Here is a 140,369-nt window from a genome sequence, read left to right as displayed (position 1 = left end):
CTTCTGAAAAACATCACATAGGGACAGTATATAATGGGCTTATGTCTACCCAACGTATCGTCATAAAGAGACATCTCTCTGCATCACGCTCCATAGGGGAAAACAAGCTAGCATCATTGGGAAATACTTAGTTAAACATTACATCACAGGACATCCAATCCCTTCATTTATTTTGTTTCAATGCTGAGGACGAATCTAGACCTGGCCTACCATTTTTACAGTAGCTCCTAGCAGAACACTCTGCTAGACCCATTTAGCTTCTACAATGAGTTAAAAAAAATGGATTCAGTAGGATGTTTTTTATTATTGTTATTATTATTCATATGCATCTGCCTTGGTGTCTTACTGTATGTGGATTATGGCCTGCATGTTTTTCTAACAACTCATCTACAGTGATTTTCAAAGACAAAATTCCTAAGGACATAATTTAATTTTGCAGACCCTCCTTTGTTGGAGATATCAATTATTAGCTGTGTGTGTACTTACACTCATGCTTTTAGCACCTTTTCAGTCTCTCTAATGTATTTCCTTAGATCTTCACAGAGTAACACATAAGATCTAAAACACACACCAAGGGTGTATAATTGGTGAGTTTAAAGTGAACTTCTCTGTTGAACAAGGAAGTCTTCAACTCTCAGTCTGTAACATTATCTGTTTAATCACCTGTTTGATTCATGCGATGAGCTCACTTCGTTTCATGTCTGTGTTTAATGACCTATGCCACAGGCATATGCCCCATGTTGAGAAGAATGTGAAGACAATGACCAGCCACCTGTACAAACACCACAGAGAATTAGTTTTAATTTTTTTGTAAAAAAGGGCTTTTATTTTTGCGTTCCATTTCACAAGGGTTTTCAAAAGATGTAAACAGATTTCTTTTTTTTTCTAAATCAGAAAGACAGAAAATAGGTTTGAAGTTTCAGCACTATCAACAGAGAAGTATAACACAATGTGGCCTTTGGTGACTTTGAATAACTCTTTGAGCACTTGCTCACCACATCAAAACTTTGTTTCTCAGCATCTAAGTCCTTAATCGTTTTTCTTTTTTGGTTGAACCATTTATAGCCTGGGACTCTTTATTTATTGTCATTGGCCAGGATGTTATTGCAGACCGTACAGAGACTCGCGGCAGGAGTGGTTTTATGGTTGTCAATTTCAATGTGCCAAGGTGCACTATGGTTCCTCTTCCCCAAAGACGTTGGCTGGCGTCCGAGTTTCGGCAGGGCACTTTGCACAAGCCCAGAGTACATCTGACAACCTTGTTATGACTCAGCAAAATCTCCATATAGCCTTTGAATGTGTTACTTTGGTTCAAGTTCCATTATCAAGTCTTTGGTCCATGTTTGGATGGCTTTGTAGTGTTTGTGCCGTCTAATACCAATGACAGAATTCCCCATTTCTACCCTCTCTCTATGCCAGTGTCCATATCCTGAGATGACACTAGACATGATGACACTGATGAGATGAGGTGATGTGGCCTAACTGACCATCAACGTTGAACTTCATACTAAATATGACAGTGCATTTAGAAATAATGAAAGGTAGAAACAGTAGAAACATAGAAAAGTAAAAAAAAGCATAAGAATCACAGGAACAACAAAATGGAGGTTAATGGAATTTCTTTCTTCTCTTCTCTTCCTTCCTTCTCTCTCCTTACCATCGTTCTTTTGCTTTCGTTCAATCGAATATAGGCATTAGCTACATATGGTGATACCAGAGAACTGTTTCTTATTCTGGTCTTGTTTGTTTGGTCATCAAATAACACTTTATGTGTTCTTTGCCTATTGCCATCTTACATTCATTCAAACTTTCTTGATCACATTCTAATGTCATTCCTTGATCTCGTCCATGACTAAAGTTTACAATTTGGCTCATTTCATTTCGTTCTCCAACATTCCAGTAAACAAAAAATTCCCAAATAATTTTAACCAATTTTGGTATTTTTCTCTTTTTTTCTTCTTTTTTTTTTACCCAATGTTTCTTCCTTTCCCCATTCCCACCCCATCTCACACATTAACTCGTAGTACTTCTAGGCATCCTCCTCCACCTCCTCCTCGAACTCGCCCTCCTCCTCGGCCGTGGCGTCCTGGTACTGCTGGTACTCGGACACCAGGTCGTTCATGTTGCTCTCGGCCTCGGTGAACTCCATCTCGTCCATGCCCTCGCCCGTGTACCAGTGCAGGAAGGCCTTGCGGCGGAACATGGCGGTGAACTGCTCGGAGATGCGCTTGAACAGCTCCTGGATGGCCGTGCTGTTGCCGATGAAGGTGACGGCCATCTTGAGCCCCCGGGGCGGGATGTCGCACACGGCCGTCTTCACGTTGTTGGGGATCCACTCGACGAAGTAGCTGCTGTTCTTGTTCTGCACGTTGAGCATCTGCTCGTCCACCTCCTTCATGGACATGCGCCCGCGGAACACGGCGGCCACGGTGAGGTAGCGGCCGTGGCGCGGGTCGCAGGCGGCCATCATGTTCTTGGCGTCGAACACCTGCTGGGTCAGCTCGGGCACGGTGAGGGCGCGGTACTGCTGGCTCCCCCTGCTGGTGAGGGGGGCGAAGCCCGGCATGAAGAAGTGCAGGCGGGGGAAGGGCACCATGTTGACGGCGAGCTTGCGGAGGTCGGCGTTGAGCTGGCCGGGGAAACGGAGGCAGGTGGTCACTCCGCTCATGGTGGCCGACACCAGGTGGTTGAGGTCGCCGTACGTGGGCGTGGTCAGCTTGAGCGTGCGGAAGCAGATGTCGTACAGCGCCTCATTGTCGATGCAGTAGGTCTCGTCCGTGTTCTCCACCAGCTGATGGACGGACAGCGTGGCGTTGTAGGGCTCCACGACCGTGTCCGACACCTTGGGCGAGGGCACCACGCTGAAGGTGTTCATGATGCGGTCGGGGTACTCCTCGCGGATCTTGCTGATGAGCAGCGTGCCCATGCCCGAGCCCGTGCCGCCCCCCAGGGAGTGCGTCAGCTGGAAGCCCTGCAGGCAATCGCAGCTCTCGGCCTCCTTCCTCACCACATCCAGGACCGAGTCCACCAGCTCGGCCCCCTCGGTGTAGTGGCCCTTGGCCCAGTTATTGCCGGCACCGCTCTGACCTGAGACACGAGCAGACGTGTGACAAAAGGACAGCGAGGGAGAGGACAGCGCAGAGGACAGGAGAGACATCAGCCAACAACGAAAAAGCAGAACAGAAGAAGAGTATGGGAGTGAGTGAACCCACTTGGAAAAGACATGCAACTCAGGCTTTATAAATTAAGTAATTAACATGTTTCAAACACACACCACCGATACTTTATCATCTTACCAAACACAAAGTTGTCGGGTCTGAAGATCTGTCCGAAGGGTCCTGACCGGACGGAGTCCATGGTGCCGGGCTCCAGGTCGACCAGGATGGCTCTGGGCACATACTTTCCACCTCCACGAGAGACACAGACGAGAGAGACACACACACACACATCAGCTCAATACTGCAGGGAATGAGGGGCTCCTTTGTGTGACAGTGCATCCCAGTGCACCACTACCTCAAGGGTGTGTGTGTGTGTGTGTGGGGGGGGGGGGGTCATTGCTTGCATAGCAAACAGCAATCAAAGCAGCACTTGTATTTTTTCATATGAAAAAGTCTCGTTCTTGTGAGAGTAAAAACTTAATTAGGAGAGAGTAATTCACATTTTTCTCCTCCTAAATTACGTGACTTATCTTTTCCCTGGAGCCCAGTTCATTTTTGAACAACTGGAAATTATTTTGGGATTTTTGGATATTACCTTGTTGCTAGCGGGCCCGTAGATTACCACAATAAACCTCACTAACGAGAACCTCATTAAAGGACCAGATATTTTTCATTGCCATAACCTACCTCTGAGCACCACAAAGCTTAGTTTTAGGCCAAAAGGGTTAGCCCATTATGCTCAACCAAATGTCAGACACTATTCTTGTTTATCCTGTGCAGAGTCATACAGTTTATATGAGTTCGTCACACGTCTAAGGGCATGAAACTTATCCCGATTCATCTTTTCATCCCTTTATCACAACCCTCCTTCTGTGTTTGCGTTCCCCCTGAAGGGCTCTTTGGGATCAGGCTCTAGCAAATGGCTTATGGCGACCATATTGGAAGCACACGGAGCTCTGGCGGTGGCAGCAGGCGGAGTGCATGAGATACCTGTGGCTTCGTTATAGTACACGCTGATCCGGTCCAGCTGAAGGTCGCTGTCGCCGTGGTAAGTGCCAGTGGGGTCGATGCCATGCTCGTCGCTGATCACCTCCCAGAACTAAAGGGGGGATGGGGGGGGTGGTGGGCAGAGGAGAGGAGAGGGCAGAGGGAGAAGGAGAGGGAGGAGGGAGGAGGGAGAAGGGAGAGGAGAAAAAAATGATGAAGAATCAATGGAGAAGGCAGCAGAGGGAGAAAGAGAGAGGATGGAGGGAGTGAAAGCAGAAGGAGAGCGTTGTAAATCAATGTCCTGTCAGAGTGGAGTCCTGTTCAGCCTCTCTGGGGAGCTGTACACCATGCAGCTTTATGTAACTGCGTGTTGTTGCTCTAAAGGAACAACAGCCAACGTCTACAGCACGGCGCGCCATAAAACAAACTGGCTGCCAACAGCATCTGAGGAGCTGGACTCGTGTTCTGGCACAAACGAGGGGATTTTATTTGGGGGGAGGGGATGCAAAGTTCAGTGTCTACTTTTTCTACTCAGATGTTTTTTTCTTGGTGCATCTGGACAGCCACGTAGCACAAATGGTTAAGAATAGAGGGAGAGAGAGAGAGAAGTGAGAGAGAGAGGGGGTGGGGGAGAGAGAGAGAGAATCTACATAGCACAGAGACATCCTTCAGTCCTGCATCCATCCAAGCCAATGAAAGATATAATTGCTCACAGCTCCGGGTCACAGGACTCTGGGCACTCAGCCTCAAATCACATTTAACATTTAAGAGTCTGCGACTTTCCCTGCATACCTGTCTCGGTGTGTGTGTGTGTGTGTGTGTGTGTTTATGAGTGTCCGACCTTATGTGTATTTGGGAATAAGTGTGTTTGATGTGTGTGTGTGCGATCTTATGTGTATTTGGGAGTGAGTGTGTTTGGTGTGTGTGTATGTGTGTGTATGTGCATGGTTAGGAAGGTGTGTGTATGAGTGAGTGAGTGAGTGTGCATGTGCTGCGTGTGTGTGTGTGTGTGTGTGTGTGTGTGTGTGTGTGTGATGGCCCTGAGTGTGCAAATTAGATGCATGGGGAAGCTCTTCTGAGCCTCTGGGTGATGAGAGAGCTCTGGCCAAAAGACAGCATGCTGTCTGCCAGATTCAGCTGCAGAATGTAAATCTAGGTTTGTTGTCACATCCATGGCTCTTACAAAAAAGTGGTTCTACATCAGAAACGGAGACAATGTCCAACACATCTGTGTTTGTGCATATGTGTGTGTGTGTGTGTGTGTGTGTGTGTGTGTGTGTGTGTGTGTGTGTGTGTAAAATTGTGGAATGTACCATATCACTACATCACATGTGTGAGTATAAGAGAGTGTGACAGAGAAAAGAGGCAATAGAGACACACAGAAACCACAGACAAGAATCTCTATCTTGGTGTATGAGTGTGTAGCTCTGTGCAAGCATATGCTTGTGTGTATAGTCTGAATGTCCATTGGAGCATAACTAGACTGAGTTGTCTCTAACTGTGTGTGTGTGTGTGTGTGTGTGTGTGTGTGTGTGTGTGTGTGTGTGTGTGTGTGTGTGTGTGTGTGTGTGATCGAGTGAGTGAGTGAGCGAGTGAGCGAGCGAGCGAGTGAGGGTGAGGGTGAGAGAGAGAGAGAGAGAGCGAGAGATAGATAAGAGATAGAGAGAGAAAGACGTTGTGATATGATGATCCCTGAAGTGGGAGGATGGGAGGAGCACAAAGTCCAAGGCAGAACTGAGGATGATTTATAGGGCAAAACATCACGATGAAACTTCATTAAGAAACTGGCACAGACAGTTCCACATACCAAGTCAAGTGACCCTAATCTGAGAATGAGAGACAGAGAAAGAAAGAAAGAAAGAAAGAAAGAGAGTATGGGTGCAATGTGAAAAGACCACAGAAAGAGGGGCAAGCAGCTGACCTGACGACCTGTGCTACACCCCCCCCCCCCCCCCCCTTAAACCAAGCCCTCACTCTCTAATATGTTCTGTCCTGACCCTGTCTCTGAGGCGATGCCCAAAGTGGAGACCAACACTGGCTTTTAAACACATCTTACTTTTCACCGTCTGGTTTTATTAGTGCGTTTAATAACTTCAGCAGGCGATGTTTTGCTCAAAGCATATATTTTGGTACGATTAGGGCTTAGAGAAACCCAGCCGATGTGGCGACATAAATCAAATTCCTAAGGATGCGGTCTTTACAGTTTGGGTAATCCGATGCGTTCTCTGCCACCGGTACACATGGACAAGCCGCAGACACAATGACAGCTACTTCGAAAAATCTCGCTCCAACTGGCTCGACATATCCTATCGTCTTTCAGATGACTTCATCCTCTCCACGTTCATCTGCTCCCCTAGCCCCCCTCCCTCCCTCCCTCCCCAGTCTCTACACTCTCCCTCTTTCTTTTGTGGCCCTGCTCCATTCGCTGGCGTCCTCCCCTTTTGCATCAGCAGATTTTCCTCCCCCTCGCTGGACAACTGATTTTTTTTTGTCTTGACAGACACTCGCTGTGGGCAACGAGGGCAGCGACCCATGCACTCGCGTCCATTTAAACGGTCATTGTCAAACGAAGTGAGGCGTTTCGTAAATGTAGACGACTGACTCGCAGTTAGTTCTGTTGCAGACGGAAATGGGCAATGCGCCGCCTATGCGCGCAACAGGACACAAAGACTTGGCATTCTTTTGCGCTTTTCGGAGCTTATTCATTATTTAGTCGCAAGACTTTGCGGCTTTCTGAGCCACAGGTAACAAAGTAACTGTGTCTGAGAAAATGTCACCCTGACTGTCTGAAGTTTGTGATTCCGTGAAATAAATCGACATGTGATTGGCTATGTCTGTTTCCACTGGATCTGAAATGCATAACCGAACCAAAGTTTTTTTTCATTCATTTTTATCAGTTGACTGCTTTTTATATGAGACAATATGAGACAAGGGAACAAGATATTATCTAAACTAGACCCTGTTCAATTGAATGCATGTGCCCAGCTCTGCGTAATAGGTACATGGGCAGACTAAATCACACCCAAAGATAACGTTGAACCTAAAAAAAAAATGATACAGCCTAGGCTACCGTTACTTCAGCCCAGTTAACAACTCACTTACCGCAAATCTTCAGAAACTATTGCTCCACATTTTTACCTAGTAGCCTACAATTTAGGAAGTATGACGAAAGAAGTTCACTCCGAAGTCCTGACTGATAATATAGGGGGTGACAGTTGTGTCATTATAGGTAATCTCTCTACAGTCTCAGTCTCTCTAAATATTTTTTGCCAAGGCTTTATTTCTGCAGGCTACTTAGAAAGTCGTTTAACTCAGTTGATCACATAAAACAGTGACTATAATGGCTAATGACAAATGCATAGGCTACAGTGAATGAAATAGGCTACAGAAGCATATACTTCTTAAGTACATCATTTAATTTAATTCTTAACTGCCTGGAATGCTTACCTTTGCTCCAATTTGATTGCCGCACTGGCCAGCCTGTAAGTGCACAATCTCCCTCATTTTGCTCGACTGTGTTAAAGTTTGAGTTCAGACACTAAGATGATGATGGGTGACTGAGACCACTGCGCCCAAGCCGCTGACCCACTGACCACTATGAGCTGTGAAGATGCCAGACGTGTGAGGCGGGACAAAGGCTTTATAAGTCTGGATACTTGCCAGAGTGAGGCTGAGGACTGCGATAGGCTGTGACCGCCATGGCCCCGAGGATCTCCGGCACTGATTGGTTCAGGCGATACGAAAAGGGGTTTCTCTACGAAACCGTAAGGGGCCGGAAGTCAGGAGGGAGTGCCAGCTGGAACAGTGCTGTGATTTTAACAGCAGGCCCTCAGTAGGGAGGCTGGAGAGGGGAATCATCACACTAGCTAAAATAGTGAAATTGATTTTTTTCCCCCAAGAACACATGAGATTACAATCTTGAGGAGCTGGCTTGAGGGAGTTTATATAGCCTAGCTAATATATGTCTTGAGGTGAAAGGCTTTAAGACAGTTACACATATAGCCTCCTTAACATTAGGCCTACACAAGGCCTACTCTTTAAAAAAAGGGAAACAAAAAGCATTGTGCTTTCTGGAAATCAAAACCATGATCGTGTATGTTTATTATATTATATTATAACGTATAATGCTAAATAGTGAGAAATTTTCATTTGTGTGCCCAAGATAATTATCTTGTGGCAAAATCATTGAGAACAAGTTAATTTGGCCCCTATACACATTCCCAATAGCCTATCTGAAAGGTAGGCTTATGTATGCAATAACTTGTTCCCACATGATAAGAATGTATGCCCATGAAATAGAAAATAGTATCTTAAAGGACTTAAAGACCTCGATAGAATATCAATTTACATTGTAATCATTTTAGTCTAGTTAATTAATCTAGTATCTAGTCTAAATGTTCAACTACTAACTGTTGTTTCATCACCACGCCACTAGATGGCGACAGCACGTTTGTTACATGGGCGGAAAGCAAATATTTTTCCAGGCTGATTGCCAGGATTTTACCGTCAGTGGGATTCAGGATCTGATCACACATCTCTGCCTACTGATCATAGCGCTCTTAGAATAATTTCTGAAAAAGTGCCACTGCTCAGTTCTTCAGGCTGTTTTACGTTATCGACTGGTACGTATTCTGTTTAGTTACAGACAACAGAAAGATAGCGCTATCTTAACATAATATGCGGGGAATGGCGCATGTATACAAACACCTTATTGCCTAGTCCTCGACGAGGGCTTGGTAAATTAATGTGCATAATTCGAAGCAAACGTTATTGCTTTTCGTGAGTAACCGAGTGTATTTATTAGATGTCATTGATGTATTTAAATGCTCTTTTCAGGCATAGAATAGGCGTACGTTGCTTATTGATCATGGGCGATTGTCAATGTCAACAGGCAGAAATGCGCCATTGTGAAGCATTTGCAGATTCAATTATTTTATTAGTTGGCTTTTGCTTTCTTGTCTGTAGACTATGGCTGAGTTGAAAATGATAACATATGGTGGTGTGACAGGCAGTCTATTCGGACGTAGCCCTCCCTTTCGTGGAATAAAACGGCATCACTGATAGGCTATCATATCGACTTAACGGGATTGTGTGTCTGGAAGCTAGGCGTGAGAAGCTAGTAAATGAATGGAGACAGTGAAAGTTCCAACACCTGTCAAATTACCATAGATATATATCTATGTCAAATTACAGGAATAGCACAATCAAAAAAATGTGGAATGTGGGTTGAAATTTGTGGAGAATAATTTGCCAAAGCACTGCACCAGTTGGACTTTGGCCAATAGTAACCCTAGGTGCGGTCAGAAACACGCGCTGGAATAAAGCTCCTGGTTGTGGCATTCTTTCTAGCTACTCACATTGGATTTAGCAAATTTGGCGAGGTATTCTATACTAGAGTTGGTTTTTATTAGACAGCTAAAGCGTTAAAAAATAATGTTGATAATGCATTAAGGATTGTATATCACCCCCCTTCCCCCCCCCCCCCCCCCCCCCCCCCCCCACAGTTTAGCCTACTTCTACCTTCAAGATGTTCTATACATGTGGTCCCAATGAGGCTATGGTGGTGTCAGGTAGGCCCATTTCTCAATGTATGGGACATAACATTGAGTTTGCGTTGCTTGACCTGTCGTCATATTCTTAGAATCTATTATAACATAATGATATTATGTCTCTCTCTCAGGGTTCTGTCGCTCTCCACCTCTTATGATCTCTGGTGGGCGAGTGTTTGTGGTCCCCTGTGTACAGCAGATTCAGAGGTACAGTATCAGAGTCTAATATGTTCATGGGCTTTATTATATGGGAGAAAGAAAACACAGTTTTACAATGCCTGGTCTGCCTCCTTCTCTTCTAGGATCTCCCTGAACACTCTGACGTTGAACGTGAAAAGTGACAAAGTGTACACGCGCCATGGAGTGCCAATCTCTGTTACGGGCATCGCACAGGTTTCTTATTTCAATAATTTAATCTGTCTGTCCACCTGTCTCTGTCCATCTCTTTTGCAACACTTGTTTTCAGTATTAAAATGTTGGTAGAGCTCGTTGTTTTTTTTCAACCCGGGCTCTCTACTTAGAATTTTGGGGTATACATTTGTATTAGAAGCATAAATTAACAGATTTGTACAGTATTGGGTTATTCTGTAACGCTAAAACCGTCAACCTTGGGGAAGCAGAAGTACTGGTCTGATTTACTTCAGATTATCATACAAGGTACAGAGTTACCATATTTCAATTCTCCTACACGATGATGTGGATCAGGATCAGGATCAGGATGCACAAATTTAGCTTCACTCTCTCTACTGACCGGTCACAGGGGGGTCTGTAGTTGCCTGACTGCTATTGTCTGCCCTTGTAGGTAAAGATCCAGGGCCAGAATAAGCAGATGCTGGCTGCAGCCTGTCAGATGTTCCTGGGGAAGTCTGAGGGGGAGGTCGCCCACATCGCCCTGGAGACACTGGAGGGCCACCAGCGTGCCATTATTGCTCACCTGACCGTGGAGGTAGGCAGCGACCAACACACCCATAACTGAGTCGTGAAACCATTGCCTGGCAGCTGCCAGAGCCCACATGCAAAAATGTTACCAAGGAACAATGATATCCCAGCTGCACCGGTCCTGCCCATGTATAATCTGAATACATGTACGTAGGGATGGAAATCTCCATGTATATAATTTAATCACAATTGCCTGGTCACGATATCATTGAATCATGACTCAAGCGGCCATTTTGATAATGCACTTTGTGCAGTAATAGGGCGGCTATTTCCTTTTATAGTGAATGGGAGGCATACGGGAAGGGATGGGATATATGTGTAATACCCTAAACGTGTAACACACTGTCCCGTGCATTTCTATAGGGGAATCTTTGCTGTGAGATGCTTAAATTGATTAAAATAGTTGGGTTTACATGGGCACATTGAATCAATCCAATTAGAATCAGCTTCATGGCACAATTGGAATAAAAATTACTCTTATAAACACCTTGATCAGAAATGAAAACTGTCCGTTCACATTGGAATTTCAGTTGGATCGAAAGCAGTGATTTATTCCTTTTGGAATCCGATTGAAAAGCCACACTATCAAGTTAAGCCATTTTTGTGCGTGCTTATTACTCAACCTTGTAACATTAACACACCTATGTTTGGCTGAACCGATGTAGAGCGAGCGTACATTTGTATTTTCTGAACTGATGTTAAAACCCTGCGTCAAACAGAGTGTCCTATGTCTAATGACTGATTAAATGGTTTCTGTATGTAACACCGTATCGGATTAGATTATTATGGCATGTAAACAGATGATCCAATGTCTCAAGTGAAGTAAATCTCAAAGATTAGCATGGGCATTACATCAGAGACTTTATAATGAGGAGACACAGCCCTCATAAGACTCCTCCGTAGAAATATATGGGGTTTGTTTGTAACCTCAATATGGCAGCTGTCAACACATATCCTGCCCCTTCCTGTAATGCAAGTATCCCGTTCTTCCAAAATAATTGCCTGAAGTAAATGCCCAAAGCTGTTATCAAGACTGCTGCTGAGTGATGGGACTTGCCTATAAGGACGTTGATTACATTTACCTGAACTAAAGTGACATGGAATGTGTAACATTAGCTGTAAATAAAAACATCAACTTGTAGATTCCCATAGCAGTTTTTTTCTCACACCATTACCAGTGTAGCCTGGTAGTAAACCTGACTCTGGAATCTTTCAGATTTAAGGGTCTGGCTACGAATAATGAAAATGGCCCAACTCGAGGGGCGGCACCAAGCATGCATTTGAAAATCTCACTGCACGCCATTGGATAACACTACGACCAATGTTTACTCTGACTGATTCTGGACTTCGACGCAATTGGATAACACTACGACCAAAAATGAAAGTTGTAGCGTTGTCGTCATCAGTTTAGCTCGCCCCTGGCCCACCTATATCAGATACACCGATTTGATTGGTTACCGCAGATGGTCGGGGAACGTAACCATCATTACGTGCAGCATTGCTCGTGGCCAGAGTATCTTGCGGACACAATTCAAATTGTGCTCTCGTGAGAACTCTGGATTTCCAGGGTATTATCGGTGTGTATCCAGTGTTTTAGTGATGTCTTTCTGGAATGTTTCTTAAAAGGTTTCTGTTGTCTATCTTGTGTGTGTGTGTGTGTGTATCTACAACCTGCTGAGCATCTCTTGAAACAATCTCGCCCTGCAGGAAATCTACAAGGACCGCAAGAAGTTCTCCGAGGAGGTGTTCAAAGTGGCCTCCTCTGACCTGGTCAACATGGGCATCAGCGTGGTCAGCTACACGCTCAAAGACGTGCACGATGACCAGGTCTGCATGTGCATTTTTTGTAGTGCCACACATCTGATATTCATTTATCATCAGATGCAGAAATAATCTAGTTGGCGCACACCCTCTCCGCCTGACGGCTGATGTTAGAATCTACTCTCCTCTCTCCTCAGGAATACCTGCACTCTCTTGGTAAAGCTCGTACCGCACAGGTGCAGAAAGATGCACGCATAGGCGAGGCCCTGAACAAACGGGATGCTGTAATGAGGGTATGTTTTTTTTTTTTCTCTGGGCTTCCCTTGTGCTGGTTTGCATTTTTGCTGTTTGCCTTTTGCATCCCAATCTCTGCATTTATACGTTTGACCTCCTCAGGCACGTCTGTAGTGTTTTGTCTCTACCTGGTTTACAGGTTCAGCGCGTTTGAATTAAAGCAGGATTTAGAATCTCTATCTACTATCTTCATTTTCATTTTTCATTTTCTCTCCCCCTCTCTTCGGCCTGTGTAGGAAGCCCATGCCATGCAGGAGAAAGTCTCCGCTCAGTACGTGAATGAGATCCAGATGGCCAAAGCGCAGAGGGACTACGAGCTGAAGAAGGCTGCCTACGATGTCGAGGTCTACACCAAGAAGGCGGAGTCTGAGATGGCCTACCAGCTGCAGGTACAGCCTCTCATGCAGCGATACTTAACTTGAAATGTAAAATTACAGTCATTTAGACATACTTTTTCTTTGAAAATAAATGTGCTATAATTCTATACATTCTATAGAGTCTATAGATGTGCTTCAGATGAAGGTGGAATGTATGATATTCTCAGTGATTCACCCGAGATATTCCATCGTTCTATCCTCTGTAATCCTGTGTGTATAATAACTGCCTTAGTTCTCTCCATTGGTGGATAACATGATGGATAATAAGATATTCCACACCTCATGTTATGATAATTTCCTTGCACTGGTGAAGGGGCTCCATTATAACAAACTACATTCAGGCCTCGTCATCGTAGCTGTGTGAAAGACTTCTAATTTGATTTTGATTTGATTTGATTTGATTTGATTTGATTTGATTTGATTTTAATGACCACACAGCCAGGCTGGTGGAATTTGTTATCAGTACTGCTCTTGGTACAGGTTCCAACATTGGGCTACATTAACATATGGTATAAAATATAGACACATTCATACATGATACATACAACAAAGATACCATAAATACATAAGGGTCATACTAATCCATAACAGTCCTCAGCGTTTGGAGCCTACTGTAATCCCCAAGGTTCTTCAAACTCTTCCAAGGTTCAAATAAGAGGTGTGCATCACCACACTTGTGAAAATGTGACTCTGACTCAATCCAGTCAAGTATCTTGTTGCTTTGAAAGAGTTAAGTTATGCATGTAGTGTAGTTTACTACAAGCTTATTACACATAAACACACATTGACATAACTTAACTCAGTCAAAACAAAATGGGTGACTGTGGGGCTCAAGTTGAGGCAGGAGTTTGTCAGGAACACCCTACCTTATTTCATCGAGATATGGGAGCAAAGGGTCAGCTCCACAACCTGTCTCAGAGGAAGTAAGCATGTGCTGTTGTCCACAGATATTAGAAAGCTAGATACCGCATTGTCCGTCGAGTTCTACTCGGCAGCATACCTTAACATGGCCACCATATTGCTTGGGGCAAACACCTTTCCCTGTCTATGGGCAACACTAACCGGCAATCAGTGACATCTGTCAGAGACACCTGTTTCTCCATTGGCCTCCATTGATTGTTGCCCTCACCAAGATGGCGGCGCTATTTACATACGTTCTGGACCCCAACGCGGTATCTCTAGCCTTCTAACATCTGTGCTGTTGTCCTCGCCCTGCCTCCCTCCCTCGGCCAGGTGGCCAAGACCAAGCAGCGCATCGAGGAGGAGAAGATGCAGGTGCAGGTGGTGGAGCGCTCGCAGCAGATCCAGCTGCAGGAGCAGGAGATCCTGCGCCGCGAGAAGGAGCTGGAGGCCAAAGTGAAGAAGCCCGCCGAGGCCGAGCGCTACCGGCTGGAGAGGCTGGCCGAGGCTCAGCGGTGAGTTTCCGCAGGAGCGAGATGGAGAGAGGGAGTGTGTGTGTGTGTTTGACAGGGAGACTGGTGGGGTGGGGGGGAATTTGTTGTTTCTACTCCTTATTCAGCCCCTATTTCTATGAGAGACAATAACTCAAATCTTTACACTGTTTTTCCTACCATTATTACTACAACAATCCTAAACCCATTATGAGTAATAATAAATGTGGGGTATTAATCTCATTAAGAGTAGTAATCTAATGAATTACTCTTATCTCTTTATAAACAGTGTATTATGTAGAAACCTGAAGATAGAAAAATATGGCGAGACATAAAGACATGCAAAAGTTCATTTTTCTTTTGCTCTCTGTGAGAAACCCAAGGTGCAAATTTAAGGTGCAAACCTAAGGTTTAAAATGTAACTGTTAATAGAAAACATGTTCGCCACTGTTCAACGCACCTGTTAGCTCTAATGTTCCTCTTCTGAAGTGTGTCTTTGTCGCCCCCTTCTGTCTCCTCCTCAGACTGCAGCTCATCATGGAGGCTGAAGCTGAGGCTGAAGCCATCAGGGTGAGTATGACGAGACGAGCCGTCGCCATCATGCAGTCAGACCAGTTCAGTATTAAAGTCAGCATCAGGCGCTCATTCATGAAACAGGTTCTATTGTTAGAATTACAACCCAAAAAATACAAGTCAATAGAATAATTTTCATGTTTTGTTTTCCGTGATGCACACCTGTGCTGATGGATTTCTTTATGAGGATTAAATCAAAACAAACAATTTAGCCGTACAGTACAGTGAAGTGTTATTGTTCTTGTACTTCTACTTGAGACAGAAGCTTATTTTTCTAGCAAACGTTGGAACAATGTAGGAAGAAAAGAAAATAGTGTAATAACAGTTTGGTAAAAAAAAAAACGACTACCTTTCTCACAAACGTAGCTCCTATCAAGCTTCATCCTCTCTCTCTCTCTCTCTCTCTCTCTCTCTCTCTCTCTCTCTCTCTCTCAGGTGAAGGGTGAGGCCGAGGCCTTCGCCGTGGAGGCCAAGGGCCGCGCCGAGGCCGAGCAGATGGCCAAGAAGGCCGAGGCCTTCCAGGAGTACAAGGAGGGAGCCATGGTGGACATGCTGCTGGAGAAACTGCCACTGGTGGGTCCCATGGGCTTAGGGAGGGAACGAGTGTGTGTGTGTGTGTATGTGTGTGTGTGTGTGTGTGTGTGCGCGTGAGTGTGTGTGTGAGGGAGTGAGAGAGAAAGAGACTGAATGGTAGTGAGACTGTCTGGGAAGAGTATAAACAGTATACACAGTGCTGGCTAAAGCAGAGCAGGACATATATACCATGTGCACCAGATCAGCCCACATCTAAAGCATTTAGACAGCAAAATGACAGCGTGCAACCTCATGTACCATCAGAGGAACCTGTGCACCATCATTTTCACTACGGAACATGGAAAGTAGATGCTCACAGTCTCTAAACCAAAATGTTGTGTGCATGATCACAGACCAGAAGTTCCACAAGATACAGAATGGCCATCAACCCTTTAGGTTTCTTGGGGCGAAAACGCACGCTCACGACTGGCAGTGTTTCTGGAAAGAGCATGCCCATAAACACAGAGCAGCATTTAGCCGTGTGAACACATTCCTCCAGCCTAGGACTCGGCGCTTCATAAAAGGCGACTCTTCATCCCTGCAGAACAGCTTCACATCAAGTGCATGTGATTCGATGTCATGCTCCCACTGTGAGTGCAGGGGCTGGGAACACAAAATGGGAAAGCTTTCTTGGAAGGCCAATTCATGCCCATTCATTTAGGGATGGAAATTTCATATATTAAATTAACTTTCTGCTTTTTTTACTGTGGATTTTGGTCTTAAGCAAATCTTGATGCACAGTGTAAAGTGACAAGATACTCACATGATATTTTGCCCTTCCTTGTCAAATTTGTTTATATGGTGTCCAGTACTAAACTAGAAAGGTCTTGAACTGATCTGCTGCGTGTGCGTGTGTGTGTGTGTGTGTGTGTGTGTGTGTTTGTGTGTGTGTGTGTGCGCCCCTTGTTCCCTAGATGGCTGAGGAGATCAGCAAGCCCCTGGCAATGGCTCAGAAGGTTACCATGGTGTCCAGTGGAGGCTCGGAAATTGGTGCAGCCAAGCTGACTGGCGAGGTCATGGACATCATGACCAAGCTGCCCGAGACGATCGAGAAACTCACTGGAGTCAGCATCTCCCAGGTGAGCCACACACACGCGCGCCGCTTTAACATCGCATTCAGACACATTCAGAGCTGGACACGCTACCTGTAAAACATATATCTTAACAGATAAGACTTTGTGGTATACATGCTCATTGTTCAATTGAAAGGTTAAAAGTTTTTGTTTTTTTTCTTTTTTAGGCTCTAACACATCGGTTAGCATGTTAACTAGCATTTTCCACGGGTTGGTGCTTGCAAGGCAAGTTTGTTGGTTTTAGTTCGTTTGCTGGCTAGTATTACACAAAACTCATTACTGCTGTTGTAACAGTTGTAGTGACCCATTCATGCTCAATCTTGCCTACAGTTCTTGTAGGATTCCATACACAATTTCCAGAGGCGGACATTCCTGGTTCGAAAGAGTAAAAGTCCTGCCATATATTCTTTCTACCTGTGCACTTAACACAGGATCTTAATTGGGATCAGCTGGTTTACTAAATGGTTGGATCAAATACTTGGCAGGACTTTCTGCCTTACTTTCTGAACCCGGGATGTCCGCCTCTGACAATTACATACTAATGCGTACTGTAGGTGTGAAATTGCATTAAGAGTTGCCCTCTTTTCTCTTTTTTTTACTCAACAGGTGGCTCGCACTGGTTGAAAAGGCCAATCCCACCTGGCTTGGCCTGTTTGCTGCCTCTGCATGTATTGGAAGTCACAACCTTCTCTCTTTCTGTCAATCTGTCTGTCTGTCTATCTCTCTTTTCCCCTATCTTGTCACCTGTCTTACTTGTCTCACTTTTCCATTCCTTTTTTTTTGCATTTTGATATTGTATTCCCTCCCCCTCTTAATGCACTTTCCCAAGTTTGTTTTTCCTCACTGACCTGGCACAGGTAATTCGCTTCTGGGGAGATTTGATTAGCGTTGCTGCCTTTAATCAACCAATTAAGATGCGCCTTTAGTACATTTCAATGGTGTACCTGAAACTTGGAAAAGACTGTTTTAGTTCATCTTGCAATGGCATCATTGAGATTTTTCAGTGCAATTTTTTTACATGTGCATTCAGCCATGAGTTTAGAATGCCCGTGTGTAGTGACAGCAGGTCATATTTGTCATTATGGTAAGATAAGGAGGACAGATTGATAAATGCATCAAAATGATAGTAAGTATAATATAATGGTCCTCTGTATGTAGAGTAGATAAGTATAATACATAAATTGGACTGCAGAAAGTAGACGATATAAAGTTTGCAATTAATGTTTGCCTGCAGTGTAAAGAGTTGTTACATTTGCGGTGATCTCTTCACTCTTCATTTACTGTACCAGCCTTTGTAGAAGCACGGATGATAGATGATCTCCCTAGAAACAGTTGCCCTGGCCTGCGCAGTCATTTGGTCTTTGATTGACCTCTTCCTTGTTTTGTGGTGGTGTCAAATGTGTGTCTGTGTCCCTGTGTTCACTCCTCCTGAGCTGCTGGCGCTGTGGTGAAATTGGTTCCGTATGACCTCATTCTTGTTCTCGCCGAGTCATTGCGAGGTGCATTATAATTTATGTCTGGGAGCAGCTGTCGGGGAACTATTTGGAAATGAGAGAGATTGTGTGGTGGATGTTTTAAAATTCAGACAGACTTGTTTTGTACCAACATTTGTATCAAGTTGTTCCCAGATAGTTTGATGGAGTTACACCTGGCTCCGCAATGCTGTTTTGAACCCAGAATTGCTGTTGACTATGTGAGGATTATGAGGTTTCAGGGCACATACCTTCAGCACCCCTGACCAACTTTTCAAACCACATGCAGGCAGCCTCCAGGAAGTGTAGCCCTCTTGTTCATCTCCCCCTTCCTCCCCCCCAATGACCGTGTATAGTCATTACTTCCCCCAACTGCCTTTTTGTCCACTGCCTTGCTGCCAAACCAGAAGTGCATCTTATTAGACAGTGTCATGCAAAACTTGCCGTCCAATCTTCCATGAGGTACTACTCTACTTCTGAACTGTGTCTTAAGGGAGAACACTTGCATATGGATGCTCTTTAGATTTACTGTCGATTGACCAAATCCAAAGTTTTGGTTTTATGCTTCTGCACTGCGATTGGTATTATTATTTCCAATCGTTTGTCAAAGCTAAACAGGTAGAAATTGCATTTCAGGGATTCCAGACATTTATGAAATGATATTTTCAACCACTCTACTGTTGCTGGGTCATTGTAGATGTATTGCTTGTAATTGGCAAGTAGTTTTTTTTTTATTATTATTATAGTTCATGCACTCTATTTCTATCATTCAACAAGTCAGTCATGCCATAAATGTAGCAGTCAATTTTGTATTTATTTATTTTTTTGACATAATTTAAGTGTTGTTCACCAGAATAATAGTTACAGGCTAATGTTGAGTGACCCATTGGCCAGTTTTATCACATGGTTTGACTGCCAAAAAAAAAGAAGAAAAACATTTCATACATTTTGCATGTTTGTTTGAAAGGCGTACAAGATGAATAATATATAATAGAGGGAAATTGTTTCTCTTTCAAACACTTGAATGTTTAGGAAGCAAAGCACCTGCAAAGTGCAAGCATTTATTTATAGATTTTTATTATTATTTATGTGTGTATTGCGTGTCATTATTGTCACAACTTTGTTTTAATCATCAGCTCTGAAGTTTGGTGTTTGGTATTTTGTGAGATAAGAAAGTGTCAACATTCACTTTCTGTATCCTGTGTAATGAACTAACTGGCTTCACTCATTAGCTGTGTCTGAGCCACACTCTTATAACCAAATGTTTGCGATACCATCTGCTCTTGGAAACCAATGCTGTGTGCTCCTCAGTTTCCATGCCGACTAATTGCGTGCCTGACGGGCCTAATTGAATGGCTCATGAGTGATGCCAGATTCTGACAGGCATTTTTTTCAGACACACACACACACACACGCGCGCTTTGGCTGATAGTATGAATAGCTTGGTGCATGAATCACGAGTGCAGCTATCTAAACATTCACCCTTTTATCTTTTTCTATGTTAATATTTTTGCGTTTGAAGTTGATGTTCTTAAACAACTCCTTCTGAGGAGTAAATCACTGAAGTCATGATTGAAGTTGTATATCTAATGGAATCACTATGTTTTATTTGTCTGTGATAATGTATGAAGGGATGCCAACACTGTTGACCTCATCGCTCCAAGTGACACAAAAAAAGTTACATTTCTGTCTTTAAAGTACCTCAAATCATACAATCTTCTGATTCAGATTTTAGTATGAGTGATTATTGTTTTATGTTTATCACAATTACCATAAATCATCCAAATATACAATTTTACAAATAATGACATTAAGCCGATCTTAACATATTAACCGTTGTTTACAGTTACTTATAATGGTACTGAACTACCAAATAAGAGAGAAATCTGTTGGTAAAATCCAGGGAGTGTAGGTCTTAGACCTAATTATTGGTCATGTTATAGTGAGGGAAAGTCTTCTCTCTTGACCGTGTCTATTGTATTACTTAGCTATCTATCTGACACTATCTGTTACAGAGGCTGTAAAAGTAGGAATTCAGCTTAATTCTGTCTGTTTCCAATCTGTTGTTAGTGCACTAAGATATTGATGAGTATTTTGTAGAAAATGTATTCTCTTTAATTGCATAAAACTGATTACTGAACTGCAGCTCTGTGTCAGGTTGTGTCATTTCCCCATTTCCCATACTGCTGATCCTAGCACTTGCCACCTGACTAGAACTGACACTTGACTGTTTAAAGACAGCACTCACTGATACACTTATCCTTACTGTACTCTACCTTTTTTACATTGTCCTGTTTAAAAACAGCACTCACTGATACACGTATCCTTACTGTACTCTACCTTTAAAACATTTTTTTTTTTAATTAAAAAAAAAAGTCCTAGAATTGTTTTGAAAAGCTTAAACTGTTTACCATGTTATCTCTCTTTGGTCTTTTCATTGATTTTAGACAGATTGGGTACCCCCTGAAGCACTCAATGGACAGCCAGTACATTGAAAATTGACAAAAAGGGGAATTCTTATATTGTGATGCTTTATTATTAGAAATGTTTATCAGTAGTGGTCATACCTTGATGGCAACTTATTTTGCACTTGACCCTAATATGATGGAATCCAATGTCAGTTCTAGAGGAGGAGCTTTGTGGTCAAAGGTTAAGTTGGACCGGTCCATGAAACCAACAGGCCGACTGCTACTCTTCCTCTTCAATGAGTCAGCCAGAGGGTTTCAAAGCATTTCCTAAACAGGGACTAAGCAAGAATTAGTCTCATAAAGCCCCCACAATAGGACCCAACTGTCAAACATTAGCATCAATCTCAAATCCCCAGCCCTTAATAAGTAGGCCAAAGGCATACTCTTTGGTTTTCTTGTCCTTTTAATGATGTGTGTGGTCTATACAGCAAATTCAGCAGAGTCGTCGTTACTAATAGTCATAGAGCAACAGTAATAACATTAATAAGAATATTGAGAACTGTGTTATTCGAAAAAGACACATAAGGAAATTACGACAAGGATTATACATGAACAAAACCAACCAATCAGCTGTCTGCCTGCTCGACACCGGGCAGTGAGGAGGTGTCTGATTGGCTGGGATAGAAATACATGATTCCGTATTTGGTTATAACTAATGTCGTTTTGTTAATGTTTTTTTTTTTTTCTTTATCTTTTTCAACAGCTTGTTTTAGGCAGAAAGACAGTCCTTCCCTTTTTGAATGAAAAAACATCTCTTCTATGTAGTATATGTACAAGATTACAGTAACGGCCAATTGATAACAAGGATAAATGATGTTACTTGCATAACAATAATGATGTATGTTATAAGTTGGTATTAAAAGTAAAAAATAATAAAGTAAATAGTACCTTGCAGCCAAACCACTGTTAGCATATACCACCAGCCTTTTCTCTCACACTTCGACCCCTTGCAACATCGTCACTCGGGGAAGAACAATGAAATATTAAACCACTTTGCGCTTTTTTTTGTTGAAAACAATCATAATGCTCTGTTCCGATGTTGCCATACATTCCACCACATCCATTTCATCCTCCGTCACCCATACTCATTGCTTGACTTTCGTCTCTGTCGTACAAACACACATGCACACACACACACACACACACACACACACACACACACACACACATACATACACATACAAACATACAAACTTTCATTCACGCATACACACACAGACATTAGAAAAATACACACATATGATAAATGACTTAAAAATGAAGACGACGACAAGAAACAGAAAACGGGTAATAAAAAGTTCTCTAAGTGCCACCGCGCCCGTCCTCCACCCGCCGGCTCCTCTGACCCATGCAGCTTGCGTGTGCTCTGTGCCTGCACCGCTCGTCTCCTCTCCTCCTCCTCTTCCTCCTCCTCCTCTCCTCTGCTTTGCTTCATCCCCAGCTTCATCGCTCGCCCCAACTCCTTACAATCTGAGCTCCAGTCGATCACCTTTTCATTCAACCCAAGGCAGTGTAGTTTTGTCTCTTTTTTTTTCTTCTCGTTATAGTCCTTCCCATCCACGTCCTCCGCCCCCCACACGTCCTCCCCTCCCTCGGTTCGGTGGTCTAGGAGTTCATGTGCTCCACCTGGATGGCCGAGGTGGAGACGGTGAGGCAGAGGTCTTTGTGGGCCGACAGGTCGGCCACGCTCACCGGCTTGTACTGGATCTCCCCGGCCGACACCGTCTTGTACTGGTGCAGGTCGAAGGGGCAGGGCACGCCGCCCTCGCCCGCCGCGTAGCCGCCGGGGGGGTTGGAGTTGGCCGCGTTGGGCGCCTGCCCGCCTCCGGGCCCGCCTGCCGCGGCTGCCGCTGCTGCTGCTGCCGCCGCCCTTGCTGCTGCTGCCGCCGCTGCGGCCGCGCCCCCTCTCCCACGACCTCTGCCCCGGCCCGTGCCGGGGGTGTGGCCCTGGGCCTGCTGGGCCGCCACCGCCGCCGCCACCGTCAGGGGGTCGGGGTTGTGTTTGCGCATGTGCTTCATCAGGTACGTCTCCTACACAGGTGGGGGGGACAGGGGTTACAGTCAGTACAAAAAAAGCTTACACGTTTGTAACAGTAAATCCTTGCCAATCCAGTGTCAATCACCACTATCTAAAGTTCTGCAACCAGTTCTATGTTCTAATGACAGCAACTGAAGGGGCATATTGGATATCATCTCCCGACAGCCTAATCAAGATCACAATCAGTTGAAAATCCCTGCTGTATGGAAAGTCCATTTTGGAAGCGCTGAGAGACCAGGGTACCATCACAGGAGCAAATCTGCATGACTAAACTTCTCAAAAGTGCAGACACTGAAACAGCTCTGCTCTACTCTGGAGTAACCTGAAAGCCCCTGAGCCCAAACCTGTCATTAAAGATTTCTCAAGGCCTCAGACAGGCATGTTAAAAGCATTCAAATCAAATTAGCAAGGCTGGCCCCAACATTTTAGGAGTGCAAAAAATCAGGATGCATAACAAAACCTCAGCATATCATAAATGTTTTAGTAGAGGAAAATCAGCAACATTATTGACTCACAGTGTTGTCATTTATCTTAAGTAAACGTAAAAAAAGCCTGCATTAGGCATTACAATTATGTACTCAGAAAATGTTATTGCAGTGTGTATACTGTATGTGCTACACACTAAGGCTAGTGTTTGCGTCATACCAGAATCTGACATACGACACACACACAAAACATTACTCTGCAGTCTGAGGCTATTTAAAATGTGTTTCCAACTTAAGACCCAGTGATTTCATAAATACTACATGCAACTGACAATCTAGATATACACAGCTGTACGCCAGGATGGTACTTCATATGGAGAACTCTGGGGGTTACTAAGGGGTACTAACCATTACAAAAAAACTATAAAATATAACACAAAAGAAAGACACACAAACACACACACAAAACAAAATAATAATCCCATCAAGCTGTATGGGAACCTCCCACATACATGCTGCTAGAACTCTAGCATGGATGAGGCTACAGAATCAAATACTTCTGCTCTGCTACAAAGGGGATGACCTACAGTCTCTCTACTCTTGAAGCACCATAAAACTTACAAATAGAAACGTGTGTGTTGTCCTGTAGCACATTACTAGCAAGGCTACTGGAAGAGGTACAAAGAAACACTCGTGAACGTCAGAAAATCTCTCAAAACTAGTTGAAATAAATAACATTTAGGTCTTGCCCAAGTTCAAATGAAGCAGGAAAGGTGGGTGTGGTGTTGTGTGAGGGAGGTAGCTGATTGGCTTGCATACCGAGGTGTAGGCGCGGTTACACAAGCCGCAGGAGTAAAGTTTGGCATGTTTGACTGTGTGCGTCGACAGGTGCACCTCCAGGCTGGCCGCATCCGTGTAACCACGGTTACAGTTGTGGCACTTGTACGGCTTGTCCTTGTTGTGCTGCCGGCGGTGAGACTGTGGGGAAAGTTACAGAAAGAGAGGTAACGTTAGATTTATTTACTTTTTTAAACACACCTTTCAAAAGCTAGGTAGAGAACACTTAAAAATGACTACTCACAAATATAATGTTAGAGGCAAGGCCCCTGTTCTGGTATGTCTTGCATCAACTGTTTAACCAAATTTGTAATACTGCACTGATTCTCTGCACATTTTAATTAACAGTAACAGCAGACTGTGATTGGTGTCATGCCGTTCAGATTTGTGGCTTTGCTAAAGCTATACTAAAAAGATGCAACATTGCAACAAATTGAACCACTCTGTGCAGCCAGCGTAGGCTGTGGAATTGTCATCCAGAGGGAATCCACTCAGAGGCAGAGAACAGGATACGCGATTGGTCACATAACATCCTGCCAGCTAGCCTGGTCATCTCCTGCTCGCTTAGGGAAGGGTTCTCAAAGGAAGCCCAAAGATCTTGGAGAACACATTAGTTGCTTTCTTCAAAGCACAAGACCTCAATCTCAAGACCTTTTTGCTCATTTGATCATTTCTCCTCTACACCCAACACATACTGTAGCTCTATCTTTCCTCTTTGTTTGCATTGTTTTTCTTTATTTGTTTGTTCGTTGTCGTTTTATTTATTTTCCACTATGTAAAGCAAACTTGGGGCTTGAGAAAGCTACTATATAAATGTGTGATGGTCCTACCTGCAGGTTGGAGAGCTGAGTGAATGCCTTCTCACAGCCTGGGTGGACACACTTGTATGGCCTGTCACCCGTGTGGATTCTGATATGAAAAAAAGAAAAAAAAAGAGGAAGAGCTTTCAACTACAATTCCCAGCACCACTTTCACCAACTCCACTCATTCCCAAACACAGTTAATAACAAACTTACAGAGAAAGGCAACATCAGAGCATTAAAAAAAGCACAAAAAGAGAGTGGGCAAGAGAGTGAGAGAAGAGAGAATGTGAGCGAGAGGAGAGGAGGGGAGTGGATGGCAGTGGGGGCTCGTGGCTTCAGACGGTACGTTGCAGTGCAGTGCAGTGCGGTGCGTTGCGTTGCTAGCTGTCCCTGCCCATTACCTGTGGTGCTGCTGTAAGTGACTGAGCTGCCTGAACGTTTTCTGGCAGTAGGAGCAGGTGTAGGGCTTGGCCCCGGTGTGGATGCGGATGTGCTGGGCCAGGTAGCTGGAGTTGGCGAAGGATTTGGAGCAGTGGGGGCACTTGTGTGGCTTGGCCTCTGTGTGGTTTCTAACAAGGGAGGGAAGGGAGATGGGAAGAGGGGGAGAGAGGGAGAGAGGGAGAGAGAACAAAACAGAGAGAGAGATATATATTTATATAAGATCAACGATGACCTGGGTATAAAAAGAAAATAATCACAAGGGGGGTGGGGGGGAAAGTAAAGGGGAAGCCTCTGGCTGTGACTTCTTGTCTGTGTCTGAGTTGCGAAACGCAGCACATAAAACAAACACCAGGTGCAATCAGTATGTTTTTCTCTCTCTCTCTTTTTCTCTCTCTCTCTCGCTTTCTCTCTCGTTCTCTCCCTCCTTCTCTCTCTCCAGCTCTCTCACTTCCTACGCTCTCCCATAGTGATATGATGTGCCTCTTACTGTGTCTGTGCGACTGATGGGGACTTAAGATGAGCCACCTCTCACTCTCCTAGTGGAAATGACAGGGGAAAGGAAAAGATACAGGGATGAGGGGCAAAGGTGGGGAAGAGACAGCCTTTGCAGACAAATGAAAGAGACATTCTCTACTAATCATAGAGAAGGAAAAGAAAGAGAAGAGCCAAAAAAAGAAGGAAAAGGGTTAAAGGGTTAAGGCAAAAATACAGGTAACGGCATACAGCGAATGGTAAACAACATGTCAAGCTTCAAACGCCTTTGTCATGCACAAGGATAGTGATCAAAAATCTAGTTGTCAAATAACAGAAAGCATGTGCATGTAGACATGCACATTTTAGACAAGCAGACATGAGTGGAACCAAATCAAAGGCCCACACAAGCATAAGGATCAACAGAAAAGACAAATCAAGACTCGCAATTTACTGGAAGGACATCAAAAACCTGAGAGAACGTGACAACTGATAGATGCGCATGATGCGACATACAGAGATGAGACATTCATGAGACATGATGAGAAGCATGCATAAGACATCTGTGTTGAACAGAATGGAAGGCAGAGGACATACGGCAATACGTAGAACTGCATATGGGATAAAAGAAAAAGTGTGGAGAGATTGAAAGGATCTAGCTCAGGCTCAGAAATAATTATGGACATCACGTCCTGGTTCAGAAAGGAACATGCCGTTTGTAGAGTCGTTTCAATCAGAGCTGTTCCAACAGGAGTGATTAGCATCGTGGATGACGGGGAAGAGAAAGAGGGCAGATGGAGAATGTGAAGGGGAGATGGGCGAGGAATAAACAAAAACAACAGCAACAGTAACAACAACAACAACAACAACAACAGCAGAATTCCATAAGACACAAGGAAAAACGAATGACAGAGCATTCTGAAACAAGGAACTGGGTCTAATGGCACAAGGCCGTTTGATGTCTGCATGTTGCGCGGCCTCGAGGCGGACAGTAGACACCGGGAGAGTCTAGAAATGAGCATGAAACTGAGTGTCTCTGGTCTGGGGTGGCTCACCCTCATGGTTCTAACAGCTCATGGTGGTATTCTACCAGTTCATGACTGAACCTGTCTACATGGGACACTGTGAGTGGATCAGAGCAGGGGTAGGGAGGGGTGGGTTTTGAGAGAGAGAAAGAAAGAAAAGAGAGAGAGAGAGAGACAAGCCAAACAACTGCCAAATAAACCTGTAGGAAATTAGAACAGAAATGCTGGACAACGTACAGCAAAATTGACATTTCATTACAGCAACAGACACAATCATCACATATTTCAAGTAGGCCACATAGCTGTGGTTATGACTACTTTGAATGTCTAGAAAATGACAAGCTTTAACCCCACATTAACAATAGCACTAGCCTCAGTGACCAATATCCTCTCACTTTCAAAGCCTATGTGGTAACGAACATGTACATTTACTCACTGATGTACAGACAATAACAAGCACACATGCCACTATACTGAATATACTAAAGTGTACACATAGGCTTTCTCTCACAGACACAGACACAGACACACATAGACACACAGACACACACACAGACACACAGACACACACACACACACACACACACACACAGACACACACACACACACACACACACACACACAGCTCCCCTAGGTGAGTCCTGGGTGTGGTGTGTGTCTCAATACCGTGTGTGCTGCTGTAAGTGACTGAGCTGCCTGAACGTTTTCTGGCAGTAGGAGCAGGTGTAGGGCTTGGCCCCGGTGTGGATGCGGATGTGCTGGGCCAGGTAGCTGGAGTTGGCGAAGGATTTGGAGCAGTGGGGGCACTTGTGTGGCTTGGCCTCCGTGTGAGACTTGGCGTGGATCTGCATGTCCGACTTGTTGAAGAAGGTCACCGCACACATCCGACACCTGCAAGTGTGAGAAGAAGAGAAAGATGGGGTGCATTCAAGCATGTGAGAAGTGGCTTTGACTTGACAATGACAGACTGAGGTATTTAACAAAGTTTGCATTGAAAATGAAAACATTAAAAAGGACATTTTTAGTGGTGCTTGTTAGGCACCAAGTCACTGGTTGACATAGGCCAATCAACAGCTAGATCACAATCAAATCTGTGATCAAATAATGATTAAGTTTGCATAAACATGTGAACAAACATCCAAACCTGTAAGATTTGTTCCCATCTTTGTTTGTATGATCATCTTCATCGTTGGAGAGGTCATAGGGGTCAGCTGGGTGGTGCTGTCAGGGTCAGGAGAAAGAAACACTTAGAGCAGGGATTTCCAAATTGTGGTACGCATACCATCAGTGGTACGCGAGCTGCTTCTAGAGGGGACTTGAGATGAAAAGGGCTATGGCAGAGAGGTGTTAAAAATGAACTTTTTAAATCTTTTGAAATTAATTCATAAATAAATAAAGAATTTCAAATCAGGTTATAATGACAGAAACATGAAATTAAAGGAAACTCTTTAGTAGACGGTTTTCATTAAAAAAAAAAAAAAAAAAAAAAAAAAGGGAGGCTTATTGATGTCTGGAATGCGTCAATAGAATGTGCAACTTTTTAATGTGTCGAATGGTGGGGGTACGTGAGCCGAGTCAGGCTATAGAAGAAGATACACGGGACAAAAAGTTTGGGAAACGCTGACTTAAAGGTACAGCAAAAGAACGCTTCAGCATCACTCAACCATCACAAATGGCTACTAAAAGTAAACCTGCTCTATTCCAATTGCACAGCCCACAATATTCCAACCCACAAATGATATAATAAAAAGGAAAGAGTGGACATTCCATTACTTGCTATTACTTTTTGATTTACTTCCACATGAATTTCTTATGGCAGAAGTGTCCATAGATCCACTCAAGAGTTCATTTTAAACTACTCTGCTGTAACTCACCTGACCCCCTGCTGCCAGGTGTGCAAGGATCAACGCATCACTTCCTGTTGGCAGTGTGTGGGCAGCCATGGAACCATCTCGGGGTAGCATGGACTTCTTCTTCCTTCCCCGTTTGGAAGGAGCTGGCATGACGACAGCTGGGGGGATGCTGCCATTCTCTTTCTTATCTGGGATGTAGGGTAATCAAAGAGGGAGGGGGGAGGACACAGGAGGAAACAGGAAGAGACAGAGAAGGAAAACAACAAGGTATCCTCCATTAAACCACACTGAAGAACTGCATTTCCCAGAGGTCTTTTTTTTTTACCTCGAGTCATCCGACAACAGTTCTCTCAGATACACAGACATGAGATGAGACCAAAACCAAAATTATGAGTGGGCAAAATGAAGCTCGTAGGATTTTAATGAAAATGTGAACTATGCATTCTGTTTTTGACAACCATCACAACTCAACAGGAATGAAATACAATTTGTCAAATCTCATGCTCTGTGGGAACGCTATCAGTCACCGGCGCTTTTAATTGACTAGAAAATATGCTGAGAAATAATGTGTACTGCTCAGTCAGAGCGGCGAGAGAAACCACCAGACATCACGCTACGGCTCCTTTAATAATGCATCGCGTCGGATAAATTATGCAGCCCGGCCCGAATCCTTCTCATCAGTTTGCTGCTTCATGAAACAAAGGCTTGGCTGCAGTGGCTCAGAGGAGATGAGACTTCTGTGATGAAGCCCCAGATGTGCAGATGGTAAAGCGATCCAGCTCTAGGAGTGTGAAGCCTGAGTCTGTTTCTAATCTTGGCTATTTTTATCTGCCAACACAAACTGTTCCCGCACTGATAACGACACCTTGAGTGAAAGCGATAGAGGAGATTATGCAACATCACTCTGTCACTATTAAACGAAATATTGTGTGAATAGTAGGGCTGACATTAAAGCAGGAGCCACTCATAACTAAACACTGCGGCAAATAGATGAATATCTAATTTTACAAAATACAATACAGTCAACGTTTGAATTCAGTCATGATTTCCCTTCAGTCAACATGTGCATTCACTTGCCATGCTACTACAAGTCCTGCTAAAAATGTCAAATATAACAGAAATTCAAAACCAAGAGAATTCGAATCCACTCAAACAGGAACACTACCAACTTAGCACATGAGGAACACATACAGCAGGGAATATCACAATTTTACTTTCACATATTTCTCTGACCAAGATTACCAATCTGGTAATTTAAAATAACAACATTTCAAATCATATACACTAGCCAATATATATATTTGCATTACAGGTGAGGAGTTTGCATCACTGATAATCATTGCATTAACTACTGTATAAACTCTGTTTTGCACAATAGGTGAACCCACAAAGGCATGAGAACAGCACTGGCGGAAACTCTTTACAGTACCATTTCAAAACAATTCAAGATCATGACTTCCTACAGTAGATATAAGAAAATATGTGTTTACCCTCACCACATACTTTTGCCTGCTTGTTTGTGTTTTCAAGACCCCCCCCCCCCCCCAAGATAAATCAATAAACATGATGAATGACATTCTACTGCTTTTTAATCATAACAATCTGTTAGTACAGTATGGGCGCGGCATGTGTAGTTGTCTGTGTAGGAGCGCGACCAGATCAGCTGTGTGCGTGTTACAGGTGGGGTGGGCTGTGGTGCAGCTGTGCTGGTGTGCTGAGGACGGGGTCAGAGGTCGCGGGAGGGGCAGTACTCACACTGGCTGTGGAAGTAGAGAGAGGAATGCCGGCTGGTCTCTACTGGAAACCGAGAGAAGAGGAGAACACACTCAACACACAGAGCTCTCCCTCCCTCCCTCCTTCCCTCCCTCCCTCCATCCATCTATTCATTCACTCTTCCCTCCTTTTTCTTTGCCATTTGCCAATGGGGCGCCCCAGCAAGACCCAGGGGTGTTAGCTATGGCCTTGAGCAAGTCACACAGGGGGTTAGCAGAAGCATCAGCATGCCTGCATGTACAGTATGCGTATGAGTCCAAATGGCAAACGCATCTGTGTGCTTAATGAAGAAGTGACTGTTGGTGCATGTGTGTGTGTGTGTGTGTGTGCATGTGTGTGATAGAGACAGTCTGAGTACAGAGACTGTTTCTTAATGAGCTGCAAAACACATTGGGAGATTAATGCCGGGGCATGAGAATACTGACAGGATCAAGTGTCCTTTCCCAGAAGTTGTCTGCAACATCTATGGAATGGAGGTCTACCCAACCCAGAGAGAGCGAGAGAAAACCAGCATTCCAAGTCAGCTATTTTTGGTCTCGGAAAACAACTGCTAACCTAGAGCCTCTGACGTCTCCTTTAATGGGTATAACACTCCGTCTGCTCCGCGTAGCTTTCTTGCTTTCTTTCCCTCCTTTTCACTCTCACTCTATCCTTTGTCCCTTTACCGTAAAAAAAAGCGGGGTACTGTAAGAGTTAAAGCACCATAACTGGTCGGATATGCTTTTCAATTAAATGCATTGGAATAAGTGCAGGAGGGCACAGCCTGGTGTGTGTATGGTGTGTGTGTGAGTGTGTGTGTGTGTATGCGTGTTTGTGTAAATCAAGGTCTACCTGTCCAGAGGCTGAGGTGCAGAGCAAGCAGCTGGGGGGTCGGGAGGGGAGGGGAGGGGACACGAGGGGGTTATCAGTGCAGAGGAGAGCGAAGAGAAGCTGGGAGGAGAGAGGGTCCGTTTCGGGGTCGGGTGGGTGGGAACATGGGGGTGGGGGTGGGGGGGGGGGGGGGGTTTACCTGCATTTGAGGGGTGCAGTGTGGACACTATCATGGTAGTGGCAGGGGGTCCAGAAACAAAAGATTGGGACGAGGCAGAAGGGGTGACCAGCGTGCCCTGGGGAGTGGTGATCACTAGCCCCGCTGAGAGAGAGAGACAGACCATGACCTGAGGAGCACGGAGCATGGCAGTGTGTGTCATCACCAACTCCACAACCAATCGCAACATGCCTCGGGTCGGAACGTGACAACCAGACCACATGCTGGATGTGGTTCGGAGAGAGAAGCATGCTCGTTTAATTAAATGAAGGCTGGCCGAGAGCAGTCAACATAAACAGGCGGCACATTTTGGCTGGTGGTGAAGTTGGAGTGACACGCTTTTAACAAGCACACAGATGCTAAACCCCATGAGTAAACAAATGACACCAAATAAGAAACAGAAGGAGGCTATGATGATGACAGAGTGTGTGAGTGAAGGAAGAGGACAGGAAGCACATATGTGAAGGAAATAAACAGAAAACGTAAACAAAAACACAAATCAGTTGGTGGATTAAAAAAACAAATAGGTGGGAGGATAAAGAAAGAACAAGCAGCAAAGAGACCAAAAAAATGTGTGTGTGTGTGTGTGTGTGCGTGTGTGTGTGTGTGTGTGTGTGTGTATGTCTGTGCGGGGAGGTAACCGACCTGCCGTCATGATGCCTGTGGAGGGCACGGGAACCACGGTGATGTTCTGTGAGGTGTGGGGCGGGTGCAGGTGCGCCCCAACCGCGGACATCTGGGAACCGCCGCCGCCTCCTTCCTGTTTGGGGCCCCGCCCAACGGCGCTGGCGTCCATGGCGACGGAACCCGGCACAGTGAGCACGGCGGTGGGGTAGTGGGCGGACGAGGAGTGCGGGAACGAGGCAGCCTTCTCCGGGCCCAGCTGTTCCTTCATCTTGTTGAGGAACATGGCGTTCTCAATCTGCAAAAGGTGAAATGGGGAGTGGGGGAGAAAAGGGGGAAAGGAGTGGTGATGGTAGACAGGAAAAGAAATGGGGAAAAGCCACAGGAATATGGGGGGAGAAGGGGTAAAAAAAAAGGGAGAGAGGGAGAGAAAGGAGAAAAGGGAGGGAGAGAGCAGATGAGTGAGGAGAAGAATGAGAGATGTAGAACAATGGTGAAGAAAAGGAGAGGATGAATGGATGGGTTGAGGAGAAGGAGGGGAGAATGAGCAGTGGAGATTATTTTCGGCGGGGCTGTGAACACCAAGCTCTAGCACATTGAATCTCACAGCCAATTCAGGATCAGCCATCGCAGCCTGATAAGGTGCAAACTTTGTCATTACTTTTTTATTTGTTTTTGCTTTTTTTTTTTTGTTTAAGTATGGTGTCTTCCTTTAGTGGCACAGCCATGTACAGTACAAGAGAGTCCAATAATAAGGTGTCTACCTGTCCTTGCACTGTGGGAACGGGAGACCAAAAGTATGATGAGTTGAAATGGGAATCTTCCATTATTTCTGCAATTGAAAAGCAACATACTAGTAAACACCCAGCCGCCGTGCGTCGCTCCGACAGTCGAAATCCAGACCTTGCCAGATTTTGTTGCGTGTGCCCAGCATCCAGCATGGGCAAGAGCTAATGACTGCTCTGGCAAGCCGTGTTCCTGCAAAGGCCCTGGAGAGGAATTTGTGCCGATGTACAAATTCCTGATGCCAATACTGGCATGCACTCTGCATGGTCTGTCTGTCTGTCAGTCAATCTATTGGTTTGGTCACGTTCTGAAGTGTGCGTAGTGGGTGACCCTATACTGGCCATATGAGACAGACCATTTGCCTCCTAGCTTTATTTGTGTTATTATGTCAATACCATGCTTAATCCCACGTGCAAAAGACATTTTATGCATGCATCCCGCAAGGCTTTTCTCTGCGAAAAGAGGAGCAGGCGATCCCCCTTTTTCCACAGCCAGCACACATCATGGAACGCTGTGATTGATTGATTGATTGATTGATTGATTGATTGATTGATTGATTAATTGGATGGATATAAAATCGACCAAAATAGCACCAAAGCATTTGGGACTGTCTCCATACAGAAATGCCACAGTAGTTCGGTTCTGCAGCTGGCACCTTGAACATGCATTTATTGTGGTAGTTTAAATAAGACTTATAGGACAGAGCGTACTGTGAGACATTCTCCGGTGAAATCCGAAAGACGAATTTGCACATCACACATGTCAGACACCGCCAGCTACGCCCCTTTGCTTTCAGTCGCTCGCTACATGGCTGGCTACTACTATTAATAGCTCCCCAAAACAAAAGCTAACGAACTAGCTAGCCTGCGACAAACACTGTTACGTGGATGTTTCGATATATAAACACAAATGCTTATGAAATTGTGCGATGCATTGTGCTCGCGAAATCTGCTGAACTGGACAGGTTAGCAGTATTTGGGAAATAGTTGGACGTTGAAACAAGTTAGCCAAGGTTACCTAGCCAGCCATTTAAGAATTAACGTAAGGATAGTTCACCTCCTCTCTAATGACTTTCCCGATTAACATTTGGTTCTTTACCACACCACTTGAACACGAGATGCATGTCATCTGTTTTTATTGTTTGTACAGTTAGTTGCAACAACGTTAGCCGTATTATTATTTAGCTAGCAAAACAGCTAGCTAGCAAAAACAAGAAACAATCCATTCAAAATGATATTTGGGCTCAACAGACTGGCTAGCTTGCCTCCATTAATTTCGTCTTTTGTTAGCTAACAGTCTACTGTACATTACAGAGCTAAAAGCCATGCACATATAAACTTCCGCTAGAAAACAATAATGTCTCTATGCCTGCATCCCTCTCCCGTTAGTCTCACTGTGAAAATAAAAAAAGAGAAAAAAAACTCGCGGATAAAAAAACGAACAGAGAAAAAAACGTCGACGCCAATGCTCCTGTGCGAGACGCAGCTTCATGCAGACTTCCGGCTGGCGAGACAGGGGAGAAGCACTCGTGTGAGTTGCTCAAATTATGAGAAATAATTAACAATTTAGTCGTTACTGTATGTTAATTACCGGTGCTGGTGACTCCCTCTCAACCCTGGGTCTCCCTCGGGCCGGGACAGTTCGGAAACTTCGTCCAAATCCGCCCGAACCCTCAGATTCGCCGTTTTTTTCCCTCAATTTTTTTTTTCAATTTTTTTCCCTCTTGTGGGGCAGCCCGACTCTGTTTCTCGACACTTCCGGTGAATGAGGTCAAAACACCAAAATGGTTCTTTTTCATCACCGACTTGACTTCCGTCATGTGAGGTCTTTAGAGTCTGTGGTGAACGATTTACCACTTAGGTACGAATTTAAAGCATGAGTTATTACTGTAATTTAAAGTAATAATAATAGGCTATTGCCAGTAGTTTTCAGTCTTCTCTACATTGGCTGTCTCATAAAAACAAAACATGACAACATTACAGTTTTTTTTTATTGTTTACACGCAATTTTTCAAACGGGTCCTTTTTAGCAAAATATAAGCGCAGTTATCCAAACGCCACACTCAGTTTGCATAATTCCTAGATTGTTTGCAAAATGACAATCTTCAGTCAAAACATACACACTTCAGTCAAAACATAAGCTACACACTTCGGTCAAAACCCATATTTGTGAAAATGCTTAGTTGTCTTTTAACAAACACAGTCCTCAATGATCAGACACTATAACAGCCAGTTTCACACTGCTGGGATAAATGGCTAACACATTAGCAATTTTTTTTAATATATATATATATAGGAAATAGCGTGTGCTATATTTTTGGCCAGACATTGTTATGTAAGGGATCATTTAGATGTCAAAATATAGTGATAAACCCACAACATTCTTCATGATTAGTTCGACATAGGGAAAATGCACACAAATGTAGGTCTATAAACTTCCACTTGCACTGCACAACACTGATGCTGTAGACTGAATATTTCAAGTATTTCTTTCAATACTTGCAGTACCATAATCAGTTACAGTAATCAACCAACAATGAAATCAATGAAACAAATAAAATCTGTAGACAAATAAAAACTACTGCATAAAGTACATACACTTTGACTCTGAAGAACACTATTGTAAAAGCAACAAGTATAGCACCTGAGTGCTGCGTTTTCAATTTTGCACATGTGTGCACACACTGGTGGATGTGATTATCCAATTCGTTCATTAGTGTGGTCATTGGCAATCCGGGGCTTTGTAATGACATGGAAGTAACCTCACAATCCTTATCTGTGTCTAAGGTGTGGAAATGTGTGTAGAGTTTTACAAATCACTGTGTGTAATGTTTAGCAAAAAGGGTGAAGCAGACATTGTGTGTAATGTTGTGCAAATCTGTGGAGGACGTGTTTTGCTCCTTGGAGTAACATTTTGCAAATTGTGTGAAAATTTCAATTTTAGTGTGTAAACAATCATAAAAAACTGTAACTACAAAAAGAACAATTAGGCTACTGAAACAAACAAACATCAGCCTGACATGTTCAAATCTAACCTATTTTTTTTATTGTGGACATTTGGACTATGAATGTCAGATATTTTATTAGCATAGAGTAGGCTATATGTTACTTTTATAAAACAATGCAACTAGCCTAATTACATGCAGCAACTGTAAAATGCTTAATTTCCCCCATGGCTTAAAAATGCAATTAGGCAACTTTATTATCAAACATTTTTCTCAGTCAACAAAAGTCTCAGACATTAATTTTGAAGCAGTCCATATCTGGTGTCAGCAAACCGAGCCTACAAAAATAGTGAATTCATTCAACCAATTATTTGTTCTCTGAAGTTCATTGAGGGCAGTCCGCATTTTCAGTGAAGCTGAGATTTCTATTTTGTCCCTTCAGTCAGATGAGGACGTAAATATTATGTGCTGCATTCCTTGTCCAATTAAAACTATTTTCAAAATTCAAATATTTTTACAGCTGTGTGTGAATTGTTCTGTGTGAGCCAGGTGGTTTTAGGGTAAAATTCTGCATTGTGCCCATTCATTCATCCCATTGTTTTCATTTTCTGTTATTCTGCTATATCATATATTTGCCCATAAATAACACCATTAAAATGACTTTGTAAATTCTAAAGATATAGGCCTTCAAAAGATCCACTCTATCTTTTCATTATGGCCCCCTATTGGTGCAGAGCCATGCACGACCAGACTGAAACACATACAAAGACATTATGCACTATTCCGTTTAATTAATGAAAACCCCGTGGCCTGAAACAGAAGCTGAGTGATGTATTTCTCTGTCTCTCTCGTTATGCATACAGAAAGTAGTATACAAAGCGTTGTTGTAAGTCTTTACGATACAGGTAGGTTTGGTGTTGACGTTGAGCAGTCCGGGTAGGATCATGATGACACGCCCAGATCCTGTTCTTGTTAGCGATTGGCGGCGGAATATTTGAAATTCGAAATACAAACCGCTGTGTTTTTCAGCAGTTTTGGAAGGAGCATTACCGCCGGTGGTAAGATCATTCTTACTTTGTTTTCCCATCATCAAAATCTTACATTACCTCCAAAATGTTTCTGAAAACCGGTTACCAGAACTAGACTTGAATTCAACTGCCTTATGATAGTTAAAGGCTAATGTATGCCTAACTAAGCAGACCTTATCGGCAACTGACAAGAAGTTTAACTGTTAGCGTCAGCGTTATCTGAACTATCACATCCTAATGTTATCGATAGGTTTGCGTTAAGTAACTTTTAAATAGCTAATTTATGTTCAACTTCATCATATTTTGTGATTTGTCTTGCTAAACAAATGATGCGAAACGAAACCGAGAATACTGACGATAACATTATCCCAAAACACACCCATCCGACAATGCCTCAGTTTAGCTGGGAATAACGTTAGCGTTAACGTGCGCTAAATTGAGCAGATATGTAGCAACTAGCCTTCTACGTAGCATGCTGTGTCGGAGTTGCGTGTTAATTGTTGAATTTAATTTAATTTTTAAGGTACGACGAAATGAGTAAAGCAAATAAAGAGGTGAGTGACTAAATTAATCGGTAGCGAATGCCCAGCCTAGCTGCTACTGTTCATGTTCACGCTAACCATTCCATTTGTCATGCAAGTTGTTACATGCATCTTTGATTACGTTAACCTGAACATTCATAACTTCATCTGTTATTTACTTTGACGCGTATGCAAATCAATTTTTGTTGCATAAGTCGTATGAATGCATGCAGTGGGTATCGCAGTGCATGATTGTTTTGCTTCGGCATGAAGTTTGTGTTGAATTGTTTGTGTTTGCTCAGAATAGAGCCAAGGCTGTAATTGATAAATCTAACTTTGCTTTGAGTTCATAAATCTAACTTTGCTTTGAGTTCATACATCATGTTCTATGTCCACCAAAGTTTAGTGTTAATGAACTTTTATGAACTATTTAGACGTTGTGAAAATCACTAGTATGGCATTCTTATCCCTTATAATTTATTTACAATAGCCTAAGCCATGTGATTCATCTGTCTTTTCACTATCAGAATACACTGTCCCGTCTACCCGTGATGACTGCTAAAAGAGCACATCCGGGTAGTGATCAAGACCCGCAACCAGCACAGGTATGGGCAATATGATTTAACCAATTAAATCCATTAATTAAAGGCAAAGTCTTGTGTTTTGAACACTGTAATGCAATAGGATGACTCACTTTTGTCTTTGAAATCCACTGTTATCCCCAGAAGAAAATGCGAAAATTTGACCAGTGTAAACCGGCTATGTCTGTGGTTTCAACCAAGAGACCCGTCCCAGCACCAGTTACCCGGCCAGCTGGTGAGGGACTCTTTTTGTCAAACCATCTGTTTCACTGCAGTTTTTGTGTGTTGTGTATTTGATTAACGACACCTTTTTTTGTCTCCCAGCAAAACGTCCCACTGCCGCGGCCACAGTAGCTGGTGTCGCCACAACAGGTAAGAAAGTTATCCGTTTGCATCGAACTGACTGCAGTTTAACTGTTACCGATGGTTTCATTGTCTGTTGTGTGACCTTTTCAGATCTAAAGTAATGTTCTCTTTCCCTTGTATTCAAGGTGTAAACAAACGTCCAGTGGCTTCTACAGCCAAAGGTATGTCTAACTCCATTCATTTTGATGGTATCATGTGAAAATGGATCAATAATCAGTGATTCCTGCGGCCACCAGCGCAGTTATGCATCTATGTAGTTCTGTGGTCAACAATATTTCTGAAACATACCCATTTCAAGTTTTTAAAGTGCCTGTGGGGCTGTTGTTTTTTGTAAGGTTTTGCATGCTAGCTTTTTTGGGTAGTTGTCTCACTGGTGTTTGACCAGAACTCCCTATTGCACCCTGAGGAAAGCAAGACTTTGGCAAACAAACAAAAAAAATCTTAAGCTCTGAGCTGATGTGATTTGAAATCAACAGTGAGCACTGGAGGTGGACCCAAGAGATCACCATGGGACTTGAAGGGGAAAATCGGTGATCTGGAAACCAAAGTGCAGAACTACCAGGGTCGTTTGAAGGGGGTCAGTCATCAAAATGAAACCCTGAAGGACGTTGTGACACAGGCCCAGGAAGAAGCCTCCAGGCAGCGGGAGGAGATTGCCAATCTCAAACACAAGCTCAGGTAAGAACCGTACCTTTACACTTCAGCTTCACACTGTGTCTCCTCACAAAAATTGTGCAGAATAGTATAAAAATGTTTTGTGTGTTGGGTTGCTTTACAGTATGTGTCAGGAGAACTTGGAAGTTCTGTCTGGGGTAAAGGAACAGCTGGAGGAAGTTTCCCAACAGAGAGACACACTGGAGACCAAGCTTAAGGCTGTGGAGATGCTCAATTCCAACCTTAACACCGAGCTCATTACAGTTCAGGTACCTCACAAAACAATACCTCCATTATTTGAATTGTCTCTCTGAATTTCTCAGCCATTCTCAAATGTAGCTTCAAAACCTGGTGCAGTAGACACGGCTTCATGAAATGATGATCTTCCTTGATATCCGAGAGATGAATTCAGAATGTTCTCTTCTCTCACTGCCTCAGAGCCATCTGTCCATGAAGTCCTCAGCCATGGAGCATACCCAGGATACTCTGCACAAGACCCAGGATACCCTAAATCAGGCCCAAGACAAGGTTCGGGAGCTGGAGGAGAAGGTGGCTCAGCAGAAGGAGGAGCTGCACAGTGGAGAGATGGAGCGCCGCAGACTCCATAACACCATTCAGGAACTCAAAGTAAGTCCAGATGTTGATGGACCCCTCATTAATCCTCTTAGATTTGACCAGAACAGTCACACAGTGGCATACAAGATATTAACAGGGTTCCCATTGGTCATGGAATTTCTGGAATATCACAGAATTTTGGCAAGTCTATTTTCAGACATGAAAAGACAAGGAATGTTATTGTTTTGGGGGCAACGCCATGGAATATCGGGGATTTTTGTTGTAGCAGTTGCCAGAATTAATACATTATTCAGATATTTCCACACAGAATTGGGGTATATCTGGTCATTAGCTTTACTGGCTTGCTTGCTTGCTTGAGCACCCCAAATGTATTTATTGAATGCCCATGCTCATCTCCCACTCTAAAAAAGTAAAACATTATTGAACGCTATACGGCTGCTCTGAAATCATGGAATCATTGGTCAGTATTATTGTACAATTAATAAGTCATGGAAGGTTTTTTTGTCAGGGAAAAAGTCCTGGTATTATACATTTCACTTAGACTGGATTCATGTTTTTTTTTTTTCAGGTCTATTCTCTCTTTGTATTCAGGGAAGCATTGCATGTCAACACAACTAATCCACTAATTGTTTCTGGGTATTTGTAGGGTAACATCAGAGTTTTCTGCCGAGTGAGGCCCCTGCTCACCGATGTCCAGGCAGACATCCCACACATCCAGCTGCCCGCTCACGACGACAAGGCTGTTGTCCTTGCTAAATCAGAAGAGGTAAGTTGACTCAACCAGCAAAGCCTGTTTCTGTTCAATACTTTCAGTACACACATGTAACAAATGCTCTGATTGTTCTTGCATGTGCAGAGTTCTTAGTTTCATTATAGGTATATGTAAAATGAGGTCATCAGCAGCCTAACAAGGCAAACAAGTTTTTCTGTTGTTTGCAAACAGTATGAGGAGGCAGATATCTGAGGGGTGGTGGGTGTGAGGACACCAGTGAAATTGAGAAAATGGGAAAAGTTCAAAGAAAATGTGTCGTAATTTATTCTATTTCAAGAATTTGAATGCAAGTGTGTCTCTCTCTCTGTCCTGTTAGTCTCACACAGGCCGCTCTGGGGACACGCATAAGAATTATAACTTCAACTTCGACCACGTCTTCGGGCCACAGGCCTCTCAGCAGGAGATCTTTGAGGAGATCTCTCTGCTGGTGCAGTCGGCCCTGGACGGCTATAACGTCTGCTGCTTTGCGTATGGTCAGACGGGGAGCGGCAAGACCTTCACCATGGAGGGCGGCGACAGGGACGAGGAGCGTGGGGTCATCCCTCGAGCTGTCCGGCAAATATTTAAGGCGGCCAGAGCGCTTGAACATCAGGGCTGGGAGGTAAAACTTGCTGCAGTGCTTTCTCACGAGTCAGTCTTAAACGTTTTTAGGTCAATGTTGTGAATGTTTAGGTTTCGTTCGAGATGCTGTGGTTATGTCTGTGGTTTTGCCTGAATTGAATTGTTCATTAAGTGCATCTTTCAGACTTGCTTGTATCTTTGTGAGCGTTAGTGTCTAATGATTGCCGTGTAATGTTGTCCGTTTCTAGTATTCCTTCACCGCCAGCTTTGTCGAGATTTACAATGAAACCTTGAGGGACCTGCTCTACACAGGCAAGGCTAGCAAAAGGCCTGAGCATGAGATCAAGAAGAACGCCAATGGAGGAATCACGGTCACCAACCTGACCTACCAGAGGGTTGAGCGTGAGGACCAGGTATGCTTAGTTTTGACCATGGATGATGGATGTCAGTGACTTCAATGTCTGCTATTAGCTTTCATGAGTGAGCAGAGCATCCTTATGATGATCAGAGTTAAAAGCACCCTTAACAAGATCTGCTCTCGGGGGTCCCCTTTGCTTGAGAAGTGCAATAATAAACAACAGCAGAAAAAGACCTCTGAATTCCTGTAACATAGCAGCTAGGTCGGTAATTACCTACAAAGGGCCTCTCAGACAAAGGCAGAAGTGCCGATAGTCATGTTATGTGCCATCAAAATGATTTAGGAAAAGTTATGTTAAAGTAAAAAAAAAACTGTTACGGTAGCCTTTAAAATGTAGTCATTCCTTTATCGTTTCAGGTCCACAACCTGATTGAGGTGGCAAATCACAATAGGTCCACAGCCAGGACTGCTGCCAATGACCAGTCTTCCAGATCTCACTCTGTCTTCCAGCTGGACATTGAAGGTGTCAACTCAGACAGAGGCACCAAGTGCAAATGTAAGATCCTCAAAAGCTAGATGGACTACACGTGCTTCTATTTATGCTGTTGGATGTTGGGATTCCATGTGTTAATTGTTGATTTTACATGGCCGTTAGGTATGAAGGATTTACATTTGTCTGATTGATATTGTTTGATTGTCAATGTTTAGCATCCTTGTGTCTGGTGGACTTGGCTGGTAGTGAACGGGTACAGAAGAGTCAGTCCCAGGGTGAGCGGTTCAAAGAAATGACTGCAATCAATTCTTCCCTCACCAACCTTGGCATTGTCATTTCTGCCCTGGCCAGCAAGGTATGTCTGGAGGAGTGGTGATGTCCTGCAGTGTTTTTTGTTGACCGTAGTCTTCTGAAGATGGCCTCTAATTCATTATTTATTTCCATTTTTTAGGAAAGTCACATCCCGTACCGGAACTGCAAGCTGACTTATTTGCTTCAAAATTGTTTGGGAGGCAACAGCAAAACGTAAGGGGTGACTAGTCTCATGGCACAGCCTGTCGTTTTGCATTTGGATTTCTTAATTGATGTTACTTTGGTAGTCACTTTGTTTGTTTTCCCCTCTCCTAGTTTGATGTTTGTAAATATTGCTCCAGAACTGGACAGCTTTAGTGAATCCCTAAATTCACTCCGTTTTGCCAGCAAGGTCAGTATTTGGTCCTTTTGTCACAAGTTCTTTAAAGTTAAGTTTGTGTAAAAGTGAAGGTTGTATCTACTTGCATTGTGAAGAGCCGTATAATAAATCAAAATTAATTCATTTTCTTTTGCAGGTCAATGACTGTGTTATTGGAACAGCCTCTGCCAATAAGAAGTGAACTTGTGGATACTTCTTTTTCTTTTTAATGTTTTAAATCCTGGACTAATGCTAAGAGCTTTGCATGCATACTCCCAACATTTTTTATATATATTGTACGTTATTAAAGACTGTACAATAACTCTGGTAGATGCACAATTCACTCAATCTTTTTAAATTAAGTAGGGTGATTTTGAATATGGAATCATAATTACAAAATATATTTGAGCTTCATAAATGGCTATATTTAACCTGTATAGACTGGCTAGATTGTTTATCAGCAAATCTGAACTGAATGAACAGTGCTCAAACGTGCTGAGATGGAAGCAAAAATAAAACTGTAAAGTAAACCTTCCTTTATGTCGTGGTCCCATTTCTGTGCTTTTTATTCCTCGATTATTTCACTATGAAAGAAACCCCCTTAATTTCACCCCTGATAAATGCCTTACTTTTGACCTTAAAATCCTTCTATAATTAAGTACAAATGTGCAGAGATGGGGGAGAAAAGCCTACTGAATTTACCCCTTATTTTTAAATCACCCCTCTTCATTAAGGAATCCCTGAATTAACACTATAAAATAAAATTAAAATGCACTTTAGTTGTCCTTAATCACAACATGGTCAGGGTCAGTTTAATGACTGACGCTTTAATGTAGATTATGGGGTCACACTATAAATTGATATTTTAATGTATCAGTAAGGGCCTGTTTTGTAAATAAAGGGTCGCTTGATCTAAATGAAGTGATTTTGGTATGTTTTCAGGGGTAATTTAAGGTACATCTGAGACACTTCCGTTTCGCAATATTTGCGCGTCCATCCATCTGATGTTTTCACTGTTTTGTCTCATTTATGTAGAACATGTTCGGGCTGTGACTGAAATTCGCGTGCATTCAGATTGTCTGATGGAGTCTCATTGGAAATTGGTTGCCATGCTACTGCTGAGACAAGCTTGCTTATGGTGTCGGCCAAGTCTAGTCTAGTCTAGTCTGCTGTCTGTCTGGCTCTTAAAGGTAGCGGGTGTCGGCTTTGCTATTCATTTGCCCAAGTGTATGCGGAAAGGTAATCAACAGTGAGCTCCACCAGTCATGGAGGCGACAACGTTTTCTCTTGAGAAACGGCTATAATTCAGCTTCTTTTGGTTTACAGGACTGAAGTGGTGAGTCTGACCAGCAATCGCCTAAAGATGACGTCTGCGCTAACCAGTCATAACCAGCGAGATAGCATGTAGCGATAGGCTAGCCAACGAAGCTTTGCTTTCTGACACTTTATAGATTTCTCCAAAAAGGGATATCTTCCGCCATGGAACTACTGCTAGAAAGATTCTGGGTTTACATAAGAGGTTTGTTTCGAAATGTCAGTTGCGTTTGTTCTAGCTCGTCTATTCTGACTTCAAGTCTGCACTGATTTCAGACGCCTTTGGTGTGAACTAGTCAAGAACTAGTGGCTGCTGAGATCCATCCATCACGTGTGCTATGCACGAAATAACTTGTTTGTTCTGTGACGATAGGAGCATTACTAAAGTTTTGTCATCTAATTTTCCAGCTAGCTAGTCAAACAAGAATGCATTTCAAGGCCCCAACAGATCATAATAAGCGTGAGAGCCTTGCATTTAGCATCTTTCAGTTTCTCGTGGCCCTCCAGTCTCTTCATCAATCATCTGATTTGTTTATGTGATTGAAGATGCAATTACAGATCATCTTCAGTTATTACAAACTGTTACATTTGGCTCTTCATTTCAGCTGCTGCCACTTCGCTGAGCTGACATGGAGCAGGGTCATAGTAGTGCCAGCTCTGGGTCCACGGACACTGTTGTGCAGATGTGTTTCCCACTTGCCCAGGCGTCTGTGCTGGACAGACTCAACCGGCAGCGAGAAGAGGGGCGCTTTTGCGACCTGTCCATCCATGTACAGGGCCAGGTGTTCAAGGCACATCGTTGTGTGCTGGCAGCCTCTTCCCCATACTTCCATGACCAGGTGTGTACATGTGTAGGTTAGCTTAAATGTGGCATCGCTGTTCACTTTTTGATCTTTAATTATTATTATTTCTAAACATTTAATAACGTTGATGCTTTCTGCTCTGCCCTGTTGATGTCCAGGTACTCCTGAAGAACATGTCTACAGTGTCCATCCCGGCAGTCATGGATCCGCTGGCGTTTGAGAGTGTCCTTAGGTGCGCGTACACCGGCCAGCTCCGCATGCTTCGCGAAGACATCGTCAACTACCTCACAGTGGGGAGCGTGCTGCAGATGTGGCACATTGTTGACAAGTGCACCGAGCTCCTCCGGGAGGCTAAGGGGGGCGCCAGTGCCACCCTGGCAGCGCGTGCCTCTCGCGAGAACCCGGAGAGTGGTGCGAACGGCGAGAACCCCTCGGGCAGCGTCCTCCATTCCAGATCTGGCGACCCCCAGCCCCACGGCCGCCCCTCCCTCAGCGAGAGTCAGTCCCCCAGCAGCACCAACTACTTCAGCCCCAGAGAAGCCAACTGCGGGGGCTCCGCCGCTGCCGGCAGTGGGGGCGAGGGACCAGGCCTGAACTCCACCCCAAGTTACTGTGCTCCCTCTGGCCGAGAAGAGGCCTTCCTAATTGAGGAAGATGAAGACGAGGAAGATGACGGGGCGGAGGAGGAAGACCTTCTCTATTCCAGGAAACAGGAAAGGGGAAGCAACCGGAGGAAAAAGATGCTTTCTGGGTGTGACCAAGGAGTGGGCGTCAGTGACAGTTTCGGTGTCTCCTCGTACCAGGATGGAGACTCGCCCCCTCCACAGAAAAGGCCCACATACAGCCAGCCCAGCATCATGCCCAGGAAGCAGTGGGTGGTCGTGAAGACCGAGCGGAGTCAAGAGGACGAGCTGATCGTTGTGTCTGGGGAGGAAGGCGGTGATGATGATGATGATGAGGAGGAGGAGGAAAAAGAGCTGGAGCTGGACAGAGAGAGAGAACGGGAGAGAGAACTGGAGAGGGAGAGAACTTTCAACATTTCAAACGTCAGGACCCTCTCTGATGAGCTGAACAGCCGAGCTGAGGCTGAAATGGAGACAGAGGTCAGTTATTCGTCCCTTTCTATTTCCCCCACAGCTGTTTTCCAAATAAGTAATGTGTGTATTCTTTACCAATCCATTTTGTAATTGGATTGTAAATGATGTGACAAGAGGTAAGGAACTCTAGGTAACACCAGAACTATAGAAAGAGAGACTTGTTACACTCTTTGATGTCGCCGTAGCATGATCAATAGTTTGAAAAAAAAAGAAACCTGTGTTGAATACCTGTATTGCATTAGGGTGGGATGTATTTTTGGATGCTGAAGGGCGTAATCTAGAAACTCATTGCCTGCTGAATGATTGGTAGCACTGTCACTGTTTTGTCTACCACTCTGGGTAGCATAATGGCTGTTAAGTCTCTACTAAAAAAATGTTTCCTTTTGGTTTTGAATAGCAATGATTAACCCGTCAGAGCTGAATATCTGGCACCGTCTCATAATGTGAAACTCTAGCTGACATCACTCTTACTCGGTGTGTGTTGCCCGCAGGTTGATTACTGTCAGTCCTCTGAAGACTACCTCAAGTATGACAGTGGTTTGTTGGACCACACCTCTCAACAGAACCCCCATGACAACACTGGCCAAAGTAGCAGCCGAGCTATTTCAGCTCTGTTGGGACCGCTACAGTCAGCCGCAGCCAGGGCACAACTCTTCCCTCTTGACATGCAAGGGAACCAGATCCTATTTTATAGTCAAGCTGCACTGGACTCCTCTTCCCCTCTAGGAGTGGGAAGTGGTTTATCCGGGCCAAATTTAAAAGGACCCACCCTGGAGCACGGAGCAGTTCATTTGTCGGGGCAGGGGGGTGTGAGTGGGGGAATGGATGGGCTTGACGGTGTCGCCTCAGGTGGTTCAGGGAAGGTGTTCATGTGTCACTGCGGAAAGACGTTTACGCACAAGAGCATGCGCGACCGACACATCAACATGCACCTGGACCTGCGGCCGTTCCACTGCCCGGTTTGCGCCAAGAAGTTCAAGATGAAGCACCACCTGACGGAGCACATGAAGACGCACACGGGCTTGAAGCCGTACGAGTGCCACGGCTGCGGCAAGAAGTTCATGTGGCGCGACAGCTTCATGCGCCACCGCTCCCACTGCGAGCGGCGCGGAGGTGGCTCCTCCGAGGCCGGCACGTCCCATGACGCGCAGGTTCTCTCCCCGTCACACCCCCTCCAGTCGTCCCACGGCGAGGCCATGCAGGGAGGCTCGGAGGCCAGAGTCGGCATGGGTGGCGGGCGAAGCGGCATGGCTGGGATGTCTCCTCACCACTCCAGCGGCAGCAGCGCTGGCAGCGGCATGTCTTGCCTGAGCATGGGCGGTCCCAGCTCCCTGCTGGGAGTCGGCTCCCAGAGTCTGGGGTCCGGCATCTTCGGGATGGGCGTGGGCAGAGGCGGGTGTGAGGACGAGGTGTGTGAGGTGAGTGTCGGCGAGAGCAGCATCTCTTCAGAAGCACAGCATGAAAGAAAACTCAGTGGACATTCCCACATCATCCCATTATAAGCTACAAATCTAAACGGGACCGTGGCTAAATCCCAATCTCTCCCCTAAACCCTAAGCCCTGAACCCTTACACACTTCACCGATATCAGTCATAATTGATCAAGCTTGCGAGGATGTAAGGGTTCAAAACTCTTAATAGCAGAAATGCGACAGCACCTGCGACCTATCAAGTGTGGCAAGTGTGTAAGTACAAAAGGAGAGGGATTGGGATTCAGCCCATGTGTATAGCTCACTGACCTTTACAGTACATGGATATGTGTGGATGTGTTGTAGCACAAGTTCACGTGCATCAGATTTAAAATGCCAAAAATAGTTTCTTTCTATACTTTCCCTGCATATCTAACCATATAGTGGCATGGGAATGCATTCAAAATCTATGGAACCCTTTTGCTGCTGTATAACGTAGACTAGGCTGCTAAACGTGAACTCTTACTATTGTCAGTGAATATTTCATAGGAAAATCTGATGACTGTCAATTGTCAATGTTTTTGTTACATCATTTTCAGTCTTTTTGTCAATATCACAAAAGAGATGTTTAGTGTGTTTTCAGCTTTTAGTACCAGAATATTGCGTCACAGTTGTAGAGGGCACTACCAGGGTACTTAAAGCCTACCTTACACTGGCAAGATTTGGGAAAGATTCTTGAAAGATTGTAGTATTTTGAGTAAAGCTTTAATGAGGGGCATTAGTTAAAAGACTACAGTCTTTCAAGAATCTTTCCCAAATCTTGTCAGTGTAATGTAGGCTTAACCTGACCAATTGTCATAGGAGAAATCTGAATGAACGTACTAAGCCCTCCGGTGAATTCAGTCTCTGTTGACAGAATTATACCAGACAACTTGAGGTGCCATCTTCAAATGTATAGGCACTGTAAGCTACTATGTTTGCTTTTCATTTTGATCTTCACAAAGAAAATGTTGTGCCGTTCAAGGTTTTCCTTCTGTGAAGGTGGACTGTGATAATAAGTTAATTGCCAAAAGACTTGAGTGCTGTTGAAGGCCATTCGAAGCTGGGAGGGGCCATATGAGTATTATGGGATATGGACTACTTCTGTTCCATTTTACTGGAATTGAGCTGAGCTGAAGAGAACTGAAAGCTTTTTTCCCCAAATAGAGTTAATTTGGAGTATTCATTACTGTAATAGAGGTTGATAAGGAGTGGTATATTTATGTTTTAACACTACAGAGATATATAGAAATACAATACAAAATATTGAATATCAACTTACCATGTTGAAATTGACTGCCTTACTATAAATATTTTGGATATATTTAATAATCATGTCAGCCATGCCTATCAAATACCTCAGACCTCAGAATATTAGCCCTGATGGATAGTTTGGGAGTGAGCGAGAGATAGAAAACGTTTTTTGTGGCTCAACAATGCTGATGATATTAATAATGAGGATAATCAGTCCATGGTTTTTTTAAGAATTTAGGAAAGTATTGTGTTCTTTGGGGACCATGTTTGGCTTGATCTAATATTTGCCTTTTTTTGTTAAGATTAGATTACACTAATGTCCACAGCTATGATTGCCACACACCTGTGTATTTTAACTCCGCAGTGGCAACCTAATGTTATTAAATCCTAGAACTGTTATCAACTTGTTATCAACATCTTGTGACATGAAAAAATAAATACTCTGGTTTCAAATTTCCTTACTGTTCTGGTGTGTTGAATGTTCGAGTAGTAACAGTATGTTAATGTCAAGGGTGTAAACAAAACAAGAAGTGCAAGAAAATTGATTCCCTTAACTATCCCCTCTGATCACACCAAGGTGTCTTGTTTACAGTAATATGTTATGTCTCAATCCATAATATCCAATTAATCCTCTCTGCTATACTAATGAAAGTAGTCTGCACCTTCAAAGAAAGTGAACGCACAAGAACCCACAGAGATTCTTATACATGTGACAATCCTTGGTTTCAATACAGAAATACATGGAATTCCCAACTCCAAAATTCCTTTTGGGTTGTAGGTCTGTAAGTTGTAAGGTTGTTTTTTTTTTGCAAACAGTTTAAGTTCAATAAAGGTTAAATATACAGGCTCACACATCTCAATTGTTACTGTCCATCAAAATATGACAAGGTATTGAAATTGGAGAGACCACTTCCTTACCCTTATCCATCACTTTACACTTCCACCCAACATTACAACATTCTACAAAAGAAAGCCAGTATCATGTAGGCAGGTCTTGCAGTGCATAAACACAAACAGTCAGTGTGCATACTTCTTGTTTTGCTTATAGATTTTGAGCCAATAGTTTGACACTTCTAACCTAAAATCAAAGATGTGGACAATGGTGGACAATCAGACCTGATACAAAACACAAACCCAGAGCTGTAAAAAGAATGCTTTATTGAAAATCAGATTTTTAAAAAACCTATCTAAATCTAAAAAAAAAAAAAAAGACACACAAACTTCTCAACTAAAGACAGACTTTGAAAAAAAGAAAAGCAAAATGAAGTTCATCAGTAGTAAACAAAGTTTACCATTAGAGTGGCATATGTAAATCAACTTGTGCAAACAGTACCTTGTCTTGAGCTCTTACACCTACAACCAGTGTGGGTACACGCTTTTTCTAAGCTACAAAAACTATTTGATCAAACGATTTTCACATTGATGGCCATCAGAATGTCTGGGTTGAAAAAGCTACAAGCGGTGCTGCCCTTTAAGAGGAAAAGACATAACTGGGCTAGATTTCCAAACAGTGTGATTGGATGGGAGACAGTTTAAGAGACATCATAAAAACCCTGTTTTTCTGAAGCATGAAGGCATATGTGGACATTTTCACAAGGTGACATCGAATAAGTGTTTTAGTATGTTCTATGTTTATTCATATCAATCTCCTAGACTGTACGTCCAATACCGCTTTTAAATGTGGAACCAAACATGGCCTTGGCACTTTATATATATAAAGACTACACACCCCAGGATAACTTGCAGGAATAATGGAATGGACTGCAGTATACAGATCAATTCACTTGAAAACAATTCTGGGATGAAATCATGAAAAAAATCAGGTGGAGATACCCATAGGCCTATTGCTTAAACACTTCCTTTCTCCTATAAACCAGTGGTTCCCAAACATTTCATGTTAGGCTACCCTTTGACAACAAGAGCTGGGCACACCAAATAGAGTTGATGTATCATTCCATTCCTTGGAACGGTTCATTTGAGGTGCATGTCCATTGTATGCTTTCAAACAAGGATAAATGGTAGCAGGCCTAGCAGGCAAGTTAACTTACAGGCAGGTATGCTGTAAGAGCACTGCCATACTTATTTTGGTTGTTTAGGGTTCTCAATCTTGTTTCTACATCCTAAAACTGTACACCCTCTGAGGGTACATCCCCCCACACATTGTACAAAACAAACATTAAAAATGACTAATGGCAGATCCCAAGACAAACTACAAGCAGTTACTATCTCCCATGACAAATACTTCACAATGTACAATGTGTCATACATTTTCTTTCCATGTAGTTTGTCTGGCAGAAATGTATGTATGACACCCCTGAGGTATGTGCCCACATATTTAGTTATGCTTGAACAATAGGAAAACAAAATCAACAGTGAAAAATCAAATACTGTGGACATACTCCATATTGTCCTCATGTAAGATGATTGCTGAGCTCTGCATGGATCTCCAGACAAACACTCCCATCAGCTGTGCAACAAAAGACGTCGTCATTTATTGAAGCATGAAGGAGAAGCACCATGGCTGGAGGAAGAGGCCTCCAGAGGACGTGCACTCATACAAGTTCATTAATTTAATGAGCAAACTTTCAGAATAAAACAAATACAGCTAAAACATTAAAGGGACACTTCACCGATTAGCATTAAGCTTTGTATCTTTAGAAAACCAGTCATGTTTTTGAATGGTCGTGCATCATTCCCTCAGTTTGCCTTGAGATGGGAAAAATACGGATTTCAATGAAACCCATGAATAGGACTTCCTGCTTTAAATGATGTAAAATGATGATTTTTACATCATTGAAAGCAGGAAGTCCAACATTGAAATCCGTATTTTTCCCATCTTAAGGCAAACTGAGGGAATGATGCACGACCATTCAAAAACATGACTGGTTTTCTAAAGATACAGAGCTTAATGCTAATCGGTGAAGTGTCTCTTTAAGAGCAAACCCTGAATTACATCAGCACAATCCTGCTCTGAGCTGAGCCCAGTCTAGTCCAGCAGCAGAGGAGTTGTAAACGATTTTTTCCCCAAAAGGTTGGTGGACGCCCAGGTAAGGCCTGCACAGGTGCATCAGATCTACATGTGAGGAGTAGCGGTTCCTCTGGCACTAGATTGTTAAGTATCCTTTCCAACGGGCGAGGTGTACAGGACTATGAGAGAGGAATGAGGGATTCCTTTAGCAAGGAACACCTCTTGGTCTGCGTCCTGTGACAGCAAGCCGGGTGATCATCAATCTGAATCTGACAGTACAATGACTTCCTCCGGGTCACACTGAGTTGCTGCATCAACCTGTGATGATTGAGAAATTAAATTGATTTAATTTATCTTCATCAGCACAGCAGATTACCATATGAAATGTTACTGGACATTAGCCATTGCAAATAATTTGATAAAATCACCTCTATAACAATCATAGTAAATAACAAAGATTCCACAAGTATCTAGAGTGCACATTTGTATATTCAATCTCATCTCAGGCTTGCACAATACAGAGGGGTATTCCACAAAGCCGGTTTTATCACAAAACCGGGTAAGTTAACCCAGGGTTTGCGGTAACTCTAGGTTTTCCGTTCCAAAATGAACACGGTATGTTAGTTACTATAGAAACATATGCTCTGAACCTAACCTGGTCGGAGCAGGTTTTGCACAGGTTAAGTTTGAAAGATAACCCGGTTTTGCTCAGGGTAGGCTATTTAAACCCGCGTTTCCGCAGCTTTCTCGTGTTCGCAATGGCATGCCGAGAGGCCTATTGACATCGGAGCGCAAATAATTCGTGCAATTCACCGAGAGAGATTGACAAGACCACGGTTCGACATTTTTGATGAATTTTGGCTGAAGCGATATCGTTTTTCACGTTAAACTTTAATATATTTAAATAGCCTTCTCCAGCCCTACGTTACCAATCGTGAACCTGGCCTCAGTTCACTGCAAACTATTTGCATAGCTCTTCGTTTATTTGCAACGTGTTTTCTGTACAGTATTTGAGATGCTGAGCATAGGGAAAGCTACGGTCTGCCAATCAGTGCGTAAAGTCTGTCTTGCGCTGGAGCGGTTAGTGCGCGACTTCATCCTCTGTCCTGGCCACAACTCACGAGGGTCATTAAAATGGAGTTTCACCAACTCACAGGTCACTAATGCTTTAAGTGTCCCCAAGTGGCACAGAAATTATCCTTGCTGTTGACATTTCATATGGGTATCACTAGATACCATTCGATTACAATATTATGTCATTGGGTGCATTGATGGCAAGAGGCCCCAGCCATATATATGAGGCCGATTAACAGGAAAGGTTATCACAGTATAAATGTTTAGGTAGGTATAGCCTACGCAGCCTATATGCCATTTCCTATATCTTCAAGATGGTATATTAATCGCTGTCGATTTTTTTATTAGCCAAGATGATATAGCCTATGATGCTTCGTACATGATTACTTATGTGGAGGCACAATTGCCTGGTTTGGTCTACGATGCAGGATGTAATTTGAGCTATACATTTCAACAGACTGCGTTGCATTATGAAGATATCATAGACCTTATATAATTGATGTGCTTGTGCAAGATAGCTCAAAGTTTGTATTTGGTCGCAGCGCAATTCGATGGGTAGCTCCTTGGGGATCGAGGGTATCCATGCCTCCCGACGCTCATCACCAGCTGTACCCTAATCCTGCTCCTGGACCACAGGCAACATTTAACCTGGCACACAGCAGAACCCGCGATTGAAACACATTTGGGATATTGAGGTCCAAATTTCAATGCCTACGTAGTATAAGAGTGTGTCCGAACGGGCTTGCGTAATTGTTGCATGCGCCGTCCTCCACAATATATTCCGCGCAAAGAGATGTAGAAATGTATGTGGAAAAAGAATATAATTACTACCATGAATCGTAATATTTTATCTTTACTTCATCAGATGATCGCTTGGCTTGGGCCCATCAGAGTAGCCTACATCTTTATAAAATAACAGGTTATGTGATAGGAATGCTAAGAAAACTTAACTGAGATATGAATTCATAGTTCAAATATTTAGGAGCGTGCTTTTGTGTGCATTCACGCAGTCAGCGATCCGCTACCAGGGTTTCTCTGAATGGCAGAGGCTTTGGTGTTACTTTTTAAAACTTTTTTTTAATTTATTACAGCCTGCGTTCGAATTCGGAGAAACATGCGGCCCGTTTCTTGCCTAGAAATCTAGACGCCCCTAGCGGCAGCTAGCCTGTTTCGCCCTTTTGATCAGGATTTCCATGCTCCATACATCACGTCTTTATAGGTTTGGCGTGTACGCGCACAACCCAGTGTTAACCAACCCCGTGTTGATTAAACTAATTCATAACCGGCGCGGTGGAACCGACAGCTCTTGTGAAGTCGGCTCAGGGTCAATCAACCTAGAGTTCAGCGTTAACTCTGTGTTTGTTAAACCTCCGTTCGTGGAATACCCCTCAGGAAAGGCTTGTAAAACTAGCTATTTAGCTATTTGGATATCCTGCACACCGACCTTATTGGATTTTGTAGGCGGGGTCATCTGAGAACTGCTGACAATTTCCTGGGTGGGCGAGTCAGCTCGGGTGGAGTCTGCCTGCAGGGGACTACTGGCCACACCCATATCCAGAGGGATGTCGCTCTCGCTGCCGCTGGGGTGAGAAAAGAGCATGTCTAGATCAGCTGGTACAAAAGCTGTGTCGTATGTGCGTTACTGTAAGTTCCCGACTATTAGCCGCAGCTTATACATTGATTTTGCAAAATTTCTTCAGCTTTGAGGTTAATACAGGGGGGGCAGCTAATATGGTTTTGTTTCTTTAAACTTGCATAAAACATTGTCCTGCAGCTTATACACAATGCGGCTTATATGCCGGAAATTACTGTAGGTAAACCTCCATTCCAGACAGCTTCGAAGAGATGCTAGCACAGTGACAGTGACATCTGGTTATGTGAATTCCGGCAGCATGGCAAAACATTCTCTCACCTCATACTGTTGGCTTTCTGCCGCTTGCCGCTGGTTGTCTGTGGGATGACTTCAACACTTCTCCTCCTTTTCCTGAAGTTCCAAGTAGAGTCAGAACCTACTGGACTCGGGGGAGGGGAGTGGCCGTTGATCGACTTTGTATCGCAGGAAATCAACAAGTCCTCATTGGTGGACACCACCACCGGCGATGGGGGCAGAGAGTCTGAGTTTGTTGTGATGGGCTGAGAGGGGGAGATGGGGCTCTGCCATTGATTGTCCGTGGGGAGAATTGTTTTGACAGGCTCCGACTGGCTAGGACTGTCTGAAGGGGAGGTGTTTTCTGTTGCAGGTTGTTCTGGCGGGGAGGTGTCTGTGGACACTTCTCTGTGGCTGCTGCTGCCCACTGACTGCTGGTCATTTTCACTGGTTCCTTCTTCCTCCCCTCCCTCCTCATCCTCCTCCTCTTCTAGAGCAGAGGATTTGACAGAAGGCAAGTCCTCACTCCCTTGGTTTTCGCCTTCACTGGCATTCGTAGGCTCATCATTCTCCTCGTCTTCCTCATCACCTGAACAAAACCATAAGCTTTTGAAACCCCTACACAGTTTTTTTTTTTTTTTTCATGGTTCACTCATTTCTCTGTATCCGAATATCATGATCTATTCAGATGTCTGAATGCTTCATCTGACAATTAACTGTCTACTTATGACTCACCCTCTTGAGAATGACTGGCCTGAATTTCTTCTTCAATGTCTGGGTCTGATGACACGTCGTCATCTTCGTCTTCCTCCTCCTCTTCACCGCCACTTCCCTCCTCCTTTTTCCTCCTCCTCCACTTTCCCCGATTCCTGCTCGTAGGACATGTGGACGATAACAATTGAGTTCTTCACAAAGCACAGGCCGATTTCGCACAAAACAGAGTGCAAATACACTACAACAGCTACATCAATGGAGTATGTTAAATGCCCTATTAAAATGATAACTTGTAGTTTTCTCAAATCAGTTACTACCACCATCACAATAACAACACATAGCAAGGACTTCCACTTCAAATCACCACAGGGGATGACAAACATGTGAAGTAACATCCCCAATATGTATGAGGCCAAAGATTGTGCTTCCTTATAAGTCTGTAATTCCAACCAATCATAGTCGTTAGCAAGAGCCAATCAGCTCTTCTTCCTTACTTCTTTCTTCTGGTTAGCTTTCTGGCGCTTCTGCCTCTCCTCCTCCTCCGTGTCGCCCTGCTTCATGGCATACTTGGTGATCACTTCCTCCAGACTGGAGAGAGCCACCTCCCGATTGCTCCGCAGCTTACGTGCCAGGGTGGGGTCGGCGAGGGCGGGGTCTGTATCTAACAGGAGATGAAGAGGGGAAAAGAGGGAGGGGGGGTCAAACCATGGCACTTCTGGCCAGGCCTGAGTGTAGACAGGCCTCTTCAAACTGTAGATGTAGATTGTGCACTGATTTGTGCCTTCATTGTATGCACACTTGAACAGGTGATTGACTCATACTGGGTTTGTAGATGTCTGTGAGGTGGGAGCCGAAGTTGAAGACCATGTCCAGGTGGCGTCTGTCTTGCAGGCGGCTACCCGTCTCCTGAAAGGCATCCTGGGCGATCTGAGACTGCTGGCTGCGGGTCAGCGACAGGTTGTGGCGCTGGTTGGCACGCTGCACTAACTGCAGGATGTCACGGTAGTCGGGTGGATTCAACCGCACCTCTGCGCTGTTGATGTAACGCTCAATCTTGGAGGGACAAAGGTGGAGAGATGGGTGGTGGTGGTGGTGGTAGAGGAGGTAGGATTGAAAAAAAGGAAAAGATAGAGAAATAAAGAGAGGGAAAGAGTGAAGAATTACAAACATGAGCTATACAACCTACTTAAGTTTACCAGGGTATTACCAGGTTAATCTTTAAATAATTGGGGACTATTTTGTAACAAACAAAACAACAAATCTAGCAAGTCTCTGGATCAGTCAACATCACAACAAGCGTAACTTCATAACCCCCATAATCTCTCGTGTTTACCTACCTTCTTGTTAATTTCAGGATAACGAGTCCCTTTGTATGATACCCTCTGCTCAATGACTCTCCCTGTCAAAGAGCTACAGCTCTTCAGCTCACAGAGCTTATCATAGATTTTCATCATCTGGAATCAAACCAAACAAATCACATTTAACACAACAGAAAGGCAGAGTCCAATAGACACAAAAGAAGGAGATGCTGTCAATAGACCTCTGAAGTTCGCCTACAAAAAGGATCCAAAGCTGCCATCTTTGCCCATATAAGGAGATCCGGGAGTTAATTGAAGCTAACTGCCTATGGCAAGTTGCATTGTAAGTTAGCTTTGGGGTAGCAAAGATCAAAATGTGCTGTCTTCACCTGCCGAAGATCACCGTATCCATTAGAAGGCAGTGGACAAAACTGTGTAGTGAAAAACGTCTGCATTTCAAATGTCATCATCCCCGCGAGAGTTTAACAGGTGCGATTATTGAAAATCCCCATGTTATTTTCCCATAGAAAAAATCTCAAGATACCGGATCTCCTTATTTGGGCAAAGATGGTGGCTTTTTTGTAGGCGAACTTCAGAGGTCTATAGAGTAAAGACAGACAAGGGGGAATATAAGGAGGCTCACGGTGATGGAGAGAAATTAATGAAAGATGAGGACAAAGAAAATGATGGGGGCAGATTGAATAAACATACGGAGAGCAAAGGAGCAAGAGAAAAGGGCATATTCAAGCAGCAGCTGAACCCACTTTTCTCTTCAATTTGTGCTCTTGGATGTAGCTTGAGTCCTCCTCCTCCAGGTCATCCACACTGAGCTCCTTCTCCTGCAGACGCTTGATCTCATCATTGTACACCTTCAACAGGTTCTCCAGATACGCAATCTGAATCAGGCAGTTGAGAATAAGGAAAGAGGAGTCAAATGATTAGACAATGAGCGCACTTCATTAATTTTAACCTTTCTATATCAAAGCCTTTCACATCAGTGTCGAAAAGTAGCTTACACTCTCAGTCAACAAGGTGGCATTAAAAAAAAATCTGTAGCGTTGTCTCACAAGAAATAGAGAGGGGACAAGAAATGCAGCTGGGTGAACCCTGCCTGAACTTCCGAGGAATCCTAAAAAGATTGAGTTTAGTACGGTGACCAAACCAGACTACAAGAAATGGAGACCATGGAGAAATGGAGATTTCTACAGACCTGTCTCCTGGAAGCCCGCTTAGGCTTCTTTTCTCCGTCTTCATTTCCGTCTTCACCTTGTGCCCCAGACGTCGACGGTGTCGCCTCAGCTAGACTCCCGCTGTCCGCATCTCCCTCCGTCTTCCTTTGCGCCTTCTCGTCTGCAGGGGGAAGTGTGTGAGTAGTTGACCTCTTCTTGGCCGAGTGCTGCTTGAGAACTGTGCACAGTTCATTGATGAAGACAAAGGTCTTGGCTGCGCTGGCCTGGGCCCTGGTCAGACAGCGTCCCAGAGTGTTCCGGAACTCAACGGATGACAAGAAGTCTGGCGTGGCCTTGCCGTGTTTGGTTTGCAGGAAGGTCAAAACTTCAGGGCAGTCGATAGTGTGGGGCTTACAGTGTTCCACAAACTGATACAGAAAATGGGAAATCATTTGTAAACGATGACTGAGAAGAGCACATAATGGGCAGATTATTTAATAGAGCACACGTATAAGTCAGTTGTACATTTCCCGCTCAACTGAACAAACTTTTCATCATTTATCACTATTATCCAGTTCCTACACAGACCATCATCTCTCAAATATCAAGAAGACACAACTATGTCTCTGGAGTTTGGACCACAGACTGTATACTTTAGACACAATTACTCTGTCAAACCCAACAATCATTCTGTTACCTCTTATTTCCTCATCTTACTACCCAGTTCGCATTTTCTTTCAACACCATTGACTTACCTCCGCGAATAACTTCTCATTCTCTTTTTGAAGGACACTTCTATCCTTTTTCGCAGAGGCAAAGGGTGACTGGATGATGTGTGTGGGTGTGGGGGCCTGTACAATTCTCCTGGGTTTATCTGCGGATGAACGCGAGTTGGTGGAGGATGACGGTTCGGACTTCTCTTCTTCCTCATCGTCATCTAGAATGATGATGTTTTCCATTGCCAACGAGGGAAGTCACTGAGAACGTTTAGGGGGGAAAAGAGTCAAACGATGGACCCTGATTCTTGCATAATGGGAGGATACAGGTTATCCTGGGTGTACTAAACATCAGGTGGGTGTATATGGCCAGTTCTTTTTAGTCATTCCAATTAACCTGTTCCGATTGAGGTGTTCATGAGAATGTTTATCCCGATTGATCGGTTATTCCATTTATAATCGGATTAAAAGTGTCCATGTTGATGTGGCTACTGTCAATCTTTATGCTAATCTAACTCACAATCACCATGTCACCATTAATGTCCGTTACACAAATCTCATACATGACACTAACAAAACAGCGTATCAAGATGACAAGGCGAAGGCTGCAAGTTCACATTCCGTATTGATGTGACTCCTGACTCCATCAAAAAAGCTAACATTAGCGTTACTCGCTAACGTTAAATGGCTAAGCATCTTTTATCTCTTGCCATGATATTGTTCACACTCTTCTTAAAAGCACACAGATACTACCACCCACATTCTTGACAATACCATTTTTTTTTATAAATAACTTAATACTTTATGATGGCTTGTTTATAACGACACCCTAGCAAGCTAGATAGTTCCTTGGCTAGCATGGCTAACATTACACCAATCTACTCCAGACCCCGGAATATTACAGGATATTAAGTAGTTATGTATACGTGCAAATGTATTATTACATTACTGTTCATTTGCTATGAAACACAATTAATGGGAAATAACTTACATGTATAAGGGCAATGTTACCACGGTAGTGATGGCTAGTTCACTTGAGTAACAGCTGGTTACGACTCGCGCTTCTTCCAGGTTCTATTTTCACTTCTCAGCGCTAAACAACACAGTCTACAAGCTCATTTACTATTCGTGGCATTTCAGTAAGGACGCCTGTCATTGGATGACACCCGTTCCGTTCTTTCTTCTGTGGTATGTTTTGATCCGTGCCTGTCTACCGCATGTCGGCCGAGGAATCTCCCCCTAGCGTGTAAATTCGAAAATAAAAACCTACCCGTGTTTGTGGTGGTCAGGGCTTTGTGCTTAGTTCGTGAAAGAGAAAAAAAATAGGCCTAATGTAACTTTAAACGTGACCCATTAGGATTTGCTGTGTGTTTAAAATACCAGGAATAACAGTAGCCTATTGACAACTAGCCCAAACTTTATTTCAACCAAAAAGTCTATACAACTCAAGCAAACACAAACTATTTACAATCTGACCAATAACTTGAACTGTCTGCCAATCCCCATACACATACCATCATAGAAACATAGACAAATAAAATCAATCAAAAATATTTACAGCTCTCCTCTCAAAGTTATTTAGAAGTTTACTTTAACAGTTATCACTAGCAATACAATACACTGTCTTGGACACCAATGAATTTGACACAAGTGAACATAGGAATTTCAAGAGAGGTTGTGAAGAGACTGCATTTCCAAACAGTCACAAACATTCTGTAAATCTTCGGTTTTGTTTCAAGTGCATTTGCCTGCATATTCAATATTTTTTACTCTTCACAAATTGAAATTTCATTCACAGATAGAAATCATTCATATCTTTGTTTTTTCTCTTTTCAACAACTCAAACAATTAGTACCATAAGGCTTAATAAAAAACTGTTGAGCAAGAAAGCATCAGTCAGATTAGCCATTTTAAATGCATAACTGCCAGCTGATCTCAAGGTCACTTCTCCTTCTGAAATTGAGAGACAGAATAGAGTGGTTAAACATTGCAAGGCAACAATGTAAATACAGCACATGCTGATATTATAAAATAACAAATAAACAGCACTGAACTTTAAAATTACAAATTCAGGCACAACTAAAAGTTGACATAGAGAGCACAAATAGACTGAAGACCAGTGTAGAGAAGCTTACCTTATCTTCGGTATCTCCATTGCCTGAAATTGCAGAAAGATGTTTATTTATTTATTTTCAATAATTTTAAATGTCAGAATTATGTAGGCTGAATTAAATTCTCCTTCATATTTTGGAACTAGAATAAGTGACTCAAGGTTGCCTTTGTTAATGCATCAATTTAAATACCTGTAGAGCTGAACGTCCAACTGAACACCTTTATCAGACCATAAAGGCCCAAGGCTACAGCAACCATCGCCATGGAGTCCTCAATAGAGGGAGCACTGACACCTAACACAGAAAAAACAAGAGATCTGAGTGTTGCTTTCATGCATAACAATTTCTGTTCTTGGAGTCAAAACTCTCTTAAAGATTAGCTCTTTCGAACACTTTCCATTCAGGATGAATGCAACTGAGTGCTAAAAAAAAAAAAAAAATTAAACAGGAACTAACCATCAATTTGCATCTTTTGGCTTTACAATGAAAGGTTAATTAACTTTCTACTAGTGATATTATGTCACATATTTATTCCACAGATATACACTATATTGCCAAAAAGTGTTTGCTCTCCTGCCTTGACTCACATGAACTTTTAAGAGTGTGTTTATGGGATTTTTTGCCCAGTCTTCCACAAGTGTATTTGTGAGGTTATACACTGATGTTGGACGAGGAGACGTCATAATAAACCCTATGGATTAAGGATGGGATATATGACTGAAGTTCATATATGAGTCAAGGCAGGTGAGCGAATACTTTTGGCAATATAGTGTATATCTCTGTCTGTCTGTCTCTCTCTCTCTCTCATGGATTGACTTATAGATCTCACTCCAACTTATTACACTGCATCTTTCTTATACAAGTACAGATGTAGTAACGTCACTCACCAATAACATTGAGGGTCAATTTGGCCTTCCTGGTGCCCCCTGCGTGTTTGGCCACACAGGTCACCTCCCCACCGCGGCCCAGTCCCAGCCTGGCCGAGTCCAGCTCCAGACGACTGTTCTGCCTGTAGGTGCCGTCCGAGGCCTGCTTGTGGCCAGACATACTGCCCTGGCCCAGAGATCGTGACTGGCCGTCAGCTCCAACAAACTCCCAGCCCAGCTCCAGGGGGAGGGGGACGAAGCCAGAGGCCTCGCACTGCACGGACACCACCTGGCCCGGCACGATGAGAGGGAGCGGGGAGGGAAAGATGGAGAGGGAAGGGGGCTCTATGTTTGGATAGGATAGAGTAGGGGAAGGGATAGAAAGACAGACAGAATAAGATTATTTCATGTGTAAGATAAATGACTGGTGCTGTCAACACATTGCTATGATCATTACAATACTGAGGAATCCATTCCAACAAAAAAACTAGCATGACAAACTAGCAATACAAACAGAATGATGAAGCAATATCAACATTAACAGGTACATGGTCAAGGTCAACAGCACTTAACACATGCAAATATTTCAGAGTTACTTTGATACCACACTATCATTATTTTCGTCTTGTTTTGGTCTGCAAAACTCAGGTCACCATCCTCACCTACGACCTCCAGGTCAAGTGCTACCTGTGCCAGCAGGTTTGGCAGGTAAACAGTGCAGATGTAGGTGCCCGAGTGGCGCACTTGTGCTTCCTCCAGAATCAGTGATGCATTTCCTGTCTCTTGCAGGGCACTGAAGTCCATCACTGCGCCCGTCTCTGTGGTGTCGGCCAGCCAGTCCCTCTTGGCATCGTAGGCCAGGACCAGGCGGCCTTCTCCGCGGAACTGGTAGCGCCACTCCACAGAGAAGCCCGAGCCAGAGAGCGGAGAAGAGGGGTTCACCCAGAAGCCGCAGTCCAGCATCACCTGCTCACCCAGACGAGAGCGAACAGCTGCAGTTCTACTGGTGATGCTGAGGATGACTGCAGAGGAACAGAAAAGAGACAGGAAGAGACACAGATAATGTTGTATGTGGTTTTATATACAGTGAAACTGTTAGCGACTTTGGTCCTTTAATTGACTTTGATGGTGTCATATCATAGGCAATGCATTGAGGTGAAGCACAGTATATTTTACCTTGAGGCTCTTTGGATCCCGAGGGTGCGCGCATGATGGCGGACATTACCAATTGCCCATCCAATCCTTGGGCAGCCACTGAAAACCAATCAGCTTGCAGGTGAGTGGGGCTTTGGCCGGATTCAGTGAGTGAAGTAGCCCAGCGGACCATGGATGGCTGAGGTAAGAAGGGGTTAATTTCACACTGTGGCTTCTGCACAGAGCCCTCTGGTGGGTGGAGGGGGGCACGGCAGAAAGAAGCAGCAGGGTCTGAGGAAAAATGGAAATTATCTCATCAGAGGCCTAGTAAAATGTGTCATTTGTAGTAAAAAAAAACCCTAAATATTTAAGGTTGATTGATATGTTTTTCCATTTGACTTTTTTTTCAGTTTGACATCTGTCTGTCTCAAACAAATTACTTCAAGTGACAAAATAGTCAGGGGGCCTATGGGGCCCGTGGGAATCGCAAGTTCATTTTTGGAGAGTATTATATCTTTGTTCTATGGGTTCTTAAGAGTAAAAAAAATATTCAATTAGAAAAAGTGGATTACTCATCAGATCAGACTCAGATCGGAATGACTATTTTAACACAGTAAGGATGTGTTTCATTCAGAACTAGACTCTTTCATGTAATTGTTACATAATATGGTTTGATAAATTGGACAGCCCTAACTTTCCATCTTCATATGTGTGTGTGTGTGTGTGTGTGTGTGTGTGTGTGTCCGTGTCCCACGGAAACCACATAGGCCCCCTGACTAAAACTACAGTACAGTTTAGGAGGACATATTTGCAGGTCTTATGCAGGGAATGCAGCATTTTGGACACAATAAAACAGCATAGTGCTGCCAAGTACTATACTTTACTGCAGAAATGCAGTCTTTTGGACATGAAAATATCACTGCAGCATAGTAAGATATCAACTTGTAGGCTATCATATCAACAATGTACTAATGTCCACACCAGTCAGGTGAAGTGGTCACTGGTCAGGACTCAGGAAAGAGATGACCATCAGGTAGCCTACTCCTGGTCTCCCAAGCTTTTAAAAAGCACTTTCCAATACACACACACAGACACAGACACACAGACACACACACACACACACACACACACACACACACACACACACACACACACACACACACACACACACACACACACACACACACACACACACACACACACACACTCACCAGTGACATAGTAGACCCTCGACTGGTCTATGTCTGCAGGGGGGCTTAACTGCGTGATGCGGTCATCATCGGAGTCCGTTCTGATGTACATGAGAGACTTCTCCTGCGTTACTGGTGCAGAGAAGCCCCCTCTCCCCGGCTTCTCCTGGACAAACCAGCACTCCATCACGGGGCAACTATTAGACGACGCTAATAACAAGACAAGCTACTTCAGGTCTACTACTTTAAAATACTGTGGATTTACGTATTTTCACAAATAGCAGGATAGGCATAGCTCTCTAGAGGAGTCTACGCCGATAAATAAAAGTCGGCTAGTCGCCTAGCCTACTTCACTCAGTGTTTGTGCATGTTTTCAGTGGCTAGACTGGGCTTCCGAAGCTCAAAGCATGATAAATATACAGTTATATTAGAGCAGCGCAAAAGTTAAGAAATTGTGCAAAACATTCAGTCATAACGACTTACCACGTATGAAGGCTGACGTCAACGTGATGAGTAAGATCTTATAAATCGTTGCATAATCGGTCATATTTCTTTCGTGCAAGTTTTAAGCTCTAGAAAATGCAATAGCACATGACAGTGTAGTCTAAAAACTATTAAATATGAGCATCGGACGGGCTCCAGGTCTCCAGCGGACTTCCCCTAAAATACTCGCACTTTTAGTTTCATTTTAGGATATCAAACTGCCATGCGCGTCAGAATGTTAAGAAGGGAAAAAAACACTAGGGGGAGCTCTTGTATAACAGATCTAGTGCCCTATATGTGGGCACTAACAGATCTGCTGTACAACATTAACTTCACACAGCATGATCTTGTAAATGGCATGATTTCTTGGAAAAGGGAAATGTCAGCACGACCCAGCCTCTTGAGATTTATTGAACAGCAGTATTCTGTAGCGTTCGTTCAAGAGAATTTAATCAGACGGTGCTCTGTTAAATTGTTCTTTTTAAATATGTGGTCAATAAAGGCAGGACTAAATTTGGCAGCCATAATTAATGATAGTGAAGGGAAGGATTCAAGGATTTTTATTTGTCACATAGGCCTACATAGAGATATCCTACTGTTGTAAAACATGTAGACATGTAGCTGCTCAACTTCCCTGTCCCGAGGTCAATATATCTATGGTCCCGAGGGATCATCAACTATTTAGGATAAAGAAAGAAAGATTCCAAATATAATTTATATATTTAGAGAGTAGGGGTTTAAATGTGCATTGTATGTAAGTGCAGAATGGCAGGTCCGTGTAATGTAGTTTAAAGAGTGTTTTGTGTGTTCAGGATGCAGATGACTTTAGGAAAGAAACTCCTCAGCCTTTCTGTTTTAGCCCTGTGGGAAGTGAACAGAGATGTTTGCCTGACCTCAGTGGTTTAAATAGTCCATGGTTGTTCTTGTCCCAAAAATGTAGAAAAAAAGACCATATCCACTGTACCCACCCCACTGGATTTAGCGCTGAAGAGATAGAAGGCATGTCTAAACTTTGTTGTTGATGTGCCTCACACCTCATCAGTGGCTTTGCACTGTTATAAGTTCAACTTTAGCGTCACTTGACGCCAGGGTGACCAGATTTGAGTTTGTGAAAAAGGGGACACTTCAGCACACAGTTTCTCTTTTGTTTTAAGGGGCTTTCCAAAATGAGTCTGGGCTGCCTTCAAAGATTTGTACAGTGTATTCATTCTATAACAGATCTCACATAGGCTATTTGATTACAAGCTGTTATTTCTTGATTACATTTTCTTACACAATCTCTTCTACACTCACTGGTCCAATTTTTGTGGTGATTGTGGGTTTTCTGTTGATTGTATGCATTGCTTGGTTTCTGTGTTGGAAAAATTCTCATTCTGGTGGGTATCAAAACAATGGACACAGTTAGCTTCACTTATCGGAATGATTTATTTAACAGAATTCCAATGTTTCTCTTATCTCTTTCAGGGTTTGTTTCAGAGGATCAAACGGATCAAAGCGAAAAACAATGGTTTCATGGTTACTACAATTTTTCCCCAAGTCAACTACATTTTACTGTACATCATGCAAATGCTCAGCTTCAAAGCAATACCATGCAGTATTAGCTTCATAATACTGATGCTGAGTTACAATGTCGAAAATGGGGTCTGATATTGCAGATATGCACCCTAAACACACACATGTCACAAATGTTGCAGTAAGAAGCATGCCCTTTTTGTTTTTTTGTTTTAAACAAACTAGACTATGTTAAAAGTAGACAAAAAGGGGAATTCTTTGTGTTAGGAGATGTAGGCTAAAGTCTTCAGAGAGTAAAAGTTCTGCCATGCATGTATTGGTTCTACCTATGCACATAAGTTATTTCACTAATCAACTAGTCTGCCTGGCTGAATCAGCTGATTAAGTGAATGGTTGGAACAACAATGCAGGACTTTATGAAGCTAGACTTTTACCCCTCTTGAGTTGTGCTAATACAGTGGATTAACAGACACCAGTCACACTCTTAAACCATGGAAGCTTCCAATTGACTAGCCTAAATGAAATCTGCATAGGGTTGTGAATTGAATGGAGGACTTCTGTTAGATTTATTCAAACTTATCTGATAGAATTTCATGTTTGATGAATAGGTTGATGTTCCTCTGTTACCTAGGTGGAGCCGTATTATTACAGATTACAATGAATAATGCATCTTTTGAAGGGACTTAGCAAGAGCTGTATCATAAATTAGTTCCTCCATATTGTAGTTCGAAGAGATAGGCAATGATAGGCTGGTGTATGTGTGTCACCTACACCGGCGAAGCAGAGGTTTTTTGGGGGGAACTCAGTATGTATGTAAATGTGATGAAAATGGGAGTTCCTTTCCTCTTCTAGGGTGCCACTTCAAACAATAACATGTCTTACTGAGTGCCCTAGTGTTGTAAACGTAATGCAACACCCTATCAGGTGTTTGCCCCTTAAAATGGTCTTCACTACTTATTCCCTATGTGCCTTGATGAGAAAAAAAGACAGCACTAGGCTATAGGCCTACGGCACTATAAAATGACACGAGTATAGGCTACAGTGACGTTTTCTGTATTTCTGCATGGGGCAGATCAGTTAGGCTAATATCTAGCTGACATTTTGATGTTCTCTCATCTGCACTGTCCATATTTTAATTCTCAATAGGCACTTTTGGCCAGGGCATTCGGTTTTACAATATCCTACACAAGCAGTCAGGTCACTGCAGACCCTCATTCCTATCACATCGGAAAAGAAAGTGAGACCCAGTTCCAAAATAGGCCTATGGATTCTTAACTGTCTAAATAATCATGTTTGCGAACTGCGATACGGGCTTTGTGGTTATGTGATAGCCTGTCTTACTATTGGGCCCCGCAAATGGCCTATTTATTCACCCTGATCTGTATAGTCAAATAACACAGATCATATAGGTATGTTTCCCATAGGCCTGTAATGTGATAATCATAACTTTGTAAATATGTTGTCATCTTATAGGCCTAGGCTATTTGTAGGCTAGCCTACATCTCAATGTCTATTTCTTTAGACAACACAAAACTAAAAGAAGACATATTTTACAGTTTTACCAGAGAAAAACAGACTCTGACTCTAATCTAGGCTACATATTTCGGTCTGAACATGAGAGTTGGCTCAGTTCCACTCTCTTGCTGCAGATAGCCTACTTTCAGTTTCTGAAACCAACAGTATGCAGTATTTTCTGCCCCGGGACAGATGACGCAGGCGCTGTTCTGAAATGGCATTGGGTGTAAATCTCTTTTCCAGAAATAAGGGATTGGCCTCCACTGACATTAATTCTGTGCCCCACTGGAAGGCGGTCAGTTGCTTCGCTATTTAGCCTACCGACAAGTGAGTCAAAAAATATAGCCGTAACCCTTTATCAGTTTGATGGTGAACAGAAGAAAAATGAAGGTCGTCGCCGTGCTTCTACTAGGGCTATGTTGCTTCCACCAAACATCTGGAGGTTAGTTTGTTATTTTATATGTTTGTATAGGCTACGGCCAATAGGTTTGTTTGTTTATTTTGGTTAAGTTGCCCATGCCGTTCAGCCGTTTATTTTGTGTAGCCTTATGTTTATGCGTAGCTAGCCTACTTACAATTTACAGTTTTTTTCAATTGCTTACACACAGTTTTTAAAATCGAGTTCTTTTTAACAAAATGTATGCAGACCTATCCAAACGCCACACTAAGTTTGCATAATTCCTAATTATTATTCCCATGTTGAAGAGAAATGGCCTCTGTGTCACGTCATATTTATTACCCAGGGAAACAGAATGTTATGAATTACTAAATAAATGTTCCTACATACTCTGATTGACTTTGTAAACTATACTGTAGAAATGACAGAAATACTTTAATTACATTTATTTCCTAGGAATTGTTAGGGGTGGCAATAATTGTGGAACAGGTGATTTTATGAAGAATAATTATTTCTCAGTCATCAGGGATTTTTTTCCCACCTTAAAATTTACTTGAGTTGAAGGTTACATTTTTCTACAATTTTCAGTCTGAGAGTATGCTTCTACAATAAAACTTGTATTTATTTTAAAGGCTTTTAACGTATTTTAACCAGGGGTGCCAATAATTGTGGAGGGCGCTGTATTTGGTTAGACAAAAATCTGGTGAATGAATGAAGTGTGTGCCATGCATGTGGTGCAAAAGTTTGATTTTGGTAATGCTGTATGTAGTTTTGGTTGCAGTGCTTCATTTTGCTAGGTAGATTGAGGTATTTTGCAATTTGGGGGGTGGTTTTATGAATTGTGTGTGAATTTTCAAAATTGTGTGTGAGTTTTCAAAATCGTGTTTTAGCAATTGGAAAAAAACTGTAATCAACTTTTGAATTAATCAACAACGCAGAACTATACGCACGCATGCACGCGTCGCACACCTCTTGTTTGAGCGGGTGATTCAACGTGAGCTTTAGTCAGGTAGCCATGGGGGTCAGACCTGGTTTTGTCGGTCTGACCCCCATGGCTACCTGACCTGACTTGCAGAATCTAGTTTAAGATTTAAGAGGGTACCCGGTGATATCCCTTGGGCAATTTTGTTTATTAAGCCTTTCTTGTCCAATGTGTAGAATATAAGGCGGCAGGGCCCGCACATCAACATGCAGGGCAGGGCGAACATTAACACTAGTGAACACTGACTATTGTTAGCAAACTTTATGTAATCTAAATATCTAACAGAATATGCTTATTACAAGATAACAATCATTTGAATACTGCTTCATGTACTTACCAACAACTCCACCACAGCTCTCTCTAGCCTAGTCCCTGGCTTGCCGGGAACCATAAATTCTCTGCCAGGACTTGTTGGTCAGAAAGACGTGATTGGTTTAGATCCTTGTCTGTCAAATATGTCTGCCAATGGGAAAGCATTCGCCCTCTGCGGTACGTTTGTGTCAAAATGATTCAATCAAAAGAAAAAACACTTCCAAAAAAGAAAACATTTTCAATCGAAGAAAAAAAAGGGTTCAAATGCAATTCTTTGGGTCTCAAATAGTTTTGGCATTCAAAAACTTTTTTCAATGACTGAAATAGTTTTTTTTAGTTCTATTGAAGTTGGGGTTTTGATTGATTTCTTTTTTCCTTTGGAGCAACATTTTTTTCTATTGAATAATAAAGACACAAATGTCCTACCCATATTATGGCCCAAACACAAAAAACATTACTTCAATCAAAAAGCTGCTTTAAACAAAAAAACTTTCACTTCTATTACAAAAAACATTTTCAATCAAGGAAAACAGGTGTTCAAAGGCATTTTTTTTTTATCTCAATATTTATTTTGCATTCAAACACTTTTTTTCTTTGATTGAATGTGTTTTCTTTGACAGAAGTGAATGTTTTTTGATTGCAGATATATTTTTTGATTGAAGCACACTTTTTTATGATTGAATAATGAATAATAAAGACACAAATATACCTCCATAGTCTGTCTGTCCGTTAGCAAGATAACTCAAAAAGTAATGGATGGATTTCGATGAAATTTTCAGGGAAGGTCAGACATGACCCAAGGAAGAAACGATTACATTTTGGGAGTGATCCGTAACACCATCGGATTCCGGAGCCGTTTATGTGTCTCGCTTACAGGGGAGCTACACCAGACGCCTCACTGAAGTGTTCCGTTTGCGACACGTAAAATCAATTTTAAACTAAGTACAAACAGGCCGCAATGAGAGAAAAGCGCAGACTGCCTGCCGTGGGAGCTGAGAATGGCTATTTGCGCTTTTCCGTGTCATGCATATTAATTCCTGGGCGGATCAGCTGAAAATGGGTGTAACGCGCAAGTACAGGGGAGAAGAGGTGCTAATAGCGATTGATTAAGTATTCCGTCAGATGTATGAAAACAGCTCACGTCTATTTTGCTTTGAAAAACTTCCGCCTGCTAAAAGCAGGTGTAATCCAAATTGCAGTTGACTGCGTCTCTTAGAATTTTTTTTAGAGACAGCTGAATCAGTATTCAGAGCATCAGTTTACTTCATTTTACTATGTCAAAAGCAACCTTAACTTTCGTTTGCCTCTCTAATATCGTATTGTCTCTTTCACGACATAGGCCTAGCCCACACTTCTCAATCTGTTAGACTAAGTATTAAGTCATAGCTCTAGTCTACATGCAGTAAATAGTTCAAGTATTTTTTAAAAGTGGATTAGTAGAACTACTAGGCCTACTCTGTCTGTCGCTGTTCATTGACATTGTATCGTGTAAGATCGCTAAACTTTGATTCTTTTTAATGTTGCAATATTCAACTGCACTTGTGGTTCATCTCTGCACACGCAGTTGGCTTTGTAGAGGGGGCGGGGCCGGGCGGTGAAGACCGCTGTTAACGTAATGAAGTGACAGCTTAGTAAATTCCACGCAATATAAAGCACAGCGTTCGCATTCTGCGCAAACTCGGTATTATCGCTGTCTTAGTAGCCTACATCTGGCCCTGAGAGCTTTTCTAGTTAATATGTATAGCCTAGATATGACTACAAAGGCCTGACATGTCTGCATAACAACAATAACATGAATGCTGATTATTAAAAAATGTACCATCAACATGTTTGAACAGCTTTCCATAGACCGCTATATTAGCAGCACCTCTACAACCACTATAGTGAGTTAGAGTCAGACTGGAGAACATATGTATGGTAACACTTTACAATACAGCTTGGTAATAAGTGGGTAATGTTATGGTAATAGTTATGCAATTTAATTGTAATAATATTTTTGAACCACATATTACAAATAATGAATGTGTAATTTCTAGACAATTTCTGTGCAATTACCATACAACAACAATGCAAATAACTTGGGTTTAAGGGTAAAATAAAATGGTAATAACTGCTCTAAATATGTACTTACCGAAGCAATAAATATTTAGGATGTACTTATTGTGACATAATATGTGACCTGGCTGTTATCTGTTCTGTGTTGGTACACACTTATTACTCTTTGATACAGTGAGATAAACCCGTAACAAGGTTGTAGCAGCACAGCTGTTACATGTACACTGAAGACAATGACCCCTTGACTGGAGCTAAGAATGGTTTGTAGCCTATATCAAATCTATCATGACCAGATTTACCCCATCCAGCAGGTCTCAGTATTGTAATGTAGCAACTATATGTAGGTACCCACAAATGCATAATGCAAGTACAATGATAGTACCTGATAGTACATGTTGTTACACATGTTGTTAATTAGGTAGGTACACTGTAACAGCGACACATTAAAATAAAGTGTTACCCAAAACAGTATTTTACAGCCCTGGCTGATACCATATAGTTATTGTGAAATTACCTTATTTATTTCATCATAATAACAGATAACAGGTCACATTTTACCATCAAACTAACGACTACAAAAAACTTTGACCACTGTTTAATTGTGCCATAACACTTAGAAGTTACTATGTAATTTAATCCTTCATAGCACCATCATGTTGGTATAATTACAGAAATATTATATCACAATAAGTAAATACTAAATATTTATTGCTTCGGTAAGTACATATTTACAGCAGTTATTACCATTTTATTTTACCCAAGTGTGACGCCCACCTAGGTCAAAACCATGACCCCTATGGGTCTAGTGAAGTCGGTGCACGGGCGGCACTAGGCCTGGGTGTCATGGGTGCCCTAAGTGCCTTATTGGTATCACCTGTACTTAGGGGTTGGGCTATAAAAGGTTTTCTCTCTCTCTTTCATTTGGGCACTCTTTCCTTTCACATAGGCACTATATGGCTTACTTCTTGTACACGCTCTATATTTCCTCATAACTCACTCTTCTTATCTTAATGATAATTTTCCCTTTACAGCTAACATTCTTATACTGATCTACTAGACACTCACCACATCCATACATGCACGACGTTGCATCAACATACCCTAGACACGTATAATTTACTTAGTTTGATTATACTTCTCAATAAATTTGATATTCTTTACTACCGTTTCTTGCCTCCTTATTATGTTATGGTGTAAACGAGCCTACGCCGTAACACCAAGTTATTTGCATTGTTGTTGTATGGTAATTGCACAGTAATTGTCTAGAAATTACACATTCATTATTTGCAATATGTGGTTTAAAAATATTATTATCATGAAATTGCATATATATTACCATAACATTGCCCACTTATTACTGATCTGTAATGTAAAGTCTTACCGAAAATATTTACACACGGTTAGCAAGGTGCCGTTTTTTCACATTGCAATGTTTCTGGCTATTTTGAGAAACAGGGTTACAGGACATCTTCTAGAAAATATTTTTTAAAAATATGCTTAAAGTGAGTGTACACGACAAAGAGTGTAACAGATTGAATCAATGATGGTCTCTTTTTTCACTTTCAAATAGTTTTACTCTAAGCTTGACAATTTGGTCTGAAGGTGGAAGCAAATTTATTAAGACTGTTGGTCAGATCAACCCCTCCCACTCCCTTTGCTGCAGATTACTTTCAGTTTCTGAAACCAACCGTACACAGAAATTTCTGCCATGAAACAGATGACGCAGGTGCTGTTCTCAAATATCATTGTGTCCAAATCTCTCTCCCAGAAATTAGGGATTGGCCTCCACTATCATTCATTATGTGTGCCAATGAAAAATGGTCAGTTGCCTCATTGATTTCAAACAAGTAAGGGAGTCGACAAATACAGCCTGTAACCCTTTATCAGTTAGATAGTCTACACCTAAAGAAGAACAATATGAAGGTCATTGTGCTTCTACTAGACCTGTGCTGCTTCTGTCAAACATCTGGAGGTTAGTTTGTTCTTTAATATGCTTGTATGGCTAATATAGATGTATTTGTTTATTTGTTAAGTTGTCTGTTTTGTTCAGATTTTATAGCTTAGGCCCAAAGCTACAATAACAACATAAATATAGTAAGTAAGTAATGTTTATTTGTATAGCGCATTTTAACGTGCACAAGTGCAACCCAAAGCACTTCACACATAACCGAAACGGAGCTGCGTAGTCGCCATGCGTACCCGTGACAACAAGACAAACAAACAAATTTACAAATAAAAACAAGACAAAAATGCCGGACGGAGCGGCGTAATCGCCAGCGTTCCCGTGACACCAAGACATAGCCTACAAGACAGACAAACAAACACAAATCAAATAAATCATAAAAGCAAACAAAATCAGGGAAGTCAACGCCAACTTAGTCCAATTGACTAAATATATAAATATACATTAGTACATCAGCATTACAGTAAGTTAAAGTACACCTATAGATTTGTTCCACAAAATATGATCATGACTGCACCAAGACAGTACTTCAAATGCCTATGATTTTAAATAGGTGATTTGTACAATGTAAACTGTATATTATTTTTTAGATATATATATAACTAGAAATGCAATTCCAAGGAATTACCAGTGCATGAAAATGCAAAAATGTATAGATAGATAATGTAGATATGGCTACTAAGGTGTAGCTAGGGTAAAAATGGTGATTGCATAGTTTAAAGAAAGTTGATAGTGTGAAGGTAGACAGTTTAAAGCTGAAACATTCCAGTTCTAACTTAGCTAATGATTTCTATTCATGTTAAAATGTTAACTATGGTAACACTTATAACCAGGTTGATTGGTTAACTTAGCTAATCATTTTTAGCAGTTATGCTAAAAATGCTAACTATGCTAACTAGCTAACTTGGTACTGAGGACTTCTATTTTGAAACATTTGTTGATAGGGTAACCATGGCTGCCACTATCAGGAATAAAGAAGTTACTATAGGAAAATCATGTTGGTTGCTATGGAAACGGTCATAAACGCTTAATTTTAATGGTTGCTATGTTGGTTGCTAGGTACATGGAGGTCTCATGTAGTTGACTGGAGGCATAGTTGAAGATAACTGACAGTTGGAATGGTTGAACAGTTAGATAGTTGAGTAGTTTCAATGGTTAAATGATTTAATAGTGTATTATTGCAGTGAGGACTTTTATTTTGAAACAGTTGTGGAAAGAGAGTTTAACAGGATATGTAGTCTACACAGAGAGATGTATGCAGCCTGAGAGAGGGAGGGCTGCAGGGGGGAAGATTCTAATTGCTTAATGATCCGATTGTGATGTCATAGAGGCCAATGTTAAGTCTATGGGGACATTTTTAATAGTTTTTAATGTATAGTTTAAAAAGTATAAAAGTTACAAAGTTGAAAAATACATAGCAGCATTCCCCTATTTAAGACCTACGTTGCGACGTTTGAATGAAGTTTCTAAGTTAAACGGTTCAAGCTGAATAGAAAAAATGAATTTGGTAAGCGGAATAATAATAACTAGAAATGCAATTCCAAGGAATTACCAGTGCATGAAAATGCAAAAAAATGTAGATATGGCTACTAAGGTGTAGCTAGGGTAAACATGGTGGTTGCATAGTTTAAAGAGAGTTGATGGTGTTAAGGTAGACATTTTAAAGCTTAAACATTCCTGTTCTAACTTAACTAATGATTTCTAACAGGTATTCTAAAATTTTGACTATGCTAACAATGCTAACCAGGTTGATAAGTTAACTTAGCTGATGATTTCTAGCAGTAATGTTAAAAATGCTAACTATGCTAACATTGCTAACTATGTTAACAATGCTAACCATGTTGATCAGCTAACTTAGCTAATCATTTTAGCAGTTGTGCTAAAAATGCTAACAATGCTAACTATGTTAACAATGCTAACCAGGTTGATTAGCTAACTTAGCTAATCATTTTTAGCAGTTATGCTAAAAATGCTAACTATGCTAACTATGCTAACCATGCTAACTATGCTAACTATGCTAACAATGCTAACTTGCTAGTGAGGACTTTTATTTTGAAACAGTAGTTGCTAGGGTATCCATGGTGCCCACTATCAGGAATAAAGAAGTTACTGTAGTATAATCATGTTGGTTGCTATGGAAACTGTCAAAAACGCTTAGTTTTAATGGTTGCTATGTTGGTTGCTAGGTACATGGAGGTTTCATTTAGTTGACTGGAGGCATAGTTGATGATAACTGACAGTTGGAATGGTTGAACAGTTAAATAGTTGAGTAGTTTCAGTGGTTAAATGATTTAATAGTGTATTATTGCAGTGAGGACTTTTATTTTGAAACAGTTGTGGAAAGAGGAAACAGTTAACAGGATATGTAGTCTTCACAGAGAGATTGTATGCTTAAAGCCTGAGAGAGAGAGGGCTGCTGCAGGTGGGGCTGGCCACCTGGCATAAGATTCTAATTGCTCAACGACCTGATTGTGATGTCATAGAGGCCAATGTTAAGTCTATGGGGAAATTTTGAATAGTTTTTATTTAATAGTTCAAAAAGTATAAAAGTTACAAAGTTGAAAAGTCATAGCAACCCGATCCATTAGAATACCTACGTTACAAAGTTTGAATGAAGTTTCTAAGTTAAACGGTTGAAGAGAAATTGCGGTTAGAAAAAGTGGTAAGCGGAATAATAATAACTATAAGAAGCCTAGGAAGAACAGTACAGTGCATTTGCATGCACTGTAACTAGAAATGCAATTCCAAGGAATTACCAGTGCATGAAAATGCAAAAATATATATATAGATAATGTAGATATGGTTACTAAGGTGTGGCTAGGGTAAACATGGTGGTTGCATAGGACAGTTTAAAGCTTAAACATTCCAGTTGTAACTTAACTAATGATTTCTAAAAGGTATGTTAAAATGTTATCTAACTATGTTAACAATGATAACCAGGTTGATTGGTTTACTTAGCTAATGATTTATAACAGTTATGGTAAAAATGCTAACAATAATAACAATGTTAACTATGTTAACAATGTTAACCAGGTTGATTAGCTAACCTAGCTAATGATTTCTATCAGTTATGCTAAAAATGCTAACTATGCTAACAATGTTAACTATGCAAACCAGGTTGATTAGCTAACTTAGCTAATCATTTCTAACAGTTATGTTAACAATGCTAACTATGATAACAATGCTAACTATGTTAACAATGCTAACTAGGTTGATTAGCTAACTTAGCTAATCATTTCTAGCAGCTATGCTAACAATGCTAACTATGCTAACAATGCCAACTATGCTAACCATGCTAACTAGGTTGATTAGATAACTTAGCTAATCATTTCTAGCAGCTATGCTAAAAATGTTAAATATGCTAACAATGTTAACTATGCTAACTAGCTAACTTGGTACTGAGGACTTCTATTTTGAAACATTTGTTGATAGGGTATCCATGGCTGCCACTATCGGGAATAAAGAAGTTACTGTAGTAAAATCATGTTGGTTGCTATGGAAACGGTCATAAACGCTTGATTTTAATGGTTGCTATGTTGGTTGCTAGGTACATGGAGGTCTCATGTAGTTGACTGGAGGCATAGTTGATGATAACTGACAGTTGGAATGGTTGAACAGTTAAATAGTTGAGTAGTTTCAATGGTTAAATGATTTAATAGTGTATTATTGCAGTGAGAACTTTTATTTTGAAACAGTTGTGGAAAGAGGAAACAGTTAACAGGATATGTAGTCTTCACAGAGAGATTGTATGCTTAAAGCCTGAGAGAGAGAGAGAGAGAGAGCTGCTGCAGGTGGGGCTGGCCACCTGGCATAAGATTCTAATTGCTTAACGATCCGACTGTGATGTCATAGAGGCCAATGTTAAGTCTATGGGGAAATTTGTAATAGTTTTTAATTTTTAGTTTAAAAAGTATAAAAGTTACAAAGTTGAAAAATACATAGCAGCATGCCCCTATTGAAGACCTACGTTGCAACGTTTGAATGAAGTTTCTAGGTTAAACGGTTCAAGCTGAATAGAAAAAATGAATTTGATCAGCGGAATAATAAGAAGAAGCATAGGAAGAACAGTACAGTGCATTTTCATGCACTCCAACTAGAAATGCAATTCCAAGGAACTAGAAATGCAATTCCAAGGAATTACCAGTGCATGAAAATGCAAAAAAATGTATAGATAGATAATGTAGATATTGTTACTAAGGTGTAGCTAGGGTAAACATGGTGGTTGCATAGTTTAAAGAGAGTTGATAGTGTTAAGGTAGACATTTTAAAGCTTAAACATTCCTGTTCTAACTTAACTAATGATTTCTAACAGGTATTCTAAAATGTTAACTATGCTAACAATGATAACCAGGTTGATTGGTTTACTTGGCTAATGATTTCTAACAGTTATTGTAAAAATGATAGCTATGTTAACAATGCTAACCAGGTTGATAAGCTAACTTAGCTTATGATTTCTAACAATAATGCTAAAAATGCTAACAATGCTAACTATGCTAACAATGCTAACCAAGTTGATTAGTTAACTTAGCTAATCATTTTTAGCAGTTATGCTAAAAATGCTAACTATGGTAACAATGCTAACCAGGTTGATAAGCTAACTTAGCTAATCATTTTTAGCAGTTATGCTAAAAATGCTAACTATGCTAACAATGTTAACAATGCTAACTAGGTTGATTAGCTAACCTAGCTAATCATTTCCAGCAGCTATGCTAAAAATGCTAACTAGCTAACTTGGTACTGAGGACTTCTATTTTGAAACATTTGTTGATAGGGTATCCATGGCTGCCACTATCAGGAATAAAGAAGTTACTATAGTAGCATCATGTTGGTTGCTATGGAAACGGTCGTAAACGCTTAATTTTAATGGTTGCTATGTTGGTTGCTAGGTACATGGAGGTCTCATGTAGTTGACTGGAGGCATAGTTGAAGATAACTGACAGTTGGAATGGTTGAACAGTTAGTTTCAATGGTTAAATGATTTAATAGTGTATTATTGCAGTGAGGACTTTTATTTTGAAACAGTTGTGGAAAGAGAGTTTAACAGGATATGTAGTCTTCACAGAGATTGTATGCTTAAAGCCTGAGAGAGAGAGGGCTGCTGCAGGTGGGGCTGGCCACCTGGCATAAGATTCTAATTGCTTAATGATCCGATTGTGATGTCATAGAGGCCAATGTTAAGTCTATGGGGAAATTTGTAATAGTTTTTAATTTATAGTTTAAAAAGTATAAAAGTTACAAAGTTGAAAAATACATAGCAGCATTCCCCTATTTAAGACCTACGTTGCGACGTTTGAATGAAGTTTCTAAGTTAAACGGTTCAAGCTGAATAGAAAAAATGAATTTGGTAAGCGGAATAATAATAACTAGAAATGCAATTCCAAGGAATTACCAGTGCATGAAAATGCAAAAAAATGTATAGATAGATAATGTAGATATGGTTACTAAGGTGTAGCTAGGGTAAACATGGTGGTTGCATAGTTTAAAGAGAGTTGATAGTGTTAAGGTAGACATTTTAAAGCTTAAACATTCCTGTTCTAACTTAACTAATGATTTCTAACAGTTATTGTAAAAATGATAGCTATGTTAACAATGCTAAACAGGTTGATAAGCTAACTTAGCTGATGATTTCTAACAATAATGCTAAGAATGTTAACAATGCTAACTATGCTAACAATGCTAACCAAGTTGATTAGCTAACTTAGCTAATGATTTCTATCAGTTATGCTAAAAATGCTAACAATGCTAACTATGGTAACAATGCTAACCAGGTTGATAAGCTAACTTAGCTAATCATTTTTAGCAGTTATGCTAAAAATGCTAACTATGCTAACAATGTTAACTATGTTAACAATGCTAACTAGGTTGATTAGCTAACTTAGCTAATCATTTCTAGCAGCTATGCTAAAAATGCTAACTATGCTAACTAGCTAACTTGCTACTGAGGACTTCTATTTTGAAACATTTGTTGATAGGGTATCCATGGCTGCCACTATCAGGAATAAAGAAGTTACTATAGTAAAATCATGTTGGTTGCTATGGAAACGGTCATAAACGCTTAATTTTAATGGTTGCTATGTTGGTTGCTAGGTACATGGAGGTCTCATGTAGTTGACTGGAGGCATAGTTGAAGATAACTGACAGTTGGAATGGTTGAACAGTTAGATAGTTGAGTAGTTTCAATGGTTAAATGATTTAATAGTGTATTATTGCAGTGAGGACTTTTATTTTGAAACAGTTGTGGAAAGAGAGTTTAACAGGATATGTAGTCTTCACAGAGATTGTATGCTGCCTGAGAGAGAGAGGGCTGCTGCAGGTGGGGCTGGCCACCTGGCATAAGATTCTAATTGCTTAATGATCCGATTGTGATGTCATAGAGGCCAATGTTAAGTCTATGGGGAAATTTTGAATAGTTTTTAATTTATAGTTTAAAAAGTATAAAAGTTACAAAGTTGAAAAATACTTAGCAGCATTCCCCTATGTAAGACCTACGTTGTGACGTTTGAATGAAGTTTCTAAGTTAAACGGTTCAAGCTGAATAGAAAAAATGAATTTGGTAAGCGGAATAATAAGAAGAAGAAGAAGAAGCCTAGGAAGAACAGTACAGTGCATTTGCATGCACTGTAACTAGAAATGCAATTCCAAGGAATTACCAGTGCATGAAAATGCAAAAAAGATAAATAATGTAGATATGGTTACTAAGGTGTAGCTAGGGTAAACATGGTGGTTGCGTAGTTTACAGAGAGTTGATAGTGTGAAGGTAGACAGTTTAAAGCTGAAACATTCCAGTTCTAACTTAACTAATGATTTCTATTCATGTTAAAATGTTGATTAGCTAACTTAGCTAATGATTTCTAGCAGTTGTGCTAAAAATGCTAATTATGCTAGCAATGCTAACTTTACTAACAATGCTAACCAGGTTGATTAGCTAACTTAACCGATGATTTCTAGCAGTAATGCTAAAAATGCTAACTATGCTAACAATGCTAGATTTGCAAAGAATGCTAACCAGGTTGGTAAGCTAACTTAGTTGATGATTTTTTGCAGTTATGCTAAAAATGCTAGCTATGCTAACAATGCTAACTATGCTAACTAGATAACTTGCTAGTGAGGACTTTTATTTTTTTTTTTTTTTTTTTTTTATTCACAATTTATCACACATCACATACATTCTTAGACATAGCCACACCACAATACATAAAACAATAAGGACAAGACAGCAAAATATGCAACAAGACAACAACAAAAAAAGACAAAAGACAAAAGACAAAACTTATAATGCTAATAATCCTACGTTACCACAATCCGTGGATCTGTCCAATTATTCACAGGAGTCTATGTTTTTATAGTCTCTATATAATTCAATACTAAGGACCATGTAGATAAGAAATCTTGCAGTCTTAAGTGTTGCTGGCTAATCATTTCTTCCATGGGCAATAAGTCTATTATCTGCTCCAGCCATTGACCCAAAGTGGGTCCTGGCTGGGATATCCATGTGGTAAGTATACATTTTTTTGCAACATATGAAAACATTGTAAACAGACATTTTTTTGCACAGGGAAACTTGTTTCCCAGGTCATAATTCAGCAAATACAGCATAGGGCATAGCTCAAAAGTACAGTTACAGATGTCTTGAATTGCTATATGGATCTTCTCCCAAAAGGAGTAAACAATTTTGCAATGCCAAAATAGATGCATAAATGTTCCTAGTTCAGTTCCGCACTTCCTACAAATAGGAGAATTTGTGTCATCAAACTTATTAAGCTTCACTGGGGTTATATAATATTTAAACAGGAATTTATAATTAGTTTCTTTAACTTTAATGTTAACAGTTGAAGGTGAGGTCAGTTCAGTACACAGAGTTAACCATTCTTTTTTGCTGAATTTTATTTTAAGCTCTATTTCCCAGTTTGTTCTTAAGGGAGAAAAGGAATTCTGAGAGTTTTCAGACAAAATTCTATACAATTGAGATATCTTCCCTTTTATCGAAGTGGCAGAAATAACAAATTCTTCCAACTCAGTGGAGTAGAGTCTAAGTTGTCCTTTTTTTTTGTAAAGACATAATAATATGACGAACTTGCAAGTATTTGAAAAAATCTGTTTTGGGAATTTGATATTCTGTACAAATAGCAGTAAAAGATTTAACAGACTCAGAGTCCCCATCTAACATGTCCGAAAAAGTTTTCGGACCATGAAATGACCAGTTTCGAAAGTCGGTTTGACAGAGAGCTAGAAAGTCGGGGTTAAATGCAATAGGGGATTCTTTGCTTATATGTGCTTCTGTACTCAGGTGCCTGTTACAATCTCGCCAAGCTTCTAATGTGGCTCGTAGAGGGGGCAACCCCTCTACATTAATCAAAGATTGGAATTTGTTAACATAAAGTGTTGTTGTGATCTCTAATGGATAGCATGTTAATGATTCTAATGCGACCCAAAGAGAACTAGTTCCCAGCTTCCAACTTATTATATTTCTAATTTGGGAGGCCCAGTAGTACCAAAGAAAATTTGGGAGTCCTAACCCCCCTTTCAAATGAGACTTAGTTAAGGTGGACAACTTAATTCTTGGGGTCTTGTTGTTCCATATAAACTTTGTCAGACATTTATTGATAAGCGTAAAGAAAGAAGATGGAATATAACATGGCAACATATTGAAGGCATAGATGAATTTAGGGAGTATACTCATTTTAATAGCATTGATTTTCCCAATAAGGGACAGTGGTAATACAGACCAAGTCTGAAGTTTCTTTTTACATTCCTCCAGCAGAGGGTTCAAGTTTTCCTTAAATAATCTATCCAAGGTAGGTGTCACTTTTATTCCAAGATATTTGAACCCATTTACTGACCAAGAGATGGGACATTCTTTCTTAATGTTTTCTTCATTTAAAATATTAAGAGGGCAAGCAATTGATTTTTGTAAATTTACCTTATATCCTGACGCTTTTGAGAATGTTTTAATATCAGTCAGAACATGGCATAAAGTTGACATAGGATCAGTCACAAATAATAAGGTATCATCAGCATAGAGTGAAATTTTATGATGTTGTGTACCCGCGATCACTCCTTTTATCATAGGATTAGTTCTAATCATCTCAGCCAACGGTTCCAAAGCAATAACAAATAATAATGGGGAGAGAGGGCAACCTTGTCTGGTACCTCTTCCTAAGTGCATTGGGTGAGATTCCACATTGTTGGTGGAGACAGTTGCATTTGGAGTGTCATATATTGCTTTAATCCATTCAATAAAATTGTGGCCAAATTTAAATTTCTCTAATACTAAAAAAAGAAAATTCCATTCTAAACGATCAAACGCCTTCTCGGCATCAAGGGATATTAGTAATGAGGGAATTTTTTCCTGATTCAAATAGTGTATGATGTTAAACAACCGCCTAGTATTATCGGATGAATGGCGACCTTTAATAAATCCAGTTTGGTCTAATTTTATTAATTTAGGAAGGATTGCTTCTAATCTTTTCGATAACAGTTTTGTGATAATTTTATAGTCGCAATTAAGCAGACTTATAGGCCTATATGAGGCACAACTCTGAGGGTCTTTACCTTCTTTCAATATAACAGAAATTCTAGCTGTTTTCATAGAGACAGGAAGTGTGTTATAAGTAGAGAAGTCGTTGACCATTAACATAAAAACTAATTTAAGTTGTGGCCAGAAAGTTTTATAAAATTCTCCAGAAAAGCCATCCGGGCCTGGAGACTTATTTGCTGGCAATGATTTAATTGTAGAAAGCACCTCTTCTTCAGAGAAGTTTTTATTGATGTTTTGTTGGTCTGAGGCTGTAACCTGAGGTAAATTCAAACGATCTAACAAAGCTGTTGCCTCAGGAACTGAAATGTTTTCTGATGTGTATAAACCACTATAAAAATCAAAAAAGTGTCTATTAATTCCCAATGGATCATATGTCACTTCATTTCCAGTCTTAATGGCCATTATAGTTCTCTTAGCCTGTTCCTTTTTTAAATAGTGTGCCAATAATTTACCTGATCGGTTCCCAAATTCATAGATTTTTTGTTTCAAATACATATTTTCTTGTTTAATATAGTTTGAATGGTCTAAATTGAAATTTGCTCTGGCTATAACTAGTTTGTTCCAATTTTCTTCCGATTGATCTTGTTTGTGTAATGCTTCTCTAAATAGCAGTTCTTCCTTTACACCCTTAGAGATTGATTGTCTTTCTTTATTTTTATAAGAGGAGTATGATATAATGTGTCCTCTCAAAGTGGCTTTTGCTGCATCCCAAAGTATGGATGGAGCTATATCAGATGGTAAATTATAAGTATTAAACTCTTCAATCCACTCTCTCATTTTCTTACAAAACGTTTCGTCTTCTAATAACAGATTATTAAATCTCCACATTTTAGATTTATAAGTTTCATTAAGAGTGATTTCCAAAGAGACCATTGCATGGTCTGATATAGAGATTTCATGTATATCACAAGATGAAACAAGCTTTATACACTTTTTAGGAAGAAAAAAATAATCTAAACGAGAGTAAGATTTATGTCTATTGGAAAAAAAAGTATAATCCTTTTTTGTAGGGTTAATTTCTCTCCATACATCGATTAACCCTGTTTCTGATCCCAAGGCACGCAACATTTTTGCAGATTTAGGGTTAGACCCTCCCGAGTGTGAAGATTTATCCAAATATGACAGAGTTAAATTATAATCTCCTCCCATCAAGCAAAATGTTGTGCATTGTATATTCAAAAGAGAAACCATATCAGCAATGAATGTAGGTGTATCTGTATTAGGAGCGTATATATTCAGTATAGTTATCGGTTTGCCCCAAATCTTCCCATTTACCAAGATATATCTTCCCTCTGCATCTGAGGTCTGATCGATTAATTCAAAGGGTATATGTTTGTGAAACAAAATAGCAACTCCTCGGCTATTTGTTCTAAAAGATGAAAAGAAAACTTGTCCAACCCAGTCTTTCTGTAATTTAAGATGTTCTTCAGGTGAAAGGTGAGTTTCTTGCAATAAGGCTATTCCCACTTTTTCTTTTTTAAGAGCTGTAAGTATTCTTTTCCTTTTGATAGGGTGTCCTATACCTTTAACATTCCATGTGATTAATTTCAATGATTTATCCATAGTAGTCCTTTAAAGTAAGAAGAAGAAAAATAATAATTTTGCCACCATTCAGGTTAGTGTAACCGGTAGGATTTATCAAATGAAAAAACAACAACAAGTAAACAAAAAAAAGACATTTAACATATCTACGACACACATCACACATAGGACCTATACTAACACAAAAGTTCCATCTGCACCACCCCATTATTAGGTGATATCTTTGGTGACTGTTGTTTATTCTAATAATTAGGATCAATATAACCGCTTTATTCAGTTACATATCCTGAAGCAGTTTGTAAAGTGCCCCCCTCCCCCTCCCCCATTTATAACAAGTCCTACAGTAAACAATTAATGCCTTCTGACATAAATAAGCTTGTTTTGAGAAGATTATAACCAAATTACCACAAACAGTGGCCAATGGGCTAGTTACTTAAACGTTCCAATAAACATAGTGTGTCCTTGTTTAGTTTGTGTCCTCAGAGGAGGGATATGGAGAAGAAAAAAAAATCTGTCCAAAAAAAAATAAATAAATAAAGCCCGAGGCCTTCATTAACATTCAAGTAGGCAATTAGGCAAACCGAGTGTCCACCATTGTATTTTCTATAGTCATACCTCCAGTGTAAGATCACTGATCAGCCTAATTCTCGTCTTTGTATAATCCTTTTTCTTCAAGTTCTTTTATTGCTGCCGCTGGAGTTGGGAAGGTTTTTGTAGACTCGTCTCCGTAGAAAACCTTTAGTTTAGCAGGAACCAGAATGTGGGTTTTGATGTCTTGGGCCTTCAATTGTGCTCTGATAGGCTTGTACAGGGATCTTTGTTTTCTCACCTTGGGGGTGAAGTCGTGATCAAAGTAAATCCGTGTGTCCCTTAGCATTACCTTCTTTGCCCAGGCAGCTTGCAGGACGCGTCTTTTAGTGCTGTTATTGAGGAAGGTGACAATAATCGGCCGAACAAAATCCTTACGTTCTTGATAGGTGCGATGAGCATGAATGATGTTCAAATCTCCCGGCACTTCAAATTCATTTCTAATCAGCTGATCAAGAAATTCCATAATGTCGCTCCCTTCACTCTTTTCAGGTACGTTATAAATGCACACATTGTTTTGTCTCGACTTATTATCCCAGTAGTCCATCTGATCAACAAGTTCATCAATTCGAGACTTTACCCATTTCGTAGTTTTCTGGTTATCAGCCTCCGCATCATCCAAGTCGCTCACCCGAGCTTCCAGCTGAACAACGCGCGTTGTTGTTGCGTCCAACTTTTGGTTTAAATCAGCCGTTTGTTGCATAATCTTTCTAATATCGCGCTCCGTCTCTTGACGAAACTCTTTCAGCTCACCTTTCAAGTCTTTGAATTCATTGCTTAAGGAGTCTTTTAGCTCTGTAAACAGCTTCCGCATTTCACTTAAGTTGGCCATGCTGTTTGCATCTCCAGCCTTTTGTTTGTTTGCAGTTTTCTTCTTTGGCTGATACTTATTAAATTCCTTATACGTTCCGGACCGAAGGTTCATTACTTAGTTTAGCTTTCTGACATATTTTCCTTATTTATATGTAGGATAGACGAAAAAACAGAGTTAATTTCGGGGGAGGTAAGGGCGAACTCAATCAAGCTGCCACCATGTCACCGGAACTCCAGGACTTTTATTTTGAAACATTTGTTGCTAGGGTATCCATGGTGGGCACTATCAGGAAACAAGAAGTTACTGCAGTATAATCATGTTGGTTGCTATGGAAACGGTCACAAACGCTTAATTTTAATGGTTGCTATGTTGGTTGCTAGGTACATGGAGGTTTCATGTAGTTGACTGGAGGCATAGTTGATGATAACTGACAGTTGGAATGGTTGAACAGTTAAATAGTTGAGTAGTTTCAATGGTTAAATGATTTAATAGTGTATTATTGCAGTGAGGACTTTTATTTTGAAACAGTTGTGGACAGAGGAAACAGTTAACAGGATCTGTAGTCTTAATGAGATTGTATGCTTAAAGCCTGAGACAGAAGGTGCCTCTCATATATAGCGTTTACGCGTCCTCTCTCGCTCCTCACTGATCTACATAAAGAATGATGGAGCGGCAACAATGGTATAGTCTAGCCCTTCTTCTATCTTTCTTTATGTAGATCATTGAGGATCGAGGAGCGAGGGAGGACATATAAACGCTGCTTGAGAGGGACCCACCGTAAATACTTTAAAAGTTGTATATAGTCTAATTAATGTTGACAGACAGAATGTTTAATGGATGTTGATAGGCAGATTGTTTAATATATATTGATTGACAGTTTAATGGGTGGATGAGTGAATGGTCTGAAGAAGATGAATGGATAGAAGGTTGGATGGAATGTGCCTTATATTCTTGTTAAGAGAGACACTGATACAGCTCTCTGAGAGTAGTTGACACAGGTGTAATCAATTTAACTGGCTAGTCTTAAGAGAGCCAGTGTACTCTTAAAGTCTGAGACAAAATAATTTAAAAGTTGAATGTAGATAGTCTAATTAATGTTGATAGACAGAGAGTTTAATGGATGTTGATAGGCAGATTGTTTAATGGATGTTGATAGACAGTTTAATGGGTGGATGAGTGAATGGTCTGAAGAAGATGAATGGATAGAATGTTGGATGGAATGTGCCTTATATTCTTGTAGAATGGAGAGACACAGCTCTCTACTGAGAGTAGTGGATACAGATACAGGTGTAATCAATTTAACTGGCTAGTCTTAAGAGAGCCAGCCTGAGACAGAGTAGATTGTTTAAAAGTTGAATGTAGAGTCTAATTGATGTTGACAGGCAGACTGTTTAGAATGGGTGGATGAGTGAATGGTTTGAAGAAGATGAATGGATAGAAAGTTGGATGGAATTAGGAAGACTTATGTTGATACAGTTGATACAGGGGAACAGAAAATGTAGTCTCAAGAGCCTGAGAGAGAGAGAGAGAGAGCTGCTGCACCTGGACTGGCCACCTGGCGTAACATTCTAATTGCTGCCGTGATGTCATAATGAGCAATGTTAAGTCTATGGGGAAATGTTTAATAGTTTTTAATTTACAGTTTAAAAAGTATAAAAGTTACAAAGTTGAAAAATATATTGCACAGGTCTCCTTAGTAAGACCTACGTAGCAAAGTTTGAATCAAGTTTCTACGTTAAACGGTTCAAGCTGAATTGCGAGCGTTAGAAGAAGTTGGATTAATAACTAGAAATGCAATTCCAAGGAATTACCAGTGCATAAAAATGCAGAAATAGATAGATAATGTAGATATGGTTACTAAGGTGTAGCTAGGGTGAACATGGTGGTTGCATAGTTTACAGAGAGTTGATAGTGTGAAGGTAGACTGTTTAAAGATGAAACATTCCAGTTCTAACTTAACTAATGATTTCTATTCATGTTAAAATGTTGATTAGCTAACTTAGCTAATGATTTCTAGCAGTTACGCTAAAAATGCTAATTATGCTAGCAATGCTAACTTTACTAACAATGCTAACCAGGTTGATTAGCTAACTTAACCAATGATTTCTAGCAGCAATGCTAAAAATGCTAACTATGCTAACAATGCTAAATTTGCTAACAATGCTAACCAGGTTGATTAGCTAACTTAGTTGATGATTTTTTGCAGTTATGCTAAAAATGCTAACTATGCTAACAATGCTAACCATGCTAACTAGCTAACTTGCTAGTGAGGACTTTTATTTTGAAACATTTGTTGCTAGGGTATCCATGGTGGCCACTATCAGGAAACAAGAAGTTACTGCAGTATAATCATGTCGGTTGCTATGGAAACGGTCATAAACGCTTAATTTTAATGGTTGCTATGTTGGTTGCTAGGTACATGGAGGTTTCATGTAGTTGACTGGAGGCATAGTGGATAATAACTGACAGTTGGAATGGTTGAACAGTTCAATAGTTGAGTAGTTTCAATGGTTAAATGATTTAATAGTGTATTATTGCAGTGAGGACTTTTATTTTGAAACAGTTGTGGACAGAGTAAACAGTTAACAGGATATGTAGTCTTCTGAGAGACTGTATGCTTAAAGCCAGAGAAACTGACAGTTGGTGCCCAGGTGGCCGGCCACCTGGCCTAAGATTCTAATTGCTGCCGTGATGTCATAATGAGCAATGTTAAGTCTATGGGGGAAATTGTAATAGTTTTTAACTAATAGTTTAAAAAGTATAAAAGTTACAAAGTTGAAAAATACAAAGCAGGCATGGCATAAGCAAGACCTACGCAACAACGTTTGAATGAAGTTTCTACGTTAAACGGTTGAAGCTGAATTGCGTGCGTTAGAAGAAGAAGAAGAAGAAGAAGAAGAAGAAGACCGAGGAAGAACAGTACAGTGCATTTTCATGCACTGTAACTAGAAATGCAATTCCAAGGAATTACCAGTGCATGAAAATGCAAAAAAAGATAGATAATGTAGATATGGTTACTAAGGTGTAGCTAGGGTAAACATGGTGGTTGCGTAGTTTACAGAGAGTTGATAGTGTGAAGGTAGACAGTTTGAAGCTGAAACATTCCAGTTCTAACTTAACTAATGATTTCTATTCATGTTAAAATGTTGATTAGCTAACTTAGCTAATGATTTCTAGCAGTTGTGCTAAAAATGCTAATTATGCTAGCAATGCTAACTTTACTAACAATGCTAACCAGGTTGATTAGCTTACTTAACCGATGATTTCTAGCAGTAATGCTAAAAATGCTAACTATGCTAACAATGCTAGATTTGCTAACAATGCTAACCAGGTTGATTAGCTAACTTAGTTGATGATTTTTTGCATTTATGCTAAAAATGCTAGCTATGCTAACAATGCTAACCATGCTAACTAGATAACTTGCTAGTGAGGACTTTTATTTTGAAACATTTGTTGCAAGGGTATCCATGGTGGGCACTATCAGGAAACAAGAAGTTACTGCAGTATAATCATGTTGGTTGCTATGGAAACGGTCATAAACGCTTAATTTTAATGGTTGCTATGTTGGTTGCTAGGTACATGGAGGTTTCATGTAGTTGACTGGAGGCATAGTTGATGATAACTGACAGTTGGAATGGTTGAACAGTTAAATAGTTGAGTAGTTTCAATGGTTAAATGATTTAATAGTGTATTATTGCAGTGAGGACTTTTATTTTGAAACAGTTGTGGACAGAAGAAACAGTTTAACAGGATATGTGTAGTCTTCAGAGAGATTGTATGCTTAAAGCCTGAGAGAAACTGACAGTCGGTGCCAGGTGGCTGACCAGCTGGGGTAACATTCTAATTGCTGCCGTGATGTCATAATGAGCAATGTTAAGTCTATGGGGGAAATTGTAATAGTTTTTAACTAATAGTTTAAAAAGTATAAAAGTTACAAAGTTGAAAAATACAAAGCCCACATCGCGTAAGTAAGACCTACGCAACATAGTTTGAATGGAGTTTCTACGTTAAGCGGTTGAAGCTGAATTGCGTGCGTTAGAAGAAGAACTAGAAATGCAATTCCAAGGAATTACCAGTGCATGAAAATGCAAAAATAGATAGATAATGTAGATATGGTTACTAAGGTGTAGCTAGGGTAAACATGGTGGTTGCATAGTTTACAGAGAGTTGATAGTGTGAAGGTAGACAGTTTAAAGATGAAACATTCCAGTTCTAACTTAACTAATGATTTCTATTCATGTTAAAATGTTGATTAGCTAACTTAGCTAATGATTTCTAGCAGTTACGTTAAAAATGCTAATTATCTTAGCAATGCTAACTTTACTAACAATGCTAACCAGGTTGATTAGCTAACTTAACCGATGATTTCTAGCAGTAATGCTAAAAATGCTAACTATGCTAACAATGCTAAATTTGCTAACAATGCTAACCAGGTTGATTAGCTGACTTAGTTGATGATTTTTTGCAGTTATGCTAAAAATGCTAACTATGCTAACAATGCTAACTATGCTAACCATGCTAACTAGCTAACTTGCTAGTGAGGACTTTTATTTTGAAACATTTGTTGCTAGGGTATCCATGGTGGCCACTATCAGGAAACAAGAAGTTACTGCAGTATAATCATGTTGGTTGCTATGGAAACGGTCATAAACACTTAATTTTAATGGTTGCTATGTTGGTTGCTAGGTACATGGAGGTTTCATGTAGTTGACTGGAGGCATAGTGGATGATAACTGACAGTTGGAATGGTTGAACAGTTCAATAGTTGAGTAGTTTCAATGGTTAAATGATTTAATAGTGTATTATTGCAGTGAGGACTTTTATTTTGAAACAGTTGTGGACAGAGGAAACAGTTTAACAGGATATGTGTAGTCTTCTGAGAGAATGTATGCTTAAAGCCAGAGAAACTGACAGTTGGTGCCCAGGTGGCCGGCCACCTGGCCTAAGATTCTAATTGCTGCCGTGATGTCATAATGAACAATGTTAAGTCTATGGGGGAAATTGTAATAGTTTTTAACTAATAGTTTAAAAAGTATAAAAGTTACAAAGTTGAAAAATACAAAGCACACATGGCATAAGCAAGACCTACGCAACAACGTTTGAATGAAGTTTCTACGTTAAACGGTTGAAGCTGAATTGCGAGCGTTAGAAGAAGAAGAATAAGAAGCCTAGGAAGAACAGTACAGTGCATTTTCATGCACTGTAATAAGAAGACTTGGAATAACAGTACAGTGCATTTTCATGCACTGTAATAAGAAGTTTTGGAATAACAGTACAGTGCATTTTCATGCACTGTAATAAGAAGAAGAAGACCGAGGAAGAACAGTACAGTGCATTTTCATGCACTGTAATAAGAAGAATAGGAAGAACAGTACAGTGCATTTTCATGCACTGTAATAATAAGAAGTAGTAGAAGAAGAAGAAGAAGAAGAAGAAGCCTAGGGATAACAGTACAGTGCATTTTCATGCACTGTAACTAGGAAGAACAGTACAGTGCATTTTCATGCACTGTAATAAGAAATCGGATAACAGTAGAGTGCATTTGCATGCACTCTAATAAGAAGAAGCCTAGGAAGAACAGTATAGTGCATTTTCATGCACTATAATTAACAGACTAGTCATGCTCAAAACTATTGAATGATCAAATTGAATGATCCCACTATGTAGTAAAAGGTGTGCATGATTTAGTAAAACTTTTACACGTTTTAATACAATTTTAATACTTGTACACGTTTTAATAAATTGTGCACACTACCTTTAACCTCAGCACTAACCTCAGCATATAAAAATATTTTCTTAATTGCATTTTCAGAAGCTCACAGATGGTCATGTGATTCATTCAGATAGAAATTATGTTGCCCAATGTCAATGGTAAAGTATCGCTCAGAGACATTGCCCAAAATGTTGCCTTGTCCATAATAAACAGAATTAATTGAAACTAGTTATATAATGTACCCCTGTTACAAATAATGTACATGTTCAGCGGTCTCTTCATTTTTTGCAGAACTGTATTTGTATGAATATGAGGCCTAAATTTGGGGGGGCGGGCTCAGTGTCTCTCTCGGCTAAGGGGTCCTTGGGCTGAAAAAGGTTGAAGACCCCTGGGCTAGAGGATAAAGGGCCTTGTGTTAGACAGGTAGTTTCATGTATAGTTCACCACAGCTGCAATCGCCAGAAGTAGAGGCCATTGTCTCACATTGTGATAGGTATGATTTCTGCTAAACACTGTGTTCACTGATCAGAAGTATTGTTGTTGTTGTTGTTGTTGCTGTTTTGTTGTTGTCTGTAAATAACTTTTGTTGTTTGTCTTTTATCTATCCCTGCTCCTCTCTCTCTCCAGACACTCACTCCATGAAGTACATTCTCACCGGAGTGAAAGGGATTTCTGAAATACCTGAGTACACATCAGTTGGCCTAGTGGATGATATGCCATTTGTGTACTTTGATAGCAATATCAACAGAATGATCCCTAAAACTAAGTGGATTGAAGAGAATGAGGGAAAGGATTACTGGGACAGTGAAAGTCAGAGGGAGGGTGGTTTTGTTCCAACATATAAAGCCAGTATACAAATTCTGATGGAACGCTTCAACCAGTCCACAGGTAAGTAATGTTTGACAAAAGTTGTGTAACAAAATCAGGATAATTAACTTTGAGCAAGCTTGGAGGAAAGTTGGCGGTATGGAACCATTTTACATGTAAACAAGTCATGGGCAGTGACAACATAGGCTATGTGTTGGCTTTGTCAAGTGCATTAAGTGCTTGCCTATGCTATGACAACAAAAAACCTCAGACTTTGACGATGAGCAGACACACGAGGCGGCCTTGCCATGGCAGAAAGCATCATAGTCAGCCTTCAATGTTCTCTTTTGCTGCAGGGACCTAAAACCATTTTACGTTTTATGTAGCATTACGTTTCTCCATTCGGATTCATTTGCAATCTATTCCATTCTAAATAAACAAACAACGCAGTTTGCTTTGTCCTTGTTGCATTATTCATTAAGATAATTCTAAACATATTTCTGTAGTTCCAACAACTCGGAATTGCAGTTGAGAACATCAGTTATAATGGCCTACATATTAAAAAAATTGTCAGGTTAAGTCGGCAAGGTAGGGCTTGATTTTCTACCTTACACACATTGTAGGTCTTGTCCCGTTTCCCCTCGACCTCATAGAACCAAAAATGCTTTTGCTGTTTGTTGCTCGTCATTTTAGCCATTTTGTGACCACTTGAACTTTGTCTATGAAAAACTTGCGTGTTTGGTGCACATTCATGTATAGTGGAGAACCGGTAGGCTGAAAGGAGCGTTTTCTGTAGCGATCTGCAGACACACCCCTAACATACAGGGGCAGTGTAGCATCTGTCACAGTATAGGGCCTTCAGCACCCGCTGCTCTCTCTCTCTCACACTGACATCAGCATGAGGCTGCTGCTTCTCAGGGGAACAGAGGGGGGACACAAGAGGTAGAGCATTACACACACACACACACACACACAGAGATCTATATTCAACATCTTGACTGCTCACTGCTGTTTTTCACCAACAGTCCAGTGATGCCCCCATTCTCACACACACACACGCACACACCCTTGCCTCTACCACACAACTCCACTCTACCCAGCTGACCACCACTGTTACCTAAAAATCCCTCCACTAACCCCTCACCACTGTCATCCCAACTCGACACTGTTAACCCCCAGCATGCACCACTGCATCACCTACAGAATCACTGTTAATCACACACAGATACACACACACACGCACGCACGCACGCACGCACGCACGCACACACACACACACACACACACACACACACACACACACACACACACACACACACACACACACACACACACACACACACACACACACACACACACACACAGACACACTAGTGCAGGGAGATGAGAGGATGGGGTCGTCTGAATGAAGAGGCTGATTAGGGGTTAATATGCAAACCCACCCCTCCATTTCACTCTGTGCCTTTAGGCTTGAGGAGGAAGCTGTGAGGAAAACAGACAAACAGAACGTTGAACAGAGAACCCCACCAGTAGATCATGAATCAGATTAGCAGCAGAGGGAGAGATGGAGCCTCAGCATGTGAGGCCCCTGAAGGCCCAGCTGTAACTAGGGGCTCCTCACCTGCCCTGCACAGCATCACACTGGGCTGAGGGACGACACTGAGCCCAGCAGTCAGACAGGACCCTGTGTGATGCAGCTCTTAACACCTCAGTACATTCAGATGGACCAAACAGGCCATTTGTGTCTGGAGCAATAATAATAATAATAACCAGTATATAATGCATTCTTCCTGTATTGCACAATATAAAGTAGTAATGCATATACATTTTCTACAAGCCCCATCAGATTTTGTCAGTTTCTTAGTATATTAGACAGATAATCCAGAGTAATGATAGTAATTAGAATGTGATAGTCATAGTGGTTAGGAGAGTATGGAACTTAGATATTCACTGTTAGATACAGAAAAAAGAAGATTAAAATGAACCGCATTACGTACATTAATACACAGGATTAGATGTTAAAATCCCTTGTGCCAAAATCCAAGGCAAACACACATTAAGAAGCCCCTGTCCAAAATTAACTTAAAGAAGCAGGCTAACCACCACTCTGTTAACCAATGGTCACAAACACAAGACAGATGGCCAATCCCACAGCAGTATATGGTATACAGCATGTCATTGGAGTTATCAAGTGGGCACCCTCATTCACCGATGTTTCGTTAAGTTAGGCCCACGACACCTCATGAAGGCTTAACAGTGAAACCAGCGTCCTGGAGTCACTCCCCTCCATGCTGCCACCATACTACCACATTGCAACAAACAAACCAGCTAGTTTAGCTTGTGCTACGTTACATGCTACCACCACATGCTGCCTCCATACTACCACTAGTTTAGCTTTTGTTACGCTACATGCTACCACCACATGCTGCCTCCATACATTTCCACATTGCAACAAGCCGACTTGCTTGTCTTAGCTTGCGCAACAAGCCAACTTGCTTGTCAGCTTAAGAACCTTAACCAACACACCACACACACCCATACTACCACATTGCAACAAGCCGACTTGCTGGTCTTAGCTTGCGCAACAAGCCAACTTACTGGTCAGCTTGAAAACCTTAACCAACACACCATAAACCTAGGCACCTTGTCTCAAACACAAAACAAATAAGCCAGCTAACTTACCTTACCCCAGGAAGTAGAGTTTCTCCTTACCCACAACCATTCACTTGCTCGCTCTGCTGCCAAAGACATGTTACTAACCACTTGCCTTAGACTTCGTCCACGAATGCCCAACTCAGACAGCAAGCCAATAGCAGATCTGGCCACAAACCCTCGTGCACCGACTTCAATAGGCCTTAATCTCACACTCCAACCTCGCTGCGCTGCCTCCTCTGCTATTTCAGTGTATTTTGCTCTCTTTAACTCATTGGCCTCTTCTACTCTGTCTTCCCAAGGTACAGTTAGCTCGACCAGGATAACCACTTTATCTCTATCAGACCACAGCAGCAAGTCGGGTCGCAACCTAGTGCTCACTATATGCGAAGGTACTGCCATCTGCTGGCCTAGATCAACCTTCATTTCCCACCCCCATTAGCTAAAGAGCCGTTTTTACACCTGGCCTTCGTGGAACGCTGTTGACCCCCCTGACGTACAAAGTTAATTTGCTTACCATCCTTACTTGCTGCTAATGAATTAACTTCTCTCCGCTTATCCTCAATTGCTGCTGCTAAGCATTTCAGTACTTGGTTGTGACGCCATGTATAGCGCCCCTGGGTGAGGCTTACCTTGCACCCTGATAGGATATGGTGGAGGCTGCCCACACACGAACAAAGTGTACATTTATCATCCTCACCAAACCATTGACTTAAGTTCTTGGGAGATGGGAGCACATCATATGTAGCACCTAACATAAATCTAATCCTGCCAGCATCCATGCCCCATAGATCTTTCCATTTAATCTGCTTTTTTTCCACCCCTTCCCAGTTTACCCACTGCCCTTGTCTTGCCTGAGATACTGCCTTGGTACATCTAACAGTCTCCTCCTGCCTATGCATTTCCTCCACAACCATTTTCCTCCTTTCTCCTGCAGAAGCCTTGCTCCACAAAGGTTTTCTTATGTCTAAACCTAGACCCCCCCGCCCATGCTGCACATGACCCATTATGTCTCTATGCCTCAATGCTGATTGAGCTTGCTTAACTGCCTGCTCTGGGTTCCACTTCCTCCCTGCCTTAACTGTAGGTGCAACTTTCCTCACCACTGGGTCCTTAGACTGAGTAAGAGTCATTTCCAATCTAGCCTTAGCACACTTAAATTCTTCTGTCAGACTAGATATTGGCAACTCCACAATGCCCTTCCCGTACAAGGCTACACTGCTTAAGCAGCGAGGCACTCCAAGCCATTTTCTCACAAAGGAATTGATCATTTTTTCTAACCTTTCAACCTTTGACAGAGGAACTTCATAGACTGTCAATGGCCACATTAGCCGGGGCAATAAGCCAAACTGCAAACACCACAACTTAAGCTTACCTGGTAGTCCTGACTTGTCAATTTTTGTAATACCTTGCCTAGTGACCTGTCGTAATTCTTCAACCTGTACCTTATCACTAAGGCTTGCATCATACCATCTTCCCAAACTCTTCACTGGCTTATCCATAACTGTGGGCATCACCTCCTTATCAATAACAAACTTCTTATCTACTACCTTCCCTTTGACAATTGAGAGACTCCTAGACTTACTAGGCTTCACCTTCATTCTAGCCCACTGCAGATTGCTATTTAGCTTATCCAATAACCTGTTGGTGCATGGGACAGTAGACGTCATAGTTGTCATGTCGTCCATGAAAGCCCTAACTGGGGGGAGGCGTAGCCCTCCCTGCAGTCTCTCCCCACCCACTACCCATTTTGATGCCCTAATAATGACCTCCATTGCCATTGTAAAAGCAAGTGGGGAGATGGTACATCCCGCCATAATCCCTATCTCAAGCTGCTGCCACCCTGTGGTGTACTCCGAAGTAGTAAAACATAGTTGAATATCCAGAAAGTATGCTTTCACTAGGCTTTTAATGCTACCTGGAATTCTAAAGTAGTCAAAGGCCTCCCACAACAGACTATGCGGTACTGATCCAAAAGCATTAGCCAAATCCAAGAACACAACATGCAGGTCTCTCCTCTCACGCTTCGCTAACTGAATTTGGTGCCAAATCATGCTGGTATGCTCTAAGAAGCCAGGGATTCCAGCCTTTTGCACCGAGGTATCAATTAGCTTATTCCTTTCAAGATAACTTGTCAGCCTCCGTGCCACAACACTAAAGAAAACCTTCCCTTCAACATTCAGTAAGCTAATTGGTCTAAATTGATTAATCTCCACTGCATCCTTTTCTTTAGGAATAAATATTCCCCCAGCCCTACGCCAAGCCTTAGGAATACACTGCTTTCTCCACACTACTTTCATTAACTGCCACAGAAATCTCAAAACACCTGGTGCACTCTTATACAGTCGGTAGGGCACCCCATTAGGTCCCGGGGCCGAAGAGGCCCTTGCATGCTTAATCACTTCTTGCACCTCCTTCCACCTTGGTGGACTGTCATCACACTGGCTACTTACATCACCAATAGGCGGGATATCAGCGGGAAGCACCATCTCTCTGAACCTCTCCCCGTCTTTGTACACCCCCTCTAAGTACTCCTCAAGTTTCAGCTTAGGTTCCAAAAGGCTACCACTTTTCTGCATTACAAATAATGACTTAACAAACTTAAATGGGTCTTTGTAGAATGCTAGTCGAGCTCGTGATTTCTTTTTCCTGTTCTTCCTAATATTTTCTGCTCTTCTTAGCACTGCCAACTGCCCCCTCACATCTGCCTGCAGAATGTCAATACCTTCCTTCTCAACGACTGTAGCTTTTCTCCACTGCTTCTTAAGCTGCCTCCTCTCCTTAATGAGTTTATCTATCTCTTTCTGGCGCCTAGATTTAACTACTTCCTGTTGCCGTTTTGCCCTTTTCTCAATAATCCCAAATCTTTCCTTACCATAGCTATAGATAATGTCTCCCATTTTCTCTAATTTACTTTCAGCTGTCCCCTTAAGCTGCCCCAGGATGCTGACAAGATCACTATTAACATCCTCCCATAGTCTACCATCTGCTGCACCTGGCCACCTAACCCCAAGTCTATGACCATTAATCTTCTCCCTCCTTGGCTGCCTGGTCACTCTTTCTGCCTCAGTGCTCAAATCTTCCTCAACAACAGGGGTGCTGATGTCCTGCGAACTGTGGATTACTTCCTGTCGCTGAACTTCAACCGACTGACTTGATACACTTCTCAAGAAGTAACTATCAATGCGGGGACCCTGCGTTCCCTCTACCAAGCACTTCTTTTTCCCTTGATGGATTTTCAGGCCCTTTAGACTTGTAACCTTCTGCCACCCACACACACACACCTGCAACTTCTTATCAACTTTCTCTGAACAAGCGGCTTCCACAGACATGTTTTCCTTACTCGTAATCAAATTCGTTCCAGGGTCAGTAACCAAATCCAACACAGGTGAGTCATCTTCCGCCCCCACTCTCGCTGACTCTAGGGGTATTTTTTCATTATGTCGTACTGTAGCTTAGTAGGGTGTAGCTCATAGCTTATAAAAGCCTGGGCTACTGCCTCAATGAGCTGCTAACCCATTGAGGCCCCGGCGGGGTCTATTTCCTCCTGTCAGCCGTCTTTCCGTGCAGTCACAAGGTCTTTCCCTTGTTGTCAGCTGCCCTATTCACAGCAGTCACTAGCCTACGCTAGCTTCAGCATTACATTAATACACAGGATTAGATGTTAAAATCCCTTGTGCCAAAATCCAAGGCAAACACACATTAAGAAGCCCCTGTCCAAAATTAACTTAAAGAAGCAGGCTAACCACAGTAACACTGGAGCATCCATACATGATCACTGCAGATAAGACCAGATTGCCCGATCTGTTTTCCACTGTCTTCAGCAGCTTGACTGCCCACTGCTGTTTCCCCAACAGTCCACTGATGATACCCCCATCCACTCTCATGCACACTATTGTCCTCCCACAGCTCTGCTCTCTCCTGCATTAACAACCATTAACACCCAATCCCACCTACAGCACGCACAACACATCACTGTTCCTACTCATCACTCCACTAAAACCTACCACTATCCGTCACCACTGTCATTCCAATTCTGTTACCCCGCAGCACACTCCCCTGCATCCCCATTGCATCACTGTTAATCACAAACACACACACACTGGACCAAACTGGCCATCTTCCAGGTGTCGGGAACTAAAGAGACTGTATAGCAACTGTAACAGAAAGGAGATTAGCTGTTACAAAATATATTAATTATGTTTAAATTTCTCAGTATATTAGACATGAAATCCAAAATTATGCTAATCATTTGGATGTGATATCATGGTGCAGTCCAAAGAATGAATTATGTCTGCAGGAGGACTACACAGTGGAGAAACTGTGAAGGTTCATATAAAGCAGGAGGTGTACTGTAGCCTGGGTGCTCTAAATGTTGATGGTAACTCAGAGCAACAAAGAACCCTAATGATGTAAAAAGGGATTGCAGTCACACACGGAAACTCACTGCTGGAGTCACATCACTTCACTTCATACCTTCTGGATTTAAGGGCAGAATATCCCATATGAGGATTTGTCTTCAGCGGCGCCACTGCAAACTGCTGTTATCCCCCAGCATGCCTCTGATATCCCCACACACACACACACACACACACACACACACACAGCAGTCACTCTCCACACCATTGCTATCCCCGGCACACCACTGATTGCCCCAGTCACATTATTACCCACTGCACACATGCGCCGATGTTCATTTACTGACATTGTTTTCAATATAACCATGCACAGCAGCACCAAACTCTTTCGCTGCCACCCAGTCAATTGAGAAATTCTAGAAATAATGACATTCTAAAAATAATGACAGAAGTAATTTTATAGATCCTCAATGATAAGAGAAGTATCACAGAGAGACTGAAGCACTGAAACAGCATCACTGATTTAACTCAGTGATATGAGACTGTCTTGTTAAGGCTCAGACTTCTTCCAACTCGGAGTTTTGTGACTACACAGAGATTGCATATACAGGTGATGCACACAGTACAAGCTGATGGTGGTTACACAGCTTCTGAATGAGAGTTGGATTAATGTGGAACTGTTGCAAATGATGAAGGTGGTGCTGAATCAGATGTGTCATTCTGAGTGTTCTAAAATATTTACTGTTATCCCACCCTAAGGTGTGCACACTTGGCAGAGGATGTACGGCTGTCAGTGGGATGATAAGAGTGGTGCTACAGATGGGTTTGATCAGTGGGGTTATGATGGAGAAGACTTTGTCATTCTGGATCTGAAGAACCTGCAGGTCATTGCCACAACACCAGAGAGTGTCATCACAAAGCACAAGTGGGAGAACAACAGAGGTTGGATTGAGACTGAGAGGAACTACTTCACCACCTTGTGCCTTGATTGGCTGAAGAAGTATGTGCAGTATGGAAGCAGCACTCTGGAGAGGAAAGGTACAGCAGCACACAACACTGACAACTGCAGTTACTGTACAGTGGGCAGGATTCCAGTCATTATGTAGAAACACATTACTCATTTACTCCAAGAGACTGTACATACTTCATTTTTAAATATTTACTCCATGTTGGCAAACGTTATACCACCATGTGCCTTCTTATTCCTGCATTGCCACCATTTTCATTTTTACTGTTATATTGTTTCTATTCTTTTTCATTATTTCTATCCCCTCCTCTACCTACCTTGTCCTTCCAGTGCGCCCAGAGGTCACTCTCCTCCAAAAGGACTCTAGAGTTGTGTGCCATGCTACAGGCTTTTACCCTGAGGGTGTGATGATCACCTGGAAGAAAGATGGAGAGGAGATGCATGAGGATGTGGATGTGGGGGAGACACTGACCAATGAGGATGGAACCTTCCAGAAGAGAGCTGTGCTCACTGTGTCACCTGAAGAGTTCAAGAACAGGAAGTACACCTGTGAGGTGGCCCACAAGAGTGGAGAGACCCTCATTGTGGATAAAATTGAGATACAGCGCAGCAGTAAGATTATTTCTGTTTTGATACAGAGATCACATAAGCTAGTCTCAAGAAAGAAAGATAGAAACATGGTAGTACTGACATTATACAGGGTTTTTTTCTCAAACAGAATACAAGTACAGTATTTGCATTTGTGTTTTTGCCGATACCGATATTCTTAACGTAAATGTGCAAAACCGCCATCATATGATTGCAAATGAATTGGGAGACAATCTGGAGAAAATTTTGGATTATTTTGAAAGATGAAATTGTATCTGATTTCAAGACTAGCATCTCACTTTGGTCCTATGATGTCACTATTTTAATTGCGGTCACTAACTTCACATCGATGATGGACAGAACTCATAATAGGCCATAATAGGTAAAGCAGCAAAAAACAACAAAACAACATTCGCATGCCATGTGTGTTTTCAAAAAAGTGATATGGCTCCTTAAAACAAATCTGCATAGAGCTAGAATGTGGTATAGGAGGAAGGGAAAGTGGAATAGGGAAACTTGCGACCAAAGCATTTAGTGAAGAAGACTTGTGCATACTTTGAACTTGGTGCTCAAAACCTGCCGTTGAAATGAACTGGGCACTGATAGCGCTGATAACTTAGAGCATCCTATAATCATCAAACTAGGTCTGGAGCTGAAGAAGGATAGGTACAGTTCAACTGGTACAACTTAAGAAATATGAGCAAAAAAAAGAAACGCTATAGAGCTCAAGAGTCCTAACAGGGGTTCCCAAACTGTGGTACGCGAACTGCTTCTAGTGAGATGAAAAGGGCTATGGCGGAAAGGTGATAAAAAAAAAAAATACTTTTCACATTTTCTGTAACTACTGTCTACAGGCTAATTCATGAATAAACAAAATATTTTGAATCAGGGTATAATCAGGCATCCCAACCTGCAAAAAGTCATTTCAGGGAGGTATCCCTACACCCCCCCCCCCCCCCCCCCCCCGCAAAAAAAAAAAGAAAAAGGCAATAATACAGGCTATAGCCCAATGCACTTCTAATCAGGTAAGAATATGTAGATTACTTTATGGGCGGCTTATACTATTAATGTAAACAGCTTTTATTCTTATTCCATTGCAACTTTAAACAGGTCTAAGGAGTTTGTTGTTTTCATGTAGCCCTGGCAACTAGCCGGCCTGAATAATATGCACTTGAAATGAAACCTATTGATACGGTTCGGGAGAAGAGATATAATCCCGCCCACACTGGAAATTGATTGGTTGACTTACCGAAACATGCCAATCAGGATGCCTCATGAGACACACGCACACTATCACACACATGAACAGTCTCTCGCTCTGCCTCTCTGTCGTGTGCGCGCTACACATGCTGTGCGCGGTTTTGAGCACAGTCTGTGTCCTGTGTGCGCGATCTTGCCCGCTCACTCTAGATTCCGGGAGATTTTAAGTAATTTGCGGGCATCAGTGAGTCGCTATTAATATGCGGGAGACTCCCGGAACTTCCGGGAGACTTGGGATGTCTGTATAATTATATGGAAACATGACATTAAAGCAACACTAAAGAGTTTTTGTACCTTAAAATAATGTTTACAAAATCATTTCAGTGGTTCATCAACTCGTAACAGGGTGAACGGCACTTATGCATTCACGGCCCTCGGCTATAACCGCAAAATGTAACCTAAGTTTACTAGATCGGATCTGTACTATAGTTCGATGGAATGAGACATAATAAACTACAAATTTGACTCTCTTCGATGTTGCAATACATCCTACTTCCCTAAATCATGCAACATAGCCTACTCTACCTTGTTGACACCGTTATTTGCTGGGTAAAGTGCTTTAGTGTTGCTTAAAAGGAAATCATTTTGTAAACGGTAACACTTTACATTACAGATCGCTAATAAGGTAGTAATTGTATGGTAATTTCTATGTAATTTCATGGTTACAATCCCTTGTTTGTTACCACTTATTAAAAGTAATTTCCATGCAGTTTCTAGTAAGGTAAGGTAAGGTACTTTTATTTATATAGCGCATTTAACGTGCACTGAGTGCAACCCAAAGCGCTTTACAGAGACAGTGCCGAAATGGAGTGGCGTAGTCGCCAGCGTACCCATGACAACACAACAAACAAATTCACAAAATAACAAGACACAAGATGCCGGACGGAGTGGCGTAATCGCCAGCGTACCCGTGACACCAAGACATAAGACAGACAAACAAATAAACAAATGTCAAATACATAATAAAACAAACAAAGCAAACAGAAAAGTCCACGCCAACTTAGTCCAACGAACCGCATCCAAGCAAGCGTCAGTGCGCTGTCTTGCTATCACTGGGGCAGAACCTCAGCAGACGATATGGCCCGTAGGCTAGTTGACATGATAGCCCGTTGGCAAATTGCGTTCACCCGACAGGCACCAGAAATGTGTTTAGGCGCTGTAGTAGGCTACCAGAGCGACACAGGAGGATCCTCTGCTCTGGTGCTCTCCCGAAGCCGCGTCCCTCTCTAGTGCAATTACTCTGCAGTTTCTAGGTAATAGCGATGCAAACAGCATTAATTAAGGTGGTAATTTATTTCTATGGTATTTTTTATGTAATTTCATGGTAATAAACTTTTGAGCTCCTTATTACAAGTAATTTCCATGCAGTTTCCAATGCAATAACTCTGCAGTTTTTAGGTAATGCAAACAGCTTTCATTTTAAGTATAATAAAATGGTAATTATTTGAAACTTTACTTATGGTTTCTGTTTAATTAGGCCTGAAAAACAAGGAGGTAATTTCCAGGAAAATACACATCAGGGCTGTACTTTCTATTGGGGGGGGGGGGGGGGGTTACGTGAGTCAGGACGTAGTAGGTGGTATGCGGGGGGAAAGTTTGGGAACCGCTGCTTTAGGAGAAATGGGCTGAAGTGGTATCATTTGTGTGAGTACCACTATATGAGTGCAGTATTGGCCAATGTTGGTATTGCTATTGGTGCATTCCTAGACATTAATATAAATTCTTGGTCTAAAACCTGTGGTACTGTGTGGTACAGATCTGTCCTTCCGGCCTCATTGTTTTTCTTCCTATTCACAGACCCAGACTCCTCTGTTCCTATTGGTACCATCATTGGTGTGGTTGTGCCCATTGCCTTGATTGCCATCGTTGCCGTGGTTTTGATTCTGAGAAAGATAAGGAATGCTGATAATAAGGCTGGTAAGTTTGATGGAGATGATTTGTGGAGTTTAAGTACGAGTACAAGAGTACGATATTTATCCTGTTACATGTAAGCATGTGTAATTGAAGGAGTATGTACTGTATGTATCTAAGTTTGTCTGTAGCCTATAGTATGTGATTTATTAACATTTATTTTGTCTTCGTGTTTGTTCTCTAGGCTTTAGTCGTGCTAACGGTATGTACCCCACAACTTTCATGGCTGTGAACATATGATATTTCATACAGCTATTTTAAAGCCCTACTTCCTATTTTTGATAGTCCATCGATAAGACTGAAACCCTGTTTATCCTCTGTTACATCTGTCATTGTGGCTCTTGTTCAGTGATGTCCTCTCAATTCTTACTTTCTAGTTTTATCATGAAGATTACACACTCTTCATTTGTTAGCTTTGTGTTTTGTGTATGGAAAAAAAGAAAATCTGAGTTATTTGAACTAAGGCAGACTTTTCTGTTTGTAGCTGAGGACAGCTCCCAGGCCTCGAGTGAAAAAGCATAAGGATCCAAATTGCTGGTGTGTGTCTTAAAGTTATTTATTTTCAATTGTCTGTTGCCTCTGTCCTTATAATGTCCTTATACTTACATTTACTGTTATGCTCATCTTTGCAGGAGGTGAAGGGAAGATGGCAAAAGTGTCAAATGTTTTTGACCTCATAGTATGAGGAGCTAAGAGCCACAGAGATTGGGTTTCTATGACATTAAAGTCAACCAAATAATTATGTGGGAACTGCTGATCAACATCCAAATCTTAAAAACAATTAAACAAAACCTGCTGGACAGTTGCTATACAAATAGCTACCAGAATTTATATTACCATTTACTTTGCTATACTGTACTTCCGAGTGGGATGTGGTTAGAAAAAAAATATTGGTGTGTAAATTAAGTTCTTTGGATGGTATGTATTGATCTTTAATGTGAAAAGGTTTTCTGTAAGTTAGTTTAATATACACTGATTAAAATAAAAGATATGTTGGGTGCTTTTCCTTATTCTATTCCTGTATTAGTAGTTCAACGTTCTAGAGTTTGGGAATGTAAATTTAAGTTTTTGCTATGTGATTTAAGTTTCCAATCAACAGCATGAATGCATTGTGTGAATTCATCGTGTCAAGCTAATGGTTCATGTGCTTTTTGGAATCTTTGCTTTTATTATTATTATATGTTTTATTAAGGTCTTATATGACATCACACATTACTATAGAAATTGTCACAGTTTTTTCATAGTATGGGACATTTTCAGGGGTTTCTGTTTGACTCATGTTCATGTGATTTGTTCACTTAGGCTATTTGATTTGAAGGTAATAAAAAATAATATTAGAGAGACCACCATGAAGAGTGCTGTTGTGTTTTTCACTGGTTTCTTGTAATTGTAGGGCATATGTTTTTGTGACTTTGTGTAAAATTAGTTAAACACATCTGAGGTGCGTTCAAATTCGCAACCATAGGGAACGTTCGAGGTGAACAAGTTTTCTTTGAACTGTTAAATTTGAACGATTTGGTGTTAACATTCCATCAGTAATTGCATTGTTGCGTTCGTCAAACTCACGTCCAGTTCCACTGTATGTTCGCGGCGCACCACCTCCTCAGACTGTTTGCGATTGTTAGCAAACGTTCGCCAAAAACTCAAGGCTAACGGAATACTGTTCGCCTAAGTTCGGTGAACTTGAACGCACCTCTGGCATCTGACTCAACAGTAACTCGATGCTGTTACACAGTTGTAAGTTGTCGGAGCAATGAACGACGATTCCCTGAAGTATTAGATCACTTGGTGGTGTCGAGGATTTCGATTGTCTGTGTTGGGCAAATGCTTGTGAATATGGCTAAGACATATATTCAGCTCAGTCTAAACAGCATTAGAAGACACTACTAATATGTTTCAATTCAAAATACATCCAAAGTTACATTACAAGCCAAAATGCCCTATTGCTAATTGCAACGACCCTAGAGGTCAAAGGTCACCAAATATCTTGGACGTCCATGGGGTCATGAATCCATGTACTAAGTTTGGTTTTGATACATGCTTAGGTTACTGAGATATGAGCTCGCTTACTGTTTTTGATTGGCTGTTACGGGCGAATGCTTCTGTCAATTTTTCCAGAAATGCATGAGGCATTGTCTAAAGATGGTCTGTGCCAATTTTGGTGAGGATCAGATGAATTTTGTGATCTGCGAAAACATTTTGAATCCAATTTGGTGGCCGAATCAATTACGTTGATGTCACAAGTTGTCCTGTCGACCTAAGGACCTTCCACAATATGACCAGACACCGACCACTAGCATGTTTTAATTCTAAGCACAACAGCAGGCACAGGCCAAAAGGCATGTATCTTAACACTTCCAGGTCTGAGGCCTTTCAGACACTCTGAGGCAGTTTGCTACAACTTTAGATTTGTACATTTTTTGTCTAACTGAAAACGTGCAAAAGTGACACATATGGTTATAATCTAGAAGTCCTCAGCAATCAGCAAAGAAAATCAGAGTGAAGTGAATGTAAATGTTTTTTTTTTTTTATCTAAATAAAGTGTAAACACAACCTTACAAAATCCTATTTTCAAAGGTCTTCAACTGTATAAAAAAACACACTATGAATATATCTGTCGAAAACTTTTGAAGTCTGCATCTTGTAAACATATTGGTTACATAAAAGTGAAAAAAACATTCAGAAATATTTGGTGGTTTCACTACTAACACCTATAACTGTCCCCTCCCCACTGTCACTGGTGACTGTCAATGGGCCATCTGTCAAACAAAGGCCAGCTCCCTCACCACTTGAAAAGAAGCCAAAACACAGGAAATCCAGATCAGATAAAAAATACTTGTCTTGTGAAATTATGTGAAGTGATGATTTATAATAATTATTATATTATAATTGTTGGGTGTTTTATGCCTTTGTGACAGTGACAGTGACAGTGGAGAGAGAGGGGAAGGGAATGGGAGAGAGAGTGGGGGCAGGAATCGAACCCGGGCCGCCGGTGTGCGGAGCAGGCTTCCTAGCCAGTTGCACCACAGCTGGGGCCAAAATGACAGTTTTTTAAATAAAGTTCGGCAGGAGCCCTTATAGGGATGATTGACCGCAATTAACTCACTCCACCGCTTCCCGCTGCAAGGATATATTTTCCCTAATTTTCCCTACACCAAACGCAATGCGGTCAAGGTGTGTGTTTATGTTGGATTTTACAGAGCCATCTATCTATATGATGCTGGGATTTTACAACGGCATCAAATGCGATTCAGCCAATCATAATCAAGGACCGGAACTATCCGTTTTAGAAATATTAATATATTACAGATTCATTTAATTATACATAAAGTTAAATATTTCAAGTCTTATTTTGTTTTAATGTTAATGGTAATTTACAGCTCATGGAAATAAAAAATCCAGTATATCAAAAATATTAAATAAAGATTTTATGACACAGAAATGTTTAAGAGAAGATCTATCAGCTAATTGATGAATTTGATTAATTGATTTTGTTACTCAATCCCGGCTTAATACAGAAGACAGTAAAAACTCACATGTGAAACAACACAATAATAATACAAGACAATAATTAACACAATAATTGAGAAAGAGTTATTTTATTGTGAACTGTACTGCACTCATTTTAAATGTAATAGTGTAAATAGGTTGTGAACTGGTTTGTAACATTTAGAACATCCCCTTCTTGTAGCGATGGATAAGCTCTGACACATCCTCCTGGCACACCTTAATCCAGCCATCTTCCTGCATGTGGTACACTGCACAGACAAACAAAGGCAACGTTTTAATATGCATACAAGTTATATCTGTTTAGCTTTGTTTTCACCCCCCGTTCCTCTGGCTAATCACTTAGCTGCCAACATGCAATACACCAAATGACCAAAAAACTATTCACGCACCTGAATTTAAATTAAGATTAAACTATACTCTCTGATTAACTGTCACATTAAGGAGACTCACTGTTGACCACTCCTCCAGAGTAGGCATCTCTATGTGTGGCATGGGTAATGCCCCGTAGCCCCAGCTCATAGGCCTCCTCTACAGTCATGTCCTCATGGTAGCCACTGTCCACCACGCCGTACGCAAAGCCATTCCCACAGCCAGTGGAGAACATGCGGCCAGAGAGGCGGGTACCATTATCATCCACATAGTACAGACCTGGGCCCTATGGACACAAACGCATACACAAAATGATACACAGATACAGAAACCACCTTAAGATGGCAATATACAGGGGTGCTGTAGCACTAGCAGCTGCACATTTGTGGTCATTTCCCCATCCCACCTCTCTCTCTCTCACTCCACTATCTGAATAAAGACAAAAAGCCCAAGAACTATAATGACAATATCAAAATATTTCTGTATGATTTACCAGTATGTAAATCATTGTAAGAGGAACACTATATTTGTATCAACTTGAGATGATGTATGTGCTTGTACTCTTTTGTTTCATACAGTACAGTATGTGCCACTTCTCATCCTCTTGCAAACACACGCACGCACGCACGCACACACACACACACACACACACACACACACACACACACACACACACACACACACACACACACACACACACACACACACACACACACACACACACACACACACACACACACACACACACACACACACACACAGTGAGCCATACCTTTTTGTCCCATCCACAGATCATGCTGCCCACTGAGAGACCCATGCCTCTGTATCCCAGCATCATATTGCACAGCAGCTTAGACGCAGCAGACACTGAGATCCTCTCCTTATTGCGGAGCTTATAAAGCCTGAGACACAGCAATACATTGCCAAGTATTATAATAGGCATTCAAAACATTCAATAATTATTGGATTATAATGTATCCTATTCAACACTGAATTTTGGCCAAATCTGAATGTTCAGTGTTCTAATTTGACAGATTCTGAGGAAAACATATAGCATGATAATTTTCACATTTCCATCCAGTCCAAGGCCAGGGCCTCAAACAAACTTCAGTAAATCTACACCACTCTGGCGTCTCTGACCCCTCCCTTGTGGACATGCCCGATGAAAGACTTAAATGAAAATGAAGCCCTGACACAGCTTAATACAGATTGAGGATGAGTATCCCAGGTTTCTGGGCAGATGTTTCAAAAGCGTAAGAAACTGTCTGGAACAGACCTGCACTCCTTAGCCAGCAGCCGCTCCCAGTACTGACAGTCTGCAGCACTGCCAGACATGGTCCCCAGAAGGTAAGGGTTTATCTCTATTACCTTATTGACTTCCTTTGATGCTGTGAAAAGAGAATAAGAGCACTGACAATTCTGTTTCCTAAACTCTAAACCAAATTTTGGAACCAAAATCCTAGGACTCCAATAGCAACAATCCTATAGGATTTAGGAATCATATAGGGCTCATTCGCAAATACAGCGGCGGCCATATTGTTGACATAACGTGGATTGTCCAAGGAATAGCACATTTTACAGTAATAGGGGTGATTAACTAATTGTTATAGGCCTAGCCTATTTTACAGACTATCACAAATTTAAACAAATGCTAACTTTATGAAATAAAATGGAGTCACAGAACACACTGTACTATTGCCTTATTCTTTTGTGACTCCTCAGTCCAAAATATGCATTATAAATTCCGCATCTTCAACAACTGCACTCACAGTAGCCTACCTATATAGCGCCCAGCAGAGGCTCTGGAATCAACAGCAACAATGACACCATGGCGAAATTTGAAAGCCAACGTCGTGGTTCCATGGTCCAGGTCTATAGACACGCCGTTCTCGCCACTGCACGACTTCAAAAATCCAACAGGCTGAAAAACAGATGGTTAGATAGATATATGGTTGCATAGAGAATAAATAACACCGTGAGTGTTGAATGAAGCTGTCCTAAAGAGCCCTGTTTCCAGCAAGGCTGTGCGCCTTTAGCGCGTACTGAGAAGCAGTGAGGACCTGTCGGTCAATTAATCCCTCTATGTTTGATCAAAGTTTGATAATCGCAATTAAATTAGCCTAGTTAATGAAGAGACAACACATGAGTGACATGGTTCACACTTGAAGCCTATACGTCTTTCTTTTGTTTTATTGGATTTGTTCACGACTTGCTTTCACTTTATCCTATTTATCATAAATACTTTCTTTGAAGTTACTTACATCTACTCCAACAGGCAGGGCAAATTCTTGACACTTTGATCCAAAAGTAAAGTGATCCGCTCTGTTCCACTGTTGCAACGATTCAGTTCTGAAAACTCCTTGATCCGACCGAGACTTAAATCCACTGATATCAAGAAGTGCCATACTGTAGTAAAGGTTGGTGCGCGATATAGAAAAGATCAACTAACTGAAAATGACATTAATGAAATACTTCTACTGTCGAAAAAATATGTTCTTTCCTGGATTTGTAGACCTGTCGAAACCGAAAGGACTTAAAGGCATTGTGCGCTTTCGATTATCAGGTTTTCATCGCATGCTTCATTGTAGGTAGGATTAGTGAATTCCGGGTAGTCTAATGCAGAAGTATTGAAAACGTCAATAATATGTCAAGTATTGCGAAATCGAAGCTAATGCAATTAGATTATTTCTAATAAAACACAGCCTATGAAAAAGCTTCCATTCACTAAAATATGTTTAATTTCGTTTGTGATCTCACCATCGATCTTTAGACCAATGATAGAGTCACTTGCTCAGCGTCACCTGTATTTGGGTAGACGTTACCATTTTAGGTTTGCCTTTTCCTGGATGAGAAAAACAGATCAAAGCCATGTCCTGAGCATAGAAGGCCACAAGTGTAACCAAATAATCTCACTCACACGTTGGAAAACGTGCATGACACTCTGTGGGATTAGTATAATCTTTTATATTCCAAAGATTGTCGAACTCTCATGAAAAAGTTTCTATCATGATGTAGCTACGTAGTGCATGCATCCTACACAAGAACATTTCATACTTGCATTTTCAATATACAAAAAGTAAAATGCAAAGTCAAAAGCAGGTTATTGCGTTAGAATGCAAAAGCATTGTGAGGGACTGACAAAATAAAAATAATTCTCCTGACCCTTCACAAGCTTAACAAGAAAGTGCCTTTAGGCACTGCATTTGGACTTTGTTTTTGGTAGATTATTGTTGTTGGCATACAATTGTCCAATTTTGATTTTCCACGCAGATTAACGTGGACTAATGTTTGCTTTTGTGAATGCATCTAGAACAACACATTTCATGGCTAACAGGACAGTTTGCTGGGGGCCCAATGACATTTCAAAATATCGACAAATTTGTGGATTTCACAAATATATTTTTCAATTTTATGGACACGATATAGTAAAAGTTGACAGACATGACACATTCTCCCATGTGATATGCAATTTATTTAATAGTAATTTGTTGTAATTATCAAGCTGTGTCCATCCGCTGTACGGTCTCCTCCACTAGCTGAATTTCAAGGGGAATCACATTCTCCCCCAGAACAGGAGTTGTGCCTGGCTTGTACTTGTATTTCCTTTGCCTAAAAACAAAAGTAAAAGGTTAACAGTAGTTTTGTACATGTATACTGTATTTGTAACAGGAATGTCTGTGTGCTTGATATTACATCAGAATACTGTATGGTGTATTGATACATAATGATATCAAATGTTGCAGACCACATCAGTGCACATACTGTAACTTAAAGTCTCTGACAGGCATAACTCACCTCTTGTCCTTATATTTTGATTCTTGATATGGTCTTATGTAGTCCACACCCTCTCTGGTGATGACACAAATGTCTATATTGTTTCCAGAGCAAAGGTCACTCATTATGCCAGCATGGATGGCATCACGCACCAAAGTCTTGGCATCCTCCATCTAAGGGTTACACATGTTTGAGGGAAAGATTGTGAGAAGTTCAATGTTTGGACTGTTTTTCTCTGCTATGTTTTGAAAATGCATAACAATAGTCAACAGTACCATAACGGCCTGAACTGAAATGATTAATGTATTACTGCCTTGCATGAATAATCATACCTCCATATTAGTTTTGAACCTGTCCTCTAGTATCCCCATAGCAGCAAGGTCTCCAGACCCTACAAAGAGAAAGTCCCGAATTACTTTATAGGCATAACAAACTGGTATGGCACATATTCTCCCCTGACATCCACACCCACCCATGGCCAAATAAGGCTTTTCATCCATGCTTCCATAGGGCCCAACAGTATAAAGGTGACTCCCTGTGCAGTCTACTCCTCCAAGGATCAGATTGGCCCCAACCTGGCCCTTGTACCTAAAAGACAAATGTACAGTAAGCATACATATACTTGGGTGGTTTTATTTGGAGCTGGTCTAGAACAGAATTACATAACAAGGTGAATAAATCTATGTAATCCATTGTAAATCTCATTTCAGCCTTGTATTCTAACAGTTAAATAACTGTTTTAATTGTAACCAGCAGTTTAACTGATACGTCTATCTGACCCATCAACCAATTCAGTAACTCAAAATAATGGAGAGGTAGGCCTACAGTAAACTGAATATCATGTTGTTATCCATGATAATACTCTTTGATTTCCATAGGATCAAAGCTGCACCATCAATATTTACTTTGCCAACCAACAAACCTGAAGAGCATATCCTGTAGTATGTTGGCAGCCATGACGAGGCGTGGGTTCCTGCCACTGTTCATGGTGAAGATGGCGAGGTTGGAAGACAGTATCTCCGTGGTTTTCTCTGTATCTGCTGCTGTGCCCGCACCACAGCAACTACAACAAGAAAGAACATCAGGCATCAGAAAGATAACAAGCTACACACAAAAAAAGTTTTCCATATACTGTGTAGAGCCTGATAACTCTACTACTGTAAATGTAGAAATAACACATAATTGTATGATATAGGTTATCAATGTGGTGGACTAATGGATGAAAATCTAATCTCAGATTTGAGGGTGCAAAGAAATCTTATTGCTTAAGTATAAACAATTGTATCATAGCTGTCTATCGTGCAATCACATAAGTGTACTACTCACTATATATTTGGAGCAATGTAGTGGATTTTTGCACACATCTTATCAGCCACCACCTCACTTGAAGTGGCTCTAGTATCTGCTCCTAGAACCACCCCATCCTGTGAAGAAACAGATCAGACAACTGTTGTAAGTGTTTGTCAGACTTAGCTAGTGCAAATTCACTTTGTTTCTTTTTAATCTATAGGCCTACTTATTTAATGCTTAGGTTACCTTACAAACAACTCCTGCGATTGTGGTCCCTGTTTTGAGTGGTCTAGGTGCCTTGACCTTCATCTCCCCAAGTAAACTCTCCAATCTGGCATTTCTGAAGATGAGATGGCCAATGGAAGCAGAACATATTTAAAAGGCACATAGCAGGCTACATGTATATCCACTAACTGATTGACAAACACCATCACCAAACGTAAAAACACATCCAGCGAAACATTAACTGGCGCATTCGTTCAAGATGAAATACTAAAAAATAGGCTACTTTCACTTTTGATATAAAGGCGCTATTGTTAACATCATAAAGTTCGGCAGAGATACAATTTGAAGAATGCTTTGCAAAATATATCAGAAAAAAGACAGGCTCACCCACCTCGTCGAATTTTCAAAGTTAAAACCTGTTACAGGTGTTTCAAGAACGTAAGAGAGTGCCATGTTGGAGTACGAATTTCCCCCTTCTGAATGTTTGGCTTTCCAATTCACCCGGCAATGCTTCCCAGCATCAAGCGAGGTCGCTGTGTCTTTCAGCTGAGAAGAGGCAGATAGTTTGCATGGCAAGCCTACAATCTTGAAGAGCCTACTTGACGGCCACTAAAAATGGACAGATATATCTCAAACTCGACAGTAAAAGGTGTCAGCACCGGAGTAAGTATAGCTTTCTTAGTCTAGCCTACTATAAATATTTAATAACGATGGCATGGTGTTGATTCATGTTGACAACTTTATGTCGCGTAAAATGATCTAGCCTATTACAAAGAATAAGGATAGGATAACCTGTTTTACATATGCCTACTTAATACTTACAAACGTCCGATTGATGTTGCGTGTTAAAACAGGTCGATGCGGCGTTGAACTGGTCTAGATCGAACGAAATTAAAATGAATAGGCTAAAAAGTAGCCTAGATGTTAGAGCTTTCACTTTCGTATTTGAGCTAGAATTGTGCCTACATTTGAGTTAGAATACACATGGATTAGATTTATTTACAATAGCCTTAGACCTAGTTTATACTCTATCATCACAAAACAGCTTGTGATAGGTGCATCCATCTAGTCAATCTAGCCAGTTCATTAGTCGTTTTGTAGCCTATTAACTGACATTATTGAGCATTCAATCCAATTGAATGCAGTAGGGTAAGATAGCTACCTACACTGTAAAAAGGAAAAGAGATGTTGTCACTGCATGAATCACATTAATTTATCCAACAGAATCATCAATAATGTGAAGAATGAGTATCTTCAAAATGAGGCAAATGGGATCCCTGTGCCACTGCCACCACCACTTGTGTTCCCATAAACCTGTGCAAGAACACTGAGATTTTCAAGCAGCAATCAGCCTAAAGATTTCACATGTGTTTAGTTCATGTAGACTAAATGATAGGAATCTGGGTTGTATTCTGAGTTAGCCTACTTAAAAGATTAACCATGTTTTGCTGGCACTATGAGTCCATAGATTGAGCATGCACAAGATATCAGTGGGTCTAATCACATGTTCATTTTCACATGTCACATGTTCAGGTAGTAGACTGGAGTTTGAATGCCATGATATACAGGGTATAGCCCTATTTTAGGCAGATCGTCTAATCTCAAGAAACGTCTGCATTTTATTATAATACAGTGTTATTGAAGTAGGTATAACCATGTATTTAAAAAAATAAAAAATAAAGCATGAATCAGTTTTCTAAATCAAAAGAGAAATGTTGCATGCATTTTATTTGTGTGCAACTGATTTTACAATTAAATAGATGAATAGGTAAGGTAAGGTAAGGTATTTTTATTTATATAGTAATAGAATAGGGGTCCCAACAGTGGCGCGACTGGCTGGGGCACCTGCACCGCACGCCGGTGACCCGGGTTTGATTCCCGCCCCGTGGTCCTTTCCGGATCCCACCCCATCGCTCTCTCCCACTCACCTCCTGTCTCTCTGTACTATCCTATCATTAAAAGGCATAAAAGCTCAAATATATATAATAGTAAATGAATAGGGTTCATTTTTCATCGTTTGCATGTAGCTATCATTTCAGGTTTGTCCCAGCAAAGCGTGTTCCTTTACATTTTGTAGATGACACCTTATTTTCATCATCAATGGCAATATACGTTAATGTCTCATTGTTTCCCTTTCAGACTACTATATTAGCAGTTAAGTTCAATGGAGGAGTTGTCATTGGGTCTGACTCCAGGGCATCCATGGGAGGGTAGGCCTAAATATATTGACCTCATCATATATTAAACTATACAGCTTGAAACACCTGTTTTACTTTTCCCTCAACATTTCTTTCAGGTCCTATGTATCTTCTAAAACAATCAACAAGCTTATTCAGGTCCATGACAGGATATTCTGTTGTATTGCTGGTTCCTTAGCAGACGCACAGGCTGTTACAAAAATGGCAAAATTCCAGCTATCTTTCCACAGGTTGGTTTCTTCCACCTTGAACCATGTTCTACTTTATTCCACGCTTTCATTAAAAAGTCACCAAAATAGAAATGTGTTAGAGTGACTTTGTCTTGCTTTAGATTATAACCACGCAACCAAGAAGCTCTCGAGAATTTAGCATTACCTGGCTATGAGGTTTAGCATGTGGTCCCTGCTCCTTAGCACAGTGTTTTATTGTGCGTTTAGGTCCCTGCTGAATTGAAAATGTCTTTTCAATCCCAAATTCACTCTGGTTATACAGTATGTCTCTCTGACAATTTAACTTAATTTAAATGTCTCTCCAAAAAAATCTGATTGTGGGTAAGAATACAATAATAAACTTGCTCTTGTCCCCTCTAAACCTCTATGCGGCAGTATCCAGATGGAGTCCCCTCCTCTTGTGATGGCTGCTGCCTCTGTGTTGAAGGAGCTCTGCTACCACAACAAAGATGAACTTCAAGCGGGCTTCATCACTGCTGGCTGGGACAGAAAGAAGGGACCGCAGGTGAGTCCATCCTCAGTTCAGCTATGGTGAGGGGGGTCTGTTGAACTTACAGTGTGCAATAAATAATGTTTTGTACTCAATTTAATCCTACTCACTCTTCTTTGAAAATCCAGTTATTTTACAGTAGATTAAGGATTAAGGGATTCCAATCTGTCGAGACATCATAATGTTCATTATTTGACAAACTGCATTTATATGAAAGTTTTCCAAACCATTGTCAATCTGGCCACGCAGGTGTACACTGTCTCTCTGGGTGGGATGCTGCTCAGTCAACCTTTCACCATCGGAGGGTCGGGGAGCACCTACATCTATGGCTACGTTGATGCCAAGTACAAACCTGACATGAGCCGTGAGGAGTGCTTACAGTTTGCCACCAATGGTAAATAGAATGTAATTTACAGCAGACCTGGGTAAACCCAGGAGACCTTACCATTGAAGTTGATTTATTTGATTGTCCAAAACCTAGGATCCAACTGCAACTGCTTATCTGACATGAAGTTTTATATGATTTCAGAATTAGTCAGCAGTGCTGTTCAACACGTCCAGGCTGTGCTATGGCATCAGTGTTGAACAACTTAGATGTGTATTTCCTTGAAATTGGATAAACAACTGCATTTAAAATCTTTGTTAACTAATGATGTGTTTGTTGTATGAGTTTAATGTACCAATTTAAGTTTAATTTCAATGCTGATTACGCTCCTTGGAAATCGAAAGAGAAGGTCCCCAGACCCATTCTCAATCTCAAGTGAAATTTGAGAATCGATCTGGTGTTAGCTACAGTATGGATGCTGATATGTTGTTTATTTATTTTTATGTTCATACATTAATACATAAACATGATAAAGTTGGTTTATTGTATTATCCACTGCATAGCAGCTTGATTGACGAGTTGGTACATAATGACTAAATTCTCTTCATTTTTTTTCTCTGTAGCGATTGCTCTGGCCATGGGGAGAGATAATGTCAGTGGTGGTGTTGTTCACTTAGTAGTGATCACAGAAGATGAGGTCGAGCATGTGGTCATCCCTGGGGACAAGCTTCCCAAATTCCATGACGAGTAGAAACACTGTTTAAAAACCACCTGGTGCATTTAACAGCTATTTTATACATTACAATAAATGATAGATTTTGGCAGTTTTTGGTCATCTTTGGATAATAAAATATAGAATTGTCTCTGACTTTGTGTTTGATTTTACTGCGGAGGCAAATATTGCAGAATTACAAGGTAAACAAAACTGATCTATTTCTAACAAATAGAATATACAGTATGATATTTAAATTTCTAGTTTAATTTCTGTTGACAGGGCCTGTGAGACTTGTGAAGCTGTCAACAAGTTTTTTTTTTTTTTATCGGTTATCGGGTTAGTCAAATATTCAATCTCAAGCACAGGGTCTGGTCATCCTAGTTAAATTGAATCTAGCCAAAGACCATTGTTTATGATTGCATATGAAGTTGACTTCTATCTGATATCAAAGCTCGTTAGAAAGACTGATACCTGCCTGATAAGCCTGCAGACTAAATTAACCTTAAATCCTTTCACTTGATACATAGCAATAGGCCTACATAGCAAAAATATGTCAGTTTGCCCTTAACAACATTAGAAATGTCAGACCTTATCTAACATAAGACTCCACACAACTTCCTGTACAGGCCATGGTCATCTCCAAACTGGACTATTGTAATTCACTGTTAGCTGGCCTGCCTGCCTGCCAGCAATCCACCTTTAAAGGGATATTCCACCATTTTTGGAAATACGCTCATTTTCCACCTCTCCTTGAGCAAAACAATCGATATTTACCTTGTTCCCGTTCATCCAGCCATTCTGTGAGTCTGGCGATACAACTTTTAGCTTCAGCCTAGCATAGATCATTGAATCGGATTAGACCATTAGCTTCTCGCCTGCTAGCTTCATGTTTAAAAGTGACAAAGATTTCTGGTAATTTTCCCATTTAAAACGTGTCTCCTCTCAAGTTAGAAAGTGCAATAAGACCAACTGAAAATGAAACCTGGCGTTTTTCTAGGCTGATTTGACATGGAACTACACTCTCATCTGGCGTAATAATCAAGGCAACTTGCAAACGTACCATAGGCACAGTGATATCGTACGCAGCATCTGAAAATAGTCCCCATAGACAACAAGCAGTAGTAGTGCCAGTAGTTTGCAAGTTGCCTTGATTATTACGCCAGATGAAAGTGTAGTTCCATGTCAAATCAGCCTAGCAAAACGCCAGGTTTCATTTTCAGTTGGTCTTATTGCACTTTCTAACTTGAGAGGATAAATGAAAGGTAAATATCGATTGTTTTGTTCGAGGGTAGGTGGAAAATGAGCGTATTTCCAAAAATGGCGGAATATCCCTTTAATCAGCCAAACAAGACACACTGGCTAACTTCTCTCTTCATTGGCTTCCAATAGTGGGCAGGTCTCTCTTGATATCCCCACAAAACTTCCATAGCTGATTGTTTACATTAAGTCACTGAAATGTTGTGTATCAATATGTAAATAAGCCATTATTCTGAAATAATGCAACCTCAACACTGGATGAAGTAGGTTCAACATTTTTATTTTTGTTTTTCATGTTGATATTAGAGTGAGAAGCTATTCCTGAAATTCCTGACATGATGTATTTTTGAGAATGTCTTCATGAATTTGTTGAAAGCCCGATGTTTTCAAGAACTTTTAGTTACTTTCCATATAGGTTGCAAATCATATGAATCCTCCAGCATATGAGGCTGTACGTAGCCAGTTTAAATAGAGATTTCTAGTTCAGAGTTGTGAAAATGGCGAGACTAGACCAGAGTATTTCTTTATGGCTGTTGACTAATTTATATCTATTAAAAATACACAATTTAAAACAGTAGGCCTATTAATTTATAATTTCACAATATGCCCAAATAATTTTAAACCTGACTGTCCAGTGTTACGGATTATTTAGGCCTACTTGAAATGTGTGCCACAAATATTACCCTACACGATCTGGAAATCTGGAATCTATTCGTTAATCATTATTTATCAATCAATATTATTTAAATACAACATTTGTAAAATACAAAAACTACCCTAAATCCATCTTGCCAAAAATCAGTAGTCATTGCGCCAGACCCCTTCATTTGGATCATTCGGTGGGCGACAATCTGAGGGGAATAAGTCTCATAATTATGAGTTGTTCAAGCACAGGTCAGCCTTGCAGCTGCAAACACGCAAGAAGAGGCAATATGACGCGACGAGAAGTTTTTAGTTTCATTTTCTGTTCAACCCGGAAAATGGCTGAATGCTAAACCACTGGCTGAAGACTTTAACAACATTTTGAAGTAGGCTAGGCTACGTTACTAACACGCTCATGTTGCGACTACTTCTTGTGAAGATGATTTAGCTTGATTCGCCTCTTCTTTTTTCTGTTGGCCTGTGTTGCGTCACTCAGATCATATTACCGTGTTCAGCACAGCACATTCAAGTAGCCTTCACACAAGCGCTGAACTGGAAGCCAAGAATCATTGAAGAAAATGTTGGAAGAATCCGGTGGACCAAGCTGGCTGTCGCAGGAGGTCAAAACTGGGGTATGTCATCTCACCATTCGAAGATTTAAAAAGTAGGCCCCTAGGCCTACATACAAGTTTAATATTCTTGCCTAGACGCTATAATCGCATAATATAGCCTACTCTATAGGCTTATGGATAGGCCTATTACCTGATGCATTCTATATGTTAATCTCTTTAGAATGAATTTGTTTTGTTCACAGACTACGATCATAGGTGTTGAATATGATGGAGGCATCGTGTTGGGCTCTGACTCGCGCGTTTCTGCAGGGTATGTAGGCCTACTGTATGTCTGCGTTGTTTCAAAGTGCACCTGCTGTCTGGGCCTATATGGACTTGAAATCACCTTTGGAACTCCACCCCTCTAGGCTTGAGCAACATGGCTACATGATAACCAGTTTGTGTACGCTTTGAAAAATGACTAAATTTACTATTAGACAGATGTATCAGTGTGTTATTTACTTGTTTATTTGATGGGGATCAACAATGCTAATTATTTGACTGACCAAATGCTGTAAATAAGCTATGTGTGCTAATTTTCATGTGACTACATATTATCCATTATCTGCAAGCTGGTACCCAGAACAGTGCATAGCCTATCCACAGGCAAGATAGTTGGCCACAGATGACAACATATTAAACAGAACGGATAAACAAAGACTACGTTTACTCATTGCTGCTTTCTCCAATTTCTTTCTCTGCCATACGCACACACACACTTGCATTTTTCACAGGGCGTCAGTCGTGAACCGAGTGATGAATAAGCTCTCCCTCCTCCATGATAAGATCTACTGTGCTCTGTCCGGATCTGCTGCTGACGCACAGACCATTGCTGAGATTGTCAACTACCAACTGGATGTGCACAGGTGTGTAATAAAGCACATTCTTAGGACTCTAACAGGACTAACATCATGTATGTCATATTGATTTCTGCCAATATGCTCAGGCTATCTCTTACCATATCTGCATTATAGCATAACTCAGTCTCTGGAGTAAAATCAGCCTATAGGGTCTATTCATAGTTAACAAGTTCAAACATTTGATTGAGAACAAAATTACGTTAATCACTGTATTGAGCAAGACCACTTTTTGGATTAACACCATGGGTTTACAGTGAAAGCTAAGGGGGAAGCTAGCATGTGTAGTGTAATTACATTTTGAGCACTGACAATGCTGAAAATGTAAGTACACTTCTGTGGTAGGGTTTCCACAGACAAACCAATAGTACTGGGAACTTTGAAAGTGTGCAAAGAGGTTCTAACAAGACCTCTATAGGAAGAAAAATGCCTGGCTTCCTGGTCTGGTAGTGTCAAATCAGGGGGCGCATTTCATCTTGCAGCACTGCGCAGATTAATTGTGTAACTTAATGAAAGTTTGAACCCGTTATCAACCACAAATAGACCCCAGGTTGTTTTAATTCCAGAACTTCACTGTGAAGTAGGACTTTAAGAATCCCTTTATAAACAAATTTAAGGGCAAAAGTGAAATGTCGTCAAGTCAATTCTTTGTTAGGCTATGATGACTGGTTTGTGTTCTTTCTGGATTCAAATGACATTCAAGGCCCATTCACACTAGGTCCCCTGGACCGAACCCGGGTTTGTTTGGTCCGATGGTTTGGTTGTTTTTGATCATGTAAAAACAGCTGTGCTGAACTCGGGTGCGAACTGGGTGGTCTGGGGCAGAGCCATATAGATACATATATGTATCTATATGGCTCTGGTCTGGGGTCCGGTTTGCTAGAACACTGGAGCAGGTTGCTAAGCAAACATTCTAAAGAATCTAAAGAATCTTTACCTTTGTCTTCTTCATTGCACCAGAGAGGGTTAAAGCGGAGCGAGAGGCGCAAACGTTCGATCATTTCCGCGTTCTGTCTTCGCAAAGGGGAGGGGGGCTAAATCCCCCTTTAAGCAGACCTGTTAACATTCGAACTGAACTGCTTGCCAATCTGACAGAGATCGATATCCCACTATGACGTCTTTGCGACACGCCTCTTTAAGCAGACAGGAACTGTTCGAATTTTTCTTCCATAGAGATGCATTATGTTGCTCTATCTTGTCAATAATTAAGGATCTTTGATTGCACCGCCTTCTGCTGTGTTGCCAAGTGATATTTGCAAACAGAATCCTCATATTCTGGAAGTTCATGTCTAGAAGCATGGTGCTTATGATGCAAACGGACCAGGGTTCGCAGACGGACATTTAATGTGAACGGAGACCAACTACGTTAGGAGTAACCGCACTCGGGTCCGGTCCAGTTAAATGGACCCAGTGTGAAAGCAACCTCAGAAGGTCAATGAGAAAGTCCACTTTCATTAGGCTGCCTCGATTTTGGACTTGCACACTGCGGGTGTGACAGAAGTGGGAATGGGAGAATGTGCATAACTGTAAAGTGTGTAACTGGAAGTGCATATAAAAGGACTAAACACACGACTTACCTGCGAATGGGAGAATTCGGCCCATATTGCATATCATAAGATGATGAAAACAAAGTATTTGACATTGTCCAAAGTAATGTCTCAAACAGGTTTATATTGAACACTTCTTTCTTTGTGCTGATGACAGCATTGAACTGGGGGAAGACCCCCTTGTTCGTTCTGCAGCTACCCTTGTGAAGAACATCTCATACAAGTACAAAGAGGAACTGTCAGCACATCTAATCGTTGCCGGTTGGGACAGGAGAAAAGGCGGACAGGTCAAGCCTATTCTATGTCATTCTGCTGACTTACATTGTTGTTCTGTGTTCTTTTACCTTTTTTTATCTTTACCTTTGGTCTGTCTTTTTCATTTCAACACAGTATGCAGTAGTATGTATATTTCCAAACTGTTGATGTACATATTCACCACAGCAGATGATTGAGATTCTTTAATTTTCAAGCAAGTTTCAAGTTTCTTCAAGAGTGATATTGCCACTTCTGTGGTATAAGTAAGGGATAATGCTGTCAGTCCGTCAGTCATTATCGGAAAATAAGTTCCCACAGGGCGAACAGGACCCCGACGCGAAGTGGAGACAGGAAATCTGAAATTACTGTGGGTTGGATTCAAGAGGGTCCCTGTGTCCACTTGGACCCAAATGTTGGATGCTAATTTGAGCTGCAGCTTATTCAGATTATGAGTTTTGTTATTTATTATGTTAACATTTTCCCCATTCTCTGTGTGTGAAGAAAAGATGTGAATATATAGAATGGCTGCATTCCTCAGTTATCATAAAAGAAAACAAAAATACTCTACTCTATCCTATACCACACACACCTCTCTCATGTGTCCCCTGTTGATATTTCTCTTGATACAGGTGTATGCGACCCTGAATGGCCTCCTGTCCAGGCAGCCCTTTGCTGTGGGTGGCTCTGGTAGCTCGTACATCTATGGGTTTGTGGACGCCGAGTATCGGAAGGGTATGAGCCGCAGAGAGAGTCAGACGTTTGTTGTGAATGGTGAGTTGTTCTCCTTTTCTTATTATTATTCCTTACAACCCCAAAGTAGGGATGTTGTGTAAAATGCTAATAGAAATAGAATGCGATAATCTGCAAATCTTGTAAGTCCATATGTAGCTGCGAAAAGGACATAGACAACATATTGAATATTGAAAATGACAAATTTGACTATTTCATAGAAAACATTTTGAATTTGATTCCAGCAACACCTTCTCAATAAAGTAAGGATGGGGAAACAAAAGGCTGGAAAGAGTGTGTAATAATAAAGACATCAAAAGGAGGACTATTTCAAAACTAATTAGGTTAACTGGTACTGGGTATACCCCAGACTGTTTAGCAAATGCTCCTCCTGAATTTAACTTCCGTTTGTAAATGCTGTTTCATGAAATGAGTAGATTTATGTCACATTTAGTTTTTATTTGCATTTTACACAACATAATTTTTTCCCCCACTCATGGTTCCCATCTCCTTTGGCAGCTCTGACACTGGCGATGAGTCGAGATGGTTCCAGTGGTGGTGTGGCTTATCTTGTCACCATTGATGAAGCAGGCTCGGAGGAGAAATGCATTCTTGGCAATGACCTGCCAAAGTTCTTTGATCAGTAATTGTAGGATTTGAAATATGCACATTTTGCATATGTCATATAGGTAAATGTATTAAAGGTCTTATTAAAGCAATAAGGTCTACTCATATTTTAGTGGAAAAAGTGAAAGACAAGTTATGAAATGAGTGGTGACTTTGCATTGCAAATGTGTGACCAAGTTTTTTTTCATTATTATTTTCTTATTTGTATTGAGCACATGACTTGCTGTATACAGCACACATTTTTGCCTTACAGTTGGAATTGATGATTGTTTATTCAAAATCTGAAGACATTTTGGATGCCATCTTACCCCTTGGCGTGAGCAAAATCCACAGGATAATTTTCATACAGTACATACATACATACAGTGGGGAGCACATGTATTTGATACCATGCTAAAACAGGAATATAAAATCATCATTTGACAATTGATCTTAATGCCTTAATTAAAAAAATTAAGATAAAATTAAAATACCAAGGACACCAATTTTCTTTGTGATTGAAGAATGTATCGTAAATAAATACATGTTTTCCTTAAATGCTAGGGGAAGGAAGTATTTGACCCCCTTTGTAACCCTATGGGAATTTAACACATAGGGTTAACATATAAGGGCAGGCAGATTTTTATTTTTAAAGGCCAGCTATTTCATGGATCCAGGATATTATGCATCCTGATAAATTCCCTTGGCCTTTGGAATTAAATTAGCCCCACATTATCACATACCCTTCACCATAGCTAGAGATTGGCATGGGGCTTTTTCCAGTAGGCCTATTAGCCTGTTTGATTTGCATTGAGCTCAATGAGCATCAAACAGGCTAATAGGCCAAAAAAAATTGTCCGGAATATGCTAATTGTATGCAAATTTATGATAATTGGTAAATATAAATGATATAAAAAATCCATGACAAACATATAGTTGTGTAGCCCAAGTATGTGGCTTCAAGGAAAAATAGATACTTTCCCTGACATTTGCTTAGGTCACCCACAGCATAATGAAATATCAGAGTCATTTTTGGCCTATTTTTGCCCTGCCGGGAAAGAGTTAAGCAACGTCCCCATAGCCACGAAAAAACGTTCCCCTAACGTTCTAATGACCAAAATTGTGATGTAAGATGGTTTGATACCATAGACATATATACATATACATATACATATATAAATATATGTTTGATACATTGGACAGCCCTGACTTTTTGTTTTAGTGATAGATCCTACCGTCATTAAATTTCGAGATAACTCACTTGTTGCTAGGCAGAATTGACAAGGACAGGTTTTGGTATTCCTTGGTCAGTGCGACAGGGCTGAATCCTAGGCTTCCCTCAAGAGTTTTAGAGTGCTGACCAAATTATAAGATACAATTGAAAAACAGAAGGAAGAACGCCGAAACGCGTCTATGGAATAAATTGATTATTTGCATGATGCGGCCTTTTTTCCAGTTCCCCCCCCCCCCCAATTGTAATTTATTATGGCCATACAGTAGGGTGTAGGCTATTAGGGCTGTAATAGCATGTGGGTCTACTGGCAACAGGCTACGACAGCGGATAACCAGCTGTTTTCAAGACTAGCTACAATACAGTTTTTCTCAAATGCTAAAACACATTTCACAAACGTTTCCTCCATGTTCCCCAATGTCTAAACACAATACCCTTTTCTAAAGCTACATAAGCACAACCACACCTTCTCACTTCAAAACTCACTGCAGAGGATTAGGCATTTGAAGAGTTCTTTTCCAAAACGCTATATCCACCATTTTACTACAGTTTTTTCCAATCGTATACACACTAAAATTAAGGTTATCAGACAGTTAACAATACTTAGCACTTAAGAAGCAAAACACCTGCGCAGAGTAGTACAACAGTAAGCACAAATTCAGCTTCACACTTTTTGCGAAACATTACACACAGTGAATGTCAAAACGTAAAACACATTTTCACACCTTAGACACAGATAAAGATTGTTAGGTACTTCCTTCTCATTATAAAGCCCTGGCTTGCCAATGACCACACAAATGAACAAATTGAATAATCACATCCACCAGGTGTGTAAGCACACATGTGCAAAATTGAAAACGCAGCACTCAGGTGTGTTATGCTCGATCCTCGAGGGGCGTTCCCACTGATCTATAACTAACACTGGATAGACTATCCCATTGTTTTCGCCCCATCATTCTTTATGTCGATCAGTGAGGATCGAGGCCAGAGGAGCGAGGGAGGACGTATAAAAGCCCAAATGAGAGGCACCCATAGCCTGTGATGTGGTGAACTCATATGGCCTGATCCAGCTAGACAGAGAGATGATTAGAGTATTATGTATTGTTGTTACTTGTTTGTATTGTTGCTTTAGTTTTTCTTCAGTGACTGTAAGTGTACAGTACTTTTTGTTTGTGTACAGATTTTTATTTTTCTACACTTTACAGTAGTAAGAACTATATTTTGCCATTTTCTGTTGATTGACTTGTCACTGTAACATATGGTACAGTGAAATAAATGAATATTGTCGGCAGCATCAAGTTTGTGCATTGCTTGATGAGGGTTCATCAAAATATTTTTGTATCTAAATTATCCTAATGCTCTCAAACAATATGTCTGAATAAGATCCATATATTGGAAGAGGGTTTTTACAGATGTGTTTTGAATTTATTGTGATGTTGTGTATAAGATAGCGACAGTGTGAAATCATTCAAAGAATGTGTTAGTGATATGAGAACAGTATAAGGTTTTATCAATGTGTTTATTGTTTTGACAGAAATATTTCATTTTGCTAACAATCTGTTATGTTCTGCTGATTGGGTGTTGTGTTTGGTTAATTGTGGGATGTGTTCAGACAAAAAGAGCCCCGTTTTCAAAATTGTGTGTAAACGATTGGAAAAAACTGTAATGAATTTTCATAAATATATTTTTTAAGTTTTGTTTTTCAAGTAATCTCAGTGAAACTGTATTGGGTTATGTTTAGTTACATAATGTATCTTTACTCAATAAAAACAAAAAAAAAACTGCATTTTATTGATATTACCTGAAACACACAATTACTGTATACAGCAACATTATTTGTTACAGTAGCCTACAGTAATGTTTTCAAAAATGGATTTATAGCGTTTTGGAAAAGAGCTCTTCATTTCTGCAAGTACACTACTGTAACACAACTCAATGCAAAAAACAGAATCTATTGCACACAACAGTACTCTTGAAAAGATGATCAGGGTGTGAAGTTCTTTTAGGCTACAGTATTTTATTCTTCATTCACCACACACACACACACACACACACACACACACACCACAGTCACTGTGCGCATTAGCTTAAGTGTCCTCAATTTTGAGTCGTTGTGTAAATGACGCCAGGTGTGTTCATTGTGTTCAGTTATTGCTGACTGTGGCAAGCATTTTGCATCACATGACCTTTCGTTTGAGAATATGTTTTGCAACATGAGTTTCAGCAAGGAAAAATGTGCTTAGATTTATGAGAACGGAGGATTGTGTTGTGTGAATTGTGTCTTCATGTGAAATGTGTTTATGGTATTGAAAAAATATGGCTAGATTTAGTAAATGTGTTTAGACAATTGGCCATTTGGTTTAAAGGATTGGCTTTTATGTTTTAGTATTTGAGACAAACTGTAAATGGCATTGCCTTGCTATTTCCAATGCAAATGTACAATGCGATGTAGGCTACGGGCGAGTTTTAGTCTAGGCCTAGGCCTACTTCAAGAATTGTTTTCCATGCTGTGGGGTTTCGCAGAATTTCCACCCTTTGAAACTGAAACTGAAACTAAACGGCAATATCAGATATTGCACAGTAGAGCATGTCTTCAAATAACTTACTCGTTGACGGTTGACCCGGGGAGTGAATCGTAGGGTACTTGTAGGCTAGACTAAACCATTAGCAACAGCGTCTGCTATAGATCTTTGGGTAGCCTTGTCTCACATCATGATGCGCTGTGTCTACATTTTTGCCCTGGCGGTATGCGTGGACTTCATAGTGTATCACGTTTTAGAAGACCAATTGTTGCCAGGGAAATTTCATCAAGAAGATAAGTATACGAGTTTGTTACGCCAGTGGGTGTCGTCGGGAATACGATGGGTAATATCATATGGAGTGTCAAGTCTGGTCACTAATGGGGCCAGTGTTTTTTTAAAACGCATGCTAACAACCCATTGTCTTCTTGGTTCTGTATTTTGGACTGGGCGCATGTTGATGCTCGACAGCCATCCACTAGAAAAATCGAGTTTTTGGTTGTTAAATATTCTGGCCACTGCATCAGCCGGTATATTTTGGGAGCTGTCATGTCCCGACGAAAGTTGTCAAAGTGATAGAGAGAAGAAAGCAACATCACGCTTGCTCTTTAAGCGAGTCATCCTTCTCCATAAGCCTGACACTATCCTTATTTTCGGAGCTTTCGTCTTCCTTGTATTAGCTGTTCTATGTAAGTATTCCAAACCCACGTTGGCTACTTTAATGGATCTGATCAGTTGGTTCCGATATGGCCCATCTTAACCTGTAGACTATCACTTGCCTTTCTCTTGTGCGTTTGTGTATAGGTGAGACGTTCATTCCCTTCTACACCGGAGAGGTGATTGACATCTTGCGATCACAGTACCAGTGGAATGACTTCTTGACTGCAATTTTGTTCATGGGCCTCTTCTCTTTAGGAAGGTTAGTGTACACAAAAGCAGTAATGGCCTACTGATCTGATATTCAGATCCCTGTTTATGACTAGTCTACTTTGGGTACTTGAGAAAGCCTCCAATGCAAATCTAAATAAACTTTTGAAACCTTAATTTGTGCTCCAGCTCAATCAGTGCGGGGTGTCGCGGTGGCCTCTTCATGTGTGCCATCAACAGTTTTGCTTGCAGAGTCAAAGTCAAACTGTTCGGGTCCCTTGTTAGTCAAGAACTTGGCTTCTATGAAACAACAAAGACAGGTAGGTTTTTGATTATTTACATATGACCAAATATTCTCGTCAGGATTTGCATGGTTGGGATATGCACTTTGTTTTTAATAGTTGAGCTTATCACTGAATCAATGCAGAAGTTATTAGCATTACTGAATGTGTGTCCGGCATGGAAATTACATCTCCTGTACATGTCCTGCAGGTGACCTCACTTCCAGGTTGTCCACAGACTCCGACCTCATGGCACGAGCGGTGGCTCTTAATGTCAATGTCCTTCTCCGAACATTCATCAAAACTCTGGGCATGCTTTCTTTGATGGTCAGCCTGTCCTGGAAGCTCACACTACTAATGCTGATGGAGACACCACTGACTGGCTTGATTCAGAACATATATGACACATTCTACCAGGTATGTATCAGAAACGACAAAGGCCTTGTAGTTGTATGTCATATGAGAACAAATACTCTCTAATAAAAGTACAATACAAACACAAGGGGAGTGAACACATTTTAAAAGTATGACAAGAACCACTGCACTGTTGCACTGTGGACTTATCTGCTCTACTTCCATGACATATACCTCATACTGAATCACAGGGTGTCCCTGCCCTGTCACTGCAAGTGCCTCATGCTTATACATCCCTAGTACATTCATGTGGATCCTTGTTTTAGTGTCATTAGTATATTTTTAGTCATGTGGACTTGTTATTTTTTCATCCTGTTTACGTTGTAGTGTATGTTGTGTGTGGTGTCTTAAAGGAATAAGCCACCCAAAAATGAAATTAAGCCAGTCTCGGTCACCCCCAGAGTTAGAACAGTGAAAAAAACCGTGAGACGTGTGTTCAGAACGAGTACAAATCATAATGTTAAATCGAACAAGGCTATTACCTGGGCAGATATTTACTTGGAACTATATTCAGCCTCATCACAGGCGAAGCACAGCTAGTCTCATGTAGCCATAGCACGTAGCACTTGAAAACTCCTAACTTCCTGATTCGACTGGAACTTCACGGGATGGGATTCAAGTGCTGCTGCTTGAGAACTTTGCGCCTATTTAGCGGTGCTTCGCCTGTGATGAGGCCGAATATAGTTCCAAGTAAATATCTGCCCAGGTAATAACCTTGTTCAATTTTGCATTATGATATGTACTCGTTTTGAACACATGGCTCCCAAGATATATTTAGAAAAAAATGTAGATTTCTCGGTCACTTTTTTTTGAGGGCGTGCTAACTGACACCCTTTCATTTACAGCAACTGTGCTAAGCTAAAGCTAAAAACGCTGCTCCCAAAGCAGGACAATGCCCGGACGGATTTTAACCGGGTTTTTTTCACTGTTCTAACTCCGGGGGTGACCGAGACAGGCTTAATTTCATTTTTGGGTGGAGTATTCCTTTAAGCTACTGGGACCTTGAATTTCCTTGGGGATCAATAAAGTATCTATCTGTCTATCTACATATCTATCTAAGATTAGAATAAGAAAGAAGCCTTCTCATTTCAGAAATGTACCACCCAAAGAGAGCAATGCTACTGAATACCTATACTGTATGTAATCTGTAATAGGTGCCGGCTATATGTAGATGTGCATTGACAGTAGTCTGTGAACAGTTTTTCAGAGCTGGGTATTTGATGTTTTTGACCCATTAAGAAACTCTCTAAAGAGGTGCAAGACTCTATTGCCCGATCCAGTGATGCAGCAGTAGAGGCCGTGTCAGGCATCCGGACTGTCCGAGGATTCAAAACGGAGAAGAGTGAGTCAAGTCGCTATGACGCATGTCTGATGGAAACTCACAGCTTGAAGACTCGACGAGACACAGTCACGGCAGTGTATCTGCTTGTCCGAAGGGTATATCTGTCTTTCCATATTGGTCTGATTGTGTTTTTGTGTCACATATTTTACCACAACCACAATATTCTGCCTGTCTCTCATTTTCCTCACCTCACTGAGTATATTTTTAGTGTATTTAATGCAATGGCAATATATAAACATGGCAACACATGAAGTTTTGTTAATAAAATATTAGTTAATAGTTAATTTCAATTGAAGGGCTTTATCAAAGATAGATGGATAGATGTGCACCTCGGTTTTAATGTGTGTGTGTGTGTGTGTGTGTGTGTTATTCATCTTTGTTAGATTACAGAAGTTGCCATGAAAGTGGCTGTGTTGTACTATGGCAGACTGATAATTCAGTCGGGACAGATGAGCACAGGGAACCTGGTGTCTTTCATCCTGTACCAGTCTGATCTGACCAGTAATATTGGAGTAAGTGATGCACATGTGGTTTACTGCTGTGTGAATATGTTTTGCTTCGTATACTCTTAAGGTTGTGAATTATTACAGATAATCTTTATACTGTGCCTACAACTAGATCACTGCTGTGATGTTACTTGTGAACATGTCATGTGAACAGGCCTGCCAAGTAGTATTGGTATACAGTGATGTTAATATTCTCGCCAACATCTACAGTATACTCTGATTCCACAGACCATTGTTTCCATCTTTGGTGCCATACTAAACTCTGTGAGTGCAGCTGGTAAGGTCTTTGAGTACCTGGACAGGAAGCCTGAGGTGAGCACTGAAGGAACCCTTCAGCCTGATTCTCTGAAGGGACATATCCAGTACCACAACCTTACCTTCTCCTATCCCACTCGCCCTGACCAGAAGGTGTTAAAGGTAAAGCTAATGCATTTGAGTCATATTCCGTGTCCAAATCAGCTGTAGTGTCAATGAACAATGAATACAGGTAGCAGGTCTTTGAAGTGTTATGTAGAATATATGTATGTGTTTAGGGCTTTTCATTGGAGCTGAAGTCGGGACAAATGACAGCTTTGGTAGGGCCCTCAGGTGGGGGCAAGACCACCTGTGTGAGTCTGCTGGAGAGGTTCTACCAGGCCCAGGAGGGAGAGATCCTCCTGGATGGACATCCACTGCAGAATTATCAGCACAAATATCTGCATAGAAAGGTGAGTATATGATTTAAGTAACAATGTTGGGTAATGTTTAAGAGGTTTTATTTTCATTTGGCATGAACAGCTACAGTACATTTATCATCTTTATTCATCTGATACGCCTAAAGGGTCTGTCAGTTTGTTAGTGCAGATATTATTAAATATATTTCTACCAGAAAAACTCTCTAGACAAAATACAGTAAAAGGGGATTTAATCCTGAATAGGATATCAGAAACAATATAGGCTACATGAGATAAATACAGAGTATTTAAACCGTCTTTGGCGGAAACCTCCGTCCGTAGACTGGCAAGCAATGCAGGGTTATCGGATCCTGCTAATAGAGCAAGGCAGGGTAAGGAGCATATCCCCAAAGAATAAAGTAAAAATACCCACCAAAGCAGCGTCTACAGGAACTGGAAGCCTGGAAGAAGCACAAACCGGTTATCTATAACGAACAGCAAGTACCTAAAGCGACTGGTAGGTGAACCAACTATGAGAAAGGCTAACATGTGAAGGAACTGATGATGAACTGGCTACTGGTGGATAGAGTGACCTGATTAATATAACCACCGCCGTAGAGATTCATAGAGACCTACCTGATTCAGGGTTTGAGAGTGTGACCTTTGCATCAGAGACGAGATGGGGATTCCTGTACCAGAGTAGCAATTGAACGAGTGGGCAGTTTTAGGTAGTGAGTCCTAACTGCATGCCAGGTGTGTGTAATAATAATAATAATAATAATAATACGCTTTATTTGTAAAGCACCTTTCGCATACAGACTGCAGCTCAAAGTGCTTTACATTTGGAACAAAATGTTGCCCCTTTCACTGAGAGGGCTGTCTGGGCAAAATAGATTTTACAGTATGGAATTCTACTGCTTGTGGTTGCTCTAGTGGTTCTATTGCTGCTTTGCAATATTTCTGTGATTTTGCGAAGGGATTGAGGAGCAATAGTGTTTAAGCATTTAATAAACAATTTAACAGAATGAAAAAGAATGAAATTGGCAGAACTCAAAATGTTGTATTTGCTTAAAATCTGCTTTTTACCCATGATTTTTAAGGCCTTGTTGTAAAGACGCACTATGGTTATAATTGCCGATTGGTTGGCTTGAGACCAGGTAGTTACACTCATGTGAAAGAGTATCATAGAAACTATTCCCGCTACTGCTTTTATTGCACAACTGGGAAATAAAGTAGGAGATTAGGCAAATGAGTGTTTGGCCCTATATGAAATTATTGTATTGTCTGTAGCCAGTGGAGACTGCATGTGTATACTCGAGAATCTCCCCAGTGTGTTTATTCACTTAAGTTGGCCTACCATAACTTCCCAACGGTGCACTATAGCCCATAAACTGTATGACAGTATGCTATTTATATTTTTCTGTAACCGTATGCATTTGTTCAACTTTATGAAGCGCAAAGCTATTTGGAACACACACATTTTGCAGACAATGACAGTGCACGCGATTTGGGGTTCGTGTGGGCTGAATGTGGGCTGCTGTTGTGCAAAGGAATTAGGGAGTTTTGCTAACATCTCCATTATTAACGTGAGATAGTATGTCACCCATCATTAGGTTTGCAGTGACCAAGGCATCAGTGATTTTATGTGCTTTTTTTGTTGATGTTTTTTTGTCCCTTTTTTTCCTTTTTTTTGACTGACAGTACTTGGTGACCTTGACCAACTTCCTTTACCAACCCTGCTTTGGGGCCAGACTGTGTTACACCAATTATGTTAATGCAGGTATAATGATGGTCAGCTGGTACAATAGTTTTTAAATAAATCTCCCTCCCGACGCCTGGAGAGAGACATACTGTTAGAGATGCTAGCACCCATGAGTTTTAGTCCATGAGTTCGGGTAGGTGCACGACTGATTTGTGTGGTCGGTCAAACACCATGTAATTACACATTGAATGTGTCACACAGGTAGCCATGGTGGGTCAGGAACCTGTGCTTTTCTCAGGTTCTGTGAAGGACAACATCGCCTATGGGCTTGGAGAGTGTTCCCTACAGCGAATACAGGGGGCTGCCCACAAAGCCAATGCCCATGGCTTCATCTCCCAGCTAGAGAAAGGATACGACACAGGTACCTTTCAAAACAAAGGGTATTACGCTCAGGAGGTTATGTTTTCATCGGAATTTGTTGGTTTGATTGTTGATTTGTTTGTTTGTCTGTCTGTCTGTTTGTTTGCAAGATAACTCAAACAATTATGGATAGATTTTGATTAAGGGAAGGTCTGAAATGATCCAAGGAAGAAACGATTAATTTTTGGGAGTGATCCATATCACTCCCGATGCAGGAGGCGGTTATGTGTTTGCTTGGCGGAGGTCTGCGCTCTTGGAGTGCTTTTCTAGTTTCTGTAAATGTTCAATTGGTGTAATGGTTTGGACAATTTCTTTACTTTTGCCTTTTGACACTAGCAGAAAAGAAAAAGGAGGTCAAGGTAGACACAGTTCAATTACATAAACATGTTTTATTCATTCACCACTCTCTGTCCCATCAGATGTGGGTGAGAGGGGAGGTCTGCTGTCGAGTGGGCAGAAGCAGCGCATTGCCATCGCCAGGGCTCTGATCAGAGAGCCACAGGTGCTCATCCTGGATGAGGTGACCAGCTGTCTGGACACAGAAAGTGAACAAGTGGTACAGTTCTCCATTTTATGTGTTGTATCTGTGTATTATACATGGTTTATTATACATGCACATGGAAATTTGACACACAAGAATGGTTTCCTCAAACAAACATACCCGACAAGACATGCATAGGTGACACACGGACGGTGGTAGTGTGGTGGTTAAGGAGCTTGACTAGCGTGCAATAACCTGAAAAGTTGTGGATTCTCGGCTTCCACCGTTGTGCCCATGAGCAAGACCATTAACCCCAAGCGTCTTCGGGGACAATGTAGTCCCTTGTAATATAGTTAGTCATCGCCAGACATATGTAAGCCACTGTCTGCTAAATGAATGGTTGATATTCCATGTTTCACAGGTACAAAAAACCTTGACTTCCCGTCCCAACCAGACCCTGCTAGTGATTGCTCATCGACTGAAGACCATCGAGAGAGCAGATCAGATCGTAGTGATTGACAATGGGACAGTAATTGAGAAGGGCACTCACAAAGAACTCATGGAAAAGCAGGGTACCTACTACAGGCTGAAAGAAAGGCTCTTCAGTTAACACATTTTAACAAATTAATATCTCCCATTTCCCGTTCCAAACTGTATATTAGTTTCTTGAAAATAGACCAGTGTATGTTTGGTGTCATGTTTAAGCATATTTTTTTGTTTACCCTGTCATATAACAACTACTAGTTAAAGGCTATTCTGTTTTTTCACATTCTATTACTATGGCATAGAGAAAACGGTGTTTAGCCATACAAACTGCTTGTTTTCTGAATGTATTGTTGATTTGGAGTTATAAATAAAAACATTTCAAAACGTTCTATATGTACAGATGAACATATTATATGTACGTCTCTGTTACATAAGAGGTAAAATTCAGGAAGTCATATGAAATCTAGAGTATTACATTATGAAGTCACAATATAGCTGGGTCCCAAAACATACTGTAATATGAGCTGTGAAATGTGAAATCATTTGACATGGTGTCGAAAGAGTGATCTGGATGAATTTGACATTTGAGCAGTTTTGATTGCATCATATCTCGCATGTAGCTTATCTTAGATACAGCTCAGTAACCTGTTGAGTCTTGCTGAAATGTCCCATTGTAAGTAAGTAAGTAATTTATTTATATAGCGCATTTAACGTGCACAGAGTGCAACCTATTGTGTGTGTCTGGCAGTCTGCCTGACCACAGTAGACCTAGCAGTAGTAGTTTCTAGCATCAGTGTGTCTGTGCTTCATACTCACCTACTGAATAGAGGGAGCACCAGAAAACACCAATATGATTTACTCCATATACTGTAGCAGTTGATTGTTTAGGGGATTTTTTTTTTTTTTGTACAGACAGTACTTGGTGACCTTGAGAAACAGATCTAAAATCGCCAGAATTCTCCTTTAAAACCTAATTCAGTAGTACAAAATGCTAAACAAAAACTGAAAAATAAATAGGCACCAAGTTTCCAGGCTGCACACTTTACCATACAACAGTTCGCTGTCCAAGTTCTTTCTCTCTGCACAGCCACTTTACACCACTCCTCTGCAACTGAGGCCATGGGGCCTTAGCTGTAGCCCAACACACTAGATTGCCCCATTGCCAACAAAAATCAATTAACTATATAATCACATAATAATAACCAAAATATATCCGCAAGTGGCGATGCGGGCCCTTCGGTCCCATGACATTTCGGAATCTAACAAAGCAACATGTGCGTTTTGTCAAATGTATATCTGATGCCAGCGCTACTTGTTTTTGCATGTTTTCTACATTGGAAGCACTTGCTCACCTCACAACCTCTCGGGTGTGATGTCTTACATTGATGGCAGTCACCAAATGGCATTACACCACTAACATGTAGGGTACAATGTTATGCTTCCAAGTTATTTGTTTATGACATACATTTTTGTGATATGTAGTGCTATACAGATACAGTACCCTCCAGAATTATTGGCACCCTTGGTAAAGTTGACTATAAAACAGGTATAAAAAAATAATCTGTTGGTGATTTATTGTCATTTTTCAATGAAATACAGTAAAATGAGGAAAAATCCAACATTGAAAGGAAGCAAATTATTTTGAGAAAAAGGAAAGTCTCATAATAAATAAATAAATAATTTTAACAAAAACACATCACTCACAATTATTGGCACCCCTACTTGTAATACCTTCTTAAACCTCCCTTTGTCAATAAAACAGCTTGTAATATTCTTCTCTGACACTCCATAAAGAGGAGAATACAAAGTAAGGGATTTAAGACCTAGCCTGACTCTCACCAGACCCTTGTAGTTCCGCCATGCTCCACCAGAGGCGTTTCGCTGAGCTCCACACAAGGGTCTGAGCTCGAGGGCAATCCAAACTCCTTCCAGGGAGCAAAAAATGATGAACCAATCAGGAGTGCCGAAGCGAGTGTTTGATTCAAACAACAATGGCGGCACGAAGCAATTGAGTCTTGTGCTGACATTGATTCTGCTATTTCAACCGTTTTGTCGAATTTATTGAGTATTCATTCTTTAAAAGATGAACAGAGAATGGTTTTGAAGACATTTATGGGTGGCAAGGATGTTTTCACTCTTCTTCCGACCGGGTTTGGCAAGAGCTTGAAGTAGCCCAGCACGTCATTCAAGGTAACGGACAAGTGGTTTATTAAATCACATGCAAGGATGTTTTACAAGGCCCCGCCTTCAGAATTACATCTCCTATCGAGAAGTCCCAGATCCTTGTGCTAAGCTTAGCGAACTACAAGGATCTGGCGAGAGTCAGGTTATTTAAGACTATTCGTCTTTACAAAACCTCCCCAGATCGTCCAGATTCCTAGGTCCACACTTGTGCATTCTCCTCTGCTCTTTGACTCTCCCCACTGTTTTCCCATGGAGTTTAGATCAGGGGACTGCAATGGCAATCTCGAAAGCTTGATTTTGTGTTCAGTAAACCATATTTGTTTTGATCTGGACATTTGTTTTGGTTTGAGGTTGAGGCTTATCAAAGTTAGCCGTGATTTACGGTTAGCTCGCTTGATGGAATACCCCCCTGATGAATGATCCAATCATGGCCAACATTTAGGGCCTTGGCAGAGATTGTTTGATTTCCTTTGGAAATGTTCAGGTTTTTCTTGGTGTTCATGATACCATGCACCTTAATTACTGTAGGTTCCCAAGGCCTTTGGAAATTAAAACAGCCCCATAATAGCACCATAATTCGCATTAGGCATGGGATTATTTTCAGTGTAGTCATTCTTCTATGTACGCCAAAAACACCTAAAGTGTTTTTAGCCAAAGAGCGCAATTATCATTTAATCTGGCAATAGACCACACTCCCAGCAGGCTTGTGCACAATTCCGAATTTTAGAATTGACCCTTCCAGAGCCACGCCCTAAAACCGCCACAGGCCAATCGTGCCTTAGCAACCCGTAACTAGGCAAGCAAGGCCTGGCAAGCTTTCGAGTTTTTGCCATGTTAACCTATGGAGACTGCACAGCCTGTGGGCCATTAAGGGCATTTATTTGGATGTGTGGTGCCCCCAAACACGTGAAATCACGGTGAAATAACATGTTGAACTATAAAGACATGATATAGTTTGAAATACGTATTTTTCTAACTTTACATTTTGCATATTGCGTGATATTTCCATAACCGCGAGATACGTTTCACGATGGCGGCAAAAAGTTCTTAACAGACATTCAACGAGACGTATGTATAGCCCGTCAGCAATTCTGTCTAAAATAATACCTATTTGAAGTACCAACCATGTTATGTTGTCAAATATTGACGTTAAGGAAGTATAGCTTAAAACGTTATGCTAGTTTTGTCCCCCGGCGGTTTCATTCGTACTAGCCTGGAGGAACCATCGAAAACAACGCGTACCTTAGACTTTTGCTTGAATAACTCATGAACGGTTTTGTTCAGAGCTGAAAATGCAACTGTAGTTGACAGAGGACAGATGTAGCTCGCTAGTGACCAAACATGAGCTTTCAGTGTGGTGCGATGTCTTTGTAAATTACATTTGTTTAAAAAATCCCGTGTCTCCTCCATTGTAATAGACGGGCAAGGTGCGAAAGTTTGACAGGCGTAGCAACAGTAACTATGGAGGGCGGGACTTCTGGAAGGGTCAATTGGCCTCCATTCAATTCATAAATTGGAATTTGAATTCAATTGGCCCCACCCCACAGGAAGTTGAATTTGAATTGGAATTGGAATGACAGGAAGTGGAATTCAATTCATGGCAATTCAAAACAACTCCACGTAACAGGATGAATGTGTTGAATCTCACATACATTCAGTTTTGGGAAGGTTACTTTGGAAATGTAATTGATTACTGTTGTCAGTTATAAGTTGTGTGGTTGTTGTGATCATATTACATATTTTGTAAAACTTCATTGTTAAACACTACCCTTAAATTATTTATATGAATTTCTTTGAATTTCATTAAATTTAATTTCTACTTCCTTTAATTCGAATTCGAATTGTAATTCCACATCCTGTTTTTGACTTCAATTCAAATTCAATTCAAACTCAAGAATTGAATTGGAATTTATTAGTCATTCTCAATTAAATTCTGAATTTTGCACAAGCCTGACTCCTAGACAATGACATGGTACCAATCAGTAACTCCTGCCATTACATTGCTAATTAAATGACTGGACTGGCTTTAACCTGACATGCCATCTAAATAATCTATTAGCGGTGAAGTCACTTTTGAAGATTTTTTGGGGGACTTGGTGACCCCAAGATGATAGCTTTGTCAGTAACTCTCCAACAGTGGTTCTTATGGAATTCTTTGCTTATCATACCATCCTCCATACTGTACGTGGGGGCAAGATAAACATGGGTCTTTGTCCAAGCATGTTTGTCACATTTCCATATGATTAGAACCTTTTAATCATCATTTCAACAGTAAATACTGTATAGGCATTTTCAATAAAATATAGTTTCCATAGGCATTTTCTTACAAATATCAACACACTTTCTTTTTATTTAAATGTAGTGTATTCTCTTGTCTTTCCAATGTTGAAAAATGACAAAAGTCACTCAGAAGCTAAATCCTCTATTTTCATAGCGAAAAAGAATGTCATGAAATACTTCTGAAACTTCACAGACACTCTGATTTAAAATAAGTTACAATTAGATAGGAACATGCTTCTGTAACATTTATTTCTTTATGAGATTTTGCTTTTTCTCAGAATAATAATACACCAGACATATGAATGAGGCATGTCAGTAGGCCCTATCAGTCTTATCATAGTATCTAATATTTAGGAAAGTTTCAGACCAATTAACCAAGGTGTAGTCAATGCCTGTCACATTACCTATTTGGTCAGATGGTGGCACTAGACCTAGTTAGCAGTTTGGGCTATGTGGATATCATCAGATTTATTATTTAACTAATATTTTGTAAATAAATTCCAAAAACTATTCTTTGGCAAGCTGGTGACGCTATGTCAGACAGGCATATTAGGTTTTTAGATGTCATATACTGTACACCTAATCTTACTAGGGGAGAGCAGGGTCAATTGAAACACTTTTCAGTTTAACGTCTTTTTCAAAACAGGTGAAAGGGATACAAATAATGTTGTCATATGATCAACAACTCACATGTGTCCTCTCTTAGTTACCAGTGTAATTACATATACACCTTGAGTGATCGCGTTGTTTTTTAACTTTGAACATAAGTTGTCATTTGTTTCAATTGACCCACCCAGTCGGGTCAATTGAAACACATGTGCGGGACGAATGAAACAGCATATTGTAAACAGAAACCATTCACTTTACTCTAGTTTTTATGAAACATACCTAACAACATACTTCTGTACTTGTCATGGCTAAAATTTCACCTGATTCTTCAAAATATAAGTAGGTCAAAACATGTATTTTTCCATGTGCGTCAATGTCGAGATACGCGTTTCGATTAAACTCACATTTCTTCATTTTATACCATGCTGATGACTACATTTCCATTTAATTTACTTATTTCCCGTTGTAAGCCTTGTTGAGGGATTCACAATTGATCTTCCTCTTTTATTTTGAAAAATGTTTTTTTTTTTTGCATTGATAGTTCGGGACGATTGAAACAACTGTTTCAATCGTCCCGACAGTGCTAACTAACACTTAAACATATTTTGCTTCTAAACCTCAAAATGCTGACATTTAACACTTTCAGACATGTTTAAGTAATGATTCATCTCTCGTATGGTCATGTGATCATTGCATGAAACAATAAACACGAGTTGTGACCACAAAAAAATTACCGCACATAAGATTTTACTTGCCGGTGTCAAAAACAGGTTTGCGGGGATAAGGATAACGTTGGAATTCGATGACGTCATGGCACGAGATTTCCCGTGGTTGGCAAGTCTTATGTGTTAAACAAACTGAGGACATATGACATTTCAGATGTGCATGGTTTTCGAGGAAATCGCTGTGTTACTTTCGTCCCGCGTTTCAATTGACCCGGCTCTCCCCTACTCTGATGAATCTGATTGTGATATCTACGAAATGCAGTTTGGATTGGAAATCCATATTTGAAATCTTAACCAGTGCATTGATATGGTGTACTGTGAATGTTGCACATATACTGAATTTTTGATATTGATATGTGACTTATAAGTCAAACATGTTTTGTGAGGATGAGAATTGTTTGCAAAAACCTTCAGTCCGCCACAGGAGATCCGGAGACAGTCACAACACTCTTAAACAAAGAGATAGAATCAGGTTTCATGATCGGTCCGTTCAGCAAGCCCCCATTCCCAGTTTTCAGGATAAACCCCATAGGCATCGCTACGCGCAAATACTCATAGAATAGAATAGAATAGAATATATACTTTTTTGATCCTGTGAGGGAAATTCAGTTCTCTGCATTTAACCCAATTTAACCGAATTAGTGAACACACAGCACACAGTGAACACACAGTGAGGTGAATCACACAACCCAGAGCAGTGAGCTGCCTGCCCAACCAGCGGCGCTCGGGGAGCAGTGAGGGGTTAGGTGCCTTGCTCAAGGGCACTTCAGCCGTGGTGGACTGGTCGGGGATCGAACCGGCAACCCTCGGGTTACAAG

The 140,369-nt window shown here is 41.1% G+C and overlaps 13 protein-coding genes across 21 annotated transcripts; 7 read left to right on the top strand and 6 right to left on the bottom strand.

Moving 5' to 3' along the window:
• Positions 1-790: 790 nt before the first annotated feature.
• On the bottom strand, positions 791-7,743 carry LOC134072403 (tubulin beta chain). The gene is made up of 4 exons (XM_062529076.1): positions 7,593-7,743; positions 4,149-4,257; positions 3,297-3,407; positions 791-3,087 (listed from the first exon to the last, which is right to left on the bottom strand). The coding sequence occupies exons 1-4, from the start codon at positions 7,647-7,649 to the stop codon at positions 2,030-2,032; spliced, it is 1,335 nt and encodes a 444-aa protein (XP_062385060.1). The 5' UTR covers positions 7,650-7,743; the 3' UTR covers positions 791-2,029.
• Positions 7,744-8,645: 902 nt separating this feature from the next.
• On the top strand, positions 8,646-20,292 carry flot1a (flotillin 1a). Of its 2 annotated transcripts, XM_062529716.1 has the most exons (14): positions 8,646-8,767; positions 9,650-9,715; positions 9,826-9,901; positions 9,997-10,087; positions 10,497-10,640; positions 12,341-12,460; positions 12,592-12,687; positions 12,925-13,077; positions 14,299-14,480; positions 14,981-15,026; positions 15,465-15,602; positions 16,517-16,681; positions 16,843-16,900; positions 17,282-20,292. In XM_062529716.1, exons 2-13 carry the CDS (start codon positions 9,673-9,675, stop codon positions 16,867-16,869), a joined length of 1,281 nt encoding a protein of 426 aa, XP_062385700.1. In that variant the 5' UTR covers positions 8,646-8,767; positions 9,650-9,672; the 3' UTR covers positions 16,870-16,900; positions 17,282-20,292. The 2 variants fall into 2 exon arrangements, with proteins under 2 accessions (XP_062385700.1, XP_062385701.1); XM_062529717.1 differs by lacking the exon at positions 16,843-16,900.
• A 708-nt stretch (positions 20,293-21,000) lies between these two features.
• Positions 21,001-34,463, bottom strand: znf384a (zinc finger protein 384 a). Of its 6 annotated transcripts, XM_062529181.1 has the most exons (12): positions 34,309-34,463; positions 32,697-32,764; positions 31,954-32,230; positions 31,291-31,413; positions 30,264-30,305; positions 28,530-28,696; positions 27,800-27,876; positions 27,322-27,546; positions 25,120-25,287; positions 24,746-24,824; positions 23,898-24,056; positions 21,001-22,646 (listed from the first exon to the last, which is right to left on the bottom strand). In XM_062529181.1, the coding sequence occupies exons 2-12, from the start codon at positions 32,757-32,759 to the stop codon at positions 22,221-22,223; spliced, it is 1,806 nt and encodes a 601-aa protein (XP_062385165.1). In that variant the 5' UTR covers positions 32,760-32,764; positions 34,309-34,463; the 3' UTR covers positions 21,001-22,220. The 6 variants fall into 6 exon arrangements, with proteins under 6 accessions (XP_062385165.1, XP_062385170.1, XP_062385167.1 ...); XM_062529186.1 differs by lacking the exon at positions 25,120-25,287; XM_062529183.1 differs by lacking the exon at positions 31,291-31,413.
• Positions 34,464-36,618: 2,155 nt separating this feature from the next.
• On the top strand, positions 36,619-42,777 carry kifc1 (kinesin family member C1). Its single transcript, XM_062529847.1, has 17 exons — positions 36,619-36,720; positions 37,214-37,244; positions 37,739-37,816; positions 37,937-38,027; positions 38,117-38,164; positions 38,284-38,319; positions 38,635-38,836; positions 38,937-39,081; positions 39,251-39,439; positions 40,035-40,154; positions 40,477-40,761; positions 40,970-41,134; positions 41,497-41,635; positions 41,788-41,927; positions 42,024-42,097; positions 42,200-42,275; positions 42,400-42,777. Exons 2-17 carry the CDS (start codon positions 37,224-37,226, stop codon positions 42,442-42,444), a joined length of 1,854 nt encoding a protein of 617 aa, XP_062385831.1. The 5' UTR covers positions 36,619-36,720; positions 37,214-37,223; the 3' UTR covers positions 42,445-42,777.
• Positions 42,778-43,443: 666 nt separating this feature from the next.
• Positions 43,444-47,633, top strand: zbtb22b (zinc finger and BTB domain containing 22b). Of its 2 annotated transcripts, none has more exons than XM_062529962.1 (4): positions 43,444-43,578; positions 44,162-44,395; positions 44,518-45,462; positions 45,948-47,633. In XM_062529962.1, the coding sequence occupies exons 2-4, from the start codon at positions 44,186-44,188 to the stop codon at positions 46,956-46,958; spliced, it is 2,166 nt and encodes a 721-aa protein (XP_062385946.1). In that variant the 5' UTR covers positions 43,444-43,578; positions 44,162-44,185; the 3' UTR covers positions 46,959-47,633. The 2 variants fall into 2 exon arrangements, with proteins under 2 accessions (XP_062385946.1, XP_062385945.1); XM_062529961.1 differs by having other exon boundaries at positions 43,451-43,761.
• Positions 47,634-51,058: 3,425 nt separating this feature from the next.
• Positions 51,059-59,110, bottom strand: daxx (death-domain associated protein). The gene is made up of 11 exons (XM_062528957.1): positions 58,955-59,110; positions 58,003-58,224; positions 57,289-57,675; positions 56,843-56,974; positions 56,118-56,234; positions 55,602-55,833; positions 55,258-55,441; positions 54,802-54,941; positions 54,112-54,655; positions 53,644-53,779; positions 51,059-51,443 (listed from the first exon to the last, which is right to left on the bottom strand). Exons 2-11 carry the CDS (start codon positions 58,204-58,206, stop codon positions 51,384-51,386), a joined length of 2,136 nt encoding a protein of 711 aa, XP_062384941.1. The 5' UTR covers positions 58,207-58,224; positions 58,955-59,110; the 3' UTR covers positions 51,059-51,383.
• Positions 59,111-59,362: 252 nt separating this feature from the next.
• Positions 59,363-63,932, bottom strand: tapbp.1 (TAP binding protein (tapasin), tandem duplicate 1). The gene is made up of 8 exons (XM_062528956.1): positions 63,748-63,932; positions 63,286-63,474; positions 62,117-62,365; positions 61,603-61,962; positions 60,962-61,285; positions 60,267-60,368; positions 60,099-60,121; positions 59,363-59,916 (listed from the first exon to the last, which is right to left on the bottom strand). Exons 1-8 carry the CDS (start codon positions 63,809-63,811, stop codon positions 59,905-59,907), a joined length of 1,323 nt encoding a protein of 440 aa, XP_062384940.1. The 5' UTR covers positions 63,812-63,932; the 3' UTR covers positions 59,363-59,904.
• Positions 63,933-67,062: 3,130 nt separating this feature from the next.
• LOC134072871 (BOLA class I histocompatibility antigen, alpha chain BL3-6-like) lies at positions 67,063-104,570 on the top strand. Of its 2 annotated transcripts, none has more exons than XM_062529741.1 (8): positions 67,063-67,216; positions 91,306-91,566; positions 99,255-99,533; positions 99,793-100,074; positions 103,108-103,227; positions 103,406-103,423; positions 103,706-103,758; positions 103,854-104,570. In XM_062529741.1, the coding sequence occupies exons 1-7, from the start codon at positions 67,141-67,143 to the stop codon at positions 103,741-103,743; spliced, it is 1,074 nt and encodes a 357-aa protein (XP_062385725.1). In that variant the 5' UTR covers positions 67,063-67,140; the 3' UTR covers positions 103,744-103,758; positions 103,854-104,570. The 2 variants fall into 2 exon arrangements, with proteins under 2 accessions (XP_062385725.1, XP_062385726.1); XM_062529742.1 differs by lacking the exon at positions 67,063-67,216 and adding an exon at positions 72,423-72,492.
• A 2,231-nt stretch (positions 104,571-106,801) lies between these two features.
• Positions 106,802-109,823, bottom strand: psmb8a (proteasome 20S subunit beta 8A). Its single transcript, XM_062529744.1, has 6 exons — positions 109,362-109,823; positions 108,880-109,021; positions 108,377-108,488; positions 107,873-108,002; positions 107,182-107,386; positions 106,802-106,979 (listed from the first exon to the last, which is right to left on the bottom strand). Exons 1-6 carry the CDS (start codon positions 109,503-109,505, stop codon positions 106,891-106,893), a joined length of 822 nt encoding a protein of 273 aa, XP_062385728.1. The 5' UTR covers positions 109,506-109,823; the 3' UTR covers positions 106,802-106,890.
• Positions 109,824-110,527: 704 nt separating this feature from the next.
• psmb13a (proteasome 20S subunit beta 13a) lies at positions 110,528-112,913 on the bottom strand. Its single transcript, XM_062529743.1, has 8 exons — positions 112,781-112,913; positions 112,411-112,504; positions 112,201-112,298; positions 111,797-111,937; positions 111,347-111,462; positions 111,207-111,265; positions 110,896-111,047; positions 110,528-110,709 (listed from the first exon to the last, which is right to left on the bottom strand). The coding sequence occupies exons 1-8, from the start codon at positions 112,840-112,842 to the stop codon at positions 110,598-110,600; spliced, it is 834 nt and encodes a 277-aa protein (XP_062385727.1). The 5' UTR covers positions 112,843-112,913; the 3' UTR covers positions 110,528-110,597.
• Positions 112,878-116,500, top strand: psmb12 (proteasome 20S subunit beta 12). Its single transcript, XM_062529745.1, has 6 exons — positions 112,878-113,052; positions 114,529-114,599; positions 114,686-114,817; positions 115,193-115,322; positions 115,557-115,701; positions 116,256-116,500. The coding sequence occupies exons 1-6, from the start codon at positions 113,005-113,007 to the stop codon at positions 116,381-116,383; spliced, it is 654 nt and encodes a 217-aa protein (XP_062385729.1). The 5' UTR covers positions 112,878-113,004; the 3' UTR covers positions 116,384-116,500.
• A 2,004-nt stretch (positions 116,501-118,504) lies between these two features.
• Positions 118,505-122,967, top strand: psmb9a (proteasome 20S subunit beta 9a). The gene is made up of 7 exons (XM_062529740.1): positions 118,505-118,632; positions 118,743-118,878; positions 119,061-119,128; positions 119,592-119,723; positions 121,419-121,548; positions 122,146-122,287; positions 122,765-122,967. The coding sequence occupies exons 2-7, from the start codon at positions 118,825-118,827 to the stop codon at positions 122,890-122,892; spliced, it is 654 nt and encodes a 217-aa protein (XP_062385724.1). The 5' UTR covers positions 118,505-118,632; positions 118,743-118,824; the 3' UTR covers positions 122,893-122,967.
• Positions 122,968-126,679: 3,712 nt separating this feature from the next.
• Positions 126,680-134,141, top strand: tap2a (transporter associated with antigen processing, subunit type a). Its single transcript, XM_062529739.1, has 11 exons — positions 126,680-127,290; positions 127,406-127,520; positions 127,658-127,788; positions 127,961-128,166; positions 129,403-129,600; positions 129,889-130,017; positions 130,240-130,428; positions 130,545-130,718; positions 132,628-132,787; positions 133,206-133,342; positions 133,689-134,141. The coding sequence occupies exons 1-11, from the start codon at positions 126,795-126,797 to the stop codon at positions 133,875-133,877; spliced, it is 2,124 nt and encodes a 707-aa protein (XP_062385723.1). The 5' UTR covers positions 126,680-126,794; the 3' UTR covers positions 133,878-134,141.
• Positions 134,142-140,369: the final 6,228 nt, after the last annotated feature.

Source organism: Sardina pilchardus, chromosome 24 (genome assembly GCF_963854185.1).
Source record: "Sardina pilchardus chromosome 24, fSarPil1.1, whole genome shotgun sequence".
In the NCBI taxonomy this organism is placed as follows: Eukaryota; Metazoa; Chordata; class Actinopteri; order Clupeiformes; family Clupeidae; genus Sardina; species Sardina pilchardus.
The sequence above is the reverse complement of the archived record's forward strand: the minus strand, read 5'-3'. Positions and strand labels throughout refer to the sequence as shown.

Coding starts and splice junctions, on each gene's coding strand:
- znf384a (XM_062529181.1), bottom strand. CDS start 32,759: ATGGAAGATTCCCATTTCAACTCATCATACTTTTGGTCTCCCGTTCCC. Junction 28,697..30,263: donor TCTCTACTTCCACAGCCAGT/GTGAGTACTGCC, acceptor CCTACATCCCAG/ATAAGAAAGAGAATGGCAGC. Junction 24,057..24,745: donor CTCAGCTCTCCAACCTGCAG/GTAGGACCATCA, acceptor CTTTCCCCACAG/TCTCACCGCCGGCAGCACAA.
- psmb12 (XM_062529745.1), top strand. CDS start 113,005: ATGGACAGATATATCTCAAACTCGACAGTAAAAGGTGTCAGCACCGGA. Junction 113,053..114,528: donor TAAAAGGTGTCAGCACCGGA/GTAAGTATAGCT, acceptor TTTCCCTTTCAG/ACTACTATATTAGCAGTTAA. Junction 114,818..115,192: donor TTCCAGCTATCTTTCCACAG/GTTGGTTTCTTC, acceptor TCTATGCGGCAG/TATCCAGATGGAGTCCCCTC.
- tapbp.1 (XM_062528956.1), bottom strand. CDS start 63,811: ATGACCGATTATGCAACGATTTATAAGATCTTACTCATCACGTTGACG. Junction 62,366..63,285: donor GAGGGTCTACTATGTCACTG/GTGAGTGTGTGT, acceptor ATTTTTCCTCAG/ACCCTGCTGCTTCTTTCTGC. Junction 61,286..61,602: donor ACTTGACCTGGAGGTCGTAG/GTGAGGATGGTG, acceptor ATCCAAACATAG/AGCCCCCTTCCCTCTCCATC.
- kifc1 (XM_062529847.1), top strand. CDS start 37,224: ATGAGTAAAGCAAATAAAGAG. Junction 38,320..38,634: donor AGTGGCTTCTACAGCCAAAG/GTATGTCTAACT, acceptor TGAAATCAACAG/TGAGCACTGGAGGTGGACCC. Junction 39,440..40,034: donor ACACCATTCAGGAACTCAAA/GTAAGTCCAGAT, acceptor GGGTATTTGTAG/GGTAACATCAGAGTTTTCTG.
- flot1a (XM_062529716.1), top strand. CDS start 9,673: ATGTTCTATACATGTGGTCCCAATGAGGCTATGGTGGTGTCAG. Junction 9,902..9,996: donor TGTGTACAGCAGATTCAGAG/GTACAGTATCAG, acceptor CTTCTCTTCTAG/GATCTCCCTGAACACTCTGA. Junction 15,603..16,516: donor TGCTGGAGAAACTGCCACTG/GTGGGTCCCATG, acceptor CTTGTTCCCTAG/ATGGCTGAGGAGATCAGCAA.
- daxx (XM_062528957.1), bottom strand. CDS start 58,206: ATGGAAAACATCATCATTCTAGATGACGATGAGGAAGAAGAGAAGTCC. Junction 57,676..58,002: donor ATGAGAAGTTATTCGCGGAG/GTAAGTCAATGG, acceptor TTTCTGTATCAG/TTTGTGGAACACTGTAAGCC. Junction 54,942..55,257: donor GAAGTAAGGAAGAAGAGCTG/ATTGGCTCTTGC, acceptor CACATGTCCTAC/GAGCAGGAATCGGGGAAAGT.
- tap2a (XM_062529739.1), top strand. CDS start 126,795: ATGATGCGCTGTGTCTACATTTTTGCCCTGGCGGTATGCGTGGACTTC. Junction 128,167..129,402: donor TATATGACACATTCTACCAG/GTATGTATCAGA, acceptor TGACCCATTAAG/AAACTCTCTAAAGAGGTGCA. Junction 130,719..132,627: donor ACAAATATCTGCATAGAAAG/GTGAGTATATGA, acceptor TGTGTCACACAG/GTAGCCATGGTGGGTCAGGA.
- psmb13a (XM_062529743.1), bottom strand. CDS start 112,842: ATGGCACTCTCTTACGTTCTTGAAACACCTGTAACAGGTTTTAACTTT. Junction 112,505..112,780: donor AACTTTGAAAATTCGACGAG/GTGGGTGAGCCT, acceptor TCTCATCTTCAG/AAATGCCAGATTGGAGAGTT. Junction 110,710..110,895: donor TCAAAATATAAGGACAAGAG/GTGAGTTATGCC, acceptor TTTTGTTTTTAG/GCAAAGGAAATACAAGTACA.
- psmb8a (XM_062529744.1), bottom strand. CDS start 109,505: ATGGCACTTCTTGATATCAGTGGATTTAAGTCTCGGTCGGATCAAGGA. Junction 109,022..109,361: donor CCCTGCCTGTTGGAGTAGAT/GTAAGTAACTTC, acceptor TCTGTTTTTCAG/CCTGTTGGATTTTTGAAGTC. Junction 106,980..107,181: donor CTCTGGAGGAGTGGTCAACA/GTGAGTCTCCTT, acceptor TTGTCTGTGCAG/TGTACCACATGCAGGAAGAT.
- psmb9a (XM_062529740.1), top strand. CDS start 118,825: ATGTTGGAAGAATCCGGTGGACCAAGCTGGCTGTCGCAGGAGGTCAAA. Junction 119,129..119,591: donor GACTCGCGCGTTTCTGCAGG/GTATGTAGGCCT, acceptor CATTTTTCACAG/GGCGTCAGTCGTGAACCGAG. Junction 119,724..121,418: donor TACCAACTGGATGTGCACAG/GTGTGTAATAAA, acceptor TGCTGATGACAG/CATTGAACTGGGGGAAGACC.
- zbtb22b (XM_062529962.1), top strand. CDS start 44,186: ATGGAGCAGGGTCATAGTAGTGCCAGCTCTGGGTCCACGGACACTGTT. Junction 44,396..44,517: donor CCCCATACTTCCATGACCAG/GTGTGTACATGT, acceptor GTTGATGTCCAG/GTACTCCTGAAGAACATGTC. Junction 45,463..45,947: donor AGGCTGAAATGGAGACAGAG/GTCAGTTATTCG, acceptor TGTTGCCCGCAG/GTTGATTACTGTCAGTCCTC.
- LOC134072403 (XM_062529076.1), bottom strand. CDS start 7,649: ATGAGGGAGATTGTGCACTTACAGGCTGGCCAGTGCGGCAATCAAATT. Junction 3,408..4,148: donor GTACTATAACGAAGCCACAG/GTATCTCATGCA, acceptor TCTCTCGTGGAG/GTGGAAAGTATGTGCCCAGA. Junction 3,088..3,296: donor ACCCGACAACTTTGTGTTTG/GTAAGATGATAA, acceptor CTCGTGTCTCAG/GTCAGAGCGGTGCCGGCAAT.
- LOC134072871 (XM_062529741.1), top strand. CDS start 67,141: ATGGTGAACAGAAGAAAAATGAAGGTCGTCGCCGTGCTTCTACTAGGG. Junction 91,567..99,254: donor ACGCTTCAACCAGTCCACAG/GTAAGTAATGTT, acceptor TCCCACCCTAAG/GTGTGCACACTTGGCAGAGG. Junction 100,075..103,107: donor AATTGAGATACAGCGCAGCA/GTAAGATTATTT, acceptor TCCTATTCACAG/ACCCAGACTCCTCTGTTCCT.